Here is a 144,179-nt window from a genome sequence, read left to right on the forward strand (position 1 = left end):
TTATTCAGGAATATCTGGTTTAGATCATGAATGAGTGAATGAACAATAAATATAGTATTTCTCTCTTGTAGTTTGTTATACTTTCAGATAAAAGTTGGCCAAAAATAACAATAAAGGATTAATAAGTAAACTTCTGCAGGTTTCTTTAAACCCCATCATTAAAACTGCAAAGTGGACAAAAAAAACATGCTTATCAGCATTTTCCAGACCAAATTAATTACACTGTGGGTATAAAATTGCTGCATTATTCCTCTACTTCTACCAGTCAACGGTGACAAGCAGATAACGCCTCAACACACACCCTGAGATGCAGCGTGCATTTAAACAACATCCTGTTGCTTGGATAAGTTCTGCATCACTTCATTTGCTTCATTTTACAACATTACAGTGCAAACGATGACAGAACATGGATCATGTTTGTAGATGTCAGCTCTGCCTTCAACATGGTCTGCCCAGGGTTAGGGTTGTCCAGGACAAGCTGTGCCTGCTCAACGTGCCCGACCCCATCTGCTGGTTGATCACCGACTTCACATGATGCTTAGACGGAAGGTCTCAGACCATTAACATCGGCACCCTCCAAGGCTGCGTCCCCTCTCCCCTGCTCTTCTCCTTCTACACCAACCGCTACACCCCCAGCTGCCAGTTTGTGAAGCTGGTCAAGTTCAAGGACAAGTCTGCCTACAGGAGGGAGGTGGAGCATCTGGCATCCTGGTGCAGCAACAACAACCTGCTGGAGCTGAATACCCAGAAGACAGTAGAGATGATTGTGGACTTCAGAAGAGTGTCAGCCCCACAGGCCCCATAACCCTGACGAACACCCCCCATCTCAACCGTGGACTCCTTCTACTTTCTTGAGATCACCATCACCCACAACCTCAAGTGGGAGATATCCATCAGTTCCCGCATCAAAAAGGCCCTGCAGAGGATGTTCCTCCTATACGGCAGCTGAGGAAACTCAAAATCTCAACCATGATGAGGATCCAGTTCTACACAACCATCGTTGAGCCCATCCTCACTTCCTCCATCAATGTGGGGTACGGTGGGTACCACTGCCAAGTAAAAGCAGACTACAGTGTGTTGTTTGTTCACCCGAAAAGGTGATCGGCTGTAGCCTTCCATCAATCCATGATCTGTACACCTCTAGGTCTCTGAGGCTTGCTGGTCAAATCGCAGCTGACCGCTCTCATCCTGGTCATTCAGCAGGTGCAGGTGCATTCGGACCAGAACCTCACACCACAAAGACAGCTTCGCCCCCTCTGCTGTAGGACGTCTGAACACTACATATTCATTATAAATCATGCAGATCTACACTTTTCACTTGTATGTTCTTATGTTTATTATTCATAAAAATGGTTATGCAATTTTTTTTCAAGTATGTTAGCAATATTCCGCCGAGGCAAATTCCTAGTAATGTGAAACTCTCACTTACGTGGCAATAAAACACTATTCTGATTCTGATATTGCAAAACAGCTCCCAGGTTGTTTCTTTTAAAATAACTAAACAGACTCCTCTGAGATGCTTTCCTTTCTGAATTATAAATTAAGTAAAGTATAGAACTGAAATCAGTGGAATAAATAGATTTAATTGAGAAACAGTATCACAAATAAAAGATTTGAAGTAATCTGAACAATACACTGATTTAGGCTGTTAAGGGATAATCAGAAGCAAAAACAGTAGTTATTATGAGCCGTAGTTAAGAGTAATAAGTGGTTCCATTTATGAGCTCAAAACACAATCACGCTCAAATAAACCATCTATTATCATTTAAACAGATTCAGTACAACAACATGTTATACTGACAAGCTCAACTCAGAACGAGTCGTGTGTCACAAGATCTGCTGAATCAAACTATTTCAAAGCATTATTTCAGCAATAATACATGCATGTATAAAACCAGAACTGTATTCGGCTTCATTAGACAGGATAATAAACTGTGATTAAACAGCAACATTTTAAAAAATCATGGTTTCACTGTTCACAAATTGTGTGAAGAATCTGTCTATGTTGTAACTATTGATTATTTTTAAATAATCTGTCTTTGTCTCGTCTCGTCTCGTCTTCCTCCGCTTATCCGGGTCCGGGTCGCGGGGGCAGCATCCCAACTAGGGAGCTCCAGGCCGTCCTCTCCCCGGCCTTGTCCACCAGCTCCTCCGGCAGGACCCCAAGGCGTTCCCGGACCAGATTGGAGATGTAACCTCTCCAACGTGTCCTGGGTCGACCCGGGGGCCTTCTGCCGGCAGGACATGCCCGAAACACCTCCCCGGGGAGGCGTCCAGGAGGCATCCTGACCAGATGCCCAAACCACCTCAACTGGCTCCTTTCGATCCGGAGGAGCAGCGGTTCTACTCCGAGTCCCTCCCGAATGTCCGAGCTCCTCACCCTATCTCTAAGGCTGAGCCCGGCCACCCTACGGAGGAAACTCATTTCGGCCGCTTGTATCCGCGATCTCGTTCTTTCGGTCATTACCCAAAGCTCATGACCATAGGTGAGGATTGGGACGTAGATCGACCGGTAAATCGAGAGCCTGGCTTTCTGGCTCAGCTCCCTCTTCCCCACGACAGATCGGCTCAGCGTCCGCATCACTGCAGACGCCGAACCAATCCGCCTGTCGATCTCCCGATCCCTCCTACCCTCACTCGTGAACAAGACCCCGAGATACTTAAACTCCTCCACTTGAGGTAGGACCTCTCCCCCGACCCGGAGGTGGCAAGCCACCCTTTTCCGGTCGAGAACCATGGTCTCAGATTTGGAGGTGCTGATCCTCATCCCAGCCGCTTCACATTCGGCCGCGAACCTACCCAGCAAGAGCTGAAGGTCAGAGCTGGATGAAGCTAGGAGGACCACATCATCCGCAAAAAGCAGAGACGAGATTCTCCTGCCACCAAACTCGACACACTCCACACCACGGCTGCGTCTAGAAATTCTGTCCATAAAAGTGATGAACAGAACCGGTGACAAAGGGCAGCCCTGGCGGAGTCCAACCCTCACTGGGAACAGGTCCGACTTACTACCGGCTATGCGGACCAAACTCACGCTCCTCTGGTAAAGGGACTGAATGGCCCTTAACAGAAAGCCACCCACCCCATACTCCTGGAGCGTCCCCCACAGGGTGCCCCTGGGGACACGGTCATAAGCCTTCTCCAAATCCACAAAACACATGTGGATTGGTTGGGCAAACTCCCATGCCCCCTCCATCACCCTTGCAAGGGTATAGAGCTGGTCCACAGTTCCACGGCCAGGACGAAAACCACATTGCTCCTCCTCTATCTGAGATTCAACTATCGATCGGACCCTCCTCTCCAGTACCTTGGCGTAGACCTTTCCAGGGAGGCTGAGGAGTGTGATCCCCCTATAGTTGGAACACACCCTCAGGTCACCCTTCTTAAAGATGGGGACCACCACCCCGGTCTGCCACTCCCTAGGAACTGCCCCCGATGACCACGCAATGTTGTAGAGACGTGTCAACCATGACAGCCCTACAACATCCATAGCCTTGAGATACCCAGGACGAACCTCATCCGCCCCCGGGGCTCCGCCGCTGTGTAGTTGTTTGACTACCTCAGCAACTTCTGCCCCCGAGATCGGACAGTCCATCCCCAGGCCTCCCAGCTCTGGTTCCTCCTCGGAATGCGCATTGGTGGGATTGAGGAGCTCCTCAAAGTATTCCTTCCACCGTCCGACTATAGCCTCAGTTGACGTCAGCAGCTCCCCATCCCCACTGTAAACAGTGTGAGCGAGTTGCTGCCTTCCTCTCCTGAGGCGCCGGACAGTTTGCCAGAACCTCTTTGGAGCCGATCGATAGTCTTTCTCCATGGCCTCACCAAACTCCTCCCACGCCCGAGATTTTGCCTCGGCAACTGCCACTGCTGCACCCCGCTTGGCTATCCGGTACCTGTCTGCTGCCTCCGGAGACCCACTGACCAGCCACGCCCTGTAGGCCTCCTTCTTCAGCCTGACGGCTCCCCGAACCTCTGGTGTCCACCAGCGGGTACGGGGGTTGCCACCACGACTGGCACCGGCCACCTTACGGCCACAGCTAGCAACAGCCGCCTCGACAATCGCAGAGTGGAACAAGGCCCACTCGGACTCAATGTCCCCCACTGCTCTCGGGACGTGGTCAAAGCTCTGCCGGAGGTGGGAGTTGAAGACCGTCTTGACAGGTTCTTCTGCCAGGCGTTCCCAGCAGACCCTCACTATGCGTTTGGGTCTGCCAGGTCTACGCGGCATGTTCCCTTGCCATCTGATCCAACTCACCACCAGGTGGTGATCAGTTGACAGCTCCGCCCCTCTCTTCACTCGGGTGTCCAAAACATACGGCCGCAGGTCAGATGATACGACTACAAAATCTATCATCGACCTGTGACCTAGGCTGCCCTGGTACCAAGTGTACCGGTGGGCATCCTTATGTTCGAACATGGTGTTCGTTATGGCCAAACTGCGGCTTGCACAGAAGTCCAATAACAAAACACCGCTCGAGTTCAGATTAGGTGGGCCGTTCCTCCCAATCACACCCCTCCAGGTCAAGCTGTCATTGCCCACGTGAGCATTGAAGTCCCCCAGCAGGACAATGGAGTCCCCTGATGGAGCACTATCTAGCACTCGTCCCAGGGACTCCAAAAAGGGTGGGTACTCTGAACTGATATTTGGCCCATAAGCACAAACAACAGTCAGGACCCGTTCCCCGACCCGAAGGCGCAAGGAAGCTACCCTGTTGTCCCCCGGGGTAAACCCCAACACACAGGCAGAGAGTCTCGGAGCTAACAAAAAGCCAACCCCAGCCCTCCGCCTCTCACCCGGAGCAACTCCAGCAAAGTAGAGTGTCCAACCCCTCTCCAGGTCTCGGGTTCCAGAGCCAATGCATAAATAATCTGTCTTTGTGTTTGCAAAAAATAATCTGGACCACTTTTTGTGTTTTTGTGCAGCAGACTTTCTTGCAGCCTTTATATTGTCCCAAACAGGAAGCACTGAAACCAGTAGATTCAGGACTGAACCTGAGGGACCACAACCAGCTGCTAGGAATCTCACTGATGGAATAAAAATGTCCACAGCTTTGTTTGATGTGCTTTTTGTCCTCATCAAGAAAACGTGAATGTGATTTACAATGTAAATTACATCATTTTCATTTTATGAGGAAGTAACTTCTATGCTTAGACTGTCACCGCAGATTGGAACACTCACCTGATGAGTCATTGTAGTAAATGCTTGAACAAGCATGAGCAATAACACAATACAAGATGAAGAAAATCACAGGCAACAACTTGGGTTGACAAAATTAAATGCAACATGTGTCAACGTAAGCTTAAAGCTATAAAAGTGCCAACCGCAGCGAATTTCATGAAGATGTTGCAAATCTGAATGGACCCATCAGATCTGTTGTTTTTCGCTAAGACGAAGCAATAACTGGGCCTTGGATCAAATACATCGGTTTGAAGGTGACTGTCTACTGTTGAGCTTCTAGATAAGTTTAAAGACCAAGTTCACTAAACTTTTTGATACATTTACTGGCATCTCTAGTGTAAATGAATGCCTTGTGAGTCAATCTCTTAAAGGAAAAAGAAGTGTGTGTTAGCCAGTGGAAAGTGGAGCTTCAGATGGCAGAATTTGGAATCTTATTTCCTGATATTTGATTGGAAAACAGCCATGCGATTCTACCACTGACTCTGTTTGCTTTGCAACGTTGAGGTTTTATCTTCCAGTTAACACTAGCTTGAAGGAGTTCTGCTATGTTGTGGCATTGCTAATGCTAACAGCTAGCTCCTGCTAGCCAAGATGCACTCTCCTGGACACTAAAACAATAACAGTGTTCCCCGGTTGCATTGTTGGTTCTTTTTTAAAACACAGAAAAGGTTTCTTCTTACCTTGCTTGCTGACAGTTTTGTTCGCGACTACAAACTTCCTCAGAGCTGACGCTGGTGGCGTCACTTCCTACTCCGTTTATCTGCGGTCAGCAGAGGACGTTGTCGCCCTCTGCTTACCGCTCTTCCCTCTCCGATGATGCAGTCTCATGGGCGATCCAATGTGTAAACCCCATAGTCTCTGTTCATAGTCCCACATCCACGTCTCCTTATCTCTATAGCTTCCTTTATCCATCTTTTGTATTTCTGTTGTTCGGTGTTTATGATCCTTGTGTTGTCCCAGTCCGTTATATGGTTTTCTCTTGCGAAATCCAATGCAAACTGCAATAAAACATACATAGGATAAACTGGACGCCAACTCAATAGAACACAGAAAGGAGAGCGAGAAAGATGCAAATCGAAAACACACAAGAGCAGCAAAACAAGAAGCAGAAAACACAATAAAGAAGTCAGCCGTAACAGATCACTGCACGAGAGAAAACCATATAATGGACTGGGACAACACGAGGATCATAAACACCGAACAACAGAAATACAAAAGATGGATAAAGGAAGCTATAGAGATAAGGAGACGTGGATGTGGGACTATGAACAGAGACGATGGGGTTTACACATTGGATCGCGCATGGGACTGCATCATCGGAGAGGGGAGAGCAGGCAGCAGAGGGTGACAACGACCTCTGCTGCCTGCAGTTAAACGGAATAGGAAGTGACGCCACCATCAGCGTCAGCTCTGAGGAAGTTTGCAGCCGCGAACAAAACTGTCAGCAAGCAAGGTAAAAAGAAACCTTTTCTGTGTTTTAAAAAAGAACCAACAATGCAGTTAGAAAAGCAACACAGCAAGAACTTACCAGAGTGTTCCCCGGTCTCGAGCCAAGATGGGTGAATCCATGAATGTTCATTTTCAGTGTGACATAGATCTCATCAGCTTTTCTAGTCCAAGCTTTTCCCAATCTATTTTCTATATGTGGCTAGGGCTAGACTATTTACACATTTAGCATGCAATTGAAACTAAAGTGGCCAATCCTATTTCAAAACTAATGAGCTTTTAATGTTTTTTAACACAGGCAAGTCCTTAAGCCTGGTTTATGCTTCTCCGTCAGCTCCGCAAGGGACAGACACGCACGGATTGACGGAAGCATTTTGCTCTCATACTTCTCCGTCTCCTGGAGAGTGTTGCAAAGCAATTGCCCGGCAGGACCACAGAGGGCGTAGCGCTGTTCTGTGGTATCCTGTCATGTATCGGTCCAAGATCGTGTGTTTATATTGTGTTTTTTGTGTATATAAGAGACTTTTAACAGACATATTTGTCTCTCATTCTCCCACAGCTTCATGCGCTCCCCACCTCTAAACCCACATTTCCTGTCATTTCCGTCCACAAATAAAACGCTTGCTGCACATCTTTTCACTCCTCCAGTCACGGGAGAATTAAACGTTCATATTTTTAGAGTTTTTTCGCGAGGTATTCTTCAAGCTTCTCCGTGTCTGCCGCTAGTTATCCTCGGCTCTCTTTGCTATGGCGGCACTGTAAACAACAGCAGCGTCCTGACCAATCACAAGCTTGTGTAATCCATTTCGTTCGACGGATGTTTAAAAAAGTGGGCTGGACTCCGTACGTACTTACGTGCCTGCCAGATCCCTACGCAAGGACGGATAATGGCATTGCGTGTGCTCCGCACTGACAGAGACGGAGAAGCATAAACCAGGCATTAGAAGCATCTTGTTTTTTCATGGCAAAACATTTTGAATCAAAAACAAAGGACCAAAAGTTAAAAATTAGGTAAATGAAGCTCTTTTTAACTCACACTGTTAGCATACAATGATAATAATCATAATAAATGATGATAAACCCACAAGCAATATGTTTACAACCAATGCAGGAGCCACTATTTCTCTAACTCACTTATCAGATGGTTGAAGTAACATAGGTGGAATAATTAGGTAAGTACAACCTGTTGGACAAAACACTTAGACAAAAGCCAGAAGATGTGTGTGAAATAATGTGTTAGCATCATGTTGAGACACTTTTTGTTGCAATAACATGAGAAAATAATCTTCTGCGGGTCATCAGTCTCTCACATTGTTCTGTTTGATGTTTTTCCTCTTTAATTCGTTGACGTTTGTGGTCATTTGTTTTTGTTTGTTTATTGTTTGTTTATGTATTTAGCAGACGCTTTTGTCCAAAGCGACTTACAAGTGATAATCGACATGTTGCCCTTGAGGCTAACAACAACAATAACACAGCTTCACCACAAACTGTCAGACATATTCATGTCAGGATCTTGACATTTTGCCACTGGGCGAGCTTCACTTCTCCTTTTAATCTCAAAATAATCGTCTACCGCGACCTAATATGTAAAATTTGTAACTGAAAGAGGCGTGTCCTCTTTTAGGGGAAGTCCAACCCAGGTTTCCCACTTGCTCCTTTCATTAGCATGGACAAAAAGACAGTGGTCAATTGAAAAATCAGTCTCAGGAAAGTCAAATGAAATGTCACAAAATGACTTTTTTGCTACCTTTAACTGACTTAGAAGTGTGTGTGTTCACATACAAAGTTATTTCTATCATCCTGAACCTTGTGCTTTTTTCAAACCTACAGCCAGAGTTGGGTAAGAATAAAAATAACCTCTGAGTTTTCACATCCCATCTGCTTGGGATGCAGCGTGACAGATCTCAACACCACTCCGCCGCTCTAATGAGGTAAACAGAGCCAGTTATCTCTGACTCTGAGCCGGGTCTGTGGTATACACTGATTCCTTGCAAAACTAAATGCCTCAAGAATGATTTATTTTCAGATTTATGTTAATGACTTCAGACAAGTAAAAATCCCCCTCAACCAAAGATATATTCAATATATTCTGTGTAAATAATTAAAATCTTAAATAGTGCATAAATGTTTTGTTACTTTTCCAATGTATTTGAACATGTGTGTTCAGTGGTTTTGACCATAACAATGTCTAGTGGACAAATTGATTTTCTCTTATTGTTACTGTTTCACTTGTTGTGATGACAGGTGAGGCACTGCCTCCCCTGAGTACTTGTTACCTTGGCTGTGCTTAAAAATCTGGTCCACGTAAATTAGATACAGAATCTGTGTCAACGGGAAACTTGCTAGAGTCCTAGATTTACTTTGCTCTTAATATGATTATCCAAAACCACATCCTCTAAAAGTACTCCCTGCAACATATCTCAATGGACATGATCACAGGCCTTCTCTAAAATATGTAGGCTGAGTAACTAAAGCACCCTCATTAATCCTTGTGAGAATAAAGAGCTGGTCCAGTGTTCCCAGACCTGAATTACATCTATGCAAAACACATTAAAATGTGGAAGTCAGGTGTAGAGTCCTGGGGCTATTGCTCTGCCAGTAGGAACCAGGACATGTATGTTATGGTAACACTAAATAGTTGTTTTTATTTAGGCTATAGCTTTAACAATGATCTCAGTGATTGTTGAGTTAGAAACTTGACCAGTTTCATCTCCGACAATACTCTACAGCTCTCTACTGGCCAGATACTGCATTCAACAGTTTTGTGAAGAGAGTAGGTGCTCTATAGAGGGAGCTCCTTACCTGCTTTATGGCTGTTATGCTAGCAGTAAGCTTTTTCACTTTGCCAATCGCCAATAAAAGCACAAGAAGGAGAAAAATTAGCTGTTTGTTGGCATCATGGCGGAGCCTGGAAGTAAAGATAAGAGGATTTGGAGGAGAAGCAAAGAGTTAAAACCAGAGTGAACATTGGTGCAGCCTACAGTAGTTTGAGGGAGCTAAAGGAGGCTACTAAACCACGGACTGATTGTGACCTGGCTTTGTTGCTATTGGACTTGTAAGTAGTATTTTTTTGTGTGTGTTACTTTATACTTAGTGGTTTTTAAAATTTTAGATGGCTCATGTTAGTGTTAGCTTGTTATTAGCTCTAGCTGCAGCAGGCTGCAGTAGAGTTGTTAATGACTGTTGCAGTTCCACTATCAACCAGTAGGGCGGAGGAGCAGGAAACTGGTGTGTTACTTTAAAGTGAGTGTGGAGCCATTGTAGCTGTCAGACGCCTGGCAGCCACACCAAAGAGGCAGGTGAACAATGAAAACCATTAAATGACTCCTGAAGAAATAAACAAAAAAATAATCATTTCCAGTTCTCATCACGTTCCATGTCGCTCTGCTGACTCAACTTTACTGGATTTCTTTAGAGTTGAAAAGATGAGATTGAATGTGAAAACCTGAGTCAGGGTTTAAACCGAAGTTCCTGATAGAAGACCCGACATAGGAACCCAGAGGACCAATGAGCTTCCATTTGTCTATGCCACAAACAAGGATTTCATTTGTTGAAATGGCCTGAAGACCTCTTGTGATGAATTGTATAAATGAAAATCCTGTTCCCTCGCCCAGACGTAGGTCACCGGGGCCCCCCTCTGGAGCCAGGCCTGGAGGTGGGGCACGTTGGCGAGTGCCTGGTGTCCGGGCTTTCACCCATGGAGCCCGGCCGGGCACAGCCCAAAGAGGAAACATGGGTCCCCCTTCCCATGGGATCACCACTCGTGGGAGGGGCCAAAGGAGTCGGGTGCAGTGTGTGACGGGTTGTAGTCGAGGGCGGGGATGTCACGATGTGTGGCTGGAGATGGTGGACCATGTGTGGTGGTGGGTTCCGGAGGCAGAAGAGCAGGCACGGAGAACGTAAAAACGAATTTAATTACTAAACGGGAACGGCAGGAACAAACACAACGGTGACAACAAACAACAATGATCTGACCAAGGACAGGAGCAAAACACGTGGTATAAATACACAAGGCTGATTGGGAACACATGGGCAGGTTAACGAGGGACAGGTGAAAACAATATGGACTAATCGGGGCAGGAGAGAGACACAGTCAAGAGGGAGGGGAGAGATCGTGACAGTACCCCCCCCCTCAAGGGGCGGATACCAGACGCCCACAAGGCCACACAACACTCGGGACTCGAAGACTAGACGGGGGACTCGAAGACTTGACGGGGGACTCGAAGACTTGACGGGGGACTCGAAGACTTGACGGGGGACTCGAAGACTTGACTGGGGGACTCGAAGACTTGACTGGGGACTCAAAGACTTGACTGGGGACTCGAAGACTTGACTGTGGACTCGAAGACTTGACTCAGGAGACTCGGATACACTCGGACTCGGGACACTTGGACTCGGAGGACTCGGGGAACTGGGAACACTTGGACTCGGAGGACTCGGGGAACTGGGAACACTTGGACTCGGAGGACTCAGGGAACTGGGAACACTTGGACTTGGAGGACTCGGGGAACTGGGACACTTGGACTCGGAGGACTCGGGGAACTGGGACACTTGGACTCGGAGGACTCGGGGGAACTGGACACTTGGACTCGGAGGACTCGGGGGAACTGGACACTTGGACTCGGAGGACTCGGGGAACTGGACACTTGGAATCGGGACACAGGAACACTTGACTTGGGACTGACTGGAACACGGGGCACAGGAACACTTGACTCGGGGCTGACTGGAACACGGGGCACAGGAACACTTGACTCGGGGCTGACTGGAACACGGGGCACAGGAACACTTGACTCGGGGTTGACTGGAACACGGGGCACAGGAACACTTGACTCGGGGCTGACTGGAACACGGGGCACAGGAACACTTGACTTGGGGCTGACTGGAACACGGGGCACAGGAACACTTGACTCGGGGCTGACTGGAACACGGGGCACAGGAACACTTGACTCGGGACACGTAGACTCAGGAACTCGGACACTCGGATACTGGAAACTCGAGCACTGGGTCGGCAGAGCAGGGGCCTCTGATATAGGCGGCACAACTCTGGCTTCTGAGGGCTCTTTGAGTTCAGTCCTGGATGGCAGAGCAGGGGCCTCAGAATTAGGCGGCACAACTCTGGTCCTTGTGAGTTCATGAGCTCTGGTTTGGGCTGCAGTAGCAGGATGCTGAAAAAGCTGCAGCCAGAAGGACCTGCAGGCGTAGGCCCCGCAGGCGTGGACCAGGAAGTGGGTGGGACTGCAGGAGCGACGTGAGGAAGCCCAGCTCGGCGGCAGGTACTCGACATCTGGTCGGAGCAGGTGCACTTCCCGATTTGCTGGGTCATCGGCGGAGGCTCGGGTGAAGGGAAGCAGGAAAGGAGCAGGAAGACCAGCCCTACCACTCCGAAGAACGCTGGCGTGCGCAGGGGTGTTTGTCTCACCAAAACTCCAGGATCCGCAGCTTCCGTGGGAAAAAACAGGACGGGGCGAAACAGCAGGAGAGGAGAAATGACCCCGACCACCCCGAAACAGCTAGGATGCGCCAGAATCACCCTGAGGGCTCGACCACCCCGAGAACAGGTAGGATGCGCCGAGATACACAACTCCAGGCCGGAATCTCCCTCCGCTGAAAAAAGAGAAAAAAAGAAAAAATAATCCTCCAAAAAAAAACAGATGGTAGCTCACCACAGGTCCAGGTTGGTCAGATCATTCTGTCACGATGTGTGGCTGGAGATGGTGGACCATGTGTGGTGGTGGGTTCCGGAGGCAGAAGAGCAGGCACGGAGAACGTAAAAACGAATTTAATCACAGAACGGGAACGGCAGGAACAAACACAACGGTGACAACAAACAACAATGATCTGACCAAGGACAGGAGCAAAACATGTGGTATAAATACACAAGGCTGATTGGGAACACATGGGCAGGTTAACGAGGGACAGGTGAAAACAATATGGACTAATCGGGGCAGGAGAGAGACACAGTCAAGAGGGAGGGGGCAGATCGTGACAGGGGACCTTGGCGGTCTGATCCTCGGCTACAGAAGCTGGCTCTTGGCAGATGGAATGTTACCTCTCTGGTGGGGAAGGAGCCTGAGTTGGTGTGTGAGGTTGAGAGTTTCCGACTAGATATAGTTGGACTCACCTCAATGCATGGCTCTGGCTCTGGAACCAGTTTCCTTCAGAGGGGTTGGACTTTCTACCACTCTGGAGTTGCTCCCACTGAGAGGCGCCGAGCAGGGGTGGGCATACTAGTTGCCCCCCATCTTGGTGCCTGTACGTTGGGGTTTACCCCAGTGAATGAGCGGGTAGCCTCCGTCTGCCTACGTGTGGGGAGACGGGTTCTGACTGTGGTCTGTGCTTATGCACCAAACTATAGTTCAGACTACCCCCTTGGAAGGGGTGCTGGAAAGCGCTCCTTCCAGTGACTCTCTCGTTCTACTGGGGGACTTTAACGCTCACGTGGGCAACGACAGTGAGACCTGGAGAGGTGTGGTTGGGAGGAACGGCCCCCCTGATCTGAATTCGAGTGATGTTTTGTTATTGGACTTCTGTGCCAGTCATGGATTGTCCATAATGAACACCATGTTCAGACATAAAGGTGTCCATATGTGCTCTTGGCACCAGGATACCTTAGGCTGCAGCTCAATAATAGATTTTGCTGTTGTTTCATTTGACCTGCGGCCGCATGTCTTGGACACTTGGGTGAAGAAAGGGGTGGAGCTGTCAGCTGACCACTACCTGGTGGTGAGTTGGCTCAGATGGTGGGGAAGGATGCCGGTCAGACCAGGCAGGCCCAAACGTATCGTAAGGTTATGCTGGGAACATCTGGCAGAGTCTCCTGTCAGAAGGAGCTTCAATTCCCACCTCCGACAGAGCTTCCAAAATGTTCCAGAGGAGGCGGGGGACATTGAGTCTGAATGGACCCTATTCCGTGCCTCCATTGTTGAGGCGGCCGACCGGAGCTGTGGTCGCAGGATCGTCGGTGCCTGTCATGGTGGCAACCCTCGAACCCGCTGGTGGACACCGGCGGTTAGGGATGCTGTCAAGCTGAATAAAGTGTCCTATCAGGTCTTTTTGGCCTGTGCGAATCCAGAGGCAGCTGATGGGTACCGGCAGTCCAAGCGGAACAAGGCTCGGGTGGTCGCCAAGGCAAAAACCCGGGCATGGGAGGAATTCGGTGAGACCATGGAGCAAGACTTCCGTACAGGTTCGAGGAGATTCTGGTCCACCATCCGGCGCCTCAGGGCGGAAGCAGTGCTCTGCCCACACTATCTATAGTGGGGAGGGTGTGATGCTGACCTCTACTCAGGACGTTGTGGATGGGTGGACAGAATACTTCGAAGACCTCCTCAATCCCAACGACACGTCTTCCAGTGAATGAGCAGAGTCTGGGGACTTTGGGTTGGCCTCTCAAATCTCTGGTGCTGGGGTCACTGAGGTGGTTAAAAAGCTCCTCTTTGGCAAGGCTCCAGGGGTGGATGAGATCCGCCCGGAGTTCCTTAAGGCTCTGGATGTTGTGGGGCTTTGTTGGCTAACGCTGCTCTGCAATATCGCGTGGACATCGAGGGCAGTCCCACTGGACTGGCAGCCCGGGGTGGTGGTCCCCTTATTTAAAAAGGCGGAAAGCAGGGTGTGTTCTAACTGCAGGGGGATCACACTCCTGAGCCTTCCCGGCAAGGTCTATTCAGGGGTTCTGGAGAGGAGGGTCTGTCGGATTGTTTAACCTCAGATTCAGGAGGAGCAATGTGGTTTTCATCCTGGCCGTGGAACACTGGACCAGCTCTATACCCTAAGGGGGATCCTGTAGGGTGCGTGGGAATTTTCCCAACCAGTCTACATGTGTTTTGTGGATTTGGAGAAGGCATTTGATCACGTCCCTCGGGGGGCCCTGTGGGGGTACTCTGGGAGTATGGGGTACCAGGCTTTCTGATATGGGCTGTTAGGTCCCTGTATGACCAGTGTCAGAGCTTGGTCCGCATTGCCGGCAGTAAGTCAGGCTCGTTCCCAGTGAGAGTTGGACTCCGCCAAGGCTGCCCTTTGTCACTGATTCTGTTCATAACCTTCATGGACAGGATTTCTAGGCACAGCCAAGGTGTGGAGAGCATCCGTTTTGGTGGCCTGAGGGATCAGGTCTCTGCTTTTTGCAGATGATGTGGTCCTGTTAGCTTCATCAGAACGTGATCTTCAGCTTTCGATGGAACGGTTCGCAGCCGAGTGTGAAGCAGCTGGGATGAGAATCAGCTCCTCTAAATCTGAGACCATGGTCTTGATTCGGAAAAGGGTAGAATGCCTTCTCCGGGTCAGGGATCAATCAAAATCAATACTTAATTAATCCCAGAGGGATATGTGTGTGGATGAGGTCCTGCCCCAAGTGGAGGAGTTTAAGTATTTCGGGGTCTTGTTCACGAGTGAGGGAAAACTGGAGCGTGAGATCGATAGGCGGATTGGTGCTGCATCTGCAGTGATGCGGGCGTTGTACCGGTCTGTCGTGGTGAGGAGAGAGCTGAGTCAGAAGGCGAAGCTCTCGATTTACTGGTCTATCTACGTTCCTACCCTCACCTATGGTCATGAGCTTTGGGCAGTGACCAAAAGAATGAGATCGCGGATACAAGCGGCCGAAATGAGTTTTCTCCGAAGAGTGGCTGGGCTCTCCCTTAGAGATAGGGTGAGAAGCTCAGTCATTCGGGAGGGGCTCGGTGTAGACCCGCTGCTCCTCCACATTGAAAGGAGCCAGTTGAGGTGGCTCGGGCATCTGGTCAGGATGCCTCCTGGACGCCTCCCTGGTGAGGTTTTTCGAGCACGTCCAACCGGGAGGAGACCTAAAGGTAGACCCAGGACATGGTGGAGGGACTGTCTCTCACCTGGCGAAAATTTTCAACCTGAAAAATAAAACTGGAAGTAGTTTCTAATTTTAGCTTCAATTCAATAGATACTTTTCCCAATGCCCCTTCACCAAACATCCAACGGCATCAATGATGAGGCTGTTTCTACATCTCACACAGAAGAACAAAGCTAAACGTATTGATCTCCTGTCTACAAAGGATCAATATCACCAGAGCAAATGAGGGCTCCATGTATTGTTCCATGAAAAGCACTCGCTCTGCAGTTCCACTCTTCGAAACAGACTTTGAGTTAAAACACATTCACTCATGCGGTGTTTTCTGACAAATTGTTGAGTAAACAATTGAAACATCATATTTTTTTAATTAAGAAAATAAAAATAATCCAAAACCTTAACTATTGCAAACATACATTGTTGATAATAAGGTCTACTGAGAAATGGTCTAGAAACGTTTAGTTATATAATATAAACTGAGTTTAAATATGATACTTGTTGCTGCAGTTCAGCCAGAGACTAGGCAGCGGGGAGCAGATTTCAGGTATTATTTAGAAAGCGATATGTGCATTGTGGCAGAAAAACATGAAAAATAATTTTCCATTAAGTGCTCTTTGTGTGCCCCATACAGTCGTTGACCGAGCACTTAAAATAATGTCTATGAATAGCTGGTCTGCACATTCCAATTGGAACCACTGGGCTTCATACAAAAAGGCTATGAGTCATAACAGCTAATCAATGAAAACATATAAATTTTCCATGGTGTCCATCTGAAACCTGGTGGCTCGTTTAAAGCTAAGTCGGGAGAAAATTAATCTGTAATATGTTGATGCTACAGGATGTTTAAATACAAATTTAATTTGGCCATTATTTAAGTCCTCACCAAGAAAAAGGGGATGAAGACATTACACTGTTGCATTTTTTTATTTGAGGCTATTAGGGCTTTATTTTAATGTAAAAAATATAATATTAATAATATACTAATCGTAATATTATTGCAATGTAATAATGTTACAGTTCCTCAAACATCTCCATATGCTTTTGAATTTTTGTGTTTTACTATTTTTCTCTTGCTAAGTTCATAAAATGCTTCAATGAAATGTTGGGACTTTAGGTATGCTCTACCAAATGGTCCAAATGGTTGGGCAGGCGTCGCTGACTTTCTACATGTATTTTAGGGAGAAGCACATTTTCTAATATTCGATAAGCTTCCTTGTATTGGGAATGTTTTTCTTTTAATGATGTTGTTCAGCACCTTGGGCTTCGGATAATGTTGGAGAAGGTGCTATACAAATAAAATTTGATTGATTGATTGATTGATTGATTTTTATTTGCTTATCTTTTTTCCAAGCTTTGAGGGAATCTGGGATCGGATAAGGGTGTGTGTGTGTGTGTGTGTGTGTGTGTGTGTGTGTGTGTGTGTGTGTGTGTGTGTGTGTGTGTGTGTGTGTGTGTTTGATCACTGATGTAAATAGTTTAACTTTTCCTGTTTTACTTATTTTTTTGTTTGTCTGTTTTACCTCAAATATGAACAGATAAACTTTGATTTGTTATGTAGAAATGTCTAAAAGTTGAAACGGTCAGCGCTTTACAACAAACCTGGTCCAGTCCAAACACTAAATACATAGCTTTTTTAGGAAAAATCATCGTGAGATTGTGGTGCCAGGGGGGAAAACCCTTGCACAGATTTCAAATGGGCTTCTAGAACATATGGTACCTGGCTTTAATGAAGAACTCTGTAAAATGTCATGTTAGCTTCTTCGTCAGGATAAAATCACACCACATGTAAGGTCAATTGTTCGGCCCGAGACAAAAACTCTGCATAAACTGTTGGAATCAAAAGCCACATAGAGCACATTACGCAAAGTTTGTTCATACAATTATGTTCAGTCTAAGTTTGTGCTGGCATCTTGGAAGTCAGACAGGAGGACAGAGCAGTGCTGACACAGCCTGATCTTTCCTGAAGGCTGGAGGGAGAGTTTCACTTTCATTAGCAACGGTCCAATAGTTTTATGTAAACCCACGAAGCTAGTAGTTAACCTTTGCCTGTGTTGGTTTGTCTCAGCCTTCTCCTGATAGCTCTGTCAATTAGTCTGATACACACTTTAAACGTGGCGACATTTAGCGGGAAGGAATACAAAAGTGATTAATTGTAAAATACCACAACCTAAAATAATGGGAATGTCAGAAATAATAAGATTTTTTAATCAGATGCATCATAGTTTTGATCATCACAATATTTTTATACATTTTCTACAAAATAAACAGATGAGTCATCTGAGAGATGGCAGCAGCTATTGTGGTAATCCTGACACAGACAGGATGGGGGTGGTTTTAATAATAAATAGAAGACGTCATGGAAGAGTTTTGGTTCTCTTCTCTTTGTGTTTGACCCAGCTTCCTGTTAAATTGACTCACTTCCTGTTTTATTTTGGTAATTCCTGTCCATTTGTCCTTGTTTCTGTTTGTTAATTAAAACTCAGCTGTTGTTTGCAACATGGTTAGTTTAGCTCAATATTTATTATCAACCTGGAATATTTTGTTAAAGGAGTAGAAAGTTTGTTTAATCAAGACATTGGCAATTGTCTCTATTAGGAATGAATGGCTTGTAAGTCGTTCTCAGGGAGGTAAAAATATGCTGGTTTACCATCTCTCAAACTTACAAGTTGCCCACATCACAGCTGAGCTTCAGACTGCAGGTTCTGGAGTATTATTTCCTGATATTTGGACATCTTGTCTTGGATTGGAGGACATCAACGCAACACTACCACTAACTCCAATGTTGATGTTTTATCTCCACTAATAAATCAAGGCTGGAGGAGCTTCTGCCCTGTGGTGAAGTTGCTAATGCTAATGGTTGACTTAAAGAGCAAGTAACGTCTAAATTAACTTTTGTTTTTTGTTTTTTTTGCTGATAAACTGTATAAATGAGTGTCTAATAGTGTTTTAAATGTGTGTATTCCTTATTTTAGCATTTTGGTGCATTTTCTTTAAAAAATAAAAATTCTGCCTAAATACCACAGCATAGCGCCACCTTCAGCTTAAAACATAGAGTTTGAGTCATTTTGAATACATTTTAGCCAATGGCTAAAGAGAAAGATACTACGTGAACCAGTTGAGTACTACGTAGCAGCTCTGTGTCAAAGTTATAAAAGCATCGAGAGTCTCGGCCAAGCCTTGTGGCGGAGAGTTGGGAGTTGGATTTGCAAGCGAGTGTAGGACAGTTAGCGGTAGTTCAGCATTAGCATATAGCGTTAGCATATCCTAATCTTTAGCATAGCTTTTAGTGTTATACATACTTATTTAGTGTTAGCTTGGCTGTTGGATATTGTAGTTTAGTTAGTGTTTAGCTGTTAGTGTGATTAAGAAAGTAGTTTGGGTTTAGTGTTCCATGTCGTGTTAGTATGGTGAGAAGGTGTAGTGTAGTGTGGTTGCGGTGGCTCTGTGGGGTTGCACCCCTTTCCACTGGACTTACAAATTAGGCGCCAGTGATTGCGCGCAATCGGTGTATTGGAAAACAGTCAGCTCCCGCCTGGTGCTGCAGTTTTCAATCAGCATTTTATCCGCGATTCCTTCGCCAACATGATGGAGTTTAAACTGGGTTATTCTGCACGTCTCCGTTTGAAGAGGGAGGCCGTGCCCACCGTGGCTCTTCCGCGATTTAGATGCAGCCCACCAACTCTGCTCCCCCCACCATGGCGGGCTCCAGTCTGAGGTGAGTAAGCTAAATAAAAAATTTAACATCTTCTAAAGACAATGTCCTACCTAAATGCAAAGTTTGAGAGACGTGGTTCACTTCATTTAGCTAATATCAGTCTGCACTGCCTTCGGGCTGATTTGTCAAGTTCACAAAATGTGGAACGGGATGTAAGGTTAGAATCAGCGGCGAATCGGAACATATCTCGAAGCCCTGGCCGACGAAATGGTCCACATGACTATTACTGTCAGGCTCGGAGAAAATTCGGGTTGTTTTAGTGTCAGTCGGTAATTCTGCAACAGTGGCTCTAACTAACGCAGCACTAGTTGACAGACAGCATTGCAGCGTGAAATCCAGCTTTACACCACAGCGTGACCCGGTTCTGTGAGGAATTCTGTTCAGGAGGTCACATTTCAGGCTCTCCACATCATATGTGACTGACTTTTACGTTATAATAACGACCACGCACTAGGAATGTTATGAAGCGCCTATATAGGACAGTTTCTTTTGTATATTATCTGACTTTAGAACCTTCAACAACAATGTGCTTCTATTATTCTATTCGATTACTGTAATTCATTACTCTCAGGAAGTCCACAGAATGTAGTTAAAAGTCTTCAGCTTGTCCAAAATGCTGCAGCTAGAGTTCTGATGAGAATTAAAAAGAGCGATCATATCTCTCCTGTATCGGCTTCCCTACATTGGCTACCTGTTAAATTCAGAATAGATTTTAAGATCCTCCTTCTCACATATAAAGCTCTTAATAATCAAGCTCCATCATACATCAGTGATCTGATTGTTCCATACGTTCCTAACCGAGCACTTCACTCTCAGACTGCAGGTTTACTGGTGGTTCCCAGAATATCTAAAATTAGGATGGGAGGCAGATCTTCTAGTTATCAGGCTTCTCTCCTGTGGAACCAGCTCCCAGCCTTAGTCTGTGAGGAAGACACTTTGTCTACATTTAAGAATAGGCTTAAAACATTTTTATTTGATAGGGCCTATGGTTAAAATCGGATGTTAGCCTAAATCAGGACAAGTGGGGGAGTAGAGGGAGGTGGAGTGTACAGTCGGTAAAGACGGCTCTCCCTTGCCCTGACTCCAACATGCCTCCATCTAAATAGGATAGATTATCCAGAGTTATCTCTGTAGTTATGCTGCTATAGGCTTAGACTGCTGGAGGATACAATGACCACTTTCCACACTCTACTGCTTTCTTCTACTATCTGCTCTTTAACTGTATTACTTTCTGCAATTTCAGCTGTTAACTTTATTTTCTCTCTAAGTGTTTTTCTCCCCAGAAGAAGCTACAACGATGTTCTGCTGAGCTGTGGTGGCCTCATGGAGGGGGCCATCGTCTAGCACACTGCTGCTAACCACTTAAACGTTCTCCTTCTCCTGATAATAACTTTTTGCTTTCCTTGACGTTGGACGTGTTACTGCTAGTTTACCCATTTAATTAGAGATCCACTAGGATAAATACAATAAAGTTGATCTCACCAAACAGAGTATTTACTAAGATATCACAAGAGAACTATAGACACATTATTGTGTGTGTGTGTGTGTGTGTGTGTGTGTGTGTGTGTGTGTGTGTGTGTGTGTGTGTGTGTGTGTGTGTGTGTGTGTGTGTGTGTGTGTGTGTGTGTGTGTGTGTGTGTGTGTGTGTGTGTGTGTGTGTGTGTGTGTCTGCTCTGTCTTCTCGATCCCCAGTGAGTCGTGGAGGATGGCTGCTTATACTAAGCCAGGATTCTCTGGAGGTTTCTTCCTGTTAAAAGGGAGTTTTCCTCTCCACTGTCGCTGCATGCTTGCTTAGTATGAGTATTGCTGTATAGTCACTGACACTCATCAGTGACTTGATGCAATTTGCTGGGTTCCTTATATAGGAAACATTATTTCTGATTGGCTTAATGAACTGTGAATTGGAATGTTTATTATGTGAAGTGCCTTGAGATGACTCTTGTCGTGATTTGGCGCTATATAAATAAACTTGAATTGAATTGAATTGAATTTTTTTCAGGCTAAATCTACCCAAGACATTCGCTGTCAGACTGATTTAGTAGTCTGCAAGAATGCACTTGTCCAGGCTGACGTGAAGCCTTACCGGCGTAGAAGGCGGTGAATTATTTTAATAATCGTCTATGTAAACATTTTATTATCACCTTCTAGTTTTAATTTGTTTTACAGATTATTGTTACACATGATTTTATGCTCTTTTAAACATTTATAAATCTGCTGCTTCTTTGTTTTTTACATAGCCACCCAGTTTAGAGCTCCCAGCCGCAGTGTGTCTTGTGACACAGGGACCATGACGGAAATTCATCTTCCAGAAAGTCCCAGAGCAGCATCCACACCCCTGAAAAAACCAAGATGTGAGGCGTCTGCTGTTGATTCCAGCTTCCACCTCAGTGACAGTGCAAGCTCAGTGAACTGTTCAAGGTAAAAAAAATTTAAACATTTCAGAATTTTTAAGATATTAACAATTAAATAAGTATGTGATTGCATCATGACATCATGAAGGAGGCTACTGATTCTGGTCCTGTGACACTTGGTGGTGACGTGTGAGCTGATTCACCTGGTAAATAACTTTTACATTAAATATTTTGTTCTTTGCTATCAAAAGTAAATTAACTAATAACCTGCATTATTGCAGGACACTCAGCAAAATATGGACTCTACGCCATGAGGCAGGCACACGTTAATACTCTATAAGAGCACATAAGGTGAGCAGCACCACATATTAGTGTTATCATTGTACTCTGTCCTGGACTTGTTTTCTTTCTGCATCTCATCATTAGCCTGGCTGATCACCTGATAACTCTGTCATCTGGTTATGACAGCATGAGGATGTCCTCACACACCTATAACCTATCAGCTCATCTGGCAGAATAGAGAGAGAAGAGACAACACCACATCTCCTGTTCCTGGAAAGCCTTCAGCCATCCTTCGATGACTGAGAACCTCCATCAGCTGTCTCCTGTCTGCCCACAATTATTAAAATAAAAATTGTGTTTGACAAGATTTTGTGCAGCCAAATGTCTCATTTTGATTCCAGTTTTTATATTTTATTGGATATTTAGAAATTACTTTAATTGAATTATCACATTGGTGCATGTTTAACTAGCTCTATTGTGATGAATTAAACTAGCACCTCACTGTTAAAAGCTCGTTTTAATTTCAAGCATGTTTAAGTATTTATGGACATGAACAAAAATAGGAAATATATAAATTGAGATTTATTTAATATAACAAATAAGGGGAAAGAGTAACTGAAAGGCACATTCTTCTGGAAGCTCCTGATCCTGACGACACCAGCAGAGACCACCTGCAGACACCAGTGGATCACCTGCGACCAAGAGAGCAGCTGGTATCAGTAAATAAATAATGAAATCAGGGCAGTTTTAGTGGGCTGTTTGGGATTGTGTAACATAAATGAACACATTACAGAATAATTTTCTCTGCAGCAGACTGTAACTTGAGCCCAGGGCTCCTGGAGAGCTGCTATCCAGTTTCAGTGGTTTTCCTGCTTTAACAGGTTAGATTAGCTGTTAAGCAGCTCAGCTATTTGTTGCTGATTAAAACCAAGTGTGTTGAAGCAGATAAATCTCTAAAACATGCCTAATACTAGCTCTCTAGGGCCGTGGAGCCAAACCCTGCAGCTAATCTAATGCTATGGCTAACGGCTACTCACCATTCAGAGCTGGTTCTGTTGGGTCAGTTCCGGTAGTTTCAGGCAACTCACAAGCTCAAAACAATAAGGCTCAGGTCCGCTTGCCTACTCCAAATAGACTTGGTCCCTTTCTTCTAGAGTGTCTGGGTAAGGAGGGGGAGAAACGTCCTCCACTTCTAATGACTGCTCAGAGTGAAAAAAAGCTAGCTTCGTCTCGTTACCCATCGTCTTCGTCACTGCTGCGGCTCCGCACTCTCGGTCCGCCAGGCAACGCCTACTAATGTTGCAGTTTTTAAAATTGATACGTGGGTGGAGAAGGACTCTGAGGCACACTTGACCTGCTCTTTAAACTAGCTGAGACGTCCAGTGCTGATTCCCGATCACTAAAACAACAACAGCCGTCCCCGTCATGAGCCAAGATGGGTGGGGCCATGAATCCAAATTCACCTGTGACATAGACCTGTGAGGATTTTTAAATCCTAGAGTTTCACAGTCTATTTTCTATCAGAAGCTAATGTAGGAGATAGATGTAGAAGAACATTTTCATGCTCAGCCTGCATGAAAAACTCAGAGTGATGGATTATAATCAGGAATAATCATTAAAAATGTTTTTTTCAGTTTTCCACAACTTTGATTGAATCTTGTTTTCCTCCAGCCTAATCATTACTGTTAAATCACTTTATACCTCACCAATTTTGTCTTTTTTTCTGCTGTCCTTAGTTGTTTTTGACTTTTAGGAAGTTCCTACCTGCCTGCCTCCTTGTTTTTGGAACTGGATTTTGAACAACCATTGATTATTTGTTAGACTTAAATTGAATAATTTGAATTAATTATTCCTTCAGCCTAATTCTTCGCAGTTTTGTTACCACATGTGTTCCAGTCGATTTTTCCTTTTTTTATTTTAAAAAGTCACAATAATAGTTTCACACATACAAAAGGTAAGTTCCGTAAAACAAACTGTGGAAGTTTTAGGAGGCGTGTTGTAACAATCAGACAAAATCAAAGCATTTGCATTTAAAACCTCAGTTTACATGGAAAGTGAAGTTCACATGTGGTTTGAACGCAGGCCTGAGTGAGGTTTGTGCTGGTTATCTACCAAGTGTTCTATTGGTGAGGTGGTAAAAAGTCCCTGAAAGAAAAAAAAATTAGAGCGGTGTTGATTCTTTGTCTTTCTATAAACTATTGTAATAAATGATCTCACACTCAGATAGGATTGACAACACTTCTCGCCTACCTGACAAATGTGCAGCACACAGCTGTGCTGGAGGCATTATTACCTTTACGTGCAAAGATGATGGCTAAGTGCCTGACCATATGGACTTATCCTTTTTCACACCATGGTGTGAAAAAATTTTTGACACCATTTGCACAAACTACACAACCGCTAATCACAGCACCTTTTCAAACGGTTTTATTTTGTTTCAGCTCAGGTTTGTTTCACTAGCATTTAAACATGATTGTGCTGTAACTGAACGTAAAAATGACATGCTCTTAAATTTACTGCACAGTAAGTTTCATTCATGACACATATTGTGGTTTTATACAATAAAAAGCCAAGTGTCTCTGACGATAGCACTCACAGCTAGACAGCCTCAGGTGTGGCCTTTCTGCACGGAGTTTGCATGTTTTCCCCATGCATGTGAGGGCTTTTTCTGGGTGCTCTTGTTTCCTCTCACAGACCAAAAACATGCATAGGGAACTTTAAACTGTCCCTTGGTGTGTGACTGGTTCTTTGTCTTTGTTTGGTCCCGTGATGGACTGGAGACCTGTCCAGGGTGTCTCTCATCTCTTGCCTGGTGACTGCTGGAAATAGGCACCAGCTCCCCATGACTCCACTGAGGACCACATGGGTCAGATAATGAGGACATGAGTGAGAGGTTGGCAAGGAAACAAAAAGAGTTCTTTGAGATCTTTGAGAAGTTTCATTGGCACAGAAAGACAAAGTAAATACTGTGAGAGGAAGATTGTTTCCAGCCCCCCTAATAACTGAACTCTGCACTTTCTCAAGCTAAATACATGAGTATTAGTAAAATACAATAGTAACATACATAATTCTGGATATATGTACTGTTAGATAAAAACTGATATTATTATTATTGAACAAATAGTAATGTCCTGACTGTTAAACATCTGGTGTCTTATTAAACGTAGCTTCATCCTGTTCATCCTGTTGATAGATACCAGGCTCCAGTAGGTCTTACAGGGAGGAGTGGGTTTTACGAGGAGGATGACCTTGCCTTGGAACCGACCTTTATCAGTAAAACTCCCTTGAGAAAGTCTAGAAATAGCTTTGTTTGTTTTAATGTGCACCTGGAGAAAGTTTAGACTCCCTTTTACAGCTTTCCCACCTGAGAGTCTAAGGAATGTCAAAATGTGTGTGCGTTAATCTTTGTGTGTGCTTAATAAATGCTTTCGGAAGGCGTCAGTCTGAGGAGAGTGAACTGCAACCCTTGTCTGGTGTGTATGTTTCCTCTCCACTTTGCAAAGTCTAAATTGATTGTTTATTATTGGTATCGGTGCTGATCGATTGATTACTATAACCCCCTGTGCTTTAAACTTTCCCTAAGGTAATCTTGGATTGATAAAATTACCCAACATGTACTCATGCACATAAGATTCCACATGTATTTTCATATCAGACCTTTGTCATTAGGACTTTCTCTTCTAAAGACACCCTGAGAGCTTTCATTTGAAACTGTGTGTTTAGTCCGTCCCCAGCACTTGCTCATTTTATCTTTTACTCCATTACTGACCAGGACATACAACACCGGGTCCACCATGCTGTTCAGACTAGAAAGTGCCAGTGTGACTGAGAAGAAGAAGTGTATATTTTGTTCAAACTTGCAGTACGGCCCTTCAGGCGAATGGTTGTCATTACTGAAGAAGACGAGGGAACGTATAAACAAGATAATGTGATATGGAGCAAAGCAAATGGAGAAGATACCGATCACCCCAAAAGAAAGGAGACGAACTTTCTTTTTCACCTGTGTTTTCAGGCTGGGACTTCGACCCACGGTGGCCAGCACCTTCCAGTAGCTTACCGCTAACACCAGGAGTGGGAGCATGAAGCCCAAACCCACTCTGACCATATTAAAGATGGCCACCGTTTTCTCCATGGGGTACGTCTCATAGCAACGGCCACTGGTTTCATCAACACTTTTGCCGAAGCTTAAAATTATTACGTGCAATACCATAACAGTCACATAAACAATGGCACACAGGACCCAGGCGTAGCGATGTGTACGGTGGGACTTGAAACGCAGCGGGTAACAGACCACCAGGCAGCGGTCCACTGAGATGCAACACAGCAGGTAGATGCTAACATACATGTTGGAGTAGTAGAAGAAGCCTGCTACTTTGCAGGACATGGCACCAAGGTTCCATTTGTGGTCCTGGTTGTAATAATTTATCCAAAGGGGCATGGTGAAGATGAAAAGCAAATCAGATACAGACAGTGAGAGCAGGAAGATTCCCAAAATATTTTGCTGCTTTACTTGATGCAAAATTGGGTACAGAGTCAGCATGTTGACAGTCAAACCGAAGACAAATGCCAGGATGTAAACACCCATCAGGAAGTCGCTGATGGGGTTCAGTCCAATCTGCACACAGTCAGCTTGGCTTGTGGTTGCCTGTGCCAGCGTGGTGTTCTGGTGTACAGATGTGGTGTTCATCATGTCCTCAGGTACTCTGTTCGCTTCCGTCATAGATGTTCACCTGCAAGATAAAAAAATACATTGGCTTTCTTCTTGATCATTCTTTTGATGCTGAGTTTTTTGTTGTTGTGACACTCGTAGGACAATTCCAGGGCTTCAGACTTTATGACCAGATTAAAGTGAACACCAATAGGTAAATGGCCTGTATTTGTATAGCACCCTCTAAAGCTGGGCGGACACTGTGTGACTTGTTCACTCGTAGCACTCAGCTTCAGCTCAAACTGTACGACTTCCTCGCAGAGCAGATCTCACGAGTCATGTGCTCACACTGCACGACCCAGTTCTCGGATGTGACCTGACTGCTCACACTGTACGTCTGGTAGCAACACGTCGGACCTAAAAATATGCTAAAAATATAGTTTTTACACAACACGTCAGACTTTTTTGTGTTGTTTTACCTATTGTCCTTCGGGAGTGCTGCAGGAGGACACACAGGGATTTATGGGGGTTGGATGAGGAAAACAAAATAAAGAAAGTAAATCTGTGTTTTGTGATCAGTTTAATTTGACATGAACACGACAAACACGCTTTCTTGACAATCTTTGTGAGTAAAAAACGTGTAGAAACAAAAACGAACAACGTGTGTTATTAGGGAAATAGCGGGCGAGCGATGTTGATGCATGATTGCGCATGCGCCGTGAGCGGTTCTGATACCTTTTGGGTCGCAGCTGCTCGCAGCGCCACTTCAACAGTGCGATACCCTCACGAGGGACCAGCAAAATTTCAAACACGGCAGAAGTTTGTGCGAGCTCACGATTGCTGATCGGTAGCTGGTCATGTGGTGTTAATCGCCTCTCGTAACCCCCTGTACACTACACGACGCTCGGCGCAAAACTCGCCCCGATCTCATGGATTCTCGCACGAGCGTAAAATCGGCTCAAAAAAGTGAAAAAGTCGCACAGTGTACGCCTGGCTTTAGGGTTTTCCAAAACCCCCCCCAAGGTGCTTCACAGCACAATTAGTCATGCATTCATTCACACATGCTAGTGCAGATGAGCTATGCCAGGGGTGGACAACTCCAGTGCTCAAAGGCCAGTATCCTGCATCTTTTTAATGTTTCCCTGTTCCTTCACAGTGGATTCACTTGTTCAGCAACTCATCAGGCTCTGCAGAAGCCAGTTAATCCCCTGCTGATTGAAATCGGGTGTGTTGGAACAGGGAAAACACTGAGTCACTCTGAGTTTTTCATTCAGGCTGAACATGAAAATAGTCTCCCACACCAATCTCCTGCATTAGCTTCTGACAGAAAACAGACAGTGAAATGCTAGAATTTGAAAATCCTCACATATCTGTCACACTGTGAACTTGCCTTCATGGCCTCGCCCATCCTGGCTCATGCCCACCCATAGGTAGGTTTTGGGGTGTTATTTTTGCAGCGAGGAGAGAGAGCAGAGAGTGTCTTGATGAAAGTGACTTTGCAACATAGCTGAACACGTTGTGTTAGCCAGTCAGAACCGTGGTGTGTGCATTTAATTAATAATAATGACTAAGCCTGCTGTTTTCAGCCCACCTCTGCAGACTTCTTCATCTCAGAAGAGGAGCATCATAGATGTTTTTTAATGACTGTTTCTAGTGCTGTCTGGACATGCCGTGCGAGAAGTTTCCTTTTGTAAATCAAATGGTTTCATGGAAACTGAAACAATAAACATTTCACATCTAATGAAGTGGGTTTTGATGGAAATTTTAAGAACATTTTTATCTGTTGCAGGAAGTTCTAAGAATTACTTCAGTTAGGAGAAACAAACTGGATACATGGCTAACAGCTAGACTGAGTGGGGCCAATACTAAAGGGGAATACTGAAATGTGACAACTCCAGTCTCAGAAACTACAGAGCTTCATTAAGATTTCCCTTTGATGAGTTCATCTTTTTACTTTTAATTATTTCACATTTTTAGAAGGAAAATTATGAGGTTCTTTGAAAATACAGCTATCGCCTTAGATCAAATTTCTGCTGAAATATCAATGCACCATAACATAAACAACACTATTTCTTTCTTTTTGTGATTTGAAAGAGGTAAAGAATGTAATCATCGATTTATCTTTTTGGATTGCAGCAATCCACTTTCTTTCCCCAAACTGCAAATAATCAGAGAGCAAACACTGTCTCTGACAGATTGTTGCAATTGAACATAAAATATTTACGCATATTCAGCTTTCTAAGCTGATTCTAGTATTCTAGGTCACTGTTGTTTACAACATAACTGGCTCTACATGGTTGTCTGAGAATTCTGAGCTGCAGTAATTAATCCAGTCTTCATCATATTTCTGAAATAAGACAAAACAAACCAATCAGATTCCACTGCATATTTAAATTTATGCTGACAAGTTTAGTTCAGAGTTCAGCTTTACTCTAAAGTGACAGCCAAGAGCGATGGAAGTGCTTACCGTAAATCCTCTAATACAGGCCCGGGCCTGTATTTGACTCAAGCTCATCAAGCTCCAGGCCTTTATTGGTAGGAGGGTCAGAATTAGAGGCAGGCCTCTATTTCTATTTGAGCAAAATGAACTAATGGTTCACTGGAGTTTTTGACAATTAAAATTGCGCCCACATTTTCAAAGTTAAACACATTTCTTTTAACAACTGTAGTTTCTGCTTCAGCCCCCTCCCCCTGTGCAGCGGCCGCAAACTCACTGATGCGCCTGCAGCCTCTCAGTGTTCCTGCTGCTCTAAATATTAAAATAATTATTTCCTTTTCTGTTCCTCACTTCTGATTACCTTCAATGGTGTCTGTTTGTTGCAACCAGCAGGTACAACAACTAACTTGTTTTTATTTGACTATTTTTCTGTCCTGTCTGTTTATTATCTTCCTGCATCTCCTCTCAATCCTAAAGAGAAACTGCTACCTGGGTTCATATTCACCTTATGAGTTACATTTGAACTGCAGTTCTAAAAGATCTACCGACCGCAAAAACAGCGGAGTGCTCGCTGCTTGCCGGCCGCATCAGTGATCAGTGCGTCACCGGAGGACAAGTTGATGCGCCCCGCTCCACAGCGAAACGCATCAGGCGCAAATAAAAGACAGAAAACATCAAAGGAAATGAACCGACATGAACGATTGCGTGTTAAATAATTTGACAACACCTGATTGTTACTGTGGCCGTGCTCAGGAGGCAGATCTACCGACCACAAAAACAGCGGAGTGCTCCCTGCTTGGCGGCCGCATCAGTGATCAGTGCGTCGGAGGACAAGGTGATGCACCCCGCTCCACAGCAGCGAAACACATCAGGCGCAAATAAAAGACAGAAAACATTAAAGGAAATGAACCGACATGAACGATCGCGTGTCAGTACCAACGCTCTGGCAGAGCGCGTTGCCCCCCCCCCCCCCCCGCAGGAGTCTGTCACCTGCTGACAGCAGGCTGCTGTCTTTTCCGAGGGCTGCATCTTGCCGGTCATTATCACGTGACAGCGACTAGTCGACGACAGGCATAAAAAGTCACTATAGTGAAGTCGACTAGTTCATACAACCCCTATTGCTCCCCAGTGTTCTGCAGCGCACGTTCTCTTTGAACTTGATATCAAATTTTCGCCTCCTCTTCGTCTCCGCACGGTTAAAGTTACCCTCGCGGTCTATCACTGGCAAATCAAAACTGAGACGATGACACAACCGCCCCCCGTACTTGCTTGTTACCACATTCCACCTGGCCACAATAAGAGACCGGCCATTATTCACCTCCGCCGACTCAGACACCGGCCAAAATTGGAGACCCGGCCTTTAATTGAATAGCGGCCCGTATTAGAGGATTTACGGTATGCGGACTAGAAGTTGAGAAGATTGGTAAATGTTGAACTTCACACATTATATTAATAATTTGTCTTCCTGATTTAGTCGATGCATCAGAAGAACCAGTTCTTCAAATTTCTATAAATGTTGCCTTCACCTGTTCGTCACACACATCTTCTGCATTACTGTGTTGACTGATTCTCTGCTCTGCAAATGTCACCGGAAAGCCCCCAAACTACTGCTTGAACAAAATCAAAAGCGTCACTGGTCCGTTGGTGGTGCAGGTTTCCTGAAGCACGTCAACGGTGGATATTTATTTTCTCCTAAAAGCTAGAGTTTGTCCCCTTGTTTTCTGAAAGGCAAAATTTTAGGGTTTGAATTTTAGGTTTGAGCAGAAAAAAAATCTTTACTGCTCTGGCTGTCCATTTGGCTGGGTCCTAGTGTGTTTATGGGCCCAGGAAACATCTAATGCAATTAACATTATGGCAATTCAATAATGGGAAAGACATCCAGACTCAGAACCTGTTTAGTGACTTATTATGGGGATTTACAGGAGTGCATATAGGTTTGTGTGGGTATACTTAATTCTATGTTCGTAAAAACAACCTCTAACTTAGAAAATATTTAACCAATAAAACATTTCCTGAAAACCACACACTTCTGATTGTCTTTTGACAATTTACATGTTCAAAGTTACATAAGAAATTGTCACTGCCTGAGCATTTTATTGATCTAGGCAACATGCGTCAGATACAAGGCCCGCGGGCCAGATGTGGCCCGCCACATCATTTCATGTGGCCCACGTGAGAGATTCAAGTGTCTTCAAATAAGTCTATGCCGCTTCAAAGCGCACATTGACTATAAACCTCATTTCCCATAATGCTTGTCGATTGTGTTCCCAGTGCAGTGACTCGCCACTAGGTCGCAGTGTATCCACTTTCGTGTTTAATTAATGCAACAAGTGAAAATAACTGTCCCCACATTACCCAAAATGTCCAGGAAGTGAAAGATTGATGCAGAAGGAAGGGTGTTTCAACAAAGATGGAACATGTTGATGCTTCAAGGAGAAAAACTGATATGTCTTTACAGTCATTAGCATCCATGCTACTAGCATCAGCGTCTGCAGCGTTACCTCCTCTGCCTAGGACAAACTGAAAACACTCCTCTTACTCAACACTGAGTTTACTCAGCAATTAGCTGACTTTGAAGCCCAGAAATCTTCTTCTTCCGGCTCTTGGAGAGTACAGACGCTTTTTTCCTCCTCTCCTCTCTATCTTATCCCAAGGCTCTTTGTCTGTCTTTGGGTGTACGGCGCTTCTGCATTTTTTCTGGAAACTGGAAATTATTAAAAATGGACCTGGTCAGTTGGTCTCTCAACGCGATTGACAAGCTTTTTTCAACTATGAGAACGGGAGAAGGGGCTCCCGGGTGCCCCTCTGGGACAGAGCCAGCTGGGCATATCATGGACTCCTGGAAACAGTGGAACCAATCTGCCTCTCTCAACTGTCTGTAGAGGATTCTGAAGACGTCTGGATATTCGTGGTGTTGGTGTCAGGTTTCTTGCTGTTTAGCCTGAGCGGTTGCCTGACTTACCAGAAAATTAACGAGCTTTTGAGGAATATTGGCTCAATCCCAGAGCTCAGGGATGGATTACACCGCGCAAACTCATATAATTGTCAAGATGAGTCATAAGCTTGGAACTTTGGCTGAGATTTAGGCTCTGGCACAGAAGGTGGATTCGATCAAAGAGAGAGTTGACGGGACAGCACGGATTGGGATAGATTAATTTACGCCATTATTGGATTTAGAGAGGTTGAGGACCAACAGAACTTTAAGACAGAGAGGAAATTATCTCTGACTGGCCCCAAAACAAGTTCTTATCTGAATCTGGTGCCCTTGAGCCTGTGAGGCTGAAGTGATTACTCCCCCTCAGAAGAAATGTGGAATGCTGCCGTCGCCATGGCAACTCTGTCTCCCTATCCCAGCCTGGGCGGGACTGAGACCGGTGAAGGTTGTGGAACCGTTTCCAGGAGTCACTGTGCTCTCTAACCCAATTACCTCCCTCCCCTGTCCAAACAGAGGTGACGAGTGCTGCTCATTGCGGCTGCATGCACTGATGTGAGGACAGTCCCCAACCCTACCTCCCCACCTAGTGGACACTTATGTTGTGTAATGTCTGAAGTCTGTTGCATTTCTGTCTGAGGTGTTTTTTGCATAGCAAAGCTGCCCTCCCGGTGGAGGGTAACTCTGAAGTGCCTTTTTTTCCTCCACCTGACTCAATCCTCATATAAACCCTCCGATCTCTATTAAGGTAGTGCGACTCGAGTTGCGAATGACCACAGTCATCAATTCTTGTCATGTGTCTATGTATGTATGTATGTCTGATCTCAGACTTGGGTGTACTGAAAATCTAATTTCCCTCTGGGATTAATAAAGTATCTTTGAATTGATTTGAATTGAATTGAAATTGATTTTAACAGCTCAGTAATCTGTTTGCTGCTGACATAGAAGCACACCGACCAACTTCTAGACCGAGATGATTTAACTCCAGTTTAGATACACGCTCAAGTCAGTATGACTCTGTGACTGCTGCGGCTTTGATCCCCCTCCCCGACACAACTGTATGGTCCAGATGCTCTCCATGTCCAGCAGCACAAACCTGAGCAACTGTTTCCCACTGATGAACTCCTTCCTCAACTCAGAGCCCAACCCCACAGATGCAGGTCTTGCTGGAACAGGTGAGCATCACAGAAAATCAGAGTGGAGAAAACTGGGATTGAATTATTTTGCTTTTATTAACCTTTTCTGCTCCAAACCATGAACGTTACTGGGTGAGATATTGCATTTTATTTAAGAGAATTAATATTTTTTTATTTATGTTGTTGGCCTGTGAAAAAAGATTTCACCTACTTTAAAACATGAAAGATTACAGATAGAAGAATAGAATAGGAATAAAATAGAAAATCCCTTTATTGTATGTCAGTGGGGAAAGCTTGGCGTCACAGCAGCAATAACATTCATTACTAGCCTGGCAAGCCAGACTAAATAAATGTCTTAATGTATTATTTAGTCTGGCAACGCTCCATTGACGGCTCTCGGTTGTGGGGCGGGTTCTACCGTTGTCTTTCAAATGATCTCCGCCTGCTACTGGGCAATGAATGTGACATATTCACCGCAACAGCTATCAGTAAATGAGCTGGTCCACAGTTGAAGAAGGAGAAAACACATAATTTTTTCTACAAAAAAAGCACTTAAATACATCACTCTGCTCCTGATTCTAATGAAGAACAACTTCTAATAGTCCAAAATTGATGTAAAAGCCGTTTCAAACGAGCTGTCGCCATCTTGTTTCACTCTGTTGCATCATCCCACCCACCAGGCATGTAGAGTGCCATGATCGGCCCACAAAGCCGATAAAGCTCTGATTTGTTCACTAAGCAGATAGAGCACTATGATTGGCCCACCAGTATGGACCAATCACAGCTCTTTATGTGTTTGAAACCCCTCTAGAGAGCTGTGACTGGCCAGCTAGAATGCTGTTAGGGGCTGCAGAGGTTCCAGTGGAGCGTTCCTAGACCAAACTTTGCAAAGCAAGAATTTGGTCTAGTTCACTAGGCTAATTCATTACAGGAGCAACAAAGGAGAGTAAAAAATAAAGAATAAACAGAAAAACATAAAATAGAAACATCGTTGGTGTGTTCTTGCTGTGTTCAGTTTCAAATTCCATCTTTCATTACTTTTTAAAACACAGAAAAGGTTTTTACCTGCAACGTTTCGTTTGCGGCTGCAAACATCATCAGGCTGACGCCGATGGTGGCGTCACTTCCTTCATTTAGGGGACAATACAAGGATCAAAAACACCGAACAACAGAAATACAAAAGACGGATAAAAGAAGCTATCAAGATAAGGAGACGTGGATGTGAGACCATGAACAGAGACGATGGAGTTTACTCGTTGGATCGCACATGGGACTGCGTCATCGGAGAGGGGAGAGCGGGCAGCAGATGGCAACAACGTCCTCTGCTGCCAGCGGATAAACGAAGGAAGTGATGCCGCCATCGGCGTCAGCCTGATAGTTTGCAGCCGTGAGCGAAACGTTGCAGGTAAGTAAACCTTTTCTGTGTTTTAAAAAGAAAGGAAGGATGGAATAAAATAGAAACACTTACAAGATTCTAAAGATAAAAAATAAGAAGAAATGCTGAATATATACAGATTTTAAGGAATAAAATATTTAAATAAATTAAGACATAAGTAGCGAATACCACTGATGTGTGCTTTATTTAAAATCGTGTGTGTAATTTGGCTATTCCACATTCAGTGTTAATGCAAAAATAAGTTTGTTTCCAAATGAAAAAGTTCAACCATTCATATCTGCAATTACAGGAAAATGTGCACATTTGCCGTCACTTTTAAAAATATATTGAGTTTGGCCCGCAACTTCGTTCCACTTTTTCATTTTGGCCCATTGTAAATTTGAGTTTGACACCCCTGATCTAGGCATTTGGCCCGTTCAATCACAAGATAAGCTAATTTCTTAATATTTCAGAATATTTGCAGATGTGTTTGTTATGTTTTTGCAGTTTCATAATGATTCCTAATAAGTTTCTGTTCATTTCTGATCAATTCTGCCAAATATTTATTTTATATTTTCTAAGCAAGGTGTCTGATTAAACCTCGAGGTAAAAACTTTTGGGAATTTTGCCCCAAAAATAAAAATAAAATTACTCAATAAAATTAAAAATAAACAAAATTATATATATTTTTTTCTTTTTCATGTTTTCTTTTCCATTTGCACAAGTCAGTGTAGTAATACCACAGTAATTATTCTGATAATGAAGCAGAATGTGAGAGCATTGAGGAACAAGACTGAGACCAACTGCAGGATATTGGAGGGTTCTTCTAAAGTCTGATTTGGCGCTATTTAAATAAACTGCAATGAAAGGAATTTCTGTCCTTCTGATTTCAGTCTCTTGTGAGAGATCACTACCACTAGAGACAAAGCTGTGACACATGTAGTGCATTGTTCTATCTTTCAAAAATATCTAACTTGGGACACAAATATCAAAGGTTTTCAGGAACTCTTTTCATGTAAAAAAAAATTGATGAAGATTTCATTGAATATTCCCAGTGGGGAACCACAGTAATAGTAACACGGGAAACTTTTACCAGTAGAGCTGATGTTTCATTTTGTAGTAGTTGTCTGTCTGGATGCTATGACTTGACACATTTGGGTATTTCCCTTCTTCCTAGGAAAAATATTTGTTTGTTACAACTTGTTCTGTCCTTTCCACGTGCAGCTGACCTTCAACATAGTTTAAAGATTTGGTCGAATTTAAACTGGTTCACAATTAATTTAGTTTACTCATCGAACAGAGCCAGTGATGTGTTTGCTTTTGAGGTTTGCTTTATTTTTTAGCATTTTGGAACAAATTTGCACTTTAGAGACTTGTTTTCTGAAGAGTTGGGGATGTGTCGTTTCATCTCCTTCAATTGAAAATGTGTTTTATGTTTTATAAGCCCGAGCAGGTATTTAAAATAAGTCATGTTTCAACAACAGATTTCCAAACTTTTACTCGTAAGAGAACCTTCTCTTGTACTCTGAAGCATGGTAACAAGTCCACAAGTGGAGAGCTAAAGATGTTTATGCTGATATCCCACTCATACAGTGTCAAGTGTAATGGGTTTGCTAGAAAGGATCATAAAATGATCTGTGTGAAAGAGCCAACACCCTGCTACCTCACTCTTTAACTATCCGAGTCTGAACTCTTGAGTCTTCTCCAAATATCTCATGTTTACAAGTTTAGTCAGACAAAGATCTCACCTGTTTTTGGCCAGAAGCGTGTCCTGTTTGTTGCAGAAAGATGTCCCGCGGCAAAAGAGTTTTAGACACATTCCACAAATGCTTCAGCTTTAGCCCAGACAGATCCGAAACACAATCCAAACAAAAGAAATCACCGCTCAAAGCCTCTGCCGTTTAGTCGAACCATTACAGTTTCATTTTGTCCTCTCAAATTAGTTGGTTCCTTAATTATTAACCAGAACAATAATTTCAGAGGGCAAGGGTTCTCCTCGTTCTCTGCCTGATCATTTTGCTCTGCTTCCCCCAAGCAGCCACAGCTTAAACGTCAGTGACGGTTGTGCAGAGGGGGTGAAACACTCTGTAAAACAAGGAGGAGGAACATTTTGCATTGCACATGCATGACAGGAAGTTCATGAGGTAAAATTGTGTAACTCTATACTTGTCATGATCCTGAAGCGTTTCTGTTTGAGATGGTTTCTCTTTTTCCTTTGCAGCAGCTCTCTAGAAGGTGGGACCTTCCTCGTGTGAGCTAACACACCTTAAGCTACCCGCCTGCGCATTTAAGATCCAGAGCACCTTGGTTCCTGTGTTTGATTGGCTGTTATCTTGTAGTAATCAAGCCCCATGGGTCCATATCAAGTCAACAGATCTTAATTCTAAGCAACTACAAACCCACATTGTTTCTCTGATCATAGATTAACTCCTGAACTTGGTGACTTTATGTTAAAAGTTACTTCTCATCTCTCATCACAACTTCTTGACTCAGTCATTTCCTGGAAGAGCTGTAGCATCTTCCTCAAAGACCAAAGGTGATCATTTGCTGCTGTGACCCCCAGACTCTGGAACTCTCTCCACCTGAGCCTGAGATCAGTGGACTCAGTAGTCTCCTTTAAAAAGCAGCTGAAAACTCACCTGTTCAGGCTGGCTTCTGTGTGATCTTCATTACCCTCTACTTGTTCTGCTCTATTCCACCTTCCTCAGGATACCCCTCTCTCTCTCTCTCTCTCTCTCTCTCTCTCTCCTTTTTTATATTTCACATTTTTTGTTTTGTGAAACACCTCGTGATTTTTATCTTGAGTGGCACTATAGAAAAGATCTTTTCTTCTTCTTTGGAATCCATCTGGACACCCCCCCCCCCCATCCCCCCCCACCACCACCACCACCATCAAGCCTTTTCCTCCACTGTCTTCTGTATTCCAGAAATCTCCACCAACCAACAACCCAAGAGACATAAACCTAACTACAAAAACCCTGTTGATGATTGTTATGTCCCTGCCATGTGTTGTTAAAATGCGAAGGAGGGGGTAGCATAAGAAATGTGATAGTGGATTTTTAGTTGGTTTAATTGCCATAAAAGGTTTTAAAAACAATCGAACAAACAGATGGAGAGCATTATTAAAATAATGCCTAGTGTAGCCTCCAGCAAGACTAACAAAAATCAAGGTTAACATTTAAAGGACGACTTAACATTAAAACACCTGGTTAAAACTTTGTTAAAAGTTTTACCGAAACAGAAGGTGTTTTAAAATCCCAAACTCGGTAAACTACAATGTTGACCTTAAAATCAGTAAATGAACCCAAAAAGATCACATAGATCTTCTAAAACACACAAAAGGGGTATAAAACAGAGCGTAAGGCCTGGAAGACGGCAGAACCCCCTAGTGTGCTGCCTCCCAGACTGCTGAAGGCACAGCCTTTTTATCCCAGGTGTGGGTCGTCAGAGAGATTCATCTCAGCTGTGCTCCTCAGCAGCCTGGAAGAGAGGAGGAGGAGGAGAGGTGTCAGGCTGATCACCAGGGCTGGGTGATCCTGGCTCCTGCATCCAAAGTGACCAGGCTGGTGGCCATAACAATGATAACAGAATGTGTAAGTAAAATATTTTTTCTTACCCTGACTTCCTTCTTTCTGGGTCACAGAAAAGCCAGAAATAAACTGTAAGACACCCACAAATCACCCCACATACACTTCTCTGTTCCACATCATATTTACACCAATTGCATTCTCCTTTATGAAAAACCAATCGTAAAATCTTCATGCAGTGTCTACAAACCTTGTGTTTGATCAGAGAAGTGCAAGAACAGTTCTTGCACAGCTCTTGTTATGTTTATAGAAGATCCTGTAAATTATTCATGCAGAAGTGGCATCAACACTCATTCCAGCTACAACTCTATATTTCCCAGTAAGCAGAAAACATACCTAAATCAGCAATGAGGGAAAAGGGGAGGCGAGGATGTTTCTGAGAATCTTTTTTACCAGCGAAGTTATGAAACTGGAGAGTTGCTAAAGAAAACATGAGTGAATCCAACAAAACTACATTATAATTTCAGCAAGCATGCTCCTGCCTTATTTTTTAAGCAAAAAAATATATGCATTAAAAGATCAACAGAAATGTTAAAGTTGCTGTCAGTGGCTCATTAGGAACACCGTGGTTATCACACAGCTGCTAAATCCAAGCAGACCTTTTTAAACAAATATATGCTGTGTAAAATAGTTGTGCCTAAAGGACTCTTGAGCTATGAGCAACTGAAGGTTTTATGTGTCTAAATGCAAAAATGCGCCTCACTTCTGGTAAAGAGGAGAAAATAATGGACCTTTAAGCTAGCTTTGGAACATCCTACTCTCCAAAGCAGAGTGACACATTTTTGTGAGAGGGACAACACATTTAGATTTTTGTACAAAGAAGATGTGAGAGCAAGACACTTGTTTACAAGATCAACACAATCAATGCAACATGTTGTAAAATCTGCAAAAACTTACTGTGATTGTGAAAAAATAAAATACGATTAAAATAAAAAAATGAACTTTTATAGTTAAGTCTTCTCTGACTCTATAACATTTTGAATGATGTTTGGTAACACTTTACAACAAGGGTCCCTTTATTAACATTACTTAGTGCATTATGAAGCATTAATAAAGTATTAAAGTATTAACAACTGCTTAACATCAATGTTAATATTAAGTAATGCATTACTACGCAGAACACCCCCACCCCCCAAATCAGCCCCTTGTCCTAAACTTAAGGACACATAATAGTTAACAATATTGGTAACATTAATAAGGGGATCCTGGAAACACTTTACAATAAAATACGTAAAATTGTGCTTTGTTGCTTGGGAACGACTTGGGGGTAATGAGTAATCAAGCAGGGAAGAATAGGTAGTTAACCCATACTTACTGGTAAACATCCAGCAGTCTTTTTCAGGGACTAATAGGTAGTTATCTATGAAAGCAATAAGGAATGAATCCCAGATGAATGTAGTGCCTGTAGGCTCTCTTTTGTAGACTTCATGAAGGATGCAGATAATTTGCAACTTCACGGTGATTTAACATCCCTGTTTCATCTTGATTTCACTTGTCTGTCACTTCATCGTCCATTGTCGGCATCCGTCCATCTTGAGATGACAGCAAGTGAAGCCTCCTCCCAAGAACCTACTGAGGAATTAATCTGTACTTACTAGGTACTTAACAATTGCTTATATGTTTTTACATGGCCATTTACCATAAATACATTGAGCTTATTTACATATCTTTTTCTTTCATCTTCTGTGTGGTAATATTCCAGAGATGGGTGACCAAAATCCTGCAGGTTACAGTGTTACCTGGCTCAAATCAATCACTAACAAAATGTTCAATGTTTAAGGTACTTTTTTAAATAATCAGAAAAGTACACAAAAAACTTTTCAAAACTTAACTTTTACATTTATAAACTTTGAAATGAACAAGTAAAAACACTACCACTACCTATTCTTCCCTGCTTCATTACTCATTACTCCCTAAGTTGTTCCCTAGTAACGAAGCACAATTAGATTACTATATTAGTCTCTGAACAGGACTGCTAGATGTTTACCAGTAAGTATTAATTAACTACCTATTAGTCCCTGACAAAAGACTGATGAGTGTTTTCACCAATAACTACTGGTTAACTACCTATTCTTCCCTGATTCATTACTCATTATCCCCTCAGTCGTTTCCTAATAACAAAGCACAATTTTGCGTGCCTTATTATAAAGTGTTACCAAGATTCTTTGTTTGTAAATACTTAATAATGCACTAAGTAACATTAAAGGGGCAATTATTGTAAAATGTCACCAATGTTTCTTTGGTGAGGTACTTCACCTTGTTCCATGTTCCAGGTGAACTTCCTGTAATCTGAGTTTACTAAATCAGACAGGTTCTGTACAAGCTTCTTACTTTACCAACCGACCACATCATGTTTCTTATGAATTTCTTTTCGTCCATCTCCATACTGGTTTATGCTGAACCTAAACATAAATAAAATATTTTAAACCTTTAGCAGCTTTTGATAGATAGATAGATAGATAGATAGACAGATGATAGATAGATAGATAGATAGATAGATAGATAGATAGATAGATAGATAGATAGATAGATAGATAGATAGATAGATAGATAGATAGATAGATAGATAGATAGATAGATAGATAGATAGATAGATAGATAGATAGATAGATAGATAGATAGATAGATAGATAGATAGATAGATAGATATCCTTTATTGTCATTAAATGATGGTCCATTCAACTAAATTTCCTAGAGCTCCACATTAGGCATCCACTAAAAATACTAAGAAAAATAGCTAAAACAAGTACAATATGCACCATGCAATAAAAACAAAAACATTACAAAATACAATAAATAATATCAATAGAGTTGATTTTTCTGTCCATTCAGGGTTCTAACAGCCCAGGGAAAGAAACTCTTCCTCAGTCTGTCGGTCCTGCAGCTGAGGGATCTGAACCTTTTCCCAGAGGGCAGCATGGCAAAAAGGTAGTGGTTTGGGTGGTAAATGTCCCTGGAGATGGTCCTTGCTCTAGTGAGACACCTCTGCAGGGCGATAGTGTCCAAGGAGGGAAGGGTGCATCCAATCACCTTTTCCGCCACTCTAATGACCCTCTGGTATCTGTTTTTATCATGTGCATCCCGCGTACCACACAGGGATAGCGTAAGTCATCACGCTCTCAATGACTGCTCGATAAAAAGACACCAAGAAGTTGGTCTGCAGCCTGTTCCACTTCAGGACCCTCAGGAAGTGCAGCCGCTGTTGTGCTTTTTTGACCAAGGCAGTGGTATTGATTGTCCATGACAGATCCTCAGAGATGTAAATCCCGAGAAACTTAAAGGAGGGAACTCTCTCCACCTCAGCTCCTTTAATGCAGAGAGGGCAGGGGGCATCCTTACTCCTTCGGATGTCAATAACCATCTCCTTGGTCTTCTTGATGTTAAGAGAGAGGTTATGATCATCACACCACTCTGATAAATGGCAAACCTCATTTCTGTATGCTGCATCATCGTTGTTATGGATAAGACCTACAAGAGTGGTGTCATCTGCAAACTTAATGATCTTATTAGAGCGATGAATATGAATGCAGTCATGGGTGTAGATGGTGAACAGCAGGGGGCTTAGCACACAGCCCTGAGGGGAACCAGTGCTGAGCATCAGATTATTAATAATAGCATAAAAAATCACCTTGAGTTTTGTCACTGTTTCAAAGCGACAGTAAAAACCATAACTGTGTTTTCACATCTTAAAATTGCACTCTTATTTCCAACCAAAACTTAGGTCAGTAGCTTTCTGTATTCTGTTGCAGCTCCCATCCTAGCAAAAGCTCAAAATTTTAAAAGATGTTTTGCAACTTTCTGTGTTTGTGAACTGAAGAAGGCGGGATTGTGTGAAAACAGATTCTTTGGAATGATATCTATTTTTGCAGTAAGCATAACTGCAATTCCGTTCTAACGTATCAACAACTATTGAAACAGCCTGAAGGAGGTATATGTGAGAACATACGTTTCACAATCAGTCAGACTGGTCTGAGCTGCTTTTTAGGTTTACAGTATGTTGTATGGCGCTTACTAAATCTAAAATAACACAGAAATGGAACTTCTCCTGAAAGGGGTTTCAATGCAACTATTGCCCAAAAGTATTTTTAATATAAGATGTTTAAAATAAATATTTAAATATTTGATTGTAAGAATCAAGTTTTTTTCCAGCAATAGAAGAAGAAGTCACAAGGGTGATTTTGATAACTGATGATAAATGCACTTGTATAGCACCTCTCAGAGTAAGGACTCCAAAGTGCTTTACACTACAGTGTATCATTCATCCATTCACACACACATTCACACACTGATGGTGATGAAGGGAGGAATAGGTAGTGCCTCTGTCAGCTCCCTGGAGCACACTGACAGAGGCGATGCTGCCGAGCACGGGTGTCACCAGTCCCTCTGACCACCACCAGCAGGAAAGCTGGGTTACATGTCTTGCCCAAGGACACAACAGCAGAATTCTCTGTCCGGAGCTGGGATTGAACCTGCAACTTTCCGATTACTGAACAACCCGCTCAACCTGCTGAGCTACTGCTGCCCCAGTTTAACAGTTTAATATTTTGTGCTTGCTCTGTGCATCGACTGCCTTAAAAAAAGATCATACAGATCTTAGCTTACTTTTTGCAACATGATAGTCAGAGCTGGAGTGGGAGTCAGCCAAGGAGCTTCATGCCTCAGGCTGGCACAAAATGTATATATCCTCCTAAGATCTGAGCTTTGGTTTAGTGGGGATTTTTTCCCCTTCCTTTTTTGGATTAGTAATACTTCATAAATACTTCCCTAACAATTTCAGTCTAGGTCACACACCCCTGCATCTAATCAGTACATGATTCCCACACAATAGAAGCTAACGACTCCAACGACTCATCAGGAGGTAGGGAGGAGGGGTACTCATAGGTAGTTACTGCTCGTTAAGCAACAAAAAACAGCTACAGTTTACAAACTTGACTCTCCCATATTCCAGTCAGAATTGACAATTCTCCTTGGATGAGAAGCAAAACATCTTCAAGAAACCAAAGAAGCCCACAGGCCTTCATTTGAACACTTTTGGATTCAGAAACATTTTAAATAAATACAGCATTTAATAAGTCAAAATGTAAAATAGAACTGTTGCAATTATTGAGTCTCCCTTATAATAATAACAAATAAAAGTTGAACAGAAAAACATTTAGATGTGTTTTAAGAATTACTAAGTAAAGCAAACCACGTTGTGATTTACTGATTTGGACTTTTCTCCAACATTTTTATTACTGACCTGGAGCATGGGTTTTTCAGCCCTGGTGCAAAGACCTGCAATCCCCATAATTCCTTGTATCTACAGTGACTTTACAGTGTAAACGTAGTGTGTGCGTTCTTGGAGAAAGCCATTCAGGCTGCATTTTGAAAAATAATTATTCTAAGATCCATCTTTCTTCTGGCTCCCCTCCAGAGTCACAGAATCTGATGGTCTCAGAAAATGGTGGAACACTGGAAACAACACATACCGTTAAGCAAACATAAGTACTATTACCTTTTATGTCATTATTCCTAACATAATGCACCTACATTACCGTAACAGATAACCAGAAACAAGGTAGTTCTAAGCTTTTATGGGTTTATTCTTAATTTCTAAATTATAGAAGCTCACCAACAATCTGATAAAACCTCAGGAACAACACCTCTAAACTGAGCTCAACCCGAACCTCCTCAGACGCACACATGTGTTGCTCTGCCAGCCAACAATGGACTGGCTGAGTTCACAGACAACAGGTCCATCACAAACATTTCCCAATGAAAGCAGAACCAGACTATAGACAGAGAGTGTAAAACAAATACTTAAATGAAATTTGCAAACTGAACATAACGTTCCGTCTGTTACACCATGCAGCCTGGCTCTAGCTTTGCTTATGCAAAGAAGCAGGAGAAAGAGTCAAAGGGCAGTTTGATGGATGGATCATGATCCAATCATTAGGAACGGGTCTTTCACAATGATTGGATGTGGTTTTTCCAGTATTGTACATTTCAGAGTCAATGGAAATATTCTACTTTTTCTACAAATAATGTATTGTTTGCCCGTTTGTGAACAGCATTTTAAGCAATAAGGCAAAAATGCTCCAATCTCAAATCTCATCTTAGGGTTTTAATAATAATGAAATTCTTTTGGCACATGCACCATAACTAATATCTGAATCTGAACATTTCCAAAAATCCCTTAAATTAACATGTTCATGTTTAGATTTTGTTTAAAAGCAGCTGTTTGGGGGTTTTGCATATATCCAATGACTGATATTGCTCTGCAATTTTATGTCATTTTGTAAAGTGTTTTGCAACGTTTGTCTATTTATAGTTAAAAATGCATTATGCCTAAGTGCAGCTGCAAACTCTGCAGCTGGCCCAATCGTTTATTGCACTTGGTGGCCACTTTGCCGGCCACTGGGCATCTAATAATAAGGGAAGTGCAATGATAATTTCCGATCACGTTACATGGTTGCAGACCAAACATTTCCAGAGCTAACAGAATTTCTGAATTATTTGTTTGATACCCTTCATTTTAGAGCTCATTATCTCAGGAAGCATCAGCAGAGGAAAATCTCCAAAATTGTTTACATTCCAGACCTAGGAGGGCCACCGTTTTTCTGGAAAACAGCAAACCCATTAACCACCAACTCCTCTCATTTCCTGCCTCTGAGTGAAATTCTGTTAAGTTCAGAAACCACATGGACCCATGGTCCGGAAACATTAGAATCCCGTAGATGCTGATTCAAGTTACAATTATATGATGAAGATGGGCTAAAGGAGCAAACACTCAGCTTCACCTCTAATGGACTCAGATCCTGGCTGGGAGGAAGATTCAGGATCAGCCCGCCCCTTCATGGAGCTCATATTTTATTTAGCTAATTAACTTGTTTGCAAAATGTTCAGTTTTAATTGCTTACTTGGTTGTTTTTTATTTATATCTTTTTGGTAGCTGAAAGGACAGTATGTGATTAATGGAAACTGTTAAAAATTGAATTTTTTATGTGTATGGCTTGATTTCTTTTCCCTTCAGTGTGTAAAATGGCTCACCCAAACATTCACAGTGGTAATAGTTTAAGATCATTTCAGGCTTAAACCTTAACAAATTACTTTGGCGAAGGCATACCAAATACGATTTCTGAGGAGGATCATTGAATTCAGTCATCCATTCATTTTCCCCTCATTCAGAGCTGAGGTGCAGATGTACCAAGTTCAGAACAAAAACCAAGCCGTTGCTCTCCCTAGTGACACCATCAAGCTCATCCTGATGAATCTCAAAGATATCGCGGGCCAGCAAGGATATATTATCTTTCCAGTGAATTCTGGATCTGCCCTAGGGGCTCCAAACAGTGAAAGCTGCAAGAAAATCTCAAGAAGGAAATTAACCTTCCTAATCAGACAAACAAATCACTTCTGTTGACATCTTTTGTCTGTGTCGGAGAACCTCTACTTTAAGCTCGCCAACCCGTATTCCTGTAGACAAGTATGTCATGTGAAATAAAACCTCTCTTGACGAGCTGCTCCAAGATTTGTCCATGCGTTTTATAGATGCCCATGTGATGCAATTCAGTGCAACAGCTTTCAAATCAAAGAGTGACTCTGGGGGAATGTAGCTATAGTGCTAAAACACCATACACTATTGCTGAATAAAAGTCATCAATGCTACTTAAATATGAATAAGCAAACAACAAAAATAAAATCATAGAATATCGAATAACGATCTCTAGTTTAAACCTGTTACTTGTTTGGTCTGCTGGGGAAAAAAATGTGTAAATCTCTCTAAGGTTTTCTGTGATGAAGGAGAAACATCGTTCAGCACCAAACTCAGGTTAAAGGTTTTGTGTAAGTTCAGAGCATTTACCATTTACTGCACGCTCCTTGTCAAGTCATTTTCACTGTATGGCACTCTTGACACTTCTGAGAACCTCTTGAGAGCATGGGCAATTGAATTGTGAAGAAAATACCTTTTTATTTCACACAGACTTCTCAAAACTGATAACTTCTCAACCAACCCGCACAAAATGGAATTGTTTCCATTATCAGTGATCAATAACTCACGCAGTTTGGTGTGTGTGTGTGTGCGTGCGTGTGTGTGTGTGTGTGTGTGTGTGTGTGTGTGTGTGTGTGTGTGTGTGTGTGTGTGTGTGTGTGTGTGTGTGTGTGTGTGTGTGTGTGTGTGTGTGTGAGTGAGTGAGTGTGTGTGTGTGTATGTTCGCTCAGAGGTTTAGAGGACCAACATCAGGCTTTGATTCAAAGAAATTTTTACACTGCTTGGCTTGGAGTGTCACAATTTTGAGCTACAAGTCCAAGTTTGTGCTCAAATGAATTGTTGGATTTAACCAAGGTAAAGCCTTCAATTATGTAATTATTGTGATCTACTTCCACTGCCATACAAAAATGAATACAAATTAAAGGCATATAAAAAAACTTGCAGGAATCCATCTTATCCACCACTTCTCAGAGGTTCAAATGAACTCGTTCACTGCCATTGACGACTAATGTCGTCATTTGCATTTTTTTTACTGTGTGGGCGTCAGAACGAGCCCCCGCACCGTGAGAACAAACATCTCAGCTCTAAAGCCGATCTTCATCTGCACACATCACATGATCAGGAAGCAGAAAATCCATGTGTTAGGAGATTGTTTTGGGCCGCTGCTGTAAAAAAAAAGTGAGGCGCGAACCGGAAAAGCTTCTGCCTATCATCAACAACTGATTGTGAAAGAATGGATAAAGCTCAAAACACACAAATTCTTCCTCATGTAAGAGGTGAGTCTCCGCTTTGTTTTGGTTGTTTTGGTTGTTTTGGCGTCAACATCATCCTAGTGCGCAGCGTTCTGTGACTCTTAAAAAAACAGTAAAAATGATGAGAAACGCTGGCAGCGAAGGGCTTTACCGATCAGGTAGTGAATGAGTTAAGATCAACTTGAGTTGAGAAATAATGGAATGATGGTTGTTTGAGTTGGATCTTCTGATATTGCAAAACGTTACAAGATGGGTAACTGTTGCAGCTACCACATTAAAATGTAGCTCAGTATCATCAAAACTGAGTTATGTTCATTTATGCGTTGCTACTATCAATTATCTTAGGTGGTCATCTTGTTTATTTTTTTAAATTTTTTTTCATTTATTCAAACTTTAAAACAAAACACAAAACAGGTTGACGACAACAAAAATGAAAAAAGAACAGGAAAAGCAAAACTTATGTTATCTGTTCCCCTTAATCAAAATAAATACAAATGACAACAAAGATAGTATAGTTAAAAAAAACTGTCTGACCTGGTTTACTGATTGAGCTTTGGCAAAAAATGGAGAGAAAACAAATATGTATTTTTTCTTCTTATAATAATGAAAGGAGAAAACAAATAATGCAAAATAAAACGCACAAAAAATAATAGCTAAAAGAAACAAAGTAGAACATACAATGTGTGTTTTCCCTTTCATTCTCTCTTCTTCATAAATACTTCTATTTCATAGCATCATATAAGCAAAGCATTTCATTTTTTAATATGTTTATTAAAGGTATATATTGTTTTGGTATTCTTGATTTTGGTACTTAATTTATTCCACATTTTGACTCCATATATTGATACACAACGTTCCTTTATATTTATCCTATGTTTTGGTATCGTGTATATTTTGTTGCCTTTCAAATCATAACTACTCTTTCTTTCCATAAATCTTATGATTAAATTTGTTGGAAGGTGCTTTTTGTCGACTTTATACTGTACATAAATTTCAAAATAGTATAATCTACTAGGTCGTAAAATTTTAATTTAATTGTTTTTAATTTGATAAATAATTGGCTGGATGGATCTCTATAATTGCTTCTTGTTATAATTCTTATAGCTTTTTTTGTAGGATAAAAACTGAATGTGTATAGGTTTTATATGTTATTCCCCAAATTTCAACTAATTTCAAGTACGGTATGATCAATGAATTGTATAATAAATATAGGGATTTGTCATCTAGAGACCATTTCACTCTGTGTAATATTGCAATTGATTTCGCTATTTTAGTTTTGACATAGTATATATGTGGTTTCCAAGATAAATCCTCATCAATGGTGACTCCCAAAAATTTAACTTCCTTTACTCTTTTAATACAGAGTTCGTCTAATTTTATTAATGTTTTTATATTCAACTTTCTATTACTGAATATCATAAAATATGTTTTATCTGTGTTCAATGAAAGCTTATTTCCATCGAACCATAATTTGATTTTTTCCAACTCTGTATCACTTCTATCGTATGATCAATATTGTCTCCTGAATAATAAAAAGTTGTGTCGTCTGCAAATAAAATACACTTTAACATACCGGTAGTAGATGTAGAGACAATATCATTTATAAAAATAATAAATAGTTTAGGGCCTAGTACCGACCCTTGTGGTACTCCACAAGTAATATTATCCAGATTGGATTTGATGTTGCTTATTTGAACATACTGTTTCCTGTCATGTAAATAACTCATTATCCATTTTAGGGCTGTTCCTGTTATGCCCTATTTACTACGTTTTTTTAGAAGAATGTCATGATCTACTGTATCGAATGCTTTTTTTAGGTCAATGAAGATACTTATCAAATGTTGTTTTTTTTTGTCAAGGGCTTCCGATATTTGTTCTGTTAATTCCAGTAGTGCCATTGAAGTTGAGCGATTTGGTCTAAACCCATACTGACTGCCATTTAAGATATTCTCTTTGTTCAAAAATGCATCCAATCTGGTAATATGTCGTTTTTCTAATATTTCTGAGAATTGTGACAGAAGGGATATAGGTAGGTAGTTGGAAAATATATGCTTATCTCCACTTTTGTGGATTGTTTCCAAAGATCTAACAGCAGCAGATAAATATTTAATGATTAATATTTGATAGTTTCATTAAAATCCTTCCAGTGGTTCATTAAACATTTTCCTGACAAACAGAAAAGCAAAAATCGAATTGCTCACCTTTGATCTTTCTCTGGAAGTAAAGATTTTCAGTGAACGTGGATGCTGGACTACACTGCTGAAATACTCAACATGTACTCCACCCGGAAAAAAATTAAACTGACATTAAAAATAAACAAAAGTTTATGCAGATATGAATCTAACACTGCATCCATCCATTTGTGATCACATTCCATTCAAGCTGAAGTCTAAATCAGTTGCCATGGAAGCTAAAAGCGAGCACAAATGTATCCTTTATGTTCCAAGGTTAATAATCATACCAGGTCTGGAGGAAGACGGCTTTTAGTGAAAAACTTGTAAAGTTGGCTTCCTTTTCTGGTTTGACTACTTTTTTCTAGTTTGTTTGTTGTTGTTTTTTGTCAATTTTCAATGCTTGGTCCAAGTTTTGACTCTATTTCTTTTGCATTCTGAGTTGACTACTTCTTCTTGGACAATAAGAGATCAATAACCTGAAATATTATTGATGATGGGTCACACACAAAACAGCCATCTCTTAAAAGGGATAAACGGAGACGTGACGAAAGAAAGAGAGCATGATTTGGCATCATTTAGCAGTGATGATGGCTGCAGTCTTGTCGGAGGAGGGGGAGGGAGAGACGAGGATGCATTTTCACCAGAATCGACTGAAGTGCACTGCACCCATCAAAGATTGGAAAACAAATCACTCTTCTCTCCTAAGCAGCCACAGGGTCCTCTTGAGTTCCACTCAATCTGTGAGATGTGGAAAAACCTGCTTTTGTCTGAGAAAAGCTGGCTGTAATTTATTTTTCTTGCATGTGAGTGTGTGCGCGCGTGTGTGTGCGCATCAATACAGTAATCATATCTCTTATTAAATCCATGTTGGGTCCACATGAGGGTACAGGCTCTGAGTATATCCCAAAAGAAAGCATGCCTACCACGTTTATTAAAAAAATCAGTTCTTCAGTAGAAAAAAATAACTAAGTGAGGTGAGATGTTGAAGTAATTTAATTGCTGCAGCACAGATGGGTTTTATTTCTTTGTGATGTTCTACTCAAAGAGCTACAGCGCTTTGTTTGTCCATTTTGGGCATGTGAAAGCACTTTATAAATAAAGTTGATTTGATTTGATTCAAAGCTTCCAGTATAGCAGCCCTGACTCACTGTCATTCTTGAGCGCGGTGTCAGAAAGTGGCTGAGATGAGTTTTATTTGGAACCATAATTTGTGTGTGTTTACTCTTGAGAATGCTAAAAAAAAAAAGAGAGGAGTTAGGGGTGGCTGGATAAATAAAAGACAAAAACAACAATGTGGATGTTTGTATTTTCTGTCATAAAGGCCAGGAGTATCATTCAAATACAGAGTTTCAACAACTACATCAAGTTCAGGTTACACCTTTTAATAGTAGACCATCATAACTACAACATGTTCAAAAGACACATCTAAATAAATCTACTGCACAAAGATAAAACATGCAAGATGTTGACATTAAAGGGAGTCAATAACTGGCCTAAATACACATTAAATTGTAGTTTAGTAACTGACTACTCTGTCAAGTCTGCTTCTGCTAAAAGATCTGTCCATTTATCTGCTCATTATTAACGATATAATACAGCCGGCTGCAGAGACACGTTGCTCCTCATTTCGATGGACCGCTTGATTTCACAGACGAGCGAGAGTCAGAGTCCACTCAATAGAAACAATTTTCACCACGCAGCAACAGCCACTCGGGCACAAGTCGTGTAAGCTCTTATCTGCAAGCAGAAAGGTTTGATGGGAGAAAAAGAAAGAGAAGAAGATGTCTGGTAATAAAGGTCTGTTTCTGGAGTTCATTAAAAACCACAACGACATCTTTAATACACACATTTTTCAAGAAATCTATCGTGGCTTTGGATTAGTGGCAATTACCGTAAAAATGATTTTGCAAAAGTCAATACATCTCATTTCTAAGCTGCTGCAGGGTGTGTATTTCTGGGAATTCTTAACAGAATGCATGTGCTCAATCAAGTAATTATAGTTCTAAAAGTGTGTAGTTTACTGGTACTAGGGCGCTGTACATACGTTTCAGAGTAGTTTTACACCATATCACCATGTCGCTAGTTTAAAACAACGTTAGGGTAAAACATGTGACCTTGGAGTGTCTTCTCAGACTTTGATGGTCCTTCAGTTAATTCCATCGAGAAAATGCAGTGCTGATTGTAGTTTTCTGGCGTGTGTTTCCGGATCTGCTCGGGGTCCTGAGCCTGCCGATGATGTTGTCATACTACCACTCGGCAAAAATATCTTACATCCCTTTTTCGATTCTGTTCTTTCACAAAGGTGTTGGAAGTTTTGTTATTAAATGTATGTTTCTTACTGCCTAAGTGTTTTCTAACATGGTACCATAACTTCTGTAGGTCTAGCCAATCATCTAGTGTGATGTCATCGACAGGCGCAAGGCCCTGAGCCGATCAGAAGAAAACATGGCATCTAATACGGCATCCCCCAAAGACGCTAGACCCGTGCCCTATGTACATCCATCCATCCATCCATCATCATCCGCTTATCTGGAGTTGGGTCGCGGGGGCAGCAGTCTGAGTCGAGAGGCCCAGACTTCCCTCTCCTCAGCCACTTGGGCCAGCTCCTCCAGGGGAATCCCAAGGCATTCTCTGGCCAGGTGAGAGACATAGTCCCTCCACCGTGTCCTGGGTCTACCTTTAGGCCTCCTCCCAGTTGGGATGCCCGAGCCACCTCAATTGGCTTCTCTCAACTTGGAGGAGCAGCAAATCTACTCCGAGCCCCTCCCGGACGGCCGAGCTTCTCACCCTATCTCTTGGGGAGAGCCCAGCCACTCTGCATAGAAAACTCATTGCGGCCGCTTGTATCCTCCCTATGTACTTTAGACCTAATTTTTTTGGTTAAATATTACAAAGCCACCAATTTTTTTCAACTATTTTACTGATTTTCAACAACATTGTGACGGAAGTTTCCAGAGATTAACGGTATAAACTACACATTGTCTCTTTAATTGTGATGGTGTTTCAGCTACTTGTAAACCACTTTATTTGCAGTTTCTATGTTTAGTTCCACAATTTTTCGTGTTACAAAACTTCGGGTGAGATGTGGTTTCCTGTTTCACTTTGAGGTCGGTTGCAGACATGAGAAAATTAATCTTGTGACAAGTTGAGCGTTTAAGTTTGACTCCAGTTTTCATCAGAAAACGACTTGCTAGGTAAATAACAAAAAATAGAATAGAAAATGGAGCGAGGCAGTGTTTTGTGAAAAAGAGTTCAGCTTTACAAAAGATGAAAGAGAGAGCCAATAACAGCAGAAGTGACGATTTAAATGGAGTTCTGAAGTCCATGGGCTTGAAAAGGGAAATGTGATTCACTGCAGTGAAACTGACACAAACCAAGGATAAAAGTCTAAACAGCGGGATGCTCTTCTAGCAGATTCTCTCCAGCTTCTTTTTAGATTTTAGACACTTTTCTGTCTACCCTCTAAACGAGTCCCGCATCTCTCTTGGGTCAGAGGATGCTGACCCTCTCTGTGAGGCCTTGCACATCCGAATCATCCCCACAGTTCTCATCATCAGAGGCTGAGGCAGGGGGAAGGGGCACGAGGTGAGGGGGGTAAGGCAGGCTGTGCTCTTGCGCGTACATTTCCCAGCGGCTGTCGTCACTCTCGTGGGTGATGTACCGTCCACCGAGTTTAGTCTCCAGCTCTCGTAGGTCCAACCATGTCTGGTAGTCCTGGAAAATGAAGAATAAACACCAAGGTGAAGTTTCTGTTTCAGAGGTCTTGGAGGTAGATTGATGTTAAACAGGACTTTTTTTTATGTTTTACTGGTTTGTAGTGCACCTGCCAGTTTTGAGTGTGTGTGTGTGTTTATATGCATGTGTGAGGCACAAAAATTAAAATAGCCCCTAAATTTGTAATGGCTTATACATGCAGTGAGGGTAGAAATATCCAATATTATCGGTCTAACATTCATATTGTTTGATTTTGGCATTAAAATGTAAAATCCGAAAATATAGGTATCGGTTTTCAGTCTTTAAATGACCAAACTTTTACACAATGTTCAAATATTATTCATCAAACTCTTCAGTAACTCAAAATGTCAAAATATGACAGATATGAGGTAAAGTTTTTGAGATATTTTAGTTTATTCAGTACAACTTGTGAAGTAGAAATTCGCCCTGTGTAGCAAAATGTTTTAGTTTTTCTTTTTTTTTATGAGTAGGGGACACAACACATATCTTTATTGATTAATTAAGAGTTAGACAGTATCGGTATTTCAGATATGTGTAAAAAGCCAGTATCGAGCATCCCTGAGGGAGGGTTATTCTACAAAGTGAACCCACTACAGTCAGCCTATTAAAACATAATTCTGACTCTAATTTGTACTTTTACGTCCTCATACATAAATTGCTGTTTTATTTAGCATAAACAGATTATCTCTTATAATCTCAGGGTCCTGAAGTGTTCTTCGATGGGAAGCGACTGTATCCTGTAACAGGGCATGCGTTTTTATCCCACCTGTAAATATGAATGGCTCAAACTTTTGTCAACGCTGTAGCGTTTCCTCATCTTGACTTGAAGGAGGTTGTTGATCAAGTCGATTGCTGGAAACAGAACATTTAGACAGTTTTGTGAACAGTGACAAAAATGAGTTGAATCTAAACTTCAAGGTTATCAAACAGGACAAGTAATGTTTCAATAAAATCTGTTTCGTCATCATAACTGCTGACATACATATTCATGCATTTTATTAGCTACATATGAGAAAATCGAATGTTTAGTTAGGTTTGATGTTAATTAAACCAGCAGAAGGAAACTCAGATACATGAAAACTACTAATTGTCACTAAACAATAAGGGCAGCCAGATAATTATAATGGTTTGGCTGACTACAGTATAGCAGCACTAAGGTTCCTAAACAGTCTCCACTTAACAGGGCTGCCAACTTTTGCACATTTCAAAGACTGAGACGGGGTCATGGGGTTGAGAACGGACAATTCGCCGACCGTTTAGAGTGGGTGGGGGTGGGGGCGGGGGGTACTCTGTACTGAGGATTAGAACCACTGACAAGAAAAAAAAGAATTCTTACTTTTGTCTCAGAATTCTGACTTTTAACCTCGGAATTCTGGGGGAAAGTCAGTGTTCTATCTATCTATCTATCTATCTATCTATCTATCTATCTATCTATCTATCTATCTATCTATCTATCTATCTATCTATCTATCTATCTATCTATCTATCTATCTATCTATCTATCTATCATCTATCTATCTATCTATCTATCTATCTATCTATCTATCTATCTATCTATCTATCTATCTATCTATCTATCTATCTATCTATCAGTGTTCTATCTATCTATCTATCTATCTATCTATCTATCTATCAGTGTTCTATCTATCTATCTATCATCTATCTATCTATCTATCTATCTATCTATCTATCTATCTATCTATCTATCATCTATCTATCTATCTATCTATCCATCTATCTATCTATCTATCTATCTATCTATCTATCTATCAGTGTTCTATCTATCTATCTATCTATCTATCATCTATCTATCTATCTATCTATCTATCTATCTATCTATCTATCTATCTATCTATCTATCTATCTATCTATCTATCTATCTATCTATCTATCATCCATCCATCCATCCATCCATCCGCAATAAAGAGTTACAGCTACGTGTCACAAATGTCACACAGGAACTTTTAAATGATAATTAATGTACATTTTTTAAATTTCCATCAAGGGGTGGGCAATATCATGTCATTCATAATATTACCAGTTATTATTTCCTGCCAAGAAAAAAAATCTATCATGTTAAGCTAACTTCATGATGTAATTGCATCCACTAAACAGGATTATGTTCATGTGGGTCATCAGCATAAAGTTACTGAAGTTATCAAAGCAAACATGGCTGGAATCAGTTTTACCTGTAATGTGTTTCTCTAAGTGTGTGTGCTGCTGTGAGTTGTTGTCCCCTCTGTGGGACTAACAAATTTTACTCTGTTCTATCATATGTAATTCATATCAGCAGTAGAAAAAACGTTTGAGGAATTTTGGCCCTTCCAGGCTTCCGTACCAGTAACCTGGTTATGGAGGAGGGTTTCGTCTCACAAACAGTTCAATTCAATTCAATTTTATTTATATAGCGCCAAATCACGACAAGAGTCGTCTCAAGGCACTTCACATAATAAACATTCCAATTCAGGTCAGTTCATTAAGCCAATCAGAAATATTGTTTCCTATATAAGGAACCCAGCAAATTGCATCAAGTCACTGACTAGTGTCAGTGACTTTACAGCAGTCCTCATACTAAGCAAGCATAAAGCGACAGTGGAGAGGAAAACTCCCTTTTAACAGGAAGAAACCTCCAGAGGATCCTGGCTCAGTATAAGGAGCCATCCTCCACGACTCACTGGGGATCGAGAAGACAGAGCAGACACACACACACACACACACACACACACACACACACACACACACACACACACACACACACACACACACACACACACACACACACACACACACACACACACACACACACACACACACACACACAAGACAAAGTAATGTGTCTATAGTTAAAATGTGATTTCTTAGTAAATATTCTGTTTGGTGAGAGATAAACTTTATTGTATTTATCCCATTTAACAGGAAAAACACACTGGTGAAGTGGTGAATTAAAACATTAAAACGTTAGGATCCCTAATGTTTTAATTCACCACGTCACCAATTAATGTGGGAGAGGGAACATGTGAGTGAGTCACCACGGTAGAAAGCCCAGCTTGCTGTGAGCGAGCGATCTGTGGCTGATGAGTGAAAACAAAAGAGAAATATTTGGGACTGAAGCTCTGTCAACACCGGTTGGCGAAGCAGCTGCATTTCTAAATGAAGCATGTCATTTTGGCGGCACGTGCAGCTGCAGCTCACGGTTCTGGGAGAACCAGGTGTGCCCGTCCCAGTGGAGCTCACCGCTCCGTCCATCTCACAACCAGAGCAGAAAAAAGCACATTGGCTTGGATTGTACAGACGGGATTCTGTGTGTGAATAAATGCCAGTTAAAAGTATTATGTAAGTGTTGTTTATGTGCTTGTTGTTCAGTAGCTAATGCTATAATTAATATCATCTGTTTTTATTTTTCATAAGCCCTACACACTGTGCGTGATGCACGTTTGGGGAGTGCAGGCGCTGGTTTAGCGTGAGAGATTGGAGGTGTGTCGAGAGCGTGTGAAGAGGGTCAAATGCTCAAAGGCCTGAGAGTTGGCAGCTCTTAAATACCAAATGCTTTTGAGTGTGATAATCTGATTTTACTCAGTAAATGCGTGTGACCGTTCTCTATGTCCAAGTAATAACATAAATAGATAAATAACATAAACCAGAAGGAGTTCTGCCATGTTGTGGAGTTGCTAATGCTAGAGGTTAGCTTCTACTGCCCAAGATGCTCACTGTTTTCTCCTGGAAGCTAAATCAACAACAGCTTTAACATTGTGAGTCAATATGGTGAAGCCATGAATGCTAATTTTACATTACGATGTGCTGCTTTTCTAATCTGAGTTTCCATCTGTTTTCCATCAGTGCCTAATGCAGGACATAGGGGTAGAAGACCAATGTCACATTTAGCATTCATGTGAAACTCAGAGTGGCTGATCATATTTTAAAATAACAAGTAAATTACGGTTTTTCTGTGAACTTGGCTTTGATAAAAATGTAAAAATAACTTCTTCTGAAAGGTTTCCTAATACATTTGTGATCTTAATCATAAAGTTAAGTTGTGTATGTGATCACCAAAAGTAAATAAAAAGGCTGGTGTTCACTTTGGGGCTGCAGCCATCTTTAAAGCAAACTTCTTTTGCATTATTTTCATGGCTGTGTTGAAACCTGAAACACAATTCTTAAATACTAACAGAGTAATATTCTGGTTTTCCTGAAATGTGTACATTAAACTTAAATAGAGGAAGTGCCTCATTGCTCAAACTAATGTGGCACTTCAATATAATCCAGCTTCCTGCTGCTCTTCATTTACCGTCCTTAGAGATCTGGTTCCAGGGGTTCGTGGGGTACATGAAGGCTGCATTTTGAATCTGATCGTTGATGTCCTCATCCTCGTTGAATGGGAAAGTCCCACTGAGGCTGACGTACATGATAACACCGACTGACCACATGTCCAGAGAACGATTGTAGCCCTGGTTGAGCAGAACCTCTGGGGCCAGATAGGCAGGTGTACCAACCACAGAGCGACGGAAGGACTTCTCGCCAATGATCCGAGCAAAGCCAAAGTCGCAGAGCTTCACCTGAGGAAAACACAAACTTTAAACCAAATTCAAATAACCACAGACGTAAGATGTCAGAGCAGCTTCACCCAAATGGTCTGATAAGCTCATCGCAGAGTGTGAAAACTATAAATGCAGCACTAAAACATAGCTCGTACAGCGTGTGTGTGTGTGTGTGTTTGCACCTGTGGAAAAGGATCCGCAGAGGCCAGCAGCACGTTCTCTGGTTTCAGATCACAGTGAACAATGTTTTTGAAGTGGAGATGTCTGAGAGCTGCAAGAATCTGTTCACATATGCAAAAACGTCCCCGCAAAGACATGAATCAGCAAAAACCTCATGCAGCAGCATCAACATATCAACTTTTGTAGGATTTAGGGTTGTCACGGTAACCGGTGTAGTGGTAAACCCCGATAAAAAAGTTGACAATAATAATAACCGTCTTGTTTAAAAAAAACTACGGTATATTATCTTTGTGGGTTTACCGTGGCTGCGGTGTAGGCGCGGTGACCCTTACCAGCCACCATATCATCTGCTGAAGTTGCCGGCGGCACATGCGCGCTTTGTTGTTTACAACCAAAACTTTCTTGAAGCTAAAGCTGAAATAATGGCCAAAGGAGGAGACGGCAGCGCTCAGGACATTTTTTATCCCTCAAAGAAGACAAAGTCGGAAGTATGGGCATCTTTTGGATATTTGAAGAATGCCGAGGCACAGTTGATAGAAGACGGCTATCCTGTTTGCAGCACGTGCAGAAAAAGTGTCTGTGAAAGGCAGCAACGCTTCAAATCTCATGACACATCTGCATGACCATCACCCACAACTCTACAGTCAACGTAAGGCAAGTCAATGTTAGCGTTTTAGCTAAAATGCGTGATCCGAGGATTTGGGTTGAGGGAGAATGCAACAAGTCGCTATATAAAGCAGCCGCAGCGCCGCTACCTGCATATAAACCGTGTCGCAGACACCCCCATGTTGAAATGACGCTATGCATTACGGGGCTCCCAGGGGCAGATAAGAGTTGGTCTCTCTCCGAGAATAATTATGAATTTAACAACGATTACTGCCTGATGACATTTTCCCACATCTGCAAAGCTCACTGGAAGGACACAAACCGAGGACAATATTTTCCTGATATAGGGTTTATTACTCAAGTAAGGGTAAAAAAGTATCTGATTAGAAGGCTACTTGAGTACTGAGTATCATCTGATCTAATATTTTTATATGACATCAAACAGACATAAAATAAGAAGTTATGGGCAAATATTGGTATTTTAAAGACTAAAGGGGAAAAATGTAAACAAATAAACAACATGATTACAAAATAACACATTTTAGGCAAAATTTAGACACAAACTGAGGACAATATTTCCTGACATACAGGGTTTATTTAATTGTGTGAAAATGTAGCACGTTTAAAAAAATATACCGCGATAATACCGAAAACCGTGGTAATTTTGGTCACAATAACCGTGAGATTAAATTTTCACACCGTGACAACCCTAGTAGGACTATACATGTGCAACACACACTACAGTGACTCTTCCTTTGCTGTGACTGTGTGCACACACCTGTGTAATGAGGAACTTGGTGAGTCTTTCAGGTAATCTGCCTTTCTCACTGGAAAGGATCATCTCCAGCATGTCGCCGTGGAGCTTCTCCATCACCACAAATACTCTCTCTGGGGTTTCAAACATACACTCCAGGTTCACGATGCCCAGGTGGCGTAAGCTCTAGAAGGTTACACACAGAGTGGGGGTGAGGTGAAAAAGAAATAATATTGTGGGTTTAAATGGAAGCAGGGTTGTAAAAGAAAGGAGTTTTCCATACACTGGAGAAGAGAAGGATACAGAGAAATCAACAAGAAACTGAACCTTCTTAAAAACATTGGAGAAACCCACTTCATAACATTGTAAGTTCATTGGTTTTAAGTGCAGATTTAGGCAGTTAAAATAAAGCTTGCACATGTAATATGTTTTGATTGCAAATGTGCCTCCATCTGCTGGTAAGAAATGCCCTCTACAGTCAAGCATGAGCAGACTAAAGGAACCCAGGAGCATTTCTGTGTAAAGACCTCCATGTGTTTTTATTCTAATGACAGAAACATATCTGAAAAAATAAAAACCGTAAACAGAAACTCTTAAAATAATTAAAAATTTTCATGTATTTTGTACGACTTAAATTTATCCATACATTGTAAGATAATTAGTGCCCAATTAAATTCAACAGAAAGCAGAGAAAGCACTAGTTTTCTAGGTTATCTGACAAGGAAATGTTGCTTTTATTGAACGTTTTGCTCAATCTCTTCTATAATTACTAAATAAATTTTAATTTGAGCATATACCTGCAGGATGGCGACCTCGTTCCTCAGCTGACTCTCCTGCTTGGTGGGAAATCGAAGCTTGTCAATGACTTTGACAGCGACGTCTCTTCCCGTCTTCCTGTGTTTTCCTGATAAGATAAACGATTTGTAACTGATGTCAGTGTAAAGCGATTTCCTGATATGCCTTGGGGAGTTCTGCAGCTTTTAGAAGTTACTTTGTTGATGAAATCTAGTGTTTTAAATCATCAATGGTGTTTACATACCTCCGTATACTATACCAAACTGCCCAGATCCCAGTACTTCATCAGCAAATATCTGGTACACTGTACCAATATCCTGCAAAAATCAAATTTCCATTAAGTTTTCTTGACGTCTGACTGTGTATGAGAGAATAAAGGAATATTTGTGAGAAGGCGTACCACATTCTCTTGAATCTGACTGTTGGACACAGAAATGCTAACAGAGGCTTGTCCTTAAAATTAAAAAATAAAGAAGAAGGGTTATACATACTGATGGTGAGCTACACAGGTGTGTCTTTTCACTGAATGCCATTACTCCATACTAATTTAAACCATATTATGCTCAGCTTACTGTGAGGTGTGTTCCCCTGGGCAGGTGGAGCTGCCTGGAAGATGACTGGCATAAGCGCCTGGCGAATGGCGCCCTCCCATGCCTTCGCCACCTCCCGCCCAATACCGCTGTTGGGCTGCACCAAGCTGGGGGAGGGGGGCATCTGAGGGATAATCTGGGGGTTGTTGGAGGACATAGAAGGAAGGCTATTGGGGTCCTCCCCTACAAAGTAGCACATGGTGCCTGTGATGAACTCGAAGCAGTGCGGGTTGGTCCCTTGTGGGACAAGAGTGAAGTCTGTAGCAGGACGCACCTCCAGGATCTCAGACAGGGGGATCTCCTGCAAGAACATGGGTGTTTCAGTGGGGAATAAGAAAAACGCTCTGAGTACATCTAGCTTTCGATTGATCAACCAATGCTTACTTTGTAGTATTTGTTGGAGGTGTTGTTCTGGAAAAGGATGATGCACTTACAGTCCAGACGCCAGTAGTGCCTTTTCCTCTGTCGAGGATTGAGGTGGGGTTGGATGACACAACACAAGTAAGACACAGCTTATGGGCACAGGACAAATAAAAATGAAGGACTGGCAGAGATCAGGGTGTAAATGTAAGGGTTGTTTTTAGAAATGGTCATGATGAGTGAAACAATAAGCTACAGGATGCAGGGTGAAGGTGAAGAGGGAGGAAAGAAGACAGAGGCGAAAGAAGGAACAACAGTGTTAGTGCAGCCAGAAATTAAAAACTAAAGTTGAGTCAACATTACACACAGGAATAAATTACTCCTAAAAGTAGGCTTTACTCATTAGGAGACAAAAAATGGTAGGAAATTGACTGAGTGACTCCAGATTTCTGCTGAGAGCTGTTTTGTTGAGTCAACGCCATCATTAATCTTTCACCACACACAAACACATGCTTGTACACTAAATTACTGAAGAAAGGGGAAGTAATAAAAACTGGCAGAAATGTTTATGGTTGAAACTGCAGTTAGAGGAGCTGCTGAACAGAGAAGGAGTGTTTGTGGTCGCTGATTTACCAGTGTGTCCTTGTTGCTGTAGTGAACCATCCATCCCTCCTTGATTGCTGTGCTGGATCGTCGTGTTGTCTGTCTCACTGACTGGACCACCCTCATCAATGGGATGTTAGCACTGGAAAAACAAATAAATATATTGTTGCTTTAAAGGGTCAGATCTGTGTTTCAGTTTCTTTGGGTGTCATTTCTTTTTAATGGATTTCTGTCAGCGTTTGTGTTGAGGACTCGGGAAAGGCCTTTGAAAGAACTTGAATCCTGGTTTTTAAGAACGTTTACTAACCATCTCAGGCTCAAAATAAGTTTTGATAAAAGGACAAACAACTAAGCCCTTCAGAGGTACTTCTGATTTAAAAAATGCTCATGAAATACATTTGTGGAGTAAACAGGTTGGTAGGTTTTAACTGTTGCAAATCTGCAACACCTGCCTCCAGAGGGTTCAAATTCTTCCACAATGCTAACTAGATGGTCTTCATTATTATTAGGGTGTCTGGGATTATCGGCCTACCATCATTACAGGCCGATATCGTCATTAAAATGTAATTTTGGTAACTAGCTGTGCCGGTTTTTACTTTTAATGATACAACCTTTACAAATCATGCACATGTTATACATCAAACTCTTAAGCTACAACTCCTCTCACTCAAAAGGCCAAAATATGATAGATCCAATGAAAATTTTACAAGATACTTTGTTTGTTTAGCACAACTTGTCAACTAGAAATGAAAAATGTCACTTCAAATGAAGTAATTGTCATATTATGTAATGATCTAAAATCAAGCTATGCATGATATGTGATGTTAGCTACCTGAAAAGATTTAGTTTTTCTTTTTTCATATATTGATATTGGTCTAAACTGGTATCAGAAATTAAAAGTTAGACTATATCAACTTATCAGACATTGATAAAAAGCTGATATTCAACATCACTAATTAGTAGGGATTTGCCATACCATACCATACCATACCCGTTTTTTATGAAGCACAATCAAAATAGCATGGCAGCTAACCAAAGTACTGTACAGGAGAGCGACAGATGTATAGATATCAGAAAATATCCATATGGCAATATATTGTGATATTTTGTTCTGTGATATTATATCGGTATTCAAAAGCTGTGTATTGAACTTTTGGAAGAATTTACATGCAAACATTTGTGTTTTCTTTTCTTTTGGTGCAATTCAAACGCCGACCGCTAGTTAGCAGCAATGTGTAGTGGGTTTTGTTTCCAACATGGAAATGTAAATCCCGCTATTATGGTTCAGATACCTCATGGTTACGTATTGTTGCAAGCTCTCGCGTGCCAAAAACAATGGAGGTAATAAACGAAGTCATAAGGAGAGCAAAGATAAGCTCGAGCTCGCTCTGCTAGTGGAATCAGGCAGGAGTGGTCCAACTGAACAGGAAACAGCAGAAGAGGTGGTACCGAAGAAGGCCAACTGAAGAGACATCTGAGGAAATGAAAGTCCTCAGTGGAATGTTCTGGACTTTGGGTGGAGACGGAGACCAGCTTACAAACAAGACATCATATGGGTTTGGCTGTCTTGTGTTTGACTAAGATATGAAACTGATATCACATTGTTTTGCTGTCTTGTGATAAAAAGATGTATGTAACTGGCAAAAGATTACATTGTTTAGGCTGTCTCTTGACTAGTTGAGATATTGCTTCACTATGGAAAATGTTTTGCTTGGCAGTTTCTAGAATGATATATAAAGGGCAGTTAGAAGAGTTGGAGAGAGAGTCGACAGTACAGAGACAGAGCAGTGGTAGAGAGTGAGAGTAGAGGTGGGATAGAAGAGGTCATCCTACGACGAGAGAAGTTAGAGAGCTTAGACGGAGACTTAGAGTTAGTGTGTGACAGTTACTGTTGACACAAGTCGCCCAGTTATTCTCAGGGAGATTTTAGTAACAGCATCCTCCTAAGGGGATTGGTTCATCTTATATTTACCCTTTTTTGTATTTTTTTAATTTCGAAATAAATTTTTTGGAAAAAAAAATCCTCGTTCTCGATTCTTAAAGGTCTCTTTTAGCCTTTTGAGTTGGGAGCCCCGACCAGACCTAAAGGAGAGGTAAGCCACCTTGAATTGCTTGTTCCTGTGCTTCAGGACTTGTTTTCAGGCTGTGACAGATTAAGAAAAGATACCTTAGATAATTGGAGCAAGTCTCCCCTCCTCCTCGGTAGCGGGACACCCTAAAGATTATATATCATAATGGTTCGATGGTTCAAACAGGCTCTATTCTGCAAGTGTGAAAAAGTCTCTGTTTAGCGTGGGAAGGAACCATTTCAAAGGGTGGATTAATTAGATTAAATCCATGTTAGCCTGATCAACTAACAGGAATCATTTTCTAGTTACCACCGCCCACTTTGCTGACAGAGGCGCAAATTAATCCTGATAGGGCCCAAATAATAGATGCCTGGATAGCCTCCAGTATTAAACTTCTGCCCTAGAATTTAAAACCACTAAATAATAGGGAGAGTTAAAAGGAAAGTGTGTTACTACAGAACAACAAGTACAACAATTTTCATTTCACCTTAAACTAGAAAACGAGTCCTAAATTAGGGAGTCCAAACCAGGGTCAGTACGATAAAACTCACCTGCGGCCTCAACCTCCCTGAAAACGCAGCGTATTCTAAGGTTCTAATGGAACCAGGTTCTAACAGAACCAATAAAAGTAACCACTCGTGACAGTATCAGTTTGGAGTGTTTATTGAATTTTCCTACAATACATTTAGTCTAAAAAAATTGCTAATATCATCTGGCTTAATGCATCGCAATTTTTCTAACTGTCTCCTCTATATCGTGATGTGTGTCATATCATCAGAATTTCACCAATACACATCCCTACTAATTAGTATTGCTTTTATATTAGTTAAAGGTCACTGGTGACTTTGTGAATGGTGTGTAACACTCGTTTAATCAATATATTTGCAGTGGTCTCTAGCAGGTGCACCATTTCAGGAACTAGATGTGAGCCACGTTACAGCTGAGCTTGAGACAGCAGGTTTTGTAGTCTTATTTCCTGATATTTGGACATCTCGCCCCTTATTGGATAACACCAACACGACTCTGCCACTGGCCTGCAACATTGGTGTTTTAGCTCCACAAATAACACACGTTTGACTGAGTTCTGCCATGTGGTGAAGTTGCTAATGCTAATGGTTAGCTTACACCAGTTGAGACATTCGCTGCTGATTCCTGGACACTAAACCATTCCCCGTTGCAAGTCAAGATGGGTGAGAAACTCAGACTGACCGATTATAATAAGACAAAAGATTTTAAAAATGTGTTTTTTTAGTATTCCACAACTCCAAACATATTTTTTTAAATCTTTATGATGCCAGTTCACAAAAAATAATTTTACCTAAACAGTTCAGTCTAATAGTGTTCCAATCACATTGAATAGATGTGAGAATGTTAACTAGCAAAAAGGTGTGTATCTAATGAAACTGCACTGCATTGATGGTGACCGTTGAGAGGAAATTTCCTTTTAGCAGGATAAAACCTCCAGGAAAACGAGAACAAGACACAAAGAAGACAGCCATACCTTTGGTCTCCACTGGTCCCATCCTGTTTATTGTCAGGAGAAAACGAACCAGGGATGCTACAGGCCTCATCTGAGTCATCCATTGACGACTTGTCTGAGGTGTCATAATCACTGGTAAAGTCCATGGGTACTTCGGTGTCTGGATTGGGACTCAATATGTCTGAGGCAAAACACAAAAGAGACAGCTCTCAGTTCATTATTTAAAGAGATTATGTAAAATGTGCAATGAAAAGATGTTAATCTTCTCTGATATCTCTGTCACTACTTCTGATAGCTAATACCAAAATGAAACAAAAAGCATCAAAGCAGGTTACAGCATTGCAAGCACTAGTACAGAGTAGTGATACTACTTACCGTTGTTACTTCTGTTGTCTGAGAAGATAAAAAAAATTAGTAATAGTGAGTATTGGTTTGAGTAGACACGATGATAAAACATGTAGGGTTGTTTCTGTCTATAGAAGGATGCACATGAGAAAAATAAAATCCTCAAAGACCGGACACGTAAATAAACTAAAAAGGTTTCCTCACCTCCAATGGTCTCCCCGAGGCAGTCATTGGGAACTTTGTATGCGCAGCGTTTATGACAGTTGAACTTACAGTCTAAAAAAATGCAACAATTCTCATTATATTATTGCCTGTGTAATTAGATTAAATGATATAATATGCTACACTTTGCATGTTATCTGGAAAGAGCAAAGTTTTTGTTTGCTCTTACCTTTGCACTGCAGACCCTGTCTGAACAGGCCTCTAAGAAGCCTCTTGCAGTACTGGCACACCGTTGGCCGGGTGTACGAGTGAACGGTAAACGTGTGGGGCACCTTCACCTTGCTCATCAGCATCTTGTCCAGGTGAACAGGTCGGCCCGTGTAAAATCGCCGCGCATCACTAGGAGTCCGTGGCTAGTATAAAAAGGAAGAAAGAAATGAATATTTGTTTATCTGATGCAATTCATCACAAGCTGTTATTTAAAACATCAAATCTCAAGTCTATAATTGCTATTTTGAGTGTTCCTGACATGTATGAGGCCCTATACATTGTTCAGTAGTGTTCCTGAAATGGTCGTGGAATTCTGAATGAAATTAGTTTTCATGTTTTTGAACAATAGGTAGAAGAACTGGCCACAAACCAGATTTCTACTTGCAGGGAAAAAATATTGTGATGCAGTGGCAATTTACATTAGGCATTGACATACTGCATGTTGAAGGTTTTTGGTTTTCATAGATTTTAAAAGAAAATCTTAGATTTTTCTGGCCTAGAATCTAAACCATCATTTGCGGAAGCAAAATTGATGGTCCAGCAACTCTCCATTTGAACCTTGCAGCCCCGGCCAGTATTGTAGCTGCCAATCACAGCGTGTTTATTAATTAAAAAAATATGTATTGTTTTATGTTTGTTAATGTTTAGTTCTTCCACAATGTAATGAGTAACTGCCCCATTGGTCCAGTCAAACCCTCGGTTTGTTTGGTGGGCCAATCACAGCGCTCTGTTGGTGGGCAGATTACTGCGACTGAGCGAATAAAGAAAGATGGCGACAGCTTGTTTGAAACAGCTTTGGCATCCACTTTGGACTCTTTTGACTTGGGCTTACAGACTGCCTCGTTGACTGGCATCCGTAGCTGTGAGTACGTCACATTGTTTGTTATCCAATAGCATGGGAAGGCAATTTAAAAGACAACGTAGATCCCACCCCACGACTGAGAGCCTCCATTGGACTGTGGCCAGACCATATATTCACATAAAAAGGATGGCTGGCCAGGCTTATAGTTTAATGTACATTTAATCACTTTCCAAGGCTAGTCATAACTGAAATGAATCACCAAGAGAAATCAAGTAAAGTTTCTGCTGTGACTGGTCTAGACATTTTAAGAAGTAGTACAAATTACAGTACTCATCATCAACTTTAGTGGAATGCTGTCCTGCAGGCTGATTTGGAGGTTTGCAGATATCTATCAGCATGTCTTTGGTAGAAGTTCAAATGAAAAATATGTGGAAGTTTTAAAAGCCTGAGAACTCACGTCTGTGTTTCCAGAACATTTGAACTTACATAAACTGTTATCAAAATGTGTTCAAGCCATCCAGAAAAAAAGAAAAGCATACTAAAGTATCACATAGCATTAAAATAAGATGCAAACAAGAGAAGAGTAGTTCAAACTAATTTGCCTAAGGTGATCCTGGCGTTTTGTGAATGATTTACCATTTGCGTGTGAGTGCGAATAAGGCTGATTTCTTCACTGCAGGTGGAGGATGATCCCAAGCTGTACACTGACTCGGTGGTGGAGAGACGCAGCGACTGAGTGCTGCTCAGAGAGGTGGTGGACAAGCGTCTTTTACGAGCTCCACTGCAGTTATTCGGGATGCTGAAAGCACAGCGCTTGTGGTAGTTCAGCCCACATCCTGCAGGGGGCAGTGTGGATCAAAGAGTCAAAGAAGATGATTGAGCATATTTGATGAGTGTTAACATACACTTCACAGAGAAATTCTCAGCTTTCACTAATGTGACTTTTCCAAAGCACACTTCGTGTCCCTTTTTGTTCTCACCATCACACTTCAGCCCTTGTCGGACCAGCCCAAACAGCATCTCCCCACAATGATCACAGAAGGCCGGGGCTCGATAAGAGTGCACATTGAGTGTGTGGGGTCGAATCTGGAAATCTTCAAAAGTGGCTGCCGCTAACAGAGGAAAACAATATTGTGTTAGCTGTGCATGTTTGGAAACAAGTCACATGTTTGTAAATTTTTAAAATCTAGAAGGATATGGTGGAAAGGACTGAATCAAACTGGGAAATGTGAGTTTTTTTCTGATGGCAAAAACAATTAGAAACAAATTACTAATTCATCCAATATGACATCAAATCTGTTGTATAATAAAAATGGGGTTGATTTAAAGCAGAGCAGGAAGAAGGAAGAAAGCAGGCTTTTGTATTACAATAGTATATGACAGTAGCATTACAAGAGAAGAAAGAAGACAGATGACTTACCAGATAGAACAACTTCAACCAAATCCCCCTCCTGGATGTCACTTGTAGCCTTAACCAGCTGCAGAATGTTGTTGGTAGTTGGGTCATGCTTGAAAAGTAAAATCTTGTCATAAATCCCATAAAAGCCACATTCGGGAAACTAGAGCACAGAAAGAGGGGAATAACGGGCAGTAAGTAAAACAGTCAAACGTACCTCTACACAAGAACTTTTTATGGTTTTATGTGGCTGTGATCTGTAGGAAAATTACATTTATTTTCATTTATTATTTCAAAACACTTTAATATATTGATTGACGTTGAATATTTTATTTCTTTGTTCTTCTTCATTTTCCTTGTGCCATAATTTTACACCATATACTCAATTTCTTAATTTTAGTTATGAATTTAGTTCCTTTCAGATTATTACTACTTACTCTCTTTGCAAATCTTTTCTAAATATTGGTTGGTAATGTATTTTTACTAACTTTGTACATTATTTTATTCACTTAATGCATGCAGATGACCTAGTCCTCTTGTGTCCCTACAGTGTTGGTTTGCAGCAGCCGCTCAGGGTTTGTGCAAGGTATGGTGAACACTTTGACATCATGTTTAACACCCCAAAAACAAGTGTAGTCATGATTGCTGCAACAAAAGAGGACCTGGAAGAGGTGAAAAAGTGAAATGTTTGGGACACATTCTAAGCGGTGATCTTTGTGACAATGAGGATATAAAAATACAGTAACGTAAGCTGCACATGCAGGCTAACACTCTGGCACGTAACTTTGGCGTGTGCAGCACTTTGCGTTTGATAAATAACGTGTTAAAGGGATCTTTAGGGCAGTTATTATTAATGATTCCTAAAGCTGATTGTGGTTAATTAAAATAGATGCAATCTATTCACTCTCAATAGCACATGTGTCAGACACAATCTGGCCCGCGGAGCATTTTTATGTGGCCCGTGAGATAAATATAAAAAATATATTAAAACTGACCCGCTGGCTGATTTTAACGCAAAGACTACAACTCCCATGATGCTTTGCGGCGTTAGCGTGGAGCTGAAGCGCCCCTTCCTTTGTGTTTTTTCCAGCGTCTGCTGCCGGTGTCTGCAGCTCCGCTGTCTCGGACAAACTAAACACTCCTCTCACTCAGCGCCAAGTTTACTCAGCTATTTGCCAACGTTGAAGCCCAGAAACTGAGATTTTAACCGCTCAGTAATGTGTTCACTACTGAAAGAGAAAGTTTTCCTACTAACTTCCAGACAGAGCTGATATAACTCCAGCGAGCAGCGACACGCTCAAATCAGCATGACTCTGTGGCTGCTGTAGTTTTTATTTTTCCTCCTCGACACACAACAACGTGGTCAAGCTGATCAGATGCTCTTCATGTTCAGCGGCACAAACCTATGAGAGCACCTGTTGTCATCTATTGTTGTCATTATTATGATGAAGATGAGCTAAACAACAGGAGTCTCTTCAGCTCAGAGCTCAACCCCATGATGCAGCTATCTGGCTGGAAAAGGTGAGCATCAGTGGAACAAACTGAGCTTTAAATATTTTGGTTTTATGCTCTTTTTCTCCTCCAAAACATGAAAGTTAACAGGTGAGATATTGCATTTTCATTTAAGATAAAATCATATTTTTATTTTGTTGTTGGCACGTGAGAAAAGATTTAACCTATAGTAAAACAGGAACTGGAAAGGCTGCAAATAGATGAATAGAATAGAAAATCCCTTTATTGTTCCTCAGTGGGGAAAGCTAGATGTCACAGCAGTGATGGCACTTATTACAGGAGAAAAAAAGGAGAATAAAAATAAGAAAAATGAATGAACAACAAGAAAACATAAGTCCTAAAAAGATTTTTAAAATGCTGAATATACCACAAGTAATGAATGCCGCTGATGCTTTGTATTTAAAATTGACTTGCTCGTGTGTAATTTGGTTATTCCACATTCAGTGTTAATGTAAAAATAAGTTTGTTTCCAAATTAAAAGGTTCAAAATTGCATATTTGTTGATGAAGAAAATGTACAAATTTGCCATCACTTTTTCAAAAATATTAAGTTTGGTCCGCAACTTCGTCCCAGATTTTCATTTCGGCTCAGTGTGAATTTGAGTTTGACACCCGTGCTCAATAGCTTCATTATGATGCCAGAGTCATAGTTTAAGTCTGATTTTTAGGTGTCTTAATTTAAAATGTGCAAGCGAGTTCTAAGTAACATGATTCAAGCAAACGTTATTTGAGCAATTCACGCTTAAAATATCTAAATTGTCTATTCAATAAAAACTGAAAAAAATTAAAATTAAACACACAAGACTAAAAAAACAAAAGCATACATTTCGTAATGAAAGACTTTAAAAACATTTACATCTACTATGCCAAAACCATCTATCTACTAAAAATATCACATTTTGTCTTAGACAAATCAAGTTATGTATTGGTAGATTTGTTAAAGGGATACTTTGCTACTTTTTCATATTTTTGAATCATTTTCTTGATCCAGTTTGTGTTAAAATGACCCTTTTACAGGTTTAATGAAAGGCCACCCAGTCGCTATCGCCTCCTTTGGCCAGAATACTGCATTAGCAACTTCAGTGTGGTGGGCCACCACCTGTTGAGTTGACATACCTGGTGCTACAGTCTGCTTCTAGCACAACTCCTGCATGTTTTAGATCATAAACACAGCTGACTTGTTTATTTTTTGATGAATCACTCCTTGTAGACGCAAAAGAAGGCTGGGAAGACATTTCAGCTGTTAGATGAAGGTGTTGAAAAGACGAATGCACAGCTTTTGGTTCTACAAATCGACACTAGGGGGTGCTAAAGCAAGACAATATAGCCCAATACCTCTTTAACCCTCCCACTGTACTCATGGGTAACCCCGCCAGGAAAGTTGACCATAGAGCAGGAGTGAGCACTGCCTCACCCCTGCCATGTGGACCCCAAAGGATAAACCGTTGTAAGGTTATGAAGTTCATGGTTTTCAACTCCATACAGCTGGCCCCTGGGCACAATAACACCGTGTAGAAAAACCAAGGTCGGGTTGTTCCTCAGACTGTTTACATTCCAGGAGAAGAGTCCGAAGGAGAAGAAGAAGCTTTACTTAATCAAAGTACTTTATTTGTGATTAGAATTATTAAGCAAAACAGATGTTGATCAACAATAATCAAGTGAATGATCTGTGAAATAAATATGTCATGAATTATGTTTAATGAAACCAGGACTACGGTGCAGACATACTGATCCTCATCTCCATAGAAACGCATGACACATTGTTCCAACCAATCAGAGCTTTCGGCTGCCGCAGGAGAATCTGGTGTTGACTTCAAGTGTCCAATCTACTTTACTGAAACTTATCAACAATCCAGAGATATAAAACAAGGCAACGCCATTTTAAGTCAGTTCCATCTTGACTTCAGTTCTGTTCACCATCATCCTAAAGACAAGCGCAGCCTGGCCGGATGCGTTTTCTTTAAACTAAGAACTGTGAAACGGGAGATTTTCGTCGTTTAACAACCAGACGACGTCCTTTCAAAATAAGAGCAACTGCTGACGCTGCTGAATCGTACCGGGCCGACCCTCCAGACGGGTTTTGAAACGTTGTGACCGCTGCACCGACAGCTCCATCGTACATCCGAGGTTTCCAGACCTGGCAATTCCTGATCTACTTGGGAGACCCCACTGGGTACGTACACGGCAAAATAGCGGCTCATGTCATCACTTTATAAGCCTCGTGATATCTAGTCATAACAAAGACGACCAGATTCGATTACGTCATCCTAGAGAATCTGAACCAGACCCACACACACACACGCACCAACACAACATCCGAATCCATTCTCATCCATCACAGAGTAGTCCTGGTAGATTGTTTAGAATTTATAATTCAGAAATTAAAGATTCTCAAACGATCCCATCTCTCTCTCTTTTATTGTCTCAAAGTCAATACAGAGTGTTTAATTAAACTCCCTGATGATAAAAACAGCCTATTCTTCTGTTTATAAAAGTGAACTACTAACAGTGTATTAAAATACAACTTTGGTTAGTTACATCACTTTGATTCCGTTACACCGTCAACCCTGCTCAGTGGTCAGCTTTCCTGGTGGGGTCACCCATGAGCACAGTGGAAGGGTTAAGGTAAATGAAGACTTAACAAAAAAAGAGCAAGTCTTCTGTTATACCAGAAAATAAATCATTTGATAAAAATTGATTAAATAATAAGTCATGGCTTAATGTATAAAATTAGAAATATAAGATCCCCACAAACATACCCTTTAAAGACCACTCAATGCTCAGACCCCACAAGTATAGTATAATAAGCACACACACACACACACACACACACACACAGAGTCCACATCTCCACTTGGGAAGAAATCTGATCGATGTGGAAAGCAAAACAAAAGAGTAGCTTTATCCCATCTTTCTTCCTATCAGGTACAAACAAGCATTTACACAAACACAAACAGGTGTTTCCATGAAGCTTTTCCATGGATATGAGAGATGAGTGTGTCCATCAGAAGTCAGTAGAGTGGGAGACGCTGTCATAGGGAAACCCTTCTCTCCTGAATAGTTAATGCTGTCTGGCTCACTTCAGTAGTCACAGCACACAGGACACCACAGGTAGACACGCACACCTGATGAAGTACGCACTGGAGCAATATCAGGAGTTTCTCCTTTAGTAATTCAAAAAAGATTAAAAAAGGAGAATAAAATCAGGCTTTTACTTCATGTATCATCACACAGATTCAGGAGTTTTCCCCTCTCTGTTGTTGTTTTCTCATTGTGGAGTCTAGATTGACCATCTGACCAGGCTTTAACAACTTACAGGAAAGGGGACTGTGGTCTCCACCTTGGAATGACACAATGACACACACATAAACCTGTTCACTTGAAAAACAGACACACCCTCATTCACCTACATACAGCTTGTCTTTCCCCCAATTCCCCCCCCCTCTCTCTCTCTCTCTCTCTCTCTCTCTCTCTCTCTCTCTCTCTCTCTCTCTCAGTAAACACAGTTTGTCTCTCAGCTTCCCAACAGGCTTTCCACTTCACCACATCAGAAAATCCAGGCCCGGCTGTAACTGCTGCCAAGCTTCACCGTGAAGCCACCACGCCCAGAAGGCTGGCTACTGCTTCTGACCACACGGTCAAAAACAAAAAGCACACAAAGCTCCTTTAAAAATAAATTAAAATAACATTGAGTTAGATGGATAGATAGATAGATAGATAGATAGATAGATAGATAGATAGATAGATAGATAGATAGATAGATAGATAGATAGATAGATAGATAGATAGATAGATAGATAGATAGATAGATAGATAGATAGATAGATAGATAGATGGATAGATGGATGGATGGATAGATGGATAGATGGATAGATAGGCAGATACTATAGATGGATGGATGGATGGATGGATGGATGGATGGATGGATGGATGGATGGATGGATGGATGGATGGATGGATGGATGGATGGATGGATGGATGGATGGATGGATGGATGGATGGATGGATGGATGGATGGATGGATGGATGGATGGATGGATGGATGGATGGATGGATAGATAGATAGATAGATAGATAGATAGATAGATAGATAGATAGATAGATGGATAGATAACCTATTTTAAAGTCTAAATAATCAAATTAATGACCACCACTCTGATAACACAATTGCCACAAAGCACTAATTCAAAGCCATATTTACATAATTTATTATTGTTCAAAAATAATGACGCATGATAGTAAACTATTAGAAAATCTGTTAAAACAAAGAACTTTTTCATTCTAATAATGCACTGTAGGCTCTAGAGTACAAGTTGTATTGTAAGGATTGTACTGCTTTTGTACTATTGTATTTTATGGTTGTGAACACACTTGTCATTTTAAGTTCCATGGTTGAAACAACAAGCCTTGATGTTTCATGGTTGATGTGCTCTGCAAAAAGGTGAATTTTCCACCTGCAACTGAAGTTCAAAGGAGGTGAAATCTGCAGCATTTTGGTTTCTACGCTTTGGTTTATTATCGTATACAGTTATTGTGCCTCTCCTTCACAGCCTTTGAGAGTCAAACTTTCTTCATTTAGGTTGTAACTTGTTTGCACTTGATTACAAAACATTGTGCCCCTGCAACCCACGTGAAGAAACTGAAAATCAAGAGTGAGAATGCAAACTTTACTTGCAAAATGCCAACTAAGGATAAATTATTTATTTGAACATAAAACAGGTCAGAGACGGTTTTCAAAACTATAATTTAAAGTAACAATAGATAAAGGTAGAGCTTTAACATAGATCTCAGTGATTGTTGGGTTACCCCACTTCACACCGGAAGCATCGGCGGAGCGGAATGGCAACTTTTGCTGCGTGCCAGTAGAAACCAGGAGAATTCCAGCAGCAGAGGTGCTGCAGAAGGAAATCATGTTTGAAATCGTTGTTTGATGTTCTATATAACATTGTTTATCTCCACTGCCAGGATTAAAGCCATGAAAAATGTGTTGCTGCACTTCTGGAATGATACTGTGAGTAGATAAGTCGTTAGGTCACTTGTATTGACGGAATCGATGTGAAATTGTTGAAATCGCTGCAACAGTCTTTTGTGAGACACACATTTGACCTGCTTCACACGCTCTCACGCCACACCTCCAATATCTCACACTGAAGAATCAAACAACCCTGCACCCACTGTCACGGTAAGCTCACGGAGGCAAAATGGTCCGCACTCTCCCCACCCTACGCCGCTCTCATGCATTGAAAGTTCAAAAGTTGGCAGTCATGGGTTTTACACTGAAATCATGTGTGTGATTTCCTGTCCAGTCCTATGTTGACTGCGGAAAATGTTTTGTCCCAGAAGCGGCTTATGGCAAAAAAAGAATCTGATCCTATCTTTAGTGGCGCGGCTTGCCACTTCTGGGATACGTCTGAAATTTCCGCATCATGTTTAATTTGAATCCCCCCCCCATTTAATGGATTATAATCGAAGCAGTGATGTTCCACCTGGGTTCCACGTAGTTGATACTTCCAATGTGAAGTAGGGGTTAGAAACTTGACTAGTTTCATATTTGACACCACCCTGCAGCCATTTTCTGAGCAAATAACGCACTTGATAGTTTTGCGGAGCAGTTAGTCTTTAAGGGGCTGCTCTTAACCTGCTTTACGGCTTTTATGTTTATGTTTATGTATTTAGCAGACACTTTTGTCTAAAGCGACTTACAAGTGATAATCTGCATGTTGCCCTTGAGGCTAACAACAACAAACAATTTCCAGTCAGTCATAGGCGGCAGTGAGGCAGCATGATGAATCATGGAGAGGAGGGAACAAGGAGTGGACAGTAGAGAGGGGGACAGGTGCAGGGAGGGTGCTAGTTTAGAAGATGGTCTCTGAAGAGCAGGGTCTTCAGGAGTTTCTTGAAAATTGAAAAGGAAGCCCCTGTTCTGGTAGTGCTTGGTAGGTCATTCCACATTTGTGGAACGATGCATGAGAAGAGTCTGGATTGTCCTGAGCTTGGTGTAGGTACTGCCAGGCGACGATCCAGTGATGACCAGAGCGGCCGGCCCGAGACGCAAGCCTTTGCACGAGGATTCAGGTAGATGGGAGCCGTACCATCTAGGACTTTGTATGCTAGTATCAGCAATTTGAATTTGATGTGTGCAGCAAGCGGTAGCCAGTGGAGCTCAGTGAACAGAGAGGTGACGTGTGCTCTTTTTGGCTGACTGAAGACCAGACACGCCGCTGCATTCTGGACCATTTGAAGAGGTCTCACAGTACAGGCTGGAAGACCAGTTAGGAGGGCATTGCAGTAATCGAGGCGGGAGATGACAGTAGATTGCACCAGGAGCTGGGTGGCATGTTGTGTTAGGTATGGTCTGATCTTTAGTATGTTATACAGTGCAAAGCGGCATGAACGAGCAACAGAGGCAACATGATCTTTAAAGGTCAGGTGTTCATCAATCACAACACCCAGATTTCGAACTGCCTTTGAAGGAGCCAGAGATAGGAAGTCATTTTGGATTGAGATATTGAGCTGTATGGATGGTTTTGCTGGGATGACAAGTAGGCTTTTAACTGTATTGCTAGTGGTTAGCATTTTCAGTTTGCTGATTGTCAATATGAAGCACAAGAAAAAGAAGTGCCCTTTCTCTGTTGGCTAAGTAATGTCTTTGGAGGCAAAGAGCTAAAACTTGAGTGAACATTGGCGTGGCCTACATTAGTTTGAGGAAGCTGGAAAAGGCAGTGATGTGATGGACTGATAGTGACCTGGCTTTGTTGCTACTGGACTTGTAAGTAATAGTATTTTTGTCCTACAGTGTGGATCTTTTTACTTCGTGGTTTCTTTTAGTATTGGTTGGCTCATGTTAGTGTTAGCTCGTTGTTAGCACTAGCTACAGCAGGCTGCAGTAAGGTTGTTTAAGACAGCTGTAATTCCACTTTCAACCAGTAGGGTGGAAGAACAGGAAACTGCTCACTGTTACTTAATATAAAATGAAATAAAAATAACTTAGTTCTGTCAATTATTTCAGATGAACAGAGACGTCATGTCTAGAGAGAGATTTTTCTGTTTACTTTAATGCACAGTTTTACACAGTTTTTCTTGTTTTAAATAGTTTTTGGCTGAAAGGATCATTTAATCCAAACAGACGCCTACATAAATGTTGCTGGCCTTAAATCAGTTAGAAGATATAGACACCAACAGTCTCCAGACTTTTCCAACAACAGACTTTAAAGCCAATAAGCTCTCTAACAGCAGTGATTCATGTAATAACTTCATCCATCAGTATGTGGGATCACCACAACGAAGACCTGCTGCTGCAGCTCATCATTACAAACACCCACAAAGCTGAGATCAGAAGAGACTTCCAGCTCCACAAGTCGTCTTCGACACTGTTTTTAATGCCAACCCGTCTGCCTTGAACTCCTCACTCTTAACGTCACTCCCCCTTTCTTTTCTGAGAAACTCCATAAACAAGGCAAAACTTATTATTCTGCAACTCCCTTCCAAAACACACACAATGCACCAACCACAAAATACAGCTGCCAAGTCTGTGCAAACCTCAAGTTGTTACAAGTCCACTTAAATGCATAGTATCCAAACTAGCCAAACCACTGTTCCTTCTTGGTGCAAAAAACTATATATTTTCCCTTGGTTTTTGTTTTTCAGAGAAAAGTCAGAACAGAAAACTTATTGCAGCATGGTGAGAAATCCCACACTTATGTAATCCTTCTCATTTGGATATATGGGAGTAAAGGTTAGAAGTACTGTGTGATTATCTGTGCAAACAAAAAGCTGGATGTATTATCATATGTATTGCTGTGACAGCTAGTCTGCTTTCCTTGCCTGGAGATGGGGTGGGTCTGCTTACTTTAGGTTGTCAGGAATCAGGTTTCCTAGTGTTGCATTCACATTCATGCAGCTCTTCGGGCCAGTGATTCCATTAAAAGTAAAATGCACTATGGACTAATCTTTCATCATGCAAATGCATGCTTTTGTTTCCTATCCCTTGGAGTGTTTTCCACTAGTTGATCCATTTTATCTTATCTCAGATCTTCCATTTCTTGGCTGTTTTCACCCCATCCATAAATAAATAAAACATGTCTTTGTCCATAAATAAATAAAACATGTCTTTGTTGCAAAGTCTTCATGTATATATCAACCAACTTCTAGTTAGAACAATAATATTAAATCCAACCAAACAGATCAAAGATGTATGTGAAAACTATTGACTGCTTTGGATAAGTCGAGGGGAAATTTACTGCAGAAGAAAACGTTGTTTCTAAAATGACGAGTCTTAAGTGACGATGTGTATTTTCTCTGGGAATAGAGGGCAGTACATTCCTAAATTAATACTCTCTTTCATCACCGGCATCAAGTGAAGAGGTGTATGTGTAAAGCAACAACGTTTATGAATGGCGAAAGTTTTGTAACTGTTTGTTGCAAATCAGTAAATACATTTAGTCCTCACGGGCTCCCGTAGAAGAAAACATGGTGTTTAATATGGCATCGGCCAGAGACTTAGGCCTAGTCCGCACGTAGTCGGGTTTTTTAAAAAACGAATATCCACCCCTCCAAAAACTTGCATCCACACCACCTCGTTTTAAAAAAAAAACTGTCCACACGTACCCGGATAAATACTTTGTTAAGGACATGCCAGACCTGTAGGCGGCAGTACTTCCCCTGTTCTTAACCTCGTCTTTCGTCTGTGGTCTTCCGCAAGGAGCAGTAATTCCGCTTGCAAAAACAAACAAGCAAAAAGCGCTTGGACAATTGATAAAGCGAGAGCAGCTCTGAGGGCATCCATGCTGTCGGCTAGTGTAAACACAGGTCGCACACGTGATGTCAGCATTTTTTTGTCGCGGAAAGTGACGTTGCTGACCTTAAAACTCCGGTTTTGTCTGTCCACACGCAGACACCCAAAACGGAGAAAACGCAGATCTTCACTTTGGCCGGAGTTTTTAAAAAGATCTGTTTTCGTGTGAAAAAACTCTGTTTTCATGTGGATGACAGGCCAAAACAGAGAAAAATATCTACGTTTTGGCAGATCCCCGGCTACGTGTGGACAGGGCCTTAGACCCACTCCCATGTTTTTCAGAGCAGCTTTTTGTGGTTATATGTAACAAAGCCACCAATATTTTTAAACAACTGGGCATTATTTCATTCCTTTTCAACAACATTCCAATGGATATTTCCAGAGACTAGATTCAGTTGAGGAGATGTGTGAAAGGAGGATGGTGGTGAAGATTAACTCCATCTTGGAAAACCCCTCCCACCCACTGCATTCCACTGTGGAGACCATGGACAGCTCCATCAGAGGCAGAGACAACCCAGATATAAAACATAATGCTACTATAGGTCATTCATCCCCTCTGCAGTAAGAGTGTATACCTACTCGGTTTAACTGGTACTGGCATTATCCTGATACACAATAACATCAATGTAATATTCAGTATTTGTTCAATATTTGAGCAATACCTGACGTACAGTATGTCTGTGTCCCTTATGCTGCATATTTCTGGAAACACTAGTTTCCTTTGTATTTGTTGTTTTTAGTGGTCGAAGGTGACAATAATAACTTACTGCCTCTGTGTTTACCTGTAAACTTGTTATTAAGGGGCATGCCAATGGGCAGGGCTCTTATTGTTCTTCACAGGGCAAAGGGTCTATTTAGTTATTCTTTTTCTATATGCACTAATGTGGCTGGAACAGAAGCATGCACCCCCACAAATTGTCATGTTCCTGAGCTGAGGTGAGCACTCTCTCGTTACTAACCATCTCTGAGGCAATCTTCCACAGGTGAGGAGCGGAGGGAGCTGCGGGTGCGCCGAATCTCCAATCAGGAGGTCGGGTATAAAGGGAGGATGGAGACACCACACTACGCCGGATGATTGCACCTGTTAGGTAGCTCCAGCCTCTTGACCTTGTTTGCTCGTTTTTGCTCGTTAGAATTTGACATTGGATTTTTTGGCTCTGAACCTTGGACTGTTTATCTGGATTACGCTTTTTGGATTCTCCTCTGAACCCTGCTTGTTTATTCTGTTCAGGATACTCCACTCTACACACTACTCTCACCGCTCGAACCCCGGATTTCCAGAACCACGTCCCATCCTCCTCTACAACGCCTGCCGTTTTATCTCCGCTGCCTCACCCGCCTCAGCCCGCTGAGCCACCACCTACACTCACCTTGGCTACCCACCTTTCAACACATCTTGGACTATTATATGGACTAAAGCCGAACGGCACACCCTCACTGGACTTACCAGTGCACTTTTTGTTCCTGTTTTAAAATAAAAGAACTTTTCTTTATTCACCCATTGAAGTCGTGTTGATTCTACATGTCTTGGGTTAAACACCTCCCCCGAGTCACGACACAAATCTAACATCAAAACAACCGGCCCAGTCAGGAGACATGTGCTATTACTTTACTTAGCATTTTGAGTTACCATGGCAATGTAATTACCAAAACAATGCGCAAAAACTACTTTTTTGTACCTTTATGGAATGCTCTTGACTTGACTCCAGTATATTCTTTGATGCTGGCCATTGGCCGGCCATTTGATCATGTGATCATGTTTGAGCGTGTTGCACTTGACGGAGGTTCCACAAAGTTTTCTCAAACACCTTCATCTTGGTCTGAGTTCCAGTGAGGTGGGTGTCTCTTCTCTCTCTCTCTCTCTCTCCCTTGGGTCTGTATTTATTTGCTTAAATAGTGTCAAGGTGAGTGGACCATAATTCTCTGTCTCTCTGTTATTAAAAGCCATTTTTGGTGCTTATTTGTGTGTTTACCATCGACATATATATACTGGACAATTTGTGTCCATAGGCTCAAATTATAAGTTTTTGTGCCCAAATGGGAAGTTCCCACCACCTCCATTTTGACCGCGTCACAAGTTCCTTCATGTCCAAACACGCTATTAGTTTTTTGCCACCTTTTTAACCACTCTGTAATTGATAAGGGAATTGCATCGATAGACTGAATCGACAACATCATTGATATTGACAAAAACTTATCAATTCCCACCCCTAGTCTCTATAGCACGTAGCCACTATCTCGCGCCAGCGAGCAGGTCGCTTTTTTAAATTTCTTCAGGAATTTTCTAGTTACTTTTCTGCTTCCTTTTCTCTTAAGTGTGTGTTGCTGTAGCAAGTGAATTTCCCCGCTGTGGGATTAATAAAGTCTATTCTATTCTGGTTTATTCTAAAAACTACAAATTGTCTCTTCAATCTGCACCAGCTTCAACCATGACGAACCTTAAATTATGTTACCAAAATTTTGAACTTTTGACAACACAACTGATTAAAAATCAGCTAATTTTGCTATTTTCAGTGCAAAAATACAAAAGGATTTTATACACAAAACATGGCATGTTTTCTAGTTTCATTTTTTTGAACATAAAATAAGAAAATTTAGTGACTGAAGGAAAGTTGCTCAAAAATGTTGTAGCCCTTGAAATCCAAACCCTTTTAAAATTGAAAACAGATTGGAATAAATACATCAAAATATAAAACATCTTAAAAATTAAATAAAGAGGTAAACTTTTTTGGATAAGGATGTCACTTGGGGTTGTCAAACTTTAATATATGACTCCAGAAGCAAGTTCGCAGATGCTTGAAATGAGCTGTGACACCAGTGTTACCGCGGGTCCTTAAGGGTTACTAAAACTGAACTGCAGTTTGCATCAGCTCACTAAATGAAGCAGTTTGCATCAGCTCACTAAATGAATTACATTTACTTGTTTATCTAAAAAAATGTAGCAGCTGCAGGCTTTTTATCTAAGGGGGAAGGCAATTTTCAGAGGCACGCAACAGCTAAGTAGTCAGGACACTTTGTTCCGCTCAAATTAATGTCCAAATTCCTCAAAGCTGTATTAGACATGCAGTGATCAAAAGTGAAAAATTGGAAAATACATTAAATAAAGTCATTTACAGTCTTATCAAATTGTTTAAGTATTTATAAGCCAAACACCTCAGCCTCCTCATATAAGGAAGATTTCTCACTTTGAATATTTTGTTAGCCAAACAAGTGAGCAGAGAAGCAAAGATATAAATCTTCCTTCCTCTTCTGCTGTGTGCTGCTGCAGCATGAAAATAGCTACACTTAAGGCCAAGTGCTGTAAGAAATCAGTCAGTGTTTGAGTTTTATTCAGTCAAAGAAACAAAAGCATAAATACTCAGGTCGTGTCTCCTTCCGAGCTTTCAAGTTTGCACACAAACAGCAGCACCGGCGTCCAACTGAGTCACTTGTGGTCTTGTCAATCAGCTACGGAGCATTTTTTTCTAAATATAGACCTTCTTTATATGTGTGAAAAAAATTGTTTTATGTCCTGTACAGAAAGTTAGTTGCTTCTGTTTTTCATTCTGCCCATCACTTCCCATCCAGCAGCTCAGCATGAGACACCTTCAACCACCAATCGTACAAACTCTCACATCCCTTCAGCTTCTCTGTCGATTACAAAATGCAGGTGGAACATGTAGGTACTTATGTATCATACTTAGTATTTTTAAACTCTGTTTAGGAAACTTTAATCTGTAATGTTTGAATTTAATTTTGATGATGCAATTTTGCAAACACTGAAAAAAAAACAACATTTTTAATTCACAGCACCCATATTTTTCCCGATTCCTGTCTTTGATTTGTTGATTAGCATTAAAATTAGCAATAGTCCTGCAGGTGTGTGTGTGTGTGTGTGTGTGTGTGTGTGTGTGTGTGTGTGTGTGTGTGTGTGTGTGTGTGTGTGTGTGTGTGTGTGTTTTATGAGTACATTTGCAGTTTTATGATTTCTTTTCTATTTAATAGGAAATGGCAACTTTGCAACTGTTGTTTTAGGTCTTCAGGTGTGTCAACATTTAAAGATAAATTAACCTGTCTTAAAGGTAGAGCGAACTACTGAAAGGTCAGGCAAATTTTAAAAAACTTTTTTTAAGGGAGGAGCCACAAATCTACGATTTTACCACAAGATCAATGAGCAAATAGGTGGACTACAACATTTTGATCATTTTAAACTCAAATACAAGTATATTTTTTTGTTTGTTTGGAGTCAGTTGAACAGAGAAGTGAGATGTGAGGTAGTAGGAAGTGAATTTGTCCTCACATGGCTCTTTACAAAAGAAAAAACAGTGCAGCTCTGCAGCAGCGATGACTGGATGACATTACACGCTTGGTTCTGTAAACAGTGTGACCTCTGCAGCCATACGTGGTCCTCAGAACTGATGAGGTCCCTGGAACAGGAGCTGGTTATCACAACAGGAACTCGATCCAGGCGTTTTATAGTTGAGAGGAAACACACTGCATCCCTTCAAACAACACACATTGTTTAAACATCCACGTCTTACTGTGTAACAAATCATACGCCCCACAGCACACGAGTGCTTTCACACACTCGTGTTCTTAAAGCGATAGTCCTGATCTTTTCAAGTGGGGTTTTTGTCACATCTCAGCTCAGACAGCAGATAATCAAATCTACAACCTTCTATGATACTCTTTTGTACATTCATTCTGTGTGTAACTTCCTAGCCCATTACTTTTAACACTTGTGGAGCTCTTTAAAAGTGTGTTTTACTAGTTTAAGAAATACATTTGCAGTGGTCTCTAGTGGGGATGAATGCCTTGTAAGTCATACTTAGGAGGAAAAAATAGCTCTGATGCGGCTGTTTCAGAAAGTACAAGTCAGCTGTTAGCCTCTGATTGGCTAACAGCAACGCAGCTTTACCACTGACTGCTTTCTTTCCAACGTTGATGTTTAATCTCCACAATTAACCCAAGCCTGGACAAGTTCTTCCGTGTGGTGAAGTTGCTAATGCTAACGATTAGCTTCTACTAGTTTAGATGCTCTTTGCAGGACGCTAAACCAACAACAGCCTTCCTCATCGTGAGTCCATGAATGCTAAGTGGCAGCATGACGTAAATCTGTCAGGTTTTTCAAATCCTAGAGTTACACCGTCTATTTTGTGTAAGAAGCTAATGCAGTAGATTGGTGTAGGAGACTATTTTCACGTTCAGCCTGCAAGAAAAACTCAGAGTGACTGATTATAATTAGAAATAATAATTAAAAATGGTTATTCAGTGATCCATACCTTTAAAAACAAATAATCTGAACTATTGCTTTAAGGCTTATGAGCTGTGTTTAATCCATTGTCAGGTTTTCTGTGGTTACAACCCTAATTGATTGTAACTCACCTTTAGACCAAGCATCTAAAAAAAGTCAACTGACTGTAAACAATGAGTGTTTAATGAGAGATTGCCATAGCAACAGGGATGTAAAGACGTCAGTGTTCTGCCCTCATTAGCACCTGACAACTTTGTGAAATGCAGGAATTTTTTGTAGTCCGTAATGGAAGAGATGAAAGAATAGCTCCCTGTTCTATTTTTAACCCTGGCGATGTCACATGGTGGTAAAAAATTTAGAGTGGATGATTTAAAAATGAAAACCATCTCAGGCCTCCCACAGCCATTGGGTACCTGTAGAAGCAGCGCTTGCCTCAAGTAAACAAACAGAGTCTTTGGAGCGCGCATTACATTCTGACAGTTCTGTGCCATAAGGACGGGCCGTCAAGTAATACTCCTGACGTCAACTAACTTCAGGGCATTAGAGACAATAAGAAAGAAAAAAACGAGTCAAGCAAAGATGCCCAATAAAGAAATGTTCATAATATTGTGAAGAAAATCCCTATAAATTCATTAACCTTGTCTTTTTTAATATCTTGCCGGGTGAGATCCGTGTTCTCAAACTTCCCATTTCAGCTCAAAGTACACCATCCACAACAAACTAAGCACATGAGTTAAAACCAGTAGGATATATCTTATCTAGAAATCAGAGTAAGATTTAACATATCAGGATCTATGGGTGGAGACATTAAAGGACAAATACTAAAGCTCAGTTTTCTTCCTGGATTTGTTTCCTGTTGAACAAGGTCACTGGAAAAATAGTCTGTGGGGTCATGAAGGTTGCTTTATTTACAGACTGAAACGGAAAGGATCTGAAATACTAACGAGCTCTGCAAGGCTACAGAAATGCATCGATTTCTCATAAGATGGTAGATTCAAATGGTGCAAAGGTGTGTGCAAAAGTTGCAAAGGGGGAAGGGAAGGAGAGCACCTCCCAGTATGCGTTTACACACAACAAGCCAGCATTGGTGAATCAGCTGAGGAAGTGTAATATTGCTGGAAACGGTAGCGTCGCACATATGCCACCTATAAGCATAAACCGATCCAATTCAGCTTTGAACTTTGATCAGTCATGCGTTTCACAAAAACAAAAGAAAGGAGCCCCAGATCCAACTTGAAACCCACCTGTGAAAAAGTTGCTTTTATAAACAACTATCAGTGTGTGGACAAATCTGTGTAACATCATCTCTGACTAAAGAGTTCTGCATTGTGCCAAAGAGTTAATCACTTGATCTTGTAGTAAAGTAACACATCAGCAGCAAATACTTCACAATTTAGGGTACGTGTTACTTGTTGAATGTGTTGGACTCCCCTTTGCCTTCCAAACCATAAACATGAATACATGGAAGCCCCATTGGGCACTGGAGAGCACAATGTACCGCCGCCATATTGGATGGGTCTCCTCACTTTCTAAAGTCAATGCAGAGTATGCAGCTATGCCCGTTTAGTGCAGCCTACGGTTGCAACTATTGAAAACAGACCACTTATTGACTTTTCTAGCCTACCTGATAAATCATTTTGTTTAATTATATTATATTTGAATGATCATGCCATACCATGTGTCTGATTTTGTGAAAATGCATCACAAAATGTGTTTTTTAGTTACCCTCCTCAGTAGAAATAAACACACTGGGGGCGAATAGAGACCCATCTAGGATGGCGGCCGACCACTATGGCAGCTCCAGTCCACAGTATGTATTTATGTCTGTGTTCCAAACTGCCTTAACTCTTTGTGGCACAGATTCAACTAAGAGAATTCCTCAGAGGTTCTGGTTCACATGACAGCATTGCACAGCTTGCAGAAAAGTTCCCACAATTTTAAAACATAGGAGTTGTGAGGCTGCCAATTTGTCAGTGTTTTAAGAAAGAAGTTCTGAAATTAGTTATCAGGATGACTATTTGCTAAATTGGACAAAATAAAGAAGTATGGTGGTAAATCATAATGACAACGCAAGATCTGCATAAGAGAAGCTATACATCACATCGTCTCTCAAATCAAAATTAGGAAAAACAGTCAGCCTGGCCGTGTTCGTTCCACACTGCCTAAGGAATGCGGATGTGATTGAGCACAAGGGCGGTCTGCGGCCTGTGATGTCATGAACGCATCTCCGAGCACGTTGTCATGATCCGCCCCAGCCTCCCTGTCTGTGTCTCTCCTGCCCTTGATTAACCTTATTGTTCTCACTTGTCCCTCATTACTCTGCCCGCGTGTTCCTGATTCCCTGGTGTATTTATACCTCCCTCTTTGCTCCTGTCAGTTGTCGGATCATTGTCGTTTGTGCATGTTCGTTTGTCCTGTCACTCCCGTTCTACAATTAAACAGATTTTTATTTTTTCTTCCGTTTGCCTGCTCTTCTGCCTCCTGAAACCCACCACCACACATTGTCTGCCATCTCTACCTGCAGAACATGACACACGTGGGTGTGGCAAAAAAGTAGTCCACCGTGTCTCCATTATTAAACAAAAGCGACCTGAGCAGTCTTGCTTTTGGAGGCTCTCTGACTCTGATTTTGCATCTTGTGTGCGTGCGTGCGTGTGTGCGTGTGTGCGTGCGTGTGTGTGTGTGTGTGTGTGTGTGTGTGTGTGTGTGTACCTCCTCATTCAGAATGGTAGTGAATCGCGCATGCGGGAAGCCCCCACAGGCTCATTCTATCCGCCAATTGGAGGCTCCCCCTAATGGATTTTGAGCCGGCCAATCAGCCGGCAGTGGGTGTGTCAGCCCTGTTTGGCTCCAAGCAAACTGCCTCAAAAGAAATTCGGTTGCGCACGGGAAAATCCACACCGGCCCAGGCGGGGTGGCGCTGATGCTAGTGTGACAGTGCCTGTAGACAGAGCTCGGTCGTGGGGCAGACTCTAAGCTTTGTAGTTTTTCTCTACCTGACGTTAAACCCGCCCAACATCTATCTACAAACACAGAGTGCTGTGACTGGACAGTCCTGAAATTGTTCAGGCCAGTGGTAGACCTGCTGAGGCTACAATGGAGCGTGGCTAAACCGACCTGCAGGGCTAAATCATTTGCCACTGCTATGTTTGTCTAGATTTCCAGGCTATTTTTTACACCATCTAGTTTAAATGGTAAATTTGTTTAACAATTTAAATCCATTAATTTAATGTCACAAATGTAATGTCTGAACTAAAACACAATTAGAGCTCTGAATATTTGAAGTAACTAAGAGAAATGTCCTGAAAGCCTTCTCTATCTTCTCAACATGCCTGCTGCATGCTTCACATGTCGTCCGCTGACTCACACTTGTTGACAGTGACCAGTGTGTTTGCACCTCCAACAATGTGGTATTGATATGGTTATGCAGAACCTCCAGGCAAAGTGCCTTGTGGTGTCTGTTGATCAAATGCAAGAAAAAGTTCATCAATGAAATTACTCCTTTAAAAAGTGAAACTTTTATGTTTTTTATGTGAGTAGGAGCTAGCTTAGCGGTGAAAGGCTAAATCCTGTGAATTATTTTTTCTCTTGTTTTTTTTAAGTATTTTACAGCAGCTGCTGATGCTGCTCAAACCCCAGCGATTGCTGGATGGTAAAAATGGGAATTTACAGCGAACAAAATTATTAGTCAGTTGATCTGATTTGACAGAAATGAAGTGAAAAGCAGCAGAAGCAAAAACTGCAAGTATGCTGTGAACGTTAAAAGATTTTGTTGTTGTGCTAAGTCATGTTTTCCTATGACTCATGTTGGTATGGTTCAGTTTGTGTGTGTCTGCGTGTGCGTGTTTGTGTGTTTCATGAAAACAAGCCCTTGAAGGTTTGTAGAGGCATGAACTGAGGTTTTTCTGCCTCAAGACTAATAAATTGGTTTAGGGGTTAGAATAAAAGTATTATCGTTACGACTTAAGGGATGCAGGGAAGGTTTTGGGTGGCAAGCACCAGTGAAAGAAACTGTGTGTGTGTGTGTGTGTGTGTGTGTGTGTGTGTGTGTGTGTGTGTGTGAGAGAGAGAGAGAGAGACAATCAGGTTTACATTCCTGACCTGTGAGTTTCTGCATACCAGAGATAATTGTTTAAACCTGAAAAACAAGAGGTTAGGAGTTGAAAGGGGGCACTGATCTGGATTCTCAAACGCTAAAAGAACTAAAGAAAGAACACAGTCAGGTGCTGACCACATGGGAACTGTGTTTTATGAATGTGCAGTAAGAATGTCATTGTTTCGGTCTTGTGTGCAGCAATTGCGTTCCCTCAAATAATCCACTTGAAAGTTTAGTTAAAGCATGAAAAATTCCTGCATCTCAACATTTTAAAAACCCATGATGTCATATCACTAAGCTAACCTTGGCCCAATCCTTGCTCTCTTCTTGATGTGTTTACAATGGAGCTTGCAAACGTTCTGCCTCGTTTCCTGTATCTGGTGTATTTTCACGGGAACTTGGCTCCACCTTCACACCTGGTTCAGGGTTCAGGCTGATTTTCTGTGTTTATGGGTAAATTACGATCGTTTTGGAAAAAGCGTTTTCATGCAAACGAGTCTTCAAGCTCACCGAAACCGTATTGTGGGCAAAAATACTGTTTATGCAAACAAGTGCATCCAGTCAAAGTAAACGTGCCAATTTTGAATTATAAAACAAAACCAGCACATAATTAAAGTGCGTAAGGACATCAAGCAAATTTAAATGCAAACATCATGGAAAAAGAGCCATGAGAAAAGCTGTCACACTGCAGTTGTGTGTTTGAGCAGCGAGTGGAAGAAGCTTAGCTCAAGCAGCAGCACGAGCACAATGCATCTCATTCTGCTGCAAGCATCAAGGTGGAACACGGAGGTAACATGAGATCCCTAAGCAGGTATGAGAGGGGCTACTCATGCTCTGAACCAGCCTTTGTTCGGAGCTAGGTCCTCTTCTCGTCTACCCCCACCATCCTCCTCCTCCTCCAGTTCTGTTTTTCCTTGGCTTGGTTCAAGGCAGGTAAGCCAATAGGAACACTGGACTCAGTCCACATTGTGTTCAATGAACAAACAATGGATCCATGGCAGGGAAGGACAAAATGAATGAGTGTCAGCGACAGAAAAGGAGAGAAAATGACAACTTGTCTGTATGATTTTCTTCTTCAGAAACAACAGGCTCATTTTCAGTTTTTAGTAAGTTTTTCAAGATGGATGCTAAACATCTGTAGCACACCTCCTCTCCTCAGCTCTCTCTGTAACCTTCTCCAACCACTTCTCTCTCTCTCTCTCTCTCTCTCTCTCTCTCTCTCTCTCTCTCTCTCACACACACACACACACACACACACACACACACACACACACACACACAGAGAGAGAGAGCAAGAAACTAATGGAGCTGTCAAAATAAAGTATTTCCTCCATTGTAAGTCTATTTTAAAAGTGTTTAAAGCACAAATGATAGACTTTGGTGTTCATATGCTTTTATAAGATACTTGATTTTGCTAAGTTTTAGCGAATGATCAGCTAATATGATTGAAATGACACTGAGGCCTTGAATTTCAATACAATAAACAACTATTTATATTCAATTATATTTGATCAGAAAAAGTAAGAATAGTTGTTTAGGAAAGCAATTAAAGTACTTAGGTTCTACCCTGAATAATTAAGTCTAAACTAACAGAGTAAATACATTAGGTGAAACTCAAAAAAGAGTAGAATATGGTGCAAAAGCTAATTTGTTTCAGTGATTCACTTAAAAAGTGAAACTATTACATGAGATAAAGTCATGATATGCAAAACCAGAGATTCCAGGTCTTTATTTGTTATAATTGGGATGATTATGGCTAACGGCTGGTGAAAACACCAAATTCAAAACCTAAATTAGAATGTTGTTAAAATGTTCTAGACTCAAGTGTCATCATCTAATCAGCTAATGAATCCAAAACATCTGCAAACGGTTCCTGAGCCTTTAGATGGTCTCTCAGTCTGAGTAGAATTCATGACAAATGGATTTTTACGCCACATTCTCATTTTTCAACTTTCACCTGTATGATGACCCTAGGTCTCCTAGATGGGTGTGACTTAGGCTCCCTAAAGGGTTTTTGAAAGCATAACATCAGTTTGCTCAGCTGTCAGCTTCACATGTTAAATCACGTTCAGATATTTTAAGCAGCAACTGATTCCTCAGAAATAGATGGATTTGGAAAATAATTCTCTCCTGTTAAACTTCAGAAATGTTTTTATGTGATTTATAAAAGTCATGAAATGTGGCTAAAAAGCTTTCACTCTGTAAGGATCAAATACTGATATAAAGCTGAGCTGAACTTTCTTGAATAAACTCAGCTGAAAGACTGAATAAATAATTTTTGTTCCCTTGGACACACATAATGAAATACGAGGTAATCTGCAGCTTCCTTGTATGAATTCTCATTATTAGTCTGACATACAGACATCTGCACTAATAACCAAGTCCCTGAAGTAGAAATAACTTCGTCAAATCAAACAAATGCCACGATAATTGATTAAATATTAAAACAAAACTAAATGTTTTATAAATTATGAAGGTTTTAAATGTTCATCCACCAGGATATCTGTGTTCTTCTCTCTCTCCCTGATCCATCATCTTAACTCTCAGTTACTAATTATCTACTTTTCCTGGAGAAGGGATCTGTTTTCCCCAGAGTGACCAGACTGTAAAGAAAAAACACACACACACACACACACACAGAAGTGGGAATGTGAGTAGTGTTTGCACTTTCTCAATGTGCCTAAAGTGCCAAAAGCACGCAAAGCAGCATGTTGAGAGGCACAAAGGACCACATTACTGAACTCTGAGTCATCCTCTCCTCTTTTATTTCTGTCTCCCTCGCTTCTTTACATGGGCTCCATCTTCGCCTACTAGCTTCGGTTTTTAACTAAAAGAAGAAAAGAAATGCTTGCAGCTATGCTCTCCTCCGGCCCATTTGACTTCAACCACATTCACGAATTTTAAGTATCTTGTGCTCGTGACTAAGGACCAAACTGTGACACCAAATGTGCACTTTGAATGTTCTTGGATCTTATCAAACGGGTTGTGCAAAACAAGACCTGACAGCAACATCATATCTCGTTACAGAAACGCAGGCTAGGTCCATGCGCTTGATGAGCCAACATGAGAAAACTGTTTTAAAAATGTAACCTTCAAAACGCAAAAACAGTATTTTACTTAACTATTTTTCACATGTCTAAATAAATAAAGCTGTACCTGTTTTAAGTGCAAAATACATCAATGAGAAGATTTCAGTCTGTCAAAGTCATGCAGCTAGTATGATAACTAGTTACCACGGCAACTGTGTTTTTAAGCTTTGTTGGCATTCAGGTTTGTCTATATTTTCAAAATAATCCCAGATATAACAGAAAAAAAAGGGTTTTGTGCAAAACTCCAGTTGTTTCTTCCAGTTGATGTCATGTGTTTATTGCCTGAGGTTTTCCCACTTCCTCTAACAGTTACACACAAGTACACATCTCGTGTGTCTGAGCAGCACAAGCACACACTGCACTGGTGCAGCCAAACCCATCCTGTCAGCTTTCACACTGACCTCATTGTCTGCTGCTCAGTCTTTCACACACATTTCAAATACGCTGGATTACTACAGCAAACAGATGTCATCAATTAGGCCTTTTAATTAAAGAATGCTACCATATTTGCCTCCTATCTAAATTAAAATCATATTCTAGTTTGGTGACAAGGTCAAAGAACAGAAAAAAGCTGAAGAGGTTACTCGTGTGTCACTTAACAAAGGTCACTCCTCGTTTATAAAAGCAACAAACAAAACAATCTCTAAAAATAAGAAAATATCTAAACTATTTGTCTAACACGAGAACTAATTCCCTTTATCCCACAAATGCACCATAGCAAATGCCTCTAAATGCCGCTCAGCTCAGCTCAGCTCAGCTCTGCAGTTTCCAATTGGATTATGACACAAAAACGTTTTCCTTTTTACTAATCGCTGGATTAATATCACAAGGTCGCCTTTTTCTCTGAACAAGAACAGGAATGCAGGGGTCCGGGAGGCGAGTGACCATTTTAAAGACGTGAAGAAAACAGGCAGGTATAACTTTAAAGGGTTCATTTGAGAGGCTTCAGGCCTAAGTTAACGATGCTGGAATTGTCAGTTTTTATCCTTTCAAAACAAAAGAAGTTGGGACATAACTACTGTTTGGCATCGGTGAGTGTGGGGTTGCCTGTCTCCTGTGAGCTAATGCTGCAGCGTTGACGATCATAATTTGACAACAACCGGCAAAACATTGCAGAGTTGTTTAAAGTGGTTGCAGAAACCAAATGTTACCTCAGGATGTAATTTTTACTTCATTTCTACATAAAGCACCTTCAAAATAAAAAAAACACCTTCCTAAATCTGTGAAGAGACAAAAAAAAATAATGCATCCTCTAAATATGGCAACATTTCATAGAACACTTTCATTAGGGTTACATTTAAAAGATGAAACACCCAACAGCATTTATACAAAGGTGTTTTGGTGTATTTTAATAAAAAAAAGCGTACGCTAATTCAGGATCACAATCTCAGTGTTTACTTCAGATCCAAAGACTCATAACTTTCTTTTATAACCCCGTTTCTCTCCTGCATAGCCGATAAACATGGGTGGTGTTAGTGCAGTCCAAGCAGCTCGGAGTGTTTTGAATAACCAAATGTTCTCGTGTGAGCGGACCATGCTTCTGTAGGAGACACCAAGCTCGGTCAGTCATGCAAAAGTGTTCCGCTAGCATGCAAATCTGGGGACAGAAGCCCGGGGGGAGGACACGTTTGGGTGATCAGAACAGATAGGTGTTACTGTGGAATGGGCTGTTTCAAAATAGATGCTCAGTTAGCTTCATAGCATTGTGATGTTAGCAGGCAGAATATGTTCATAGCTGCTTGGAGGGAGTTTGCCTAAAGTTGATATAAACTGTTTGACAGCTGCGTTCGCACCATGAAGGTGTTTCTTTTTTCTTGTTTTCATGCATACACACCAGCAGTTTTCTGGTGCAATGATATGGCTCATCAGAAATAAGTGGACATGTCAAGATCAACGCAGAAAGGTTTAATTTAAAAAAAGAAAAAGTCAAGCTACTGTTTAAGGAATGAAGTTGAAATATCAAGAATAACATGTCAAATAATAGAATTTTGAGGATAAATGTATCATTTGGAGACAAAAATAAGAATTAGAAACTGAACCAGCACTGGCATAATGCTCAAGGATACCCATAATGCATTTGGTTATGTGTTATGGTGATTTTGACAAAAAGACAGAAAATTGTTTTTGCTTTTACACTTTAATGTGTGTCTAGAGCTAAAGTCAACCTGTAGCTAGTGATTTCGGCTGCAGCCTGAATTTAACAAGAAAACAATAATAGGATGATTTAAGGTACTTATATGTCTTTGAGACTTGTATTGTGAAGGATGAAAGAAAGTCCTGACAGTTTAAACACTTCACCCCATATTTAAGAAACTAACACGTTTAATGTTAAAGCTGCATTAGCTAATTTGTAAAGCAAATTAGCTTTAAAACTGTTTTTCGTGCATCTTAATGTTCTAACATGGTATAGCTATAAATATATTGATAAAAATAAAATAAAAGAGAATAATAATAAAGTTATGTTTTGGCCCAAAGCAACTATTGGACCATCCGGTTGTCAGTCTGGCCAAATCGCCGCACTTCCCTGGGTCTTCCACTAATAACACGCTTGCGTACTTAGTTGCAGAATGCTGCTGGTGTGAGATGTTCTCTGCTCATTAATATTAGTGAAGGAGAAACAGCCACCACCTCTACATTAGGGCAAACTATCAGGGTCCCAAAAAGAAAAACTTGATTTGAAGTCATGAAGACCAAAAGACATTTGGACCTAGAAAATGGTAACTGGTGTTTAGCTCTATCTCGTTCCCTATGGCATCACTGATTCCCGGTTCCAGCAAAAGCGTCTCAGGGAAGATACCCGAGGGGAGGGGTGAGCGTTCCGTGACCATGTTTGTATTAAATACCTAGCTTGTTTGCCGATTTGCTACAACGGCTTTAAATACCTTAATACTGCTAATAACACTGCTATAACTCTCAGTTACAATAATAAAAAACAGAACAAACAGAGTGAGATTCAACAGCATAAAAGTTCACACAAAGGTTTGCTTCTTCAAACTATTCATCAAATATTTAACTTTTGATCTTTTTTCTTGACATTTTGACTTTAATCCAAACGTTTCCACGTGGCTCTAATATTCCATCACGCTTAAAGGCTGACTGAAAATGACTAAAACCAGTGTCTTCCTGGGCCCTGACTGTTGGTGATAATAAGACTCATAATGATGAAAAGTGTATGCAAACTTTCAGATGAAATCACACTATAGATTACCAAAATTACTCATTTTCTTCTTACAGATTAGTTTAGTCACAAAAAATCTTCATGAAATTATTAAGACATAATTATATATTGCATAATTATATATGTGATTAAAAAATCAAACTTGTTCAAAATTCCAGTGATAAGTGTGGAAGCTGCTGTGACTCACGCAAGGTCATCAAAAACATTTTGAGACTCTAGAAACTCCTGCATGAACAGGATTTAAAGTGACAGTGTGTATTTTTCCTGGCGATAGGGGGCAGTAGATACCTAAATTGTTGCACGGAAGTAGTGTTTTTGTGTTAGAATAACACCTTACCAACAAATGCCCATTAGGGTCAAAAGGCCCTGGAGGGTGCAAATCTTAGCAAAATATCAAGCACATCATCTTTGGCAACAAGTGAAGAGGTAAACGTGTAAAACAACAACAGTTAAGAACGGCGAAAGTTTTGTAACTGTTTGTTACTAATCAGTAAATGCATTTTGTCCTCATGGGCTCCTGTAGAAGGAAACATGGCATCTAATATGGTATCGCTCAGAGACTTAGTCCCGCTCCCATGTGTCTTAGACCTGATTTTTATAGTTATATGTTACAAAGCCACCAATATTTTTCAACAACTGGGCATCCTTTCATTCCTTTTCAACAACATATTGATGGATATTTCCGGAGATTAATGGTAAAAACTACACATTGTCTCTTTAAGGATAAGTGAAGCGTGATACACACGTTAAAAACAAGTTATGAGACCAAGTAAAAACAATATATCAAAGGTCTTCATAAATTATTATGTTAGACAGCATTTTTACTGGAGGCTCTAGGCCAAAATGTGCACTTTGATGTGTATTTGTTTGTGTGTGTGTGTGTGTGTGTGTGTGTGTGTGTGTGTGTGTGTGTGTGTGTGTGTGTGTGTGTGTGTGTGTGTGTGTGTGTGTGTGTGTGTGTGTGTGTGTGTGTGTGTGTGTGTGTGTGTGTGAGAGAAGAATTCACTTCCAAGTGAGGTAAACAGGAGGTAGTGTGTGTGATCTCAGTCTCAGAGCCAAACTTCTACTTTAGCGAGAGAGATAATAACAAGCAACCTCTCCCAGAACGGAGGTGGAAACAATGGGAAGGATAGGGAGGAAGGTCTTTTATCACAGCTGCGTGTGTGTGTGTGTGTGTGCGTGCGTGCGTGCGTGTGTGTGTGTGCTTATGTGTCAAAGGCATTAAGCTTTTGTGTTTTGAAACCATCCAAATTAATGAAACTGTTAATATCTATTTTAGCTGCTCTCCAGATGTTTCAGCTCAGCATCACATGACTAATCACAGACAAATTTGCAGATTTGTTCGATATGCCATGACACAACCAACAGCAAAAGGAGATGAACAGGTTCACTCTCATCTTCGCGGGCTTGCGTACATTGCACACCCACTTACATCAACTAATCAGACGCGACGACGTAAACAACATGCCAACGCCAACACAAAAAACTGTTCAGCTGCCACACCTTTCGGCAGACCTGCGCTGATTTTCCAAGTACATAATTCCTTACAGCATACACACAATCAGGCAATAGCGTAAAAAAAGTTCCACTTCTTTGATGTGAATACCAGTGGATTAATGATATTTAGAGAAGACGAGGCACCAAGAAGGGAGAGGTATTGGCAGATGAACAAAAAGGAATGTTAATAGGATGGTAGGAGAGTAAGTGTGTGAAGAAATCTGAGGGTAAGGACATTCAATGGAGATGTGAGATCAAAAAGAAGACACGAGTGAGAAAACCAAAGAATTAAAATACATGGAAGTAAGAAATGAAAACTGGGATGATAAGAAAGGAAATATTTATTTTTATGGAAAATTTTATATACAGAATCAATTCAATGTGCTTTCCAGGAGCAACAACAGCAAGAACCTGAAATCAACAGATCAAATTTAAATACAGAAATGAAATTAGACGTAAGAGTAAGACAAAAGGCAAAGTTAAAGACTGGGTGAGGAGTTACAGTGTAGAAGGTGCAGCATAAGGAACATTAATTCAAAGGCTGATGAATACATGAATGTGTTCAGTGCAGCTAAGTAGCTAAAAGCAGCTTCACCCTGTTTGGTTCTGATCCAGAGTTTCTCAAGCTGACTGTTCCTAAAGACCTCAGAGCCCTGCTGGGCGTGTATACAGGAAGGAGACCCGACACGTACTCTGGACCCATGCCACTGCGCGATTTATAAACTAGTAGAAGCACTTTGAAATCAGTTCTGTAGTTTACTGGTAACCAGTGTAGATACAGAACAGGAATGATGTGCTCGGTTCTTTTGGTTCTTGTTATGGAGGAAATAGATAAGCTAGTGTAAAAGAAGGACTCATTGGGTTTTGTCCAATGCCTGAGGGCTGCACTGTAAATGAATGGAAGCAGAGCTCTGTTTTCCAGACTTTGTTCTTAATTTTTAGGTCAGAGTTGGGGGTTCAGATGGAAGCATGGCGGCTTAAAGGGATTTTGGTGAGCACTTCAGCCGGTTCGAGAGGAAATCTGTGCTTCTCAAAGGTGTGGAGGAAGTCTGACTCTAATGGATGCCTGTTGGTTTGAGGGGGCAGTGTGCTGAAGGATGAAGCAATGCTGGAGAAGCAAATGGAAAAATGTGTCAATGGAACACAAAGACAGATCCTGTGAATAAACAGAGGTGATGACTCACCCTTTCTGGGATGGCTTTGGGAGGAGGGGTGGAGTGATGGGGGTACCAAACTACCAACAAGAATCCAAACCCACCAATGTAGGCATTCACGCGTGCACAGTCCGACTCATGTGTCGCACTCCGCTGGCCGAGCCAGGACAAGCGGCCTATTGTCCACTTTTCCCTTCTAAAGCTGCAGCTCCAGCAGGGCAGGAGTTTAGCATTTAGGGGATTTTTGGTAGGGGATTGTTCGCTGCGTGTGCGACTAGAGTAGAAAACGAGGTCTGACTATTTATGTTGCTTTGTTTCAGGAGGTAAAATTATATTTTTGACATTGTTACCTGCCTTTATTTTCTCTTGGATTTCAAACATAAACAGCAATGTAGTCCAGCAAACTCGTCCGAAACAGCATGAACAAGGGTCGTTATTGTTACTTTTACCCAACCTATGATGTGTTAAAAAGGAAACTCCGCCTTTGTTGGTTAGCATGTAGGCACATAAAGCTAGCCTGGCAAGTCATCTTACGTATGTAAAAGTAAACTCTGGCCACGACTCATAACTCTCTTTTAGAGAACATTGCAGCCAATTTTCCACAATGCTGAGTTGGCATCAGGGAGCCTTACATCTTTTAAAAGTGATCAGACTATGGTGGTAATGTGGCGCAATTGTATCCTTTTTTGAAAGGTTAGGCAATGGTGGTAAAAAGGGGTATGGGGGCGACCTCTGCGCTGCTGCAGACTTCCGTTTATCTTGTACATAACTCGCTTCTTAGAAGTGTCCGTCCTCCACAGTCCCCTTGCAGTCTCTGGTGATCTGAGCTCCAGCTCTAACAGAGAGAAGCTCCTGGAACTTCGTATCGCTCCGGTTTATCATCTCAGCTGATTCTGTTCAAAAGATGCAACATCATGCCATGTTTACTTTCATTCTCAATATAGTTTCCTGCCGGAGTCCGGCAGTAATTCCTCACGTGATCATGACACCTCCCTCTTTTGCGTCAAGGCGTAATTTGCGTTCACAAGCCCGGCGTTGCGATAATATTACTACCAATCTTGGCAGAATGAATGCCGTAAACTTCCTGCATTGTCATACCACCACAGCACGTTCATAAGACTCACCGTGGCAGCAGTATTACGCCGATTTGCTGACATGGTGTGTCTTCTAAAAAGGGATAAAGATAGAGCTCAGTCGTGTGGTGGAATCTATGATTGTCCTTCATGCTGCCTCCAATCAGAGCAACGAACAATGTGACGTATTCATGGCTATGGAAATCATTCAACTGGGTGTCGCTGATGAAGAAGCAAATACAAATAAATCTAAATACATTGCAATGCAAATTTTTCTAAATGAAGGACTTAAGTATATCTATCTACTCATGTCTCAATGTAAAGCCCAAATCTAAATTGTCCAAAGTTGATGTCAAAGCCATCTCAAACCAGCGATGTTCCTGTGCCATCGCCATTTTTGGAGTTTTTCTCTGTTGCAGCTCTGGCGCTAAGCCCGCCCAGTGTCTCTCTGCAAGCAGAGCGTTGTGATTGGCGCAACCTAAACTTGTTCGGGCCAATGGAAGACCTGCTGAGGCTATGCTGGAGTATGGAATCTTTCGCTATTGCTATGGTTTGTCTAGGTTTCTACGCTATATAAAAGCAGGAATATCATTGGTTGTTGAGCTTGCATCTTTAAAAACATTTACAGAACATTGTCTTTTCTCAATTATACATCCAATTATTTTGGTAATTCTAGTGTTTTTTTCCCACTTGTCCTCGCTGCTCTTGTCACACTAATTCTCTTCCACCTTCTGATCTTCTTCACGAATCATAAGACAACACACCTGACTTGTCAGCAGCAGCTTTGTGGTGTACAAACAGATTCTCAGCATGCTTTTTAAATTTGGTTGCTCAACAATCTCTGTTCTAGTTCTGCTTTCCTTCTTTGGTGCGTCAGACCACTGCTTTTCATGCAAACCCTAAATTTGCTGCAGAGTTAGTTGTCATTTATGATTTGGCAAGGTGCATAACTTTCTCATATCAACTAAAGTCACCTTTCAAGACCAGGAAATCAATAAACTAAACATGTATGAAGCTCTGCGTGATTGTGAGATGGACAATCATGATAAAGGCTGAGCAGATCAACCTAAATACAGTATGACCTGATGGGAGTGCCAACGCCTTCTCGACCCTCGTCCGTCTGCTTCCAATCTTCCCTGTCAATTTATGACAAAAGCTAAAAAGTCATGTTTTAGCTGAACACACTATGAGAAATGGGTTGCATCCAACAATACGGGTGTTTGTTTTTATTTTTATATAACACCTGTTGAAATTTCTTCATGGCAGTGAGCACACTTATAAAAGGTTGGCTCATTCTGTCATTTCTGCTGGACTTGGGTACAGTCCGCTCAGCGAATCGTAGCAAGTGCATGGCGTGGGAAGATTTGTTTAAGAAAAAATTGCTGCACAAAAAAAAAAGATTAGCCATTTCTGGCTGAAGAAAGCTACAGCTTCATCCTGGAAAGTTTGTGGTGAATTTCAAATAGCTGATCTGATCAGGCTGCAGAAGTCAGCTGATAATCACCTGCCGGCCTATAATTAATGGATAAAAACTAAATCCTGAATCAGTATGGATCGTTTCATCTACTGCAGGTGATTTCCACCTAAAGTGCTGACAGTTCCGTATTAAAAGAGAAAAAAACACCAAATATGTCATAAAGCTCATCTCTTCCTGTTGCAAAGGGGATGTTTTTACTTCTCCTTCAAGCCTGCCCTTGTCTGCTTGTGTTTTTCGAAGTTTTCTCTTTGGTCTTTTGCTGGAGGCAGGGCATTTGGGGAGGGGGTTGAAAATGGCCAACGCTATATGGACTAAACATTGAATAGCAGCTTATTGGGGCAAGAAAACACAAGTTGAGAGTCATCGACTACTTGCGGGGGGGGGGGCAGGTCCTTCCTGTGTAATACATGTGCATTCCCATGGGTGAACATCTGGATGAAGCTGTTTCTCAAACTTTAAACACAAGTTTTTATGTCCCACTGTGCAAAATGTGCCACAAACTCAACCGAATGTGTGTAAGAAATATGGAGATGTTAGCGTTCTTCTTCAGGTTTTGAAACACATACACTTGTCTTTGATAATAATTATAGGTTAGGGGGGCCCTGTGGGGGGTACTCGGGGAGTATGGGGTACCAGGCTTTCTGATACAGGCTGTTAGGTCCCTGTATGACCGGTGTCAGAGCTTGGTCCGCATAGCTGGCAGTAAGTCGGGCTCGTTCCCAGTGAGAGTTGGACTCTGCCAAGGCTGCCCTTTGTCACCGATTCTGTTCATAACCTTTATGGACAGGATTTCTAGGCGCAGCCAAGGTGTGGAGGGCATCCGTTTTGGTGGCCTGAGGATCAGGTCTCTACTTTTTGCAGATGATGTGGTCCTGTTGGCTTCATCAGAACGTGATCTTCAGCTTTCGCTGGTGCGGTTCGCAGCCGAGTGTGAAGCAGCTGGGATTAGAATCAGTTCCTCTAAATCTGAGACCATGGTCTTGATTCAGAAAAGGGTAGAATGCCTTCTCCGGGTCAGGGATGAGGTCCTGCCCCAAGTGGAGGAGTTTAAGTATCTCGGGGTCTTGTTCATGAGTGATAGAAAACTGGAGCGTGAGATCGATAGGTGGATTGGTGCTGCATCTGCAGTCATGCGGGCGTTGTACCGGTCTGTCGTGGTGAAGAGAGAGCCGAGTCAGAAGGCGAAGCTCTCGATTTACCGGTCTATCTACTTTCCTACCCTCACCTATGGTCACGAGCTTTGGGTAGTGACCGAAAGAACGAGATCGCGGATACAAGCGGCCGAAATGAGTTTTCTCCGAAGAGTGGCTGGGCTCCCCCTTAGAGATAGGGTGAGAAGCTCGGTCATTCGGAAGGAGCTCGGAGTAGACCTGCTGCTCCTCCACATCGAGAGGAGCCAGTTGAAGTGGCTCGGGCATCTGGTCAGGATGCCTCCTGCGACGCCTCCCTGGTGAGGTTTTCCGGGCACATCCGACCGGGAGGAGACCTAAAGGTAGACCCAGGAAACGTTGGAGGGACTATGTCTCTCACCTGGCCAGGGAACGCCTCGGGATTCCCCGGGAGGAGCTGGCCCAAGTGGCTGGGGAGAGGGCCTCTCGCCTTAGACTACTGCCCCTGCAACCCGACTACAGATAAGTGGATGAAAATAAGCAGATGAAAATGAATGAATGAATGAATGAATGAATGAATGAATGAATGAATGAATGAATGAATGAATGAATGGATGGATGGATGGATGGATGTTGATCTGTTTGTAACTAACAGGTATTGGCTAGCTGTGATCACACCAGACCCATTTTATTGCAGACACCTGGCTGCATAATGCTTTTATTAGACAATACATTGATGTGCTAATGCCATTCCCATAAGGGCAGAGGTGCAACACTCATCCCAAAGGAAGGATTTGTTTTTACCTAGGATGGTTGTAAAACTTTAATTTCATCTTTCAGAGTCTAATCCACATATGTCAGAGTCAAAGCCCGCGGGCCAGATGCGGCTCGCGGAGCATTTTTATGTGGCCTGCGAGATAAATATCAAAAATATATTAAAACTGGCCGGCTGGCCGATTTTACCGCAAAGACTACAACTCCCATGATGCTTTGCGGCGCCAGCGCGGAGCAGACGCGCCCCCTCCTTTGTGTTTTTTCAGCGCCGAGGCAATCGGTGTAGTTGGGTGTCTGCAGCTCCGCTGTGTCGGACCAACTACACTCCTTTCACTCAGCGCTGAGTTCACTCAGCTGTTTTCTGACGTTGAAGCCCAGAAACGGAGATTCTAGACGCTCAGTAATGTGTTCACGACTTAAAGAGAAAGTTTTCAAACTAACTTCCAGACAGAGCTGATATAACTCCAGCGAGCAGCGACACGCTCAAACCAGCATGGCTCTGTGGCTGCTGTCGTGTTTCCTCCCCGACACACAACAACGTGGTCAAGCTGCTCAGACATGTTCATCAGCACAAACCTATGTGAGCACCTGTTGTCATCTAATGTTGTCATTATTATGATGAAGATGAACAAAACAACAGGAGTCTCCTCCTCAGCTCAGATCAACCCCATGATGCAGGTATCTTCCTGGAACAGGTGAGCATCACAGTAAACCAGTGGAGCAAACTGAGCTTTAAATATGTTGGTTTTATGCTCTTTTTCTGCTCCAAAACATGAAAGTTAACAGGTGAGATGTTGCATTTTCATTTAAGATAAAATCATATTTTTATTTTGTTGTTGGCCCGTGAGCAAAGATTTAACCTACAGTAAACAGGAAGTGGAAAGGCTGCAGATAGATGAATAGAATAGAAAATCCCTTTATTGTTCCTCAGTGGGGAAAGCTAGACATCACAGCAGTGATGACACTTATTACAGGAGAAAAAAGGAGAATAAAAATATGAAAAATGAATAAACAAGAAAACATAAATCCTGAATAGATTTTAAAAATGCTGAATACACCACAAGTAATGAATACCACTGATGTGTTTTATTTGTAACTGACTTGCTCGTGTGTAATTAGGTTATTCCACATTCAGTGTTAATGCAGAAATAAGTTTGTTTCCAAATTTAAAGGTTCAAAATTGCATATATGTTGATAAAGAAAATGTGCAAATTTACCGTCACTTTTTCAAAAAATATTAAGTTTGGCCCTCGACTCCATCCCAGAGTTTCATTTCGGCCCCTTGTGAGTTTGAGTTTGACACCCCTGGTCTAGTAGATTGGTTACTGTTAGACAGTTAAAGGGGAACTAGGCAGTTTTGGCTCGCTTTCAGCACCCCCTAATGTACGTTTGTAGAACCAAATCAAAACATGTCTCGTCGCTGTGCGTTTGTCTTTTTAATACCTTAATCTAACAGCTGAAACTTCTCCCCAGCCTTCATTGGTGTCTACAGGAGTGATTCATCACTAAATTAAACAAATCAGCTGTGTTCATGATTTAAAACATGCATGAAATGTGCTGGAAGCAGACTGCAGCACCAAGTACGTCAGCTCAAAAGAGCGGCCCGCCAATCTGAAGTTGCAAGTGGAATATTCTGGCCACGTGGGCCATAGGGGCTGGGTGGCATTTCATTAACCCTGTAAAAAGTCATTTTAGAACATGCTGGTTCAAGAAAATTATTTGGTAATGCTTCTTTTTACAGTCCCCTAATTACTAAGTACTTACTTGGTGATTACATAGTAAGTTAAAGTATACTATTGTGTAATTAAAGTGTATAATTATAATAAAGTGTAATTATTGTGTAGAGCAGTATACACTGGGAATGATTAAGAAAATAAAAACTAGAATTGAACCTGAGCTACATGGTAATAACCGTTTAAGTACTCAGAAACAATATTACACTTTCACTTACTACCATGTAAGTACTTTGTAAATAGGGGACTGTAAAAGGAAGCATTACCAATGATTTGAAAGTACGAAAAAATGGCTAAGTGTCCCTTTAAGCTCAGAGCACGAGTAATACCGATCCCTGGTCAGTTTTGTTTTTAAATCCTGTTCATAAGGATAATGAAATATAAAAGTATCTAAAATAAACACTCAGATTGTCTCCATAAATCAGCTAGTGACCTTTTTTCCCCAAAATATTTGCATCGGAATCAGTCCCTGAAAAATCCTGATCGGTCTATTCTGTCTTTTTTAACACACCCATTTTCAACTGTCTTACCTTTGTGTCAACTATGGAGCAGGCGATTTGCTTGATGTAAGCCAGATCAGCAGCCTGGGGCAGCAGGACGGACTCCCTGGTCAGACCGATCTGGATGATGAAGGACACACCTGCTGGAGTGGGGGTCATGGAGGGGACCACAGTCCCACCGGGACACTGCCCCAATGCCAGGTCAATCATTGGAAAGCCACCATGAGGAGATATGGGAGGCATGGATAATGGGCTCTCCTGTGGCATCGTTGCTGGGTCGGGCGACGAGACGCCTCCGTGGGGGAAGATGACCTGGGACATCAGTCCTGGGGTCACACAGCTGCTAGCATTTGCCATTAGGAGTCTGTGGGCTCTGGGCTGCCTGGAGCTCAGCAGTGACAAACACACGCCCAGGTGTGGTGTAAAGTTCTCAGAAAAGCCACACTCATTCAAACTGTTCTTGTTAAACAAAGGAATTGTGGAAACACACACTCAGCAGACAACCTCCATCCTTCTGAGTCCTTGATCCCCCTCCTGTCCGTAGATTAGGGAAGAAATCCTTATCCAGGAAGTAATGTTTTTATTTCCTCTCTGTCACTTCTTTCTCGTCTGACTCCTGTTGTTGTCCAGGCATGACAAGCAGGAGCAACGTGTGTGTGTGTGTGTGTGGTGTGTGTGTGTGTGTGTGTGTGTGTGTGCGTGTGCGTGTGAGAGAGAGAGTGAGGGACACTCAAGCCTCAAAGTTACACCGAGGCAGAGAGAGAGAGAGAGAGAGAGAGTCACCCTCCTGCTGCTGTTCCACCTTCCTGCCCTCCTTCAGCTGGTTTGGTGAAAGATGTTGGTCTGCAGAGTAGAAAGTCCAAACTTGGTGGTGAAAGTCTCAGTCGCGGCTGAGAGCTGGGGAATAAAAACAACAATGCCAAACTTTGTTGTGATCTGCTCCAGGGCTGAGTGACAAAATGGCCTCCTTAAACAGGAAACCATGAGAATGACGGAGACAAAGTGTCTGCACTCCTTTTACAATCCTAACCCTGTTTCAGTTTCAACCCCAGTGCAGTCTCTTTTTTCTGTGAAAGAGCAGAGAGAGAGAGAGAGAGAGAGAGAGAGAGAGAGAGAGAGAGAGAGAGAGAGAGAGAGAGAGAGAGAGAGAGAGAGGGATGTCTGATCTGAGGTTACCTCCCCCATACCCTCCCCCCTGCCCTCCCATCTGTGATCTTACCACAACCAAGGAGGAAGTGAGATGATTGACACATCCTGAAGCCAATTGCTTTTCACTAAGGACTGCCTCTTTGGCTCCCTACTCCCAGGTTTTCCTCCCTTTCCTCCCCCTCTCCTCCTTCCTTGGTAAAGGGTTGTTTGACTTGTTGGCTCCCTCCCTCTGCCCTCTGAGGAGGTCAGCGTAGATCCTCTTACGCAGCCTGAGGGGGCAGCTCCCCACTCACAAACACTCCCATCACTGCCTAAATTCACTTTGCCATTTGTGTCCCTCAATAGAAACACAAATGTTTCCCTTTATTCCTTCCATTACACGTTTTTTTCATAATAAAACTGACCTCAGTGCAGAACCACACCTAATATAGATGTTTAAAACCTAACTGAACATTCAAAGGCTGAGAAAGGAAAAAAAAGTAGGACAACAAGAAGTCAAAACAGAGGTGTGGTGTCTGTGGTGATCATATCTACCACAGAGAGAAGCTTTCTGCAACATCAGATGCTAAAATTTCATATTCTTGTTTATAATCTCGTTTTTCTTCTAATGTGAGCCCTTCAAGGTCACATTTTATTTTCAATTTCATTTAAGCAATTAAAAAATAGACAACTGTTAATTGTGTGTCAAAAATGCCTCAAACGCCCAGCAGCTGCAAATACATCCACTAGAGGACGCTGTTTCTTTAAAACGTAAATGGAGTATCAGTAATTGTCCATGGGACAGCAGTAGCTCAGGAGGTAGAGCGGGTCTACTCGAGCGGGTTGGCCAGTAATCGGAAGGTTGCGGGTTCGATTCTGACTCTGAGAATGCTGCTGTTGTTAGGGCAGCCTGCTTGCCTGCTGCTGGTCGGAGGGACCGGTGGCGCCAGCGTTCAGCAGGCCTCGCCTCTGTCACTGCATCCCAGGGCAGCTGTGGCTAAAACGTAGTTCATCTCCACCAGCATGTGAATGTGTGTGTGACTGACTGTGTTGTGAAGCGCCTTGGGGGTTATAGAACCCTTAGAAGGTGCTTCACAAATACAGGATATTTACCATTTAGTCTCATTTCATTTAGTGAATTTTACATGTGTAGATAAGAGATATCAATAAAATATGATGGTAACTCTACAATAAGGGTCCCTTTATTACTACTAAGCATTAATAAACTATTAAATAAAGTATCAATGACCATATTGTGTAATGCATTACTAAGCACACACACCCGTGTGCGTCAGTTTTTCTCCTTTCAAACAAAGGAAGGAGGTACGTACTCCAAAGGAGGGTGCTGTTTACCATCAGTGAGTGTGGGGGTGCCGTGTCTCCTGCGAACTAATGCTGCAGTGCCTACAATTGTAATTTGACGACGGCCGACAAAAAGCTCCAGATTTTACCACAGGATGTCATTTTTACGTCCTTTCCACATATTGCCTCTTTAATAAAGCAACCCTTTGTTTATTAATGCTTGATGATGCAATAACATTAATAAAGGAATAAAGTGTTAACAAAATTTTTTTTTTTTCTTTTCCAACCTTCACCCATGCATTGACCGTAAAAAAAAGATTGCAGATTCAAGTGGCTGAAGTTGGTTTTCTCTGCAGGGTGTCTGGGCTCTCTTTTAGAGATAGGGTCATCCGGGAGGGGCTTGTAGTAGATCTGCTGCTCTTCCACACTGGGTACGCCTTGGGATTCCCCCAGAGGAGCTGGCCCAAGTGGCTGGAGAGAGGGAAGTCTGGGCCTCCCTGCATATGTTACTACAACTGTTAGACTTGTGCAGGGTGGGTGCTTTGAATGCCCAGAAATCTTATATGTACATCTCACCCTCTGTGGGTGGTCTCATCTTGCCAAGCCCGGGTCCTCTACCAGAGGCCTGGGAGCTTGAGGGTTCTGTGCAGAATCTTAGCTGTTACTAGAGCTGCACTTTTTTGTATCTGCTTTAGCCACTCCTCCAATTTGGGGGTCACTACCCCGAGTGCCCCGATGACCACGGGCACCACCGATGTCTTCACTCTCCAGGCTTTCTCAAGTTCTTCTTTGAGGCCCTGGTAATTCTCTAGTTTCCCGTGTTTCTTTTTCCTGATGTTACCATCACTTGATATTGCCACATCAACCACAACAGCTGTCCTCTGTTGTTTGTCCACCACCACAATGTCCAGTTGGTTCACCATCACCATTTTGTCATTCTGGATCTGGAAGTCCCACAGGAGCTTGTCTCTCTCGTTCTCTACCACCTTAGGGGGTGTTAATCATGTTGAGCTCGGGCTTCTACTCCATACTCTGCATAGATGTTTCTTTACACGATGCCAGCCACTTGGATGTGGCGTTCCATGTATGCTTTCCCTGCCAGCATCCTATATCCTGCAGGTATGTGGTGGATAGCCTACACCTTGGGTCTTGTCTGGTGTAGGTCTTGGCCTCTGTTGCTCTGGTGTTCAGGGCCTGTTCCTGTGCAGCCATGATGAGTGCCTCTGTGCTGTCCTTCAGACCAGCTCTTCCTAGCCATTGGATTTCTTGACACCAGTCACATCAGTTATCTGTCTGTGGTACATCTCATGTAGGGGTTTCTCCTCCCACAATGGTATTTCCAGCATCTCCTCCTCTGTTCACCATTGTCTGAGACATTCACTGAGCACATTATCTGTTGGGGCCTTGTCCTAGATTATGGATCTTGGATGTTTCATCCTGGACAGTGGCTCTCACGGTCACTGGTCCTCAACCTCCTTCTTAGTGTACAGTCTCAGGGTGCTGGATTTGGGATGGAACCATCGACATATAAACATTGGACAATGGGTTTCCATGGGCTCCAATAACACGTTTTTGAGGCTAAATAGGAGGTGGCCACCACCGCCATTTTGACTGTGTCACAGGTTCCATCAAGCCCAGACAATTCCACAAAAGGGAAGAGAGGTGGAGCTGAGGGTGTGGCTGTAAGGCTGGGATCAACTGATGACACCCGGTCAAACTAGCTACAAGTTAACCTGAAGCTAACCCAAAGGTAACGCGGAGGTGGGAGCTAAGCTAACGGAGGTAGCAACCTAGCTACAACCGGAGTTAACTGTGCACAACACCAAAGCTTCTGAGTCAGAGATACGCCGGGCTGACCGCTGGGTAAAACCGGGTGGAACACAGAGGTCTCCCGAAAGCTGCTGAAAGCCGGCAGCCCGCGCAGCAAACAGAAGCCGCGATCAGACAGAGATGCGCCGAGCTGCGGGGAGGGGAGAAACGGGTGGAAAACATCGGTCTCCCGAGAGCTCCACAAGCCGATAGTCGGAACCCAGCTCCACCAACATGTATATTTTGTAGAGAAATAGAGTGATGTAACGATCAAGAGTTGTATTTTAATATACTGTAAGTAGATCTAGTTTTTATAATCAGAAGAATAGGTTGTTTTTATCATCAGGGAGTTCATTTAACACTCTGTATTGACCTTGAGACAAGAAAAGAGAGAGTTGGGATCGTTTAAGAATTTTATTATGAATTCTACAATCTATCAGGACTAACTCTGTGTTGTTTGGAAATGAATGTGATGTTCGATGTGTGTGTGTGTGTGTGTGTGTGTGTGTGTGTGTGTGTGTGTGTGTGTGTGTGTGTGTGTGTGTGTGTGTGTGTGTGTGTGTGTGTGTGTGTGTGTGTGTGTGTGTGTGTGTGTGTGTGTGTGTGTGTGTGTGTGTGGTTGGTTCAGACTCCTTAGGCTGACGTCATTGAATCTGGTAGTCTTTGTTATGACTAGATATCACGAGGCTTATAAAGTGATGACATGAGCTGCTATTTTGCCGTGTACGTACCCAGTGGGGGCCTCCCAGGTAGATCAGGAAATGCCAGGTCTGAAGACCTCGGATGTGCGCTGGAGCTGGTCGAAACAGCGATCGCAGCGTTTCAAAGCCCGTCTGAAGGGTCGACCCAGGTAACAATCGGCAGCGTCAGCAGGTGCTCTTATTTTGAAAGGATGTCGTCTGGTTGTTAAACGACGAAAATCTCCAACTTCACAGTTCTTAGTTTAAAGAAGAAAACACATCTGGCCAGGCTGTGCTTCTCTTTGGGATGACGGTGAAACCCCGTAGGACTTCCAACTGAACAGAACTGAAGTCAAAATGGAACTGAGCTTAAAATGGCATTGCCTTGTTTTATATCTCTGAATTGTTGATAAGTTTTAGTAAAGCGGATTGGACACTTTAAGTCAACAAGCCAGATTCTCTTGCGGCAGCCGAAAGCTCTGATTGGTTGGAACAATGTGTCATGCGTTTCTATGGAGATGAGGGTCAGTCTGTCTGTGCAGTAGTCCTGTTTTCATTAAACACATAAATCATGACATCTTTATTCCACAGATCATTCACTTGATTATTATTGATCAACATCTGTTTCGAATAGCTTTAATCACAAATTAAGTACTTTGATTATTGAAAAGTGTTCTTCTCCTTCTGGCTCTCCTCCTGGAATGTAAACAGTCTGAGGAACACCCGACCTTAGCGTTTTCTACACGGGTGTTACTGTGTACAGGGGCAGCTGTGTGGAGCTGAAAATATTGAACTTCATAACGTTACAATTTCAACCCATTTTCTAAAGTGCAGCATTATGTTAAATAAACTGGGTTTTACCCTATTACATTTAAATTTCATGGTTGAACAGTACATGTTAAAATCTAAGCTCAGCTCGGCAGTGACCTAAAATACATAAATATAAATTTACTTACCGAAAAAAATGAAGTGGAGACTCCTTGGACGCTCTAGTAGTGCAATTAATGCCACAGCAAGTAATTTTGTCCAACAATTGCACAAATAATATCCAAAAAGGAATACACAAACACAGAGACTCAAAATCCCAGAAGTTTCCAAGCCAGACCGAGGCTCTACTGAGGCCTTTCCACGGAGCTAGCTCTGCGGTCACGTGGGTCTGATGCTCATTAATTATACAGAATTTTAGGCTTTTAATACACTTAAACAGAAGAGTGAGAAAAAACTCACCCCCCTCAGAGTTGTCATGAGTGTAAACTAGATCATTTAAACCAAAAACATGGTTTGGTACCAGGCTGTAAACATGTTTATTTCTGCTGTGAAATTGGTATTTTTAACATGGGAGTGAATGAGGATTTGCTCGCTACTGACACCAGCCCCCAGCGGATGAGGGTGGAACTGCAATTTTTGGTTCTTCCGGGTTGGGCTCAATTTTTGAGCCGCATTGTGGGGGCTTGGTAAGAACATGCCAATGTTCACTCTGGTTTCATCTCTGCTTCGCTTCCAAAGACATTACTCTCTTACTTTTACTTCCGGGCTCTGCTACGGTGCAAAAAGAAAATGCAAACTGCGTCTTTTTCTTCTTCTTGTGCTTTTTATTGATGATATGCAAACTGAAAATGCTAATCGTTAGCATTACAGCTAACAATCATAATGCAGGTAAAGAGCTCCCTCTATAAGCCACCTACCTGCTTCACAAAACTGTCAAGTGTGATGTTTGGCCTGCAGAGTGCAGAATGATGTCAAATATAAAACATGTCAACTTTCTAACCCAGCAATCTCTCAGATCATTGTTAATGATCTAGCTTAAAGAGCAACTCACCCCCAAATCAACCTTTTGTTTTGCTGATAAATTACATAAAGCTGGGCGGACACTGTGTGACTTTTTCACTCGTAGCACTCAGTGTCAGCTCAAACTGTACGACTTCCTCGCAGGGCAGATCTCACAAGTCATGTGCTCACACTCTACGACCCAGTTCTCGGATGCGACCTGACTGCTCACACTGTACGTCTGGTAGCAACACGTCGGACCTAAAAATATGCTAAAAATAGCAGTTTTTACACAACACGTCAGACTTTTTTGTGTTGTTTTGCCTGTTGTCCTTCGGGAGTGCTGCAGGAGGACACACTGGGATTTATGGGGGTTGGATGAGGAAAACGAAATAAAAAAAAGTAAATCTGTGTTTTGTGATCAGTTTAATTTGACATAAACATGACAAACACGCTTTCTTGACAATCCTTGTCACTGTGTGTAAAAAAATGTTTAGAAATGAAAACGAACAACACGTGTTATTAGGGAAATAGCGGGTGAGCAGTGTTGATGCATGAATGCGCATGCGCTGTGAGCGGTTCTGGTACTTTTTGGGTTGCAGCCGCTCGCTGCGCCGCCTCAACCCTCACGAGGAACGAGCAAAATATCAAACACTCCAGAAGTCCGTGCGAGCTCACAATTGCTGATCGGTAGCTGGTCACGTGGTGTCAATCGGCTCTCGTAACCTCCTGTATACTACACGATGCTCAGCACAAAACTCGCCCCGATCTTGTGGATTCTCGCATGAGTGGAAAATCGGCTCAAAAAAGTGAAAAAGTCACACAGTGTCCACCCAGTTTTAGTAAAGTTAAAGTTAAAGTGCCATTAGTTGTCACACACACTGGTGTGTGTGCGAAATTTGTTCTCCGCATTTGACCCATCCCCTGGGGGAGCAGTGAGCTGCAGACACAGCCGCGCTCGGGAACCATTTGGTGGTTTAACCCCCCAATCCAACTCCTTAATGCTGAGTGTCAAGCAGGGAGGCATTGGGTCCCATTTTTTCAAAGTCTTTGGTATGACCCGACCAGGAATCGAATCCTGATCTCCCAGTCTCAGGGCGGACACTCTACCACTAGGCTACTGAGCAGTAGGTTGCGTTTTAGCTCATTTGGGATTTGTGGCGTCAGTTGAGGTATTATTTCAGCCTTTCCAATGTTAATCAGCTGCTCCCGATTGTAAACCAGCTTGTTGCCATGGTTACGCATCATAACAAATGCTCAAAAAGTGAAAAAATACCCCTAAAAATCCTCTAAGCTTCACAGCACCAGAAACAGAAAAGTAAAATGTCCAAAAAAAAACAGTTTTTCTTGAGAAACTAGAAAAAAATGTCCCAAAAAAAGGCAAAACTTGCATATAGTCAACAGAGCTACTCCAACATGCAGCCACCCAGAGCAGCGCAGTTCTGGAACAACCCTGCTGTAACTTTTGTTAACAACGAGCTAATTAAACCATAAAGTAATAAAATCCACACTGTTGGATAAAAGATATTATTTCTTAGACAGGTCACCATCAGTCTGTGATTTTGTAGCCTCCTTCAGCTTCCTCAAACTACTGGATGAAACCCACCATGCATGGCTAGCAGTGTCCGTGTCTTAATGTCTGTGGTCTGCATTTCTTCCTTTGGTCAGCTTATTATTCATGCAGGATATCTGATTACTGGCAGGGCGTAGCTGTTTATTGCCCACATCTTGTTCTTGCTGTTGAGCTGACTTAGGACTTGACTTACTAGTTGTAGGTATTTGGCTGTGGCTCTTTTCCTTGCGGCCTCGTTGAGGTTGCCATTTGCTTGTGGGATACTGTTGTTGGTTTTGGATCCGCAGGGTCCGGTCCGTCGCTGGCAGCAGTTTGGGAGGACCTTCGGTTCAGCTCGGTTCTTTTGTCCACAGGGGAGGAACGTAGAGAAAAACACTCAAATCTTATAACTATTACAAATTAAATAAAGAGGAAAAAAGACTGAGTTGGTGGCTTCAATTTTACGTAGATTTTTAAGAAAAAAAAAACAGATCTGGCCTCTCTGAATGCTATTCAAAGAGTAACCCGAGCCTAGATCAGTACATGTCCATATATAGGATCAAAATGTTGAGTTTCATTTTGAAAGAAATTACAGGAAATAGTAAATTTTGTAATTTTCAGGGTATTTTTTCCTCTCCTCCTTGATATTATTTTTTCAAAGAGGATGAAAATATAGATTATTTATCGATTTATTGAGACAGGGAGGCTAAATGTATTAAGATCATAATTGTGTTATAGCCCAATAAAGACATTGTAAAGAGTTTTGCTAACACTAAAAGGCCAGTGGGTTTTATTTTGAAATAAGTCACGGGGGGGGGGTTTAAACTAAGTACCCTAAATATTGTAAGTTAAAAATGTGATGTATTTTTCTTACCTTATCCATCTAATTACTTCTGCTTGGTATTAAACGTCCCATAAGGAAAAAAAATAACGATTAGATTTTTTTCCAGCTCCTTTGAGATAAGGCTAAAATGAGTTTTAAATTGTTTAACAGAACCATAATGCAGTTATAGCATCCCTCTTTTCGTTCCAAATAAACCTCGTGTGTGTGTCATCGACATATGGTGTGTATGTGTGTGTGTGTGTGAACAAAGACAACCTAGTTCCATCTGAACAAATCATCAAACATCAGGAAAATTATCATAAAGAGACAACAAGCAAAATCAAGTTTTGTCTGACATTTTTCATGCAGCTTTTATCATGATTATAGTGAAATAAAAATACATACACTTTGAAAGGAAATAATTTAGGGAAATATGTGATTTCATCATAATTAATGCCAAACAGAACTTTCTCTTAATAAAAAGCCATAAATGGATAAAAGAAGTACACATTGTAGTAGTTTGCATTTTAATTATATCCCTTATTTTACTCTCTGAATATTTGTATAGTTCAACCGGTGATGTTTGGGAATGGTGAAAAAAGATGCATCTCTCAGGTGTGAATAAATAAAACAGCTAAACCGTAAGGTCTTAAGTATTACCATAGACTGTACATTATTACCATAGACTGTACATACCTAAACTTTACTCGTTCTTTACTCTAGTCTGTTTTAGCTCATCTACTCTTATTCATATTTCATAACGGCAATTTACGTTTCTTGTTTCACATCCAAAAAAGACAGAAAGTCACTGTACAAAATCTTTATTTTCTTGATCTTTTCTTCCTTAATGACATACACAAGTGACCCGTAAACAAAGCAAAAAAATCATTTAATACAAGCCAGAATGCAGTTCAAAAATATATAAGACAAATTAATCCAAAAGCAGGTCTCTTATCCCTTGTAGTTAGAGGAAATAGTTTGAATACAGCTTTATATGATGTACAAAATATCACACAGTGATAAATTGCTAATAAAAAAATAAAAACACAAAGAAATGAGAGTCCTTTACCTTGGCCTCTGACTGGTAACAGATTATTTTTATTTTGTTTTTATTGTTTTTCATGTTTTTAACCGTTTTGCTTTTTTTTAAAACATGTTTTACATTGTCATCATTCACAAGTTTGTTCTATGCCTAGCAAGGAAGAATGATTCACTTATGGTACTACGATATTCTTAAATCTCATTAATTATATTGGTAATTAAAGAAAAGCGATGCAAGAAAATAAACAAGGAAATGAGAGACATTTACAGCACGTAATGGCAACGCTACTCATCATTTACAAATCACGGTTTGGATTTCTTTTCTTGATGCCTCACACTGATTTGTCTTTTTTCAATTTCTTTTTTTTTTCTCAGCGAGGGAACGTGTTAGTTCATAGTGGAGAGAAAAAATAAGCATCAGCTCGTTTCAAACTATTAATGTTTAAAAGGATTTTTCGGCCAATTCCTGGTGTTTCTGTGTAAAAATGATAAATAATGACCATCCTACCGAGTCTAGACTCCAGCAGTTCAAGCAGTAGGGTTCACAGGATTGATATGCTAACAGCTAGTCCAAAACCAAAACTGATAGCTGTCATTTTCAAACTGTTCCTGTCATTCAGCGCTTATGGCAGCATTGTATGAAAAACCTTTTCTTTTACACAGAAACACAATAAAAAGGCCAAAATCTCTCTTTAAATGTGCGCTACTCCACTGTCGTGTTTCCACTTCGCTACCTCTGCACCCTGTCTGTTCACTCCTAAACTACGTGTAGTGCAACGTGGAGCTGAATAGTAGTTAAACAAGACAACAGGACATCCGGACCTGCTGCAGTACAATAACAAAGTGGCACTTTTTTTCCTTCTTTAGATTTATGTCAAAGCAACAGCAGCGACACGTTTTCTAACCTCACACATTCATAGAACACCCTGTTTGGACAACAAATATTTAGAGGATCATTAACATTAGTGTTGCTAGGACTGTTTGACCTCCGGGCTACTTTAGCCTCCGATTTCAGATCATTAAAAAAAAACTTTTTAATGAATCCCATCTTTTGGGGTTATTCTAACTAAACACATGTCCTGGTAGTTCTCCCAGTGCCTCAGGAGGTCTGGCCTGTTCAGAGCAGTGGCTCCAAACGCAGGATCCCTCCGAGGGTCGGTGAACGCTTAAATGAAATAAAAAATCCAAGTAAAAGCAAATAAATGATTGCTAGTAGTGGATTTTTGCCATAATTACTAAAATAATTTAAAAACAATAAAAAATGATGAAATGTATCGACATTATGGTCTGCCAGTTATTTAGTGGGTCTGAAGCTTACGTTTGGGAATCTCACTCTTAGTGTAGCCGGAGAATATTAGATTTTCCAGATGTTTTTAACAACAAGAAGGTTTAGGAATTCTGTTTTCTTGTTTAAATGAGACAGCAGATATTGGTAAGTAGGGTTTAGTGGGAAAGGAGTCTCAGGAGGAACTCTTGAGGTTTTCCCAGGATTTGTTCAGTCAGATGGATCCGGTGAAAACTTCCTCACATCTTGTGTCAATACTGTCTTTGGAGAAACTCATTTTTGCTTTTTGTTTTTCTCAGTATGAGCATCTCTGTGCCGTTAGTGCCCTGGCCTGTTCTGCTAGAGGGAACATCGATTTAATGACAACAACGATGTCGAGCTTTTCTAAACGCCTGAACGAACAAGCAACAACTGACCATCAGCCACAAACTGAAGGGATCCTTCTTCACCATCAGCTTCAGGAAAACTCCTGTCTGAAACAATCAATGTCTACATTCCTCTCGTTCCTTTGGTCCGAACATCAACAGCGATTGGTAAACCTGAAACGTGCCGACGGTCGCAGAGACGACTCAGCAGCTTAAGCTGTAGTGTCAGACGTGGTTTAAGCGTGTGGCCGTAAGTAGAGACACAAAACAGTTCCCTGATTCTGACTCAAGGTCTTCTATAGCACCATGGTTTTAGTGCATTTACACACACACACACACACACACACACACACACACACACACACACACACACACACACACACACACACACACACACACACACACACACACACACACACACACACACACACACACACACACACACACACACACACACACACACACACACACACATATGTACAGTAAAAAGACCCAACTCACAGCTGTAGTGACATCCGATGGTTAATGCGGTGTGGATCACGTGTTATGTTATCTCATACAGAAAGGTGATATTTAATCTCTCACACACACACACACACACACACACACACACAAAGGCGCAGAACCACGGGGGATGCTACTCTGACGTAGGTTAAAATGTCTTACACCAAAACAAAATACATTAAAGAATTAAAGCTATTTGTTCCGACACCGGTTAGCATCCATCTCCTCATTAATGAGTTCAACATTCTCCAACTGAACATATGATGACACACACCGTCTGCCTGGAGTCTTTGGAGTGCCACACACCCGTTCCCAGTGAGGAGACGGGATCAGGTGTCTCCTGTCCACACCGGGGACCGTTTCTGATGGTGCCTGTGAGCGTGTCTCATCCTCCAACTACAGGAGACCTAATGTGGCGGTGCATTTGTGCGTGGTGTGAAATACGAGTAGTGTGTCAGCAGCTGCAGCGTGCGAGCATATACACAAGGTGCTTAGTAAAAACCGTTGGCAGGATGTGGAGAGGAAAGCAGAACAGAACAGCGTCGTGTAGAAAAAGTGTTTCTCCAAATATGATGACTTGGAAACTGAGCAGCCATGGTTTGAAAGTTACTTTTAAAGAAGCAGTAGAGGATATGGTCGGTAGTTCAAGAAGTCACTGAGGCATCAGAGAACAGCGAGGAAACGATGGGAGGGTGGGGGCGTCCTGTGGTGATGACCCATCCAGTGGGGTGCAGGACAAGTGTGTGTGTGTGGGCGTGGGTGAGCAGTGAGTAGATGAAATGTTTGCAGTGTCGTCTTCAGTCTCTTTTGGCCCAGTTGAAGATGCAGGACACTGATGGGAGACAAAAATAAATAAATTCACAAACCTAAAAACAAGCTAATACTCTGAAGATGTTTGCCCAGGTTAAAGGTCAAAATGTAGCACTTCTGCTGGATCCCGGGGTTGAATCCAGCAGGAATTTGTTGATACTTTAGGGAAATTAACTGTATAATGCAGTTAATGGCATGTAAAGTTTATAAAGTAACATTTACATGGACTACTTTGAAATCTGGAAAATTAGAGCAGTTTTATAACTCAAGCAACACCTGCAGGTGAGATGTTTAAAGGGAAATTCCACCCAAAAAGGAAATTCTGTCTATTGACATATTACCCACAACTATATAAGTGGGAAAAAAACCAGATCAGTCATTCTCCTGACCCGGCTGTACTCCTTTAGCTTTAGCTTAGCATAATGCACAGTAGGTGAAAGGATCCAACTAACATCATGGGTAAAAACCTCCTTAAAATCACTCAGGTGTGATCCCAATTCTACTTGGTGACCTAAATAATCAGACTGACTGCAAGTGAAAATAATTAGTGACATCACAGGTGCCGTTTTAGACTTGGGACTACTTTCTGACAAAGCACAGCAGTAAGCCTCCACTTCAAGGCAGCCCCAAAGACACCTGCTTCTGTAAACACAAATGCACACATTTGCAAACCAAACCGGCATTAAGCACACACACACGATTATGAGAAAACAAACAGGCACACTGCATTTGCACAGGAGTGACTGGAGCTCCTCTGATGTGTGTGTGTGCGTGCGTGTGTGTGTGTGTGCGTGCGTGTGTGTGTGCGTGCGTGCATGTTTTATGGAGGGTCAGTTTGCGAACATGTGCATCTGTGTTTCTGAAAGCAGGTGTCTTTGGGGCTGCCAGCAGAGGCTTACAGCTCGTCTTTGTCAGAAAGTAGTCCCAAGTGTAAAACGGCACCTGTGATGTCACTAATTATTTTCACTTGCAGTCAGTCTGATTATTTAGGTCACCAAGCCGAATTGGGATCACTCCTGAGTGATTTTAAGGTTTTTACTCACGATGTTAGCTGGATCCATTCACTTGCTGTGTATTATGCTAAGCTAAAGCTAAAGGAGTACAGCCGGGTCAGGAGAATGACCCGGGCCAGTTAAAAAAACTGTTTTCCCTACTTATCTAACTCTGGGTAATATGTCAACAGACAAAATTTCATTTTTGGGTGGAATATCCCTTTAAATGAAACATCTGAGTACTAACAGTGTTTGGTTAAGGACTTCAGGATGTTTGCCTGCCGAATAATATAAAAAGAAATGATAAAAATTAAGTTAATTTCTCTAAAACATAATAAATGCACATCATGGGATTCTGCAACATATCGGTTTTTAAAAAAATGTGTATCAAAGTTGGTAAAAATAAATACATTAATGCCTAAATATGAATAAAGAAGCCCATCGTTTAACTCACAGGGTTCTATAAAAAACTCAGTTTAAAATGAACGTGTGACGCTCTGTAACATCAAAGTCAGACACACACGAGGAAGGTGAATCTTGTGTTGACTTAACCCTTATATAACCCTTTGACTTTCTAACGTTAATGTCCTTTGAGCACAAAAAAATGCACTAAGGTCGTATAAGGGTTAAAAAAAAGGTGAATTTTTGCTTCTGTTAAACCTCTGCACCGACAAGGACGTTTCATAAATAAAGACGACTTGCAGCAAAGATTGTAAAAAGCAAAATCTTTTCATGCAACAGCCGATTTTTTTAAAATCGTCTACAACCGAATCCTCCGTCTCACCAAAATCACAGCAGTACTGCTGTCACACAAAAATCTTGGCAAGTGCGTCTGCGCCGGCGCTGGCGATGAAGGGCTGTGAGGGGTGGAAGGCAACGTCATGAATGGCCTCGTCGTGCTTCTTCCTGTGGGCGGTGATTTCCTGCACGCATGTCCTGTTGTCCAGCATCCACAGACGCACCGAGCAGTCGTGGCCTGTGAGGGTGAAGGTGTTACTACCACTAAATGTTTGTAAGATGAAATGTCTTCCGTTTGTGTATTTAAACTTATTCAAGTGGGAAGTTGAGCCACACTCACTGCCAGAGACGAGGTAAGTGCCTTTAGGGTCTGTGGTGAGACAGGTGACGGCGTCTAAATGAGCCACCATAGAGTGGACAGCTTTACCTGCACAAACATCCAGAATTAGCCGATTCCAGGTGCTTCTGTGTAAAAATGATAAACAATGACCAAAGCTGCAGAGGAATAAAAAGAGACCTGTCTTGTTGTCCAGGAAGCGGATGGTGCGGTTCTCGTGTGCAGTGATGGAGACGGGTTCTGTTGGGTGACTGACCACACGGTTGATCAGCTCGCTGCCTGCAAAGAAAACAAAACAGTTCAATCGGACTTATTAGTCCTCGTCTTACTTTAGAAAAGGTGGCGTGAGCGGCGGTGAGGAGCGAACCGTCTTTGGACTGCGTCTCCAGGGCCGTGACGCTCTGCTCCGTGTTGAGGTCGTACAGCAGCGTCTCACCGCTGTCGAACGAGACCACCACCTGGTTTGGGTCAGAGGTCACAAAGGCCACTGAGGTGGGCGTTCCGTGTTCTGGGAAAACACAGATGATGAGGATTCAGAGTAATAAACTACATTTTAAATAATAAAACAATGTATTTTTAAACAAAACATTAAGTAGAAATAACCCTTAAAACATCTTCATGATTTATACATGTAAATAAATTGCTGTTCTGTTTAATAACACACCTTGTTCCATCTATGTTTTGTGTGTTTTTTAATCTCCTGAACCCAGATCGCTACCTTTCTCCTTATTGAAGACCGACACGCAGGGAGACGAGTTCTGAGGGTCCCAGATGCGAATCGTGGCATCGGCCGAGCACGAAGCGAGGCGATGGTGAACAGCCGAGTACGTCAGACCCCAAACGCTGTCCTCGTGGCCTTCTAACACACTGCTCTGGACACCTGGATCTGAAAGAAAATATAAAGCTTTTTTAATCAACCCTCAAACAATATGTCTCTAAACTCAAATCATTAGATTCCTCAGTCAAATATTTGAGCCTTTTATGGTTTTAACGACACACACACTTCCTGTAGACGTTAACGCTGAAATCCAGCAGGACGTCTGCTGTTTTCTCTCCCCGTCAACTATTAAAGCACCAAATCTGTGCAGAGAGAATGAGGTTCCGGCACTCATCTAATCAAATAAAAACAAATAAAATAAAAGGGTTATAAGTAACATTTTCTCCTGTTGGCTCCTCTAAAAAATTACAAACTTTTAAAATGATGTAGTCTTTAATAACAGTTTAATAAATATAATTATTTAGATGTGTTAGATCAGTCAGCGATGGGGCTGTAGCTGTCTAGATCCCTCTTTCAGCTGCATTCTCGTGAATGAACAGCAGGGGGTGACACTTCCAGCTGCAACAGAAGCAGAAGAAGTGACCCTAACTTTTATTCATTTTTTTCAGTGCAAAATAATGAATGTGCTTCAAATGTGGAATAACTCGATTTAATGTAACTTAAGTAGATTAAACTCTCTTTTTGACTTATAGTGCAGGAAAACACCTCAGCATTTGAAAGGCTGCAGCTTTCTTCACATAAATAAATTATTACAAACTCCAGGCTTTTTACCAACAAGGGGACACTCCGGAGAAGACTCACCGTAGTTATCGTAGGGATCTACATTGAGGTCGGGCATCTTCCAACATCTGACAGTTCCATCTAAGCCTCCGCTGAAGCAGGACTCTCCATCCTCACTCGTGGTCAGGGACAAAACAGATCCACTGCACAGAAAAAGACAGGCTTGTGAATGACGAGTAACTAGTAAAACAGGTGGCACCTGTAAATGTCTGAATTGACTCACCTGTGAGCCCTAAACGTGTAGATGGGCTCAACGTCCAAAGCTGCATTCCTGCGGGGAAACAGGAGCTTGTTACTTTTTAGTTTGTGATCAAACGACTATGTCCACTAAAAGATCTCTCACTTTTTAGAGTGCATGGCCTTGTTGAGGTTCCACAGTTTTAGCGTGCCATCCTCAGACGCGGTGAGCAGAACTGCTTGGCTGGGGTGAAAGGTCAAAGCCCGGATAGCGTCAAAGTGGCTGCGTAGTGTGAAACGAGGGTTCCATGTCTTCTTGAAATCCTCTCTGTTGTCCTGCATCTAACAGGATAAAAAACACATCGGGACATATTTAGTTACTAACGTGTTTTAGTGTTGACCAGATCTGATCTGTAATTACATCTATGGAGAGGTCGTTGTCATTGGCGACGGTGAGATCAGCCAGTTCCCCGAGGTTCATGTCCCCTCCTCCGACAGCATCCATGATGAAGACGTCAGAGGAGAATCCAAGAGCACCACCTAGAGGTTGGAGGTGGAAAGACAAATGTTTATCTTTTTATCCAGGTGTTCTTCTCCCGCACTACCGGTGAAGCAGGTGTAGGTGTACTCCCTCCACACAAGCTTTGATTCAGATCTACATTTGAGCTACAAGTGTATGTGTGGGTAGGTGGGAGGAGTACACGGGCAAAGTAGAGCGAGTCGTTTTTAAAAGTGGAATATTAGAAGTCCTACCTTCCCCGGAGCGAGCCTGTCCCGATACAGCCGGGGGCGGAGAAGGTTTAGGAGGGAAGTCCGACATTATGCCTTGTAGCTTGTTCCTGCGGTTCTCTGAAGCCGGCAAGAGGAGAAAGACAAAACATCTAGTCATGACGAGGAGGAGGAGGAGGAGGAAGGATGGACGCTAATACAAGATATCCTAAAGAGGTTTTAATCTTCATGGGAAGGAGAGACACGTCATTTATGACCCAAAGAGTGGAATGTGAGCGTGTAAGAGGCTGCATGCGTGGTGACCTGTGAAATGAGCCACGGCAGGAACACACACACAGAAAGGTGACAGCCACACAGCTCCACAGACCCACAGACAGCTCATGAAACAGGACAGAGAGACGGGTGGTTGGGAAAAGAGGTCGGTTTTATTCACATGAAAAGATGCAAAGACACAAACAACAGGAAGAAGACATCAGAGGTATAAAGGTGAGCATGGGGAGGCACAAAAACAAACAAAAGGCAGGGACACTGTTTGTTGGCAGTGTTTTTCTGGCAGGGGTTGGTGATGTTGCTACGGCAACGGCGTACCTAACTCCCGTCCATCCCCCGAGATCCGGGCCTCTCCCGCCCCCTCCCCATCCTCCCCCGAGCCAAGAAAGTCAAATTCACTGAGGGCGTCCTCCGAGTCGTCCTCGTCCTCCTCGTCCTCGTGGTCCAGATCTGTGGTCATGGGTTCTGAGCTCATCTGGACGGGCAAAGACGGCAGGATCAGCACGAGACAGCTGGAAACAATTTACTAAAATCTAGTTCATCGTTGGCGACCTGACCTTTACGCGGGACTTTTTGCTTTTGCGTGGACCATCGATGCAGTCGGTGGCTATGCCTTGGAAGTCCTCTTCCTCGTCGCTGTCGTCCTCATCGTCGTCCTCGCAGCCATGAAGGAAGGGGATCTTATCCAGCACAGAGCTTCCCACGTGTTCCTTGGAGCTTTCTTTGCCGGCATTCCTATTAAAGGTAACGGTTAGAAAACATAATTAAGGACACCGGTGTTTGCCGGACGGCAGAATGGGTTCAAGCACTGGGAGACACCATAAACCCATCACACAAGATGTCACACCCAGCAGATAAATATTTGATCAAACTAAAGGGTGAAAAGGGTTCTTCTGTGCAGCAAACCAGCCTTTAGTCTGCCTAATTATTAAGCAACTGTCTAATTTATTAGATTATGCTCTGATGCTAGCTGGACCCTTTTCTGGGTCTCTCACCATTCTGCTGCTGGATTTCAAGTACATAACTAAATGCCTTGTGAGTCGATCTCTGTGGGAAAATTTTCAGGAAGTGGAAGTGAGGATGTATTGTCCTGTTTCCTGATATTTGGATATCTTGCCTCTGATTGGCCAACTGTAATGTGACTACCACTCGCTCCACTTGATCTGCAACATTGATGGTTTATCTCCACAAATAACACAAGCCTGGAGGAGTTGTGCTGCGTGATGGAGTTGCTAATGGTAAAGGTTAGCTTCTACTCTCTTCTGGGCACTAGACCAACAACAGCATTCCCTGCCACAAGCCAAGATGGGTGAGTTCACGAACGCTAATTTTAAATGTGACTTAGATCTATCAGGCGTTACTAATCCCAATGTTTCCACGTCTATTTTCTTTCAGCATCTAATTTAGTTCCTGTACGTTAAACTGAGAGTTACTGATCATATTTAAAAAACGACAAATAAAAAATCGGTTTCTCAGGGAACTTGCTCTTTAAAATAAATTTATGTTTTATAATTGTAAACTTTGATTAATGAATTTAGAAAACACTTGAACATATTTCTGAATATAATTGGTCACTGTGAGCTTTCCATGCAGGCTGAACATGAAAATAGTCTCCTACTCCTGTCTCCTGCATTAGCTTCCGATAGAAAATAGACGGTGAAACTCTAGGATTAGAAAAACCTGACAGATCTACATCACACGGTCACTTAACAATCATGGACTCACCCATCTTGACTCATGACGGGGGAGGCTGTTGGTTTAACAGCCAGGAAACAGCAGAGGACATCTCAACTAGCAGACGCTAACCATTAGCATTAGCATCTCAAACACACAGCAGAACTTCTCCAGGCTTGTATTATTTGTAGAGATCAACATTGGAGGGCAAACAGTCAGTGGTAGAGTTGCTGTTATCCAATCCAGGGCGAGATGTCCAAATATCAGGAAATAAGACTCCAAATCCTGCCGTCTGAAGCTCAGCTGTGGGTAACTGAGGTCCTAGAAATGGTGCACCAGTATAATTGTTTCTTCAAAGTATGACTTACAAGCCATTCGCTCCTAGCAGAGACCACTGCGAATGTATTATTTAAACGAGTAATCCACCGCTGTAAAATAATTTTTAAGTATTGTCACTATTTTTGACATACTAAAACCACTTCTTTGTCCAATGTCTCAAATCTATGAATCTGATTACATTTAATGTTTCTCTAGTTTTTATAAACCTCTGGATTTTTTTTTTACTTTTTCTGATCTCAGTTTTGAGTTAAAAACCTTGCCTCCGTCTACTGAAGCCTGTTTTGTTGTTATTTTTACTGTGAACTACGCCCAGCAGCATTAGAGGAGAAACTAGACTTGTCAGATTCATCCTGTAACTGTTATTAGCCCTGACACCATCAGTAAATAGGTGACTCAGGTTTATTGGCAGCCAGTTCCATCCCTCCACTTGAACTGGGTTGGACTGGTTAAGTGTTTTGAAAAATTAGCCCTCCTCTCCTTTCTTCCGATTGTTTTTCCCCCAAATAATTTGAGTTTTGTGCAGCAAAATGTGGAAGCTGTTTGTGCCGTCACTGCAGCATGTACGTGAGGCGTAACGTCAAAGATAGCGTCTGTATTTACGCCTCACCTTTTGATTTGCTCCTCTATTTGCCGGACCAGCAAGGACTCTCCAGCTGCTCGTGGCTCTGGCTCCTGACAGCTGTCGCCGGGCGGAGGCCCGTTCGTCTCCGGGCTGCTCCGACCCAGCAGGGAGCGCACACGTTTGGAGCGCATGTCCAAGATGGTATCTGAGTAGCCGACCTCCTCCAGATATCTGCAACCACAGACGGAAAATCAATAATAAAACACAAGCATAATATAGCATCAGTGGATTTGAAATTATCAGGCAAACTCACTTGCGTAGTAACTGACGTCCCTCCTTCCAGGACATCTGATTGGCTGGCTCAGAGTCTGTCTCAGCTGGTCCATTGAGAACTACAGAAAACACGTTCAACAAGCCATGAGTAGGAAAAAAAACACGTTCGGCTCTAAAAGATGCAGCATTCGTAGACAAGAACAAGTGAAAAACATACGCTGCTCTGCCTCCATCTCTGGCTTCTTTTCTCCAGGACTCTGGTCATTTCCTGTCTTCAGTTTCTGGTGCTTTGCCCTGGAGACACAAAACAAATCCCATCGGGAAAATTACCCGACAACAAGCCAATCCAAGGCTTTATTTACTAAACACAGCACCTGGAGAATGTACACAACTGTTAGATGGGGCCAAAACAGCCGACATCAGCTTTGTCCTATACATGTCCTATTTTATCAGAGGCTGCAGGAATAATGTGATGAGAACAAACCTTTCCTGTTTGAGGGCATACTCCAGCATTTTGATCCGCCTCACCAGGTCCTGTTTCATGTTCTCCTGCCCTTTCCGTTCACTCTGTAGGAATGCCACCTGAGCCTGTATGTAACGCACACACACACACACACACACACACACACACACACACACACACACACGGTTATGAATACACTTAATCCTTATTTTAAAAAGGAAATTGTGCAGATCCTACCACATGGGCTCATATAGGCCAACTAAAACCCAATACTTTAGACAACATTTTCATTTTTTATCCCTTTTGTTGCAAACGCCACAAAGAAGTGAAGAGTGACCGTAAAGACTATGTAGGTATTTCTGATTTACTTCTCTACAAATGCCATGATAAAAATATTAGTTCTTCATTTGCCGTTACAAAGGTCAAACAGCTTATTAAAACGTCTAGCTTCACAGATTTCCACTGGGAATGTTCTTTTTTTGGAATCTGATCAGTGGGGATTCAAGTTTGGAAAGCGTCCCACTCATCTCTGCAACCTTTAAATTACTCCACAATTTCCTTTTTGGACTCAAGTCTGGACAGGATTTCTTGACTATATTTAATATAATTTGGATGTTTTATATTTTGATAATGACCTTGGTACATTCAAGTGTTCCTCTGCTTCAAAAGGCCTGATTCAAATGAAAATGAATGGATTGGGTAGCCATTATGGGCAGACCAATATATCGACCAGTCGATATATCGGTCTGATATTTACTGATTTTAATACAACAGCTGATATTTGTCCTTAGTAAAGCTGATTTAAAGTCAGGCACATCTTTGGACAACCCAGTGCTGTTGCAGCATTTAATTTAAATGTATTTTTATGCTCACTAGTAACATGTGCATGATGAATACTCTAAATTACCATTATTAACAATGAGCTGTGCACAACGTTAAGATTTAACAGCTGGTTAAATTCAGAGTTCAAAAAGCACATCGGCTGACCATGCCTCCAACATATCGGCATTGGTATCAGCAATAGAGAAACCGTATCGGTCGACCTGGTTCTGAGATGATTCCTCAAAATAAACATAAATTTAAATGTGACTTTTACACTTAAGGTTCCGGAGTTTTCCCTTTTCAGAAGTTATATATGATTTTTCAGAAATCCGTAAGTGATCGTCTTATCATGTACTGTGATGTAATGTAAGCAATACGTCTTTGTTGATAAGAACGCCCTCTGCCCCGCAGAGCTCCGTGAAATAGGAACCTGAGCGCCGACCAGAACTAACCAATAGCGTACTGCTTACGTGCTTCAAATTTAAGGAAGTACCTCGGCTGATGCAGAGTTGATGAACTTTTCACCAACAAGTGTTTAAGATATATGAAAGCACAACACGATATGAGTATAATACTTGTAATGCGTGTTTTAGCTCTGTTTGTCGGCTACAGAAGCACATTCAGAAACAAGAAACATGAAGTCGCCATCTTAAAAAAATGGATCGAGTGACTATTTGTGTGATATGCTTGTCAGCCACCAGATGGTGCCATCAGATAAGAGAAACACTACCGGAGAGATACTTTAATTGTTAAATAGAGATAAAAACAGTAGCTAAAAAGGATAAAAATATGGTTGACTAGAATTTTTGTTTTATGGCTCATTAGCAACGTTCCCCTGCATTAATCTGGGCCACGGATCTCATCAAATAATATCTGCTGGAACAAAAGCGGAAAAGTCTGGAAACCTGTGACCTAAATGCCTAAATGTTAAACTACTGTCGACCAAATTAACGAGCAAAAAGATTAGTAAAAAAGAAAAAAGATGAAAGTAAAACGAGGCTCTTAGCCAATCACGGCTAAAGGTGCAACACTAGCAAATTCAAACAGACTCTTGTAAGACATCCTTCCCTTTTCAGTCCCTGCCTGTTTCCTTCCTCTCTGGTGAAAAACCTTTTTACTGCCCCTTCTGAGCACTTATCAAAGGGTTACGTGTGGAGAAAAGTAAAAATATATCGTATCAAGTTTATTTAAGGAGGTTTTGTTGGTTGGAGAAACGCCCCAAGTAGAAAACAGAAAAGTGACTCCATCTAGAAGTGGGATAAAAAAAGCTCTGACCCAGATTCTACTCTGAGGATTTGTGAGTCACCATCCGGTAGTTTTATAAATTTCCCACTTTCTTTTTCTCTTGGTGGTTCTGGAGCATTAATACGGATTGTTCCACAGCCTACTTCTCCTCCGCTCGTCCTGCTCCGTGTCCACGAGTCTCCTCCCACAGCCCCGTGAAACTAGAACAGTCTAAAAATGCCGTCTCATGGGGGCAGACAGACGCTCGGTTTGCTTCAGAGCCTTCTTAGACAAAAGCAGACACAGACTCACACACACTCACACACACTCAGACGGTCATGTAATCAGCTAGGAGGGCTATTGGAACATGGGATAATCTGCCAAGCAACCCTCAGTGCTGCTGAGTAATCCTGATTAATGTAATGTGATTTGATGTGCTTACGGTGAGTTTTGGGGATGTAATCACAGGTTCTGTGGTTCCTAGTTGGTCTAATTATGAATCAGTAAATAATCTAAAGTCGTCTAATTAGAGTGAAAATATATCACCTGTGTACAGTCACAGTAGTTATGTGGTTTCTAATGACTGGCTGCAGTTAAAGCATGTTTAATCGTTTGTTTCGTAACTGTAGATAAGACTGTTTCCACATTTTGCCAAGCAGAAAAACTTGTTCCAAAGTACCACAAACGCACTTCCACGTTAAGCTAAGCGGAGCTCTGTTGGTAATATATCTGGGCAGCACCGCAGCTGCAGAGACGTGGACTTAAAAATTAAAAGTGGGTGAACGGAAACGGTTAAAACCATACCATGCAACTTTTTCATAGTTTTTAAATCATTTTCTTGAGCCAGTGTGTGCTAAAATTACCCTTTACTAGGTTAATCAAATGGCACTCTGACCCCTACCGCACTCTGGCCAGAATACCGCACTTGCAACTTCAGAGTGTCAGTCCGGTCTCTGTTGGAATTAGTAAAGTGGAGCTGACATGCCTGGCACTGCAGTCTGCTTCCAACACCAGCATGTTTTAGATCATGAACACAGCTGGTTTGTTTGAGTTAAGCCCAATTTATACTTTTCTATCTGCATCGGGACGGACGCACACAACGCCATTATCCATCCTTGCGAGGGCTCTCCAGCAGCTCTCATCAACTGCACGGCCATTGCGCCTTCAAAAACATAAAGAGAACCGAAGGTTTCTAATGGCAGACACGGAGCAGCTTGAAGAATACCTCGTGGAAAATCAGTAAAAATATGAACATTTTATTCACCCGTGACTGGAGGAGTTAAAATGTACACAGAGCAAGCCTTTTATCTGTGGGCGGAAATGACGAAACGTGGGTTTAGAAGTGGCGAGTGCATGAAGACGTGGAGGAGAATGAGAGGCAAATTTGTCCGTGTTAAAAAGTCTTTTAAATACAAAAAACACAATATAAACACACTATCTTGGGCCGAATACATGACAGGATACCACAGAACAGTGCTACGCCCTCTGTTGTCCTGGCAGGGAACTGCTTTGTAACAGTCCCCAGGAGACGGAGAAGTCAGAGAGCAAAACGTCTCTGTCTGTGCGTGCGTGTCTCTCCCTCGTGGAGCTGACTGAGAATTATAAATTATGCTTTAGTGATGAACCGCTCCTGTAGACACTAAGAAAGGCTGAGAAGACATTTCAGCTGTTAGATTAAGGTGTTAAAAAGACAAACGCACAGCGAGAAGAGTTCACTTTTGCTTTCCCTTACAAAACACTAGGGGGTGCTAAAAGCAAACCAAAACTGCCCAGCATCCCTTTAAAGATGGGGCGCCATAAATCTGAACAGTGTACCTTTTGAATCAAAGTGCATAAAAATCACAATCATAACAATAAAATGTCTGTTTAACATTTCTGCTGTCAGTCAGTCAAGTCAAGACCTAAATGAGGACCATCAGAAAAACACAAGAGAGGCAAGGAGGATGTATCCACTGATGAATGAATAAATAAATAAACAATCCTCATCTTCAGTGTGACATCAGCATCAGTTCTGTTTTGTATACTAAAACCAAACCAACAGAAATGATGTTGCGACAAGCTGCTACAGACAGGAATCTGCCAATGAACTATGTTAATGTGTTTCGTAACAAAGAATGTGTCTACTTGATCCATGAAGAGATGGATGCACATTTTTACCCTCTTACAGACAAGCCGCGACCTGCATCCACACACTGATAACCATCAACCTCCCTTTGTGCCAGTCTCACTCTGCTCCTTGTTTCTTCTTGGCACTGATAAACATTAACACTGAAGCTGCTGCCTCTTCAACCAAGCTAAACACGACTCTGTAGCTGGAAAAGTTGTCTTTTTATCAAACGTAACATTGTCTATAAAGAACAGAGGTTATTTCCTATTTTTATCATATTCAATTACTGATGTGTGTTATTGGTTGTTTATGGGTTTTGTTTTGTTTGAGATTTATTTTGTTCTAATCAGATTTATTTCCTGTGAGGAACCAAGAAACAATAATAAAAAGAGCACCGTTACCTCCTAAACAGATCAAAGTACTACAGCAGGAATAAGAGTGTTTCTATGTGGAGGTAAAATTAAACAAATCAGGGACAACTACTGAACGCGTCTGTTCCAGACACAAGTGATAACGTAGGTGACAATATAACTGATAATATAACTGTATATTTTTGGATAAGGTAAAAAGAAAATGAATTTATACGTATTGTAAAAAATGTGCAAGTAAAGCTCAGTTGATAGATTATGTTATTGGCCCTTTTATTTACATACGTCATTTACTATCTTTAACTCAAACGTTCCTAAAAAGATAAAATGGCCAAACTAATCCCATAATGGAAACAAACATATGATTTCAAACTACAGATCGGTTTCTTAGCTGTCAGAATTCTCAAAATATCAGAAAAATTATTTGTTGCCAGGTTGGACAAGTTCCTTGACAGACAGAATATTTTAAGCAGTAGTCAGTACGGTTTCAGGGCAAATCACTCAACATCAATGGCATTATTGGAAATAATAGAAGAAATATATTTTAAGAATATTAGTGATGCACCGATATGAAATTTTTGGGCCGATATCCGAAATTAATATCACTGTTATGGCGATAACTGATGTAGCGTAATGGTTGCTGGCTCTTTTATGAAAGATGAACCATTCTACATAATAATCTGGAATATTAATTTCAACAAATTAATAACCAAATGTTATAGAGATAAGAAGACTCAAAGACTCAAAGAAACCCATACTTCCTCACGTTACACTGATATTTGCCAATATCAATGTACTGGCATTAATGCTTCTAAAATCAGCAGATTTTGTATAGAATAAAAACTATTAAAGCTGAATTGACGTATTATGTACACACACCACACACATTTACGCTTCTGAGATGATTACAATCACTGTTCACATGACTAAACAAATACACATCACCCCCTCACCCTCTGAAACTGATAAACAAAAGGAAACAAGATGGAACGAATATTGGTTGTTAATATCCGCCCAGTTTTGTTTATAGGACCAATACCGACATGTTAAAAACTTATATTGATGCTGATATATTGTGCATCCCTAAAAAAATATGCAGTTAGCATTTTTATCGAATTCCAGAAAGCATTTGATACCAAAGACCATTTCTTAAAAAGAAATAAGTATGGTATCAGAGGAGTAGCATTTAATTTAATCACAAGTTATTTAAGGAAACGACAACAATATGTGCAGAAAAATTATGTAAAATCAGACACATATAACATTACATGTGAAGTACCTCAGGGGTCTGCTCTAGGTCATAAACTGTTCAGTTTGTGTGTATTTTATTTACAGATGAAACAACATTTTCTATGCAAGTGACTCAAATAGAATAAGGAAAACTGAAACAGTGGTTTAATGTAAATAAACTATCCCTAAATCTTAAGAAAACTAATGTTATGGTATTTAGTCAAAGACGAGTAAACATTGACATTTCATTGGCTATAGAAGGCATGACTATTGACAGAGTGAGCAAAATTATGTTTTTGAGGGTTTTGATGAAAATATTTCCAGGAAGTCACATATTATTGGTATAAAAGTAAAAATAGCAAAAGCTATTACTACACTACATAAAGTAACGGAGTCGTTGAATAATACTGCATTTTGTCTATTACACAATACCCTTAATTGTTCCATATATGACTTATTGCATTGAAATCTGGGGAACTACATCTAAAGCATACCCTAATCGGTTTTGATTTTACAAAAAACAGCAATAAGAATCATTAGTCAAAGTAGTTTTAGAGCTTCAACCAGTTCATTATTTGCTGAGTTACAAATACTAAAATCTGGCGGTCTAGACAATCCCAGTATTCTAAAATTCACAACACAAAGAAACTGTATAAACATGAAATGTTTACCAACAAATATCCAAACAAAATTGGAAAAAAGGAAAAAGTTGATATAACTTCAATGGATGTGAGATATTTACTTAACCAAGATTCAGGACCAAAGTGTTTCTGCATGGATTTGGTTTATGGAACAATCTGGAGTCGGAAAGGAAAGTCGCAAACTCAAATACAATGTTTAAAAAGATGGCTAAAAACAATATGATAAGAAAATGTAAGCAATAATCTTGATGTCTCTTTTGTCGTGTTTCTCCCTGTTTTGTACTGCAATGAATAGTAGAAGATGTTCCAAACACAGTAAATGAAGTATCTCTTTGTAAAGCCCTTTAACAGCAGATGATGCTGTGCTTTTCTGTGTGTGTGTGTGTGCGTGCGTGCGTGTGTTCGATGAAGATTTTTAAAGAATTTTGTTGCAGAATCCAATATCTAAAGCCGACTATTAAGGTCGATACGTTTTAGCAGCACATTGATTGTGAAAGACAACTGAACACTCACTGTGTGTGATATAAATTAAATAAGTCAATAAATCTCTTAATATTTATTTAACTTTAAATATAGAACAAACTCAAAACATTTTTAAAAAACGGTGTGTTGGGGTAGGGTTGTCACGGTAACCGGTATAGCGGTAAACCCCGGTAAAAAAGTTGACAATAAAAATAACCGTCCAGTTTTTAAAAAACTATATTATCTCGGTGGGTTTACCGTGGCCGCGGTTTCGGCGCGATGACCCTTACCAGCCACCGTCGCTTCAGCTGAAGTTCCCGCTGCGCGCACACGCACTTTTTAATTTGCAACGGCACCAAAACTTTGAAGCTGAAATAATGGCCGAAGGAGACGACGGCAGCGCCCAGGACATCCATCAGCCCTCAAAGAAGACTAAATCGGAAGTATGGGCATATTTGGGATTTCTGAAAAATGCTGAGGGACAGTTAATAGAAGACGGCTATCCCGTTTGCAGAACGTGCAGGAAACAAGTGTCTGCAGAAGGCAGCAACACTTCAAATCTCATGGCACATCTGCGTGACGATCACCCACGTCTCCACAGCCAGTGCAAGGTAAGATAACATCAGCATTTTAGCTTAAATGCATGACGTGAGGACTTTTGGCTGAGGGAGAATGCAACGAGTCACCATAGGCTGCAGCCGCAGCGTCCTCTGCCAGCATTTAAACCGTGTCACGGACACCCTGTTGCTGGATGAAGCATCTTATTTGTTGATGATGAAGAGAAATATACAATTAGTTCCTTGTCATGGATTTGTTTACTTATTCAATGCCATTTATACTTGAACATTTGGATTTGATTACATAGTGTAGTAGTTATTTTAGTAATTTGTTTAAAGTGGCTATTTATTTTCAATACATATTTTTTAAGGTTGACTTGTACAGTGCTCAAGTCAAGTGTGGACTGGAGTTTTAGATTTTCATTTTGATAATGAAGAAAACAAGTATATGAGAAAACAAGTGGTGTTTCTTTGATTTGTTTACATATTGTTTATGTTTTGAATGTTTGGATTTGTATAATTTAAACCTGCACTGACTACTGTAACATGTTCCAGAAAAATAAGCTATTTGTTCCTTTACTTGTGAAAAGTTGCACTTTTGCTAAGGCTTTGTGTTATTTTAGGTTTAATAAACACTGTTAAACCTTTTCAGAACTATTTCAGTTTGTGTAGAACAGGACTATCAATGCTTTCTGAACATATGCAACACCGTTTAAAAAAATACCGCGATAATACCGAAAACCGTGATAATTTTGGTCACAATAACCGTGAGGTTAAATTTTCATACCGTGACAACCCTATTTGGGGTCGTTCGGGTCCTTTCTTCAGTCTAGTAGCGGTGGCAGTTGGCCACACAGGTGCCTGATTTTTTTTTTCTTTTTTAAATCACCTTTTAAAAATAATTTCAGCCGATGGCCGATATAGAAAAAAATGTTATATATCGGCCCGATATCTCTAGACCTGAACTAACACATATAAAAACAAACAGCCCGTTCATCAGCTAGACCAGCGGTATCCAATAATAATGACAAAACTAAATGAGAAGTATTAAAACCCTCAGTTTCTATAATATGATAAAAGTAAAAGAAGCTCGACTACAAGGGAACCTCACTGGGAGCACACCTGTTGTGCCATCTGATCTCTTTCCTGAGTGTGTTTTCCTCCATGTAGCACGCTGTCGCTGACCTTTTCCTTTTTGTTGTCTCACGGCGAGCCGACACACATTAGGCCTGTTCTGTCTGCTTGATTCTATGCTACAGAGCAGGGTCAAAGGCAGCGTCCCTTCTCCCGCCGGCCACTTTCCTCTGTCTCATCCTCAGGGGAGAACCCATGAGCAAGCAACTAGAGCAATGAACTTTTCTAGGACAGTCTGCTTTGGAGGAGTGTGTAGAGTGTGTAGTGCTGCAGCAGTCACCAGAGAGCAGCATCCTAAAAGGATGCAACTCAAAGCTAGAATACATTGTGTTTATAATTTTTTGTTGAATGATGGGAAAAAAATGTATGTGTGGGCAAAAAAAGCATGGTGTATTATAATCCACTTCACAGATGTCATACATGTGTCAGAGCTGAACTATTAATTAAACACGTGCAACCAAGGGGTCTAAAACCCACACTCAACAGGAAGTGATGTCATCTGAGTCACCAGTGATCTATTGTACGTCGCTCTTATCAGTAATAAAACTAAAGGACAGGTAACGATCTGTTTTCCCACTGAAGTAAAATAAATGTTCTGTTTTCTTCCTTTTTGAAAGACAAAGAAACATGTTGTCCACCCCAACATGTCCTCAGTACTGCTGTCCCGTGTTTGACCTGAGACATCATACATGGTTCAGAGAGAGGGGGAAACTTTCATTACTGGCCTGTCCACTGAGACACAAAACCACAGGTGGCCCGGTGGACTAACCACACACTCGCAGAGACCGCACATGTGTTGTGGCCTCACGGAGACGTGCTGTGCTACAAAGACATCCCAAAGCTGCACCAACGATAGCGCTAAAGGCCTCGATGATGGTCTTGCAGTCCAGGGAAGACTCAGCGTAAGGTTTCATGAAAACCTTGTGAAAGTCATCACATAAAACGTCACGTGTAACAACATGTGACCATATTATGCATGCATGTACAGTGTGCTGTTAAGTGTGCAGGCCAGAGCCAACGGGCACGCTCACTGGCATGCTGAGCTCTTCAAGCGTGCATGCAACAAAAGCCAGAGGCCTGTGGGTGTTAAAATGTAAGGCAGGTGAATCTTTCAGCCCAACACTCCAGCGATCTTCCCCTTCCTTCAGACAGGATGCAGCACTAATCGTACCAGAAACCAGATCGGCCATCAGCAACCACGGCCTGTTTCTGATTTCCCTTCTGTCTGCTCCACGTGCCGAATGAAAGCTCAGCCAGTTTGTTATTGTTCATCCATTTTTTATCCTTCTATTTATAACTACAGAGGTTTGAATCAGGGGCACACAGAGAACAGGAGAGCAAGTGATGTGCTTTTAAAAAAATATATATATGTTTTTACATTTGTTAAGCTTTGTGAGCTCAACAAGATAACTCAGCCTACTGTAATTACAGGGAAACTGTGGTAACAGAAGTAAACCCGCATATGGGTCCAAGAAGGAAAAACAAACCCTTCTAAATGTGAAGCAAAAGCGCATTTTAACACATAACTTTCTAGCATTTCTTAATACTGGAAAAAAGCTGAGAAGCAAACAAACTTTTTCCCACAATGCTCTGCCTTAAGGTTACATTACATCCATGCAGGGAACTATCTTCTGCTGCTGGCATCTAAAAAACAACTGGGACCACCGAGGGACTCAAGCTTTGCTCAGGGGCCTTTTTTAGACCACTGACTCACATATCACAAAGGTTTTTCCAGCCACTTTTACAAACACAAATCGATGACCTTTCAAGATGCGGGCCCACTTATTACCACAAGACAGACACACCGCTTATGGCCTGGTCAGTGGAAAGTCATTCATTTAAAGATTTCCCCTGCGACTCATTTGATTGTTTGATAAAAATGTTGATTTCATACCACACATAGCTGCAGATTATTGTTGCTTATGATCAATGATTCTCCTCTGATCGGTCTGTAAAGTTCACAAACCAATCCACATTTAGACAAGACTTTTCCTTTGAGAAAAAACCATCTAAATATCACAGCTGTGTGTCACTGTGACATCATCAGCAACCACAACTGAACAACCACATGATTTGATTTATTTTTGTGGGGTTTAATCAAATCTGGTTATTGTCTGCTTACAGACTAGTTCTGCACGTGGATTGCTAAACAAAATTATTTTTGGAAAGGTTGTGGCACAGAAGTGTATTTGATGTGTATGCACATGAGGGAAAGACAACCACACCAGAAGTATTTACCTTTCTTTGCAGTCGCTTGCTTTTGCAGGTCAGAATTTATTGAAGGGACTCAGAAAACTACGTTTTATGTGTTTCACTTACAGAGGATTCTTGTAGCAGTTTTCCATGAGGGAAGCATCAATTTAAGGTCATGTAGCGCCTCCACTTCCGTTTATTGAATAGTAATTATCCATCCTTCTCGATGCAATACGAAAATGTGTGATGTTAGCTCATTAGCATGTTCTTCCTCCGCCTGGCACTGATTCTTAGGAATATTAACAACAACAAACCAGGCTAAAGCTGCCCCTAAAACAGCCTTGCTCCTCATAAGTCCGTGTTAACAACAAAACGCACGCTTTTAGGTGGATACAATTACCCTGAGTTCGTCCCTCTCAGCCTCCCAGCGGTATTTCTCGGCCTGGAAACGTCCCCATTCGTACTGGATGAAGTGCAGGATCCCGGGAAGCGTCATACCCGAGGAGTCCCCGTCCTGTGCCTCCCGAGGTTGCACAGACCCGGGAGCCGCCACGGCTGCTGCCGCTGCCGCAGCTACTGCTGCCATCGGACCAGCCGCGGCGGATGATGTCGTCTGGCCCGGTGCTGCTTTCGGCCCGTTTGGGTTGCGCCCCGCTCCGCTGCTGCTGCCGCCACCGCCTCCGGAGTTCGGGTTTGGTCCGCCGCCGGATCTGTCCGCCTCCATTTTAAACGTTCAACCTCTCGCCAGTACAAGGAGGTGGAAACGGGCAAGACCGATCAACAAAAATAATAATAAAAAAGAACCCCCTTCCCCTTTCTAGCCCACGGTTCTTCCCCAAAAGCGACCCTCTATTCTTCCTTTTCTCACACAGTAGAGTAAAATTACTATTCACTTGGTAAAATACTACACTTCCGCTATCAAACCTTCACAATAAAGCATAAATCTTGACACACTTTTCGAATATCTTGAATATTTTGTGGCCAGAGGAAAACATTACACAAATACTTTTGATTCGACAAAAACGAACAAATTGCACTAAAGTATAGCTATCTGGTATCATTGAATCAAAAACAATCACTAACGTTGTAATTGCGACTCTTATTTTTACTACTCTTACTTCCTCCTCCTTGTGTTCGCTTTACTGTCCAATGTAGTTGACAAATAAAGGGACGTGTATTCTCTAGTACACAATGAGCACGTCTTCTTGGAAGTTGATTTCCTGCCATTTTGTGAACAGGGGCGTTTGCAGATAGTAAAGTTTTATGTGTGTTTCACTACTGCTTCCGGTTCTTTATTTTGATAATTTCATTACATATTTTCCGAGGTAAAATTAAAAAGAAAACATTCACTGGGGAAAAAATATAAATTAAGATATTTTTCTTACTGTGACAAATTCAACAAATCTGGAGTCCTGTCATTTCACATGTGGAAGGTATTCAACCAATGTAATTGTATTTGTTTTTGTTTGTGTGTGTGTGTGGGGGGGGGGGGGATTTGTATTATTTAGTGAAATACTGCATTTTTAAGAGATGTTATCAGAAATTGGAGTTTTGAAGCCCACATGAGTCCTTTTGTTTCAGAATTAAAAATATTTGTTTTTATTTTGAAGGAAGATGACCGGAAAAGATTGTTGTTGCTCCGGGCAACAAACCAAAGTATGCTAGCAAATCGCTAAAATCATTCATCAGGCTTTCTCGTATAAACTAGCGTCTTATTGATTTGATATCCGCATTTAGTTGCCGCTTTATATTGGTGTTTTGGGAATTGTCAAAATATACATCACATTTGTACATATTTTAGCGGTTTAATATCCGTATTTGCTGCAGAGCTGGTGCACAACGGCATTTGTTACTACAGAGCTACACCTCTGAAAACTACTGCTTGACGATGGCTCCATGTCTTCAAAAGTCCATCTTCTATCGAATATGATCACATATTTTCAAACAAAAGTAAGTTATGGTAGAATTTACTATCTCGTTTTATTGACTGGTACTACAGTCGTTGGTTGATTTTACTGTACATCTTACTCTTTCAGGAGCATGCTTATGACTTTTCAGAATTTAGAGATTTGTCACTATAACATATTTAATTTGTGCCATAATAAATTAACATGATTTTAATGCATTATAACTGTTGCACATAAATATGAGTGTTTCTCTTTGTTTTGTTAGTTTGTCTCTAAATCCCATTCATCCACCTTCAAACCCATGGGGACCAGAGACCTGCCGCTGGATGCCTTTACTGATACGCAGTTTTTATTTCAAGCATCTCTGGACTAAATTCAGTTGCCATGCGCATCACCTTCTGCCAGACTCTGTTAACTGGTGCCATCATCGTCAACCTTCTAATTCTCTATTATGTATCCCGGGCCCAACAACAAATGATGGAGAAGAGGAAGGAGCTTGGCCATGGCACCAGGAGGGCCGCTCGGCCAGTCTCTGGACTTGGAGGAGGACTGGGATTTGTTGGAGGAGCCGGAGGTGAACATGAGGGACACAGTCGAAGCCCACGTGTCACTGTTCTTCTTCGGGAGTTTGAAAACTTTGAGAATTACGTAGGCGATGTGGCGAATTCCTTTCTTCATCAGCGACCAGAGCTTCCCTTCCTGGCTGTGACCGATGTGTTTCCATACCCTCCCCTTGTGCTTCCCGAGGGCACTCGGCTTCTAGTGCTCTCCCCCAGCCCAGAGCAACCACCGCAAGCTCACAGGCCAGAGTTTCACGTGCAGACGGAATTTGTGTTGCTGGTGCCTGATGGAGTGGAGCTGGAGCAGCCGCGAGTCATTGAGCGGCTGATCAGGGAGTTGGAAGGGGAAGGTGGAGGTCCTGTGAGGCTGGTAGCTGCACCGGTTCTAGCTCGATCTGCTGTGCAGTGTCTCCACTTGCGGGTGAACCTCAGAGAGTGGACAGCCACCTACTCACCCGCAGCATCTGGAAGCAGTGGGAGCGTGTGCACAGCTTTACAGGGGGATGCAGTTGTCCTAATGCACACCGAGGATCTTTTCAACCTCTCTGTCCCTCTGGGACGTCCCCTCTTCCCAGCTCTTTTTGTCCAGACCACATTAAGAGGTTGGAAGGTCAAACTGCTGGAAAGCCCTTGTTTCTCTGCAAGCCACAGGCCACTTTTCAGCTCTGCACACAACCAGTGGAAGGCTGACACCCGACTGAAAGAGGCCACGGCAAAGCTCATGAGAAGTTTTGGTCTGAAACGCCTCCTGTTGTCTGATGGGAAGGAGCAGTGGTATGGCTGCAGTAAAGAAACCCCTCGCTGCTTTGGAACCGTACTGGATGACACTCCAGACTATCTGTACCTGGACCGCTGGACACCTCCTTGCTGTCTGAGAGCTCTAAGAGAAACCACTAAGTACGTTATCAATGTCTTGGAGAGCTCTGGGGTCCGCTACTGGCTAGAGGGAGGTTCTCTGCTCGGTGCTGTTCGCCATCAAGACATCATTCCGTGGGATTACGATGTTGACCTGGGTATCTACCTGGAAGATGTGCCCAACTGTGATCACTTAAAGAACCTGGACTCAGGCTCTCTGGTGGATGCTAATGGCTACGTGTGGGAGCGGGCCGTAGAAGGAGACTTTTACAGAGTACAGTTCAGCGAGGCCAACCACCTGCATGTGGACCTGTGGCCGTTCTATTCGCGTAATGGCGTCATGACCAAAGACACGTGGACAGAGCACAAGCAAGATGTGGAGTTTCCAGAACATTTCCTGCAGCCGTTGGTCCCCATGCCTTTTGCAGGCATCACCGCCTTCGGCCCGAACAACCACAAAGCCTTCCTGGAGCTTAAGTTTGGGGAGGGGGTGATAGAGAACCCCCAGTATCCAAATCCAGCCAAAAAAAGGTTGGACAGAAGCAAATTATGAGTAAAAATTTATTTTTATTTATTAAAATAAACTAAGAAAATATTTCCTCAAAATGCATTTTCTTTCAAAAGTGTTGACAGACAAAGGTGCTGACCAACAATGCCAAAAGGATTTTTCTGTTCATGTTTCAGCAACATTTGGTCTGGTTTCTGTCTTTGACAGAGTGTTTGGGATGTAAAGTTTCAAATAAGAAACTGAAAGTGTACAGTAAAAGTATTACTACTAGAAAGATAAAGCATTAAAAACAAATTATGAGAACGATTTCTGTTAATGCTCTAAACCAGATCCTATTCAGCATATTTGAAGTGACGCATTGAGCTCCCGGTGTCTGGACAGTTTGAATGTAGTGAGTTAACTTTCATTAACGTGAATGGAATTGTGTGCAATATTAAATGAGCACACCAACTGGAATACACTGGGTTTAAAAAGTGAGTTTTAAAAAATAACCTACTTCCTCCTTTGCTGCAAGTTTTCTGCTGTGTTGATAGATGTGTGTTATGTATTAGCCTGTCTCTGCATTTCATGAAATTGAGAAATAAATAAATTGCAAAGTTATTTTTTTTATATGTTTTGATGACCTTGCGCTGCAAGATGAATTCTCGCGAGGTTTGGAGTTTTCCAAACTCAGGCAGGAGACTCATGAAAACCACCAGGTTTTCATGGCCGCCAGGTTACTGAGGGCCGGATAGCTTTTCATTATGACCACTAGATGGCACCATTCACAAACACATCCAGAAGTAAAGGACTGGAACACTACAGGAACCAAGTTTAATAATTTATCACAAACCTGTTTGGTGATGCGAAAGCATGTTGTGATCTCACGTTGTGAACATCTAGAGTTGTGTTTACATTCCTCGTGGCTGAGCTGGAACAATCCTCTCAGTTCTAGAATAGCAGGTGTGTTCAGTGGATTAACTATTCTCGTTTATCCTGAGATCATAATTCTTGTGGTTTCTGTTGATTAAGCAGTAATTATGTGTTCTTGTCACTTGTTCAAAAAATCCACACTTGTTCTTTTTTATGTACCAACTAACATTTTGAACCTTCACCGTCAACACTACCTGAAGCTTATATAGAAGGGAGCCATTCCACTTTTATTGTTCACCATTTCTCTGAGCGCTGAACAGAAGGATCTCAGAAAGGTTCTTGAACGTTTCTTACTTATGATCCTTTTTCTACTACAGAACTTGAAAACATCCATGTGACCATTTAGACGAATTTGCAGCAGTAAATGCTTCCCTGAGATTGTTCGCTGATGATTATCCTCCTGAGGTCGACTGGAAAAGCAGGCATTTCCAGAGGCGCTCACAATAATTAAGAGCTAATTACTATTTGATGAGCAACATCTGGCTGCTACTTAATCTCCTAATCATTCTGTAGGAAACCTTGCGTACTTTGTTTTTGCCTTTTTTTTAGCATTTGTGAAATAAATCACAATTTTATGTGTTGTGTACCTAAAGATGCACCTTCCTAGTTTTTATATCCAGTACATCACCTCCAGATGTCTACTGCTGGTTTAACAATCAAGCTAGATCAAGATTTTATACAAAAAGACTTTTTTATTTCTAAACATAACCCAGTTTTACATAATAGCCTCATTGTAAAAACTATGCAGCCATTAAAAGCAAATACAAATCATACGACTACAGCAGGCATCCACGTGTGAGATTTCAGAAAGGAACTTTAACATTTTTTTACAATTTTATGAAACTATTTGTAATTTTGCAGTTTTTCCACAAATTCACAGAAGAAATGATGAGACTAACAGATGGTCTTCAGAAATGGGACTATGAAGTGTTCATTTGTGGCAGGAAAAAAAAACAATTACTTCAGTGTACAAATTCAACAACCTGTTGAACAAAAAACGTTTAAATTAGAATCTGGAGCAAAGAAGGAAAAGAAAAACAAACATTGTCAGACGCCGTCCAGTTACGAGAAGATTTAAAAAAAAGGGAAATACATTTTTGGATTTACCAGCATGGCTAAAACCCTCTTTGGGACTTTTGATTAAAATAAATAAAACTCCCGACAAACTCAGTTCCAAGGCAGGACTGCAATCACAATCATGTGAACACAAACATGCAGTGGAAGTAATGTGACACTTGCATGACATTTACAGTATTTATAACACGTGTTATAGCATCACAATCATCACTGTGCCTTAAAACCTATTTATACCTTCTTTAAACATGGAGGCAACAACATGCACAAGGGAGATGACATAAAGCCATTTGGTGTCCAGAGTTCAGCCGTCTCCTTCATTCGGCTGACTGATTTTTGGTCTCAGCATTTAAAAACAGTTGAACAGGAGAAAGGTCAAACCTGAGGCCATGAGAATCCAAAGGCAGAAACCAGTCCTTCATTCATCCTTGAGCCAACAATGAGGCTATAATTTCATTTGGTGTCCTTTTGAGCAAAATAGCAGTACTGTTGCTGTTACTGTTTAACATGGGAAAGGCAGAGAACATTTAAAGAACCAAGAACACGCTAAAAAAACAACTTTCAACACACACACACACACACACCTGTCAAGTTAAATTAAAAATAAAAAAAAGGAAAAGAAAAAAAATCTAATCTTTGTGCTTTTTCTCCCCATAAATTTTTGATGGCCATTTTCATGCAGGTGTACGGCAAAAATGATAAAGTACATCTATGCGAGATTTGCATTTCACCAGGATAGGCATTATTGCACAGCCTAAGGATCTTATATATTAAAATCTGCATATGAGGCAACTACAAGCATTTAACTATTGAGAATCAACACCAAACAAATCAAAAATAGTTTGATGCTCTATAGTGCAGATATGATCGTGTACCTTTGGTTCTTACCAGCAAGACAATAAAATGTTCCACTTATACTAGAAACCAGATACTTTTACAGACCTTGCTGTAAAACTGCTACTTTCTTACTTCTCCAGCTACGCTTCTGTACTGCGTTTCAGAATTATGATGGTCAGAATAAACAATGGCACGAGTTGAATGCCTCAACAACCATCAGCAGCTGCACTTTCATACTAGTTTACTTTTGGGGGATTCTGATGAAGTCATTGGGTCCATCTTTACATCGGTGTTGTTTTTTAGAAAATAGATTTGGCTTTTCAACACTTGCTCGAATTACTGCATATGTGGCACTTTGAAAAGTGCAAAAACAAGCCCATTATCTGCTAGAAGAAAAAATAAATAACTACTTAAATGATTGGTCACAGGGTATTGGTCACATTTGATTAATAAAGAGCAAAAAAGCCATAGAACTGTATAAAAAGGATTTTATAAACACAATGGATCTATTGTACCTCGATTTATATCAGTTTCATGCTTGTTTCAGCTTAGAACTGCACTTTCATCTGCCCAAATGTACTTTTTTTTATGTGCATTTAGTTTAAATAGAACATTTAATGAAACCTGCATGAAAATAACTCATTTTGCCTAAAAACTTTTCTGAAAAATCTAACAATCCCACTTGCTTAAATTTCACAAGTAAGATCAGAACTGACAAAATTGTCACATAAAAGACTGAAACAAACAGAACCCGACCCATTTAGGTCCAGCAGATTCCGTATGTTGACTATGGAAGCCGTGGAGGAACCGAGCAAAACGGACTCTAAAGGGATTTTCATTAACATTTAAAGTCAGAAATGTCCATGATTTCTACGTCGTGTCAGAAGCAGTGACACAATTACCAAAGCTTTAAAAGCAGTTGAATTTATATTTCTATATACGGTATACTATATTTATTATTTAGTTAGTTAGTCTACACTAGCCACATGACAAAACCGTTAGGTGACTGAGGAACATCTGAGATAGATGTACACGACGATGTCACAGACATTCTGACTTTAAAGTTGATCCGGACCAACTCCATGCATAGAAATCTGTCTAATGTAGACCAACAGCTCCCTAGAAAGAGAACAACCCCCCATGGATGGTTTTTGAAAGATCCTGTATGATTTTAGCTGCCCTGCAGAAAAGTATCGTGTTCAGGGTGTTTCATCTGCGTTGTAGCGCGCACGTCCGTCCTCTCGACCTTACACTCTTCTCTCCAAGGCAGAAAAGGAAAGTGGGGGCTTGAACCTTAGGTTTCAGCTTACAGAAGTGTCAGATCCGTCTAGAAAGTCATTGATTGTTTCATTAGCACGATTACATGGCTGATTCCTTATCCTGGGAATGAACCACCTTAGCACGTTCTGAACTGTCCTCCAAACCTCGTTTGTCTATGAGCGGTGATTGCTCAGGGATGGCAGCAGACGAATCCATCCTGACATCGCTCAGCTCCACTTCTCCTTCGTGTTTGGCGTTGCGGTCCACGTAGAACTGCAGGAGTCCAGCTCCAAACGCATCGCCCTCCACGTTCAGCACAGTGCAGGTACGATCACTAAACAAAGGCACAGCACAGGAAAAGCTTTTACTTTAATGACATTAGGGCATGAAATGTTGGGTTCATATTTGCCACACTTTGAGATGGTCATCATTCTGTGCAGCCACATAAAGTACTCACACGACCCAGTCAACAGCCAGGATGAGAGAGATGTCAGTGGTTGGTAGTCCTATCGCCTCCAGGATGATGGCTAATGTCAGCACCCCACCTGCTGGAATACCGGCCGCTCCAACACTGGACGCTGTTGCCGTCACACTGAGGAGAACAAAGGAGACATTGGTGTGAGAAAAAAACTTAATAAAGTCTTTTCAACATAACACTCAAATGCATTCTTTATTACAATACCCAACTTTCTTCATCCAAAAGGAAAACTATTAAATATGAAGGACTTTGATTCCAGCTTTTGGCTCTAAGCACTTTATCCAAATCCGGTTGTGTAACTGGGGACGTGCTGCTGAGGCCTTTAGGACTTACAGGATGGTTATGACTTGGATGAAGTTGAGCCTTGTGTCATTCAGCTGGGCAATAAAAACCGCAGCCACACACTGAAAGAGAGCGGCTCCGTCCATGTTGACCGTTGCACCGATGGGCAGGATGAAGCGGCTGATGTGCTTGGAAACGCCGTTTTTCTCCTCCACGCACTTCATCATGAGGGGCAGCGTGGCAGAGCTGAGAAACAGGAAAAAGGCAGGGTGAGTGCATGAGGGCAGAAGGTATGCAGAGTGTGTGTGTGTGTGTTTTAGACAGGGAAGCTCAGTGCGTGATATTTAACAGCCACACTAAGTAAATAAGTATTGGAGGGAGAGTGAGATAAAGCAACAGCAGTCAGTCGATTACCTGGAGCTTGTTCCGAAAGCAGTTGCCAGCGCTGTGAAGATCCCCCACAGGAAGGTGTACGGGTTCTTCCTCGTGAAGAGGAAGTAGATGGCCGGCAGCACCAGTAAGCCGTGGATGGCGTGGCCAATAATGCAGCAGGCTATGTATTTTCCCAAACTGGCAAATAGTTTGCCAACGTCATCCATTTCCACAATCTTACCGGCAACAAGGAACATGATACCAAAAGGGGCGTACCTGCAGACCGATGGGAGAAAACAGGACAAAGCTATAGGTCATGTTACAAGAACACAGCACAAAAGAGAAACCTCTCACTGACGAGACAGGCTTTACACGTTCAGATCCCAGGATTTATTTGAGAAAAACACTCAATGTTGACTTGCACTTTGAGATGCTGCCTCCCTTACCACATGATCCAGGAGACCAGCACCATGGTGGCCTCGTTGAAGGAGTTGAAGAACTTGATCAGGATTTCTCCTTC

General features: G+C 41.7%; 5 protein-coding genes and 1 long non-coding RNA gene across 7 annotated transcripts in view; 2 read left to right on the forward strand and 4 right to left on the reverse strand.

The window, feature by feature from the left end:
* Positions 1-21,470: 21,470 nt before the first annotated feature.
* LOC139062513 (uncharacterized) lies at positions 21,471-21,819 on the forward strand. Its single transcript, XR_011516053.1, has 3 exons — positions 21,471-21,573; positions 21,655-21,712; positions 21,788-21,819. It is a non-coding gene; the product is annotated as an uncharacterized lncRNA (long non-coding RNA).
* Positions 21,820-24,200: 2,381 nt separating this feature from the next.
* Positions 24,201-36,466, reverse strand: gpr184 (G protein-coupled receptor 184). The gene is made up of 2 exons (XM_015951483.3): positions 36,065-36,466; positions 24,201-26,518 (listed from the first exon to the last, which is right to left on the reverse strand). Exon 2 carries the CDS (start codon positions 26,506-26,508, stop codon positions 25,435-25,437), a length of 1,074 nt encoding a protein of 357 aa, XP_015806969.1. The 5' UTR covers positions 26,509-26,518; positions 36,065-36,466; the 3' UTR covers positions 24,201-25,434.
* A 13,619-nt stretch (positions 36,467-50,085) lies between these two features.
* On the reverse strand, positions 50,086-103,764 carry prkd2 (protein kinase D2). Of its 2 annotated transcripts, XM_070543527.1 has the most exons (20): positions 102,729-103,764; positions 67,505-67,643; positions 67,065-67,196; positions 66,721-66,920; positions 65,242-65,425; positions 65,055-65,126; positions 64,881-64,898; positions 64,527-64,686; positions 60,987-61,098; positions 60,378-60,455; positions 59,976-60,294; positions 59,804-59,856; positions 59,648-59,720; positions 59,406-59,512; positions 58,633-58,794; positions 57,251-57,349; positions 56,819-57,086; positions 53,300-53,385; positions 52,421-52,512; positions 50,086-50,535 (listed from the first exon to the last, which is right to left on the reverse strand). In XM_070543527.1, the coding sequence occupies exons 1-20, from the start codon at positions 103,053-103,055 to the stop codon at positions 50,532-50,534; spliced, it is 2,685 nt and encodes an 894-aa protein (XP_070399628.1). In that variant the 5' UTR covers positions 103,056-103,764; the 3' UTR covers positions 50,086-50,531. The 2 variants fall into 2 exon arrangements, with proteins under 2 accessions (XP_070399628.1, XP_015806968.1); XM_015951482.3 differs by having other exon boundaries at positions 50,086-52,512.
* An 11,808-nt stretch (positions 103,765-115,572) lies between these two features.
* Positions 115,573-135,474, reverse strand: strn4 (striatin, calmodulin binding protein 4). The gene is made up of 18 exons (XM_015951481.3): positions 135,015-135,474; positions 123,898-124,001; positions 123,631-123,707; positions 123,454-123,532; positions 123,186-123,371; positions 121,123-121,300; positions 120,884-121,040; positions 120,320-120,415; positions 119,988-120,106; positions 119,733-119,908; positions 119,613-119,660; positions 119,411-119,532; positions 118,550-118,717; positions 118,199-118,339; positions 118,012-118,110; positions 117,835-117,921; positions 117,541-117,732; positions 115,573-115,786 (listed from the first exon to the last, which is right to left on the reverse strand). The coding sequence occupies exons 1-17, from the start codon at positions 135,336-135,338 to the stop codon at positions 117,563-117,565; spliced, it is 2,331 nt and encodes a 776-aa protein (XP_015806967.1). The 5' UTR covers positions 135,339-135,474; the 3' UTR covers positions 115,573-115,786; positions 117,541-117,562.
* An 898-nt stretch (positions 135,475-136,372) lies between these two features.
* fkrp (fukutin related protein) lies at positions 136,373-138,706 on the forward strand. Its single transcript, XM_015951479.3, has 2 exons — positions 136,373-136,564; positions 136,787-138,706. The coding sequence occupies exon 2, from the start codon at positions 136,906-136,908 to the stop codon at positions 138,487-138,489; it is 1,584 nt and encodes a 527-aa protein (XP_015806965.1). The 5' UTR covers positions 136,373-136,564; positions 136,787-136,905; the 3' UTR covers positions 138,490-138,706.
* A 3,588-nt stretch (positions 138,707-142,294) lies between these two features.
* The window catches only part of slc1a5 (solute carrier family 1 member 5), a 5,723-nt gene continuing 3,838 nt past the window's right edge, over positions 142,295-144,179 (reverse strand). The window contains exons 4-8 of the mRNA XM_015951478.3: positions 144,106-144,179; positions 143,702-143,935; positions 143,339-143,533; positions 142,985-143,119; positions 142,295-142,861 (exon numbers count right to left, since the gene is read on the reverse strand). The exon at positions 144,106-144,179 is cut by the window's right edge and continues 93 nt beyond it. Coding sequence (XP_015806964.1) covers positions 142,627-142,861; positions 142,985-143,119; positions 143,339-143,533; positions 143,702-143,935; positions 144,106-144,179 — 873 coding nt within the window. The 3' untranslated portion in view covers positions 142,295-142,626. The remainder of the gene's footprint in view (positions 142,862-142,984; positions 143,120-143,338; positions 143,534-143,701; positions 143,936-144,105) is intronic.

This window comes from Nothobranchius furzeri, chromosome 13 (genome assembly GCF_043380555.1).
Source record: "Nothobranchius furzeri strain GRZ-AD chromosome 13, NfurGRZ-RIMD1, whole genome shotgun sequence".
NCBI classification, from domain to species: Eukaryota; Metazoa; Chordata; class Actinopteri; order Cyprinodontiformes; family Nothobranchiidae; genus Nothobranchius; species Nothobranchius furzeri.

Coding starts and splice junctions, on each gene's coding strand:
- gpr184 (XM_015951483.3), bottom strand. CDS start 26,508: ATGACGGAAGCGAACAGAGTACCTGAGGACATGATGAACACCACATCT.
- prkd2 (XM_015951482.3), bottom strand. CDS start 103,055: ATGGCAAATGCTAGCAGCTGTGTGACCCCAGGACTGATGTCCCAGGTC. Junction 59,857..59,975: donor CCAGGGGAACACACCTCACA/GTAAGCTGAGCA, acceptor TTTAATTTTAAG/GACAAGCCTCTGTTAGCATT. Junction 53,386..56,818: donor GAACCAGATCTCTAAGGACG/GTAAATGAAGAG, acceptor TTCTGTTTCCAG/CAATCGACTTGATCAACAAC.
- strn4 (XM_015951481.3), bottom strand. CDS start 135,338: ATGGAGGCGGACAGATCCGGCGGCGGACCAAACCCGAACTCCGGAGGC. Junction 123,372..123,453: donor GGACGTCAGTTACTACGCAA/GTGAGTTTGCCT, acceptor CTGTGGTTGCAG/ATATCTGGAGGAGGTCGGCT. Junction 120,416..120,883: donor GGGGGATGGACGGGAGTTAG/GTACGCCGTTGC, acceptor TGCCGGCTTCAG/AGAACCGCAGGAACAAGCTA.
- fkrp (XM_015951479.3), top strand. CDS start 136,906: ATGCGCATCACCTTCTGCCAGACTCTGTTAACTGGTGCCATCATCGTC.